Source organism: Chrysemys picta, chromosome 18 (genome assembly GCF_011386835.1).
Source record: "Chrysemys picta bellii isolate R12L10 chromosome 18, ASM1138683v2, whole genome shotgun sequence".
NCBI classification, from domain to species: domain Eukaryota; kingdom Metazoa; phylum Chordata; order Testudines; family Emydidae; genus Chrysemys; species Chrysemys picta.
In genome coordinates, this window is record NC_088808.1 from 8664171 (window position 1) to 8807735 (window position 143565).

Here is a 143565-nt window from a genome sequence, read left to right on the forward strand (position 1 = left end):
GCTGGGGGGGGGGGACAGGAGGCGCGGCCCAGTCTGGCCCCCCCAACCGAGTGTCTCCCTCCAGCGGCCGGCCCTGGCCCCAGCGTCTCCAGCCTGGCTTGGCTCGGGCCCTGGGGTGCCGGCCCCGGGCCAGCCCCCGGCCGAGCACCCCCGGGCCAGCACCGCCAGCCCCCGGGCCAGCACCCCAGGGCCAGCATCCCCGGCCCCGCACTGCCGGGCCCGGCCCGGCCTCCGGCCCCGCACCCCCGGCCTCGGGCCGGCCCCTGGCCCCGCTCCGCCAGCCCCCAGCCCGGCCCCAGCCCCCGGCCCAGCACCCCCACCCCCGGCCCTGGCCCAGCACCCCCGGGCCAGCACCCCCGGTCCCCGGGCCGGCCCCCGGCCGAGCACCCCCGGCACTGGCCTGGCCCCCGGCCCAGCACCCAGTGGCGCCAGCCCCTTCCTATTTTCGGCTTTTTGGGATTTCCCCCCGGACGGGGATTTGAGGCCCAAAAAGCCGGACACGTCCGGGAAAAGCCGGACGTATGGTAACCCTAGGGTAATAGGAGTCTATATAAGAAAAAGCCCCAGATATCGGCACTGTCCCTATAAAATCAGGACATCGGGTCACCCTAGTCCCGGTTTCCCTGAAGACTCAAGTTCTCTCCACAGAGAGCACGAGCAGCAAAGATCACACTTTAAATTTCAACCCACCTCTGGGGGCACAGCCTGTGACGCACTGTCTGCAGCTGGGCCTGGTGATGGGTCCAGCGGCCTGGGCAGTCTGAGAGCCATGCCGTGGGCAGTCAGACAGCCCTGGAACTGTGCGCAGGGCGGCCCACCTCTTCTGTGGACACCCCCAGGGGCCAGATCAGCGACAGGGCTTAGTAATATATCCCAGGAGAAGAGAGAATGTTTGCATCCCCCCCACCCCCACATTCACACGGTCCCCACCTGCTGGCAGCGACTCAGGCCCGAGGGCTGGAGGTTTCTGTCCTGACTGTTGGCTTAGGGGGAGAGGGCAGCCGTGTTCCCACTGGTGGGGAGAGGACTGACCCATCGCCAAGGGGGCCTGCCTGATAAGGTGCTGGGAGCAGCACGGGAATGGGAAGGTCCCTGGCTTGCTCAGGAGTAGGGCTGAGCCTGCAAGGATCTTGCTGGCTTGCACAACAGAACACAGAATAGAGGAGAGGGAATATGTGTGCAGCATGCATGACCCCTGTACATGGCCACTTCTGTGCTCTGCACGCGCACACACACACACCCTTTGCATGCAGCACATTTATGCTCTGCACTCACACACATACACGCCTGTGGTACACATTTCCACTGCACACACACTGCACGTGGCACAAACGTGATCTGCACACACACACAAACACACACACACACACACACACACACACACACACACATGCACTACCCCATGCACACAGTGCCTGCGCTGCTGCAGAATGAATGCATGGCATAGGGTGTGCACCCAGGTTTCTCTGTTCTCCTTCCCACTCTTTGTCTGTCTTGGCTATTTAAATGCGAGCTCTTCGGGGCAGGGACTCTCTTGCGCTGTGTCTGTGTAGCGCTGAGCACAATGGGGCCCTGATCTCCGTTGCAATGCAAACAACAATAACAACGCTTAGACTGGGGACCCCTGGGTACAAACTGTTGAAACACAGAGAGCAACCACCCCTGCTCAGAGCTGATTGCCACACCTTTGCAGCCGGCCAGGATCGGGAGAGGCGCCCACTCGCCAGCCGACTTTTTTTCGAACCCGTTAGATTTATTGAAAAATTAAAAGCACAAGCTCTGTAGATATAAATACACTGACACTGCTGGCAATTTACAAGGCATCCATTCCTGGCTGTACACGCTGGGACACGAGGCCTGGAGCCTTGATGGGGCCCTGTGCCACATGCCTGCCACCCAGCCCACAGCGGACAAGCCCCCGAGAGAAGACATTAAACCAGTGATCACCAAAGAAATCTCTCCCCCGTTCCCCCCACTCCCACTTCACTATGCCATTAGCAGCCGTGGAGTCCCCTGCACAGCACGTGTTGCACTAACATTACTGCACGGCGGGGCACCCTGCACCTATGGCCCGCACCGCTTGACCCCATCCGATCTCCCAGGCATGGAGGGATTCTCTGTGCGGAGGAAGGCAGAATAACAGAGGGGAGAGAGATGCTGGTGGGGCGGTGGGGGAAGGGGCAGGGTGGGGGGTGAGCTCTCAAGGATGTGGCTGGCTTCCCTACCCCCACATCGAGGAGGAGGTGCAGGGAAAGACCATCTGGAATATGGCTTAAACTGGGAAATGAATCTGAACCACTGAAGAGAGACAGAGGCAGGGCAGTGCCCAGAGTAAATGCCCAGGCAGGAGATGCAGGGATCAGCCAGAGTCAGGATTCTCCTCTCTCCCACACTTTCCGTTGCTTCCTCGCCCCTCCCTCCCTTTGCTCCCACACTCTCCCGCAGTCCTTCTCAGCCCTGGGGCCCATCACCGGCACCGCTGCTGTCAGCCCCAGAAGCAGAGCACCGCAAAGCACCTGCCTGGGGCAGCCCAGGGCTGGCCGCCCATGTTCTGTACCTGGAACATGTGTTTGTGTGTGTGTGTGAGCGGGCATACGCTGGGCAGGGGACAGTGCCAGCTCTGCCATGGAGGGTGGCTTCTGTGCTGGGGCGTATGGGTGCACGTGTTAACCCGCATGCCGATCCGCCCGAAGCCCCGTCCGATCCAGCTCCCTCGCTCTTCTATCCGTTTGGCTCGGGGGCTGCCGAGCCCCCTAAAGTGCGACGTTGAACTCGGTGACCAGGAAATCGATGTGATCCTTCTCTTTTGTTTTAAAGGCCTCGGCGATGACACGCGCGGCTTCCCGGTGCTCCTTTCCCCGCAGCGTCGTGCCGTTCACCTCCAGGAGCACGTGCCCCACCTTCAGCTTCCCGCAGTTGTGGGCAGATCCTCCTCGCTGTGGCAGGGCAGGAACAGACGAGAGGGAAGTGCTCACGTATATAGCAGCCTTTATCCCCAAATGCTTCAGGGGTCGCTTAGGCCCAGATCCTGAATGGTATTTAAGTGCCTAACTCCCACTGATTTCAACTCAGGCACCTAAATACCTTTGAGGAGCTAGGCCTTAGCCCACTCTGAAATGCAGCCACCTCTGGGGCACAATGGCTGCTTAACAGCTCCATGCAACATTACACAACAGTTTAGGACAAAGAGTGAAGAATACTGTATCCAGTCGAAAAATAGGGACCTTTAAAGAGGCAGAATGTAATTCCCTGGGTTGTGATCTGGCCAGTGGACCTGGATTAGCCTTAGTTTTACAGAAAGTGCCCAGGATGTTGGGACATCGGAGTAGGACACAGGAAACCCAGGGTCTAATCCCAGCTCTGGCCTGCAACAAATCCCTTCACCTCTCTGTCATCTCCCTCCCTGCGTCTATTCATTCTGTAAGCTCTTTGAGCTGGGACTGTCTCTCGTTGTGTGTTTGTACAACGCCCGGTGCAGTGGGGCTCTGATCTCTGGTGGCCTCTTTTGGCATTACTGTGATATGAATGAATGATAATAACAGAGCTGGTCCAATAGCATTGTGCGGTCTTTGGTTTGCCAGCTCCCCCGATTGCTGCATTTGCGTTAGTATTTGTTACGTGCAATATGCTGTTATTTAGCTGGACTCACGGATTAGTCTGGACAAGTGGTCGTCTGAACTGTTTGCTTTGCTTTTTGCACATTGTGGTGCCTGGCTGCTCGTATAATATCAACGCTGCTCCCTCAGTGAACCAGCTTTACTGGAGGTGCATGAATAGCGGATACCAAACACCCAGCCACGAAGGGCACAGCTTTGCCGGCATTGCTGGAAAGCCATCACTCAAATGAGTATTACGGCCACCCCAGCAGCTGAAGTGAAATCTGCCGCTTCATTTTTTGAGCACAAGGGGGCAGGGCTGCAGAGTTACAATCAGAGAAGGGCAAACTTTTTCCTCTCAAGCCTTTTTTTTCAGTGACACATGCAGATTCGGTACATTCCACAAAGGCACGTTGGTTTCCCATCCATTCTGACCTTCTCAAAACGCAATGTTTCAATTTGTCGGTTTGAAATGACTTGTATGTTTCAAAACGCCTTTCATTTTATTTTTAAAATGTTTAAAAATGCCCCACATGTTTAGTTTGACACTAAACTCGTTTTTTTTAACATTTCAATTTACTGAAACTTTCAACAAGTTTTCATTTTCCGTTCGAACCAAAACAATCTTGTGTTTCAATTTGTAGGACTTGCCAATGAACTGAAAAACCCGTTATTCAACCAGCTCAAGGACTTGTCTTCATCAGTGGCTCTCAACCTTCCCAGACTACGGTCCCCCTTTGAGGTGTCTGATTTGTCTTGCGTACCCCCAAGTTTCACCTCACTTAAAAAGTGCTTGCTTACAAAATGAGACATAAAAATACAAAAGTGTCACAACACGCCATTACTGATAAATTGCCGACTTTCTCATTTTTACCAGATAATTATAAAATAAATCAATTGGAATATAAATACTGTACTTACAGTTCAATGTATAGTATATCGAGCAGTATAAACAAGTCATTGTCTGTATGAAATTTTAGTTTGCCCTGACTTGGCTAGTGCTTTTTCTGTAGCCTGTTGTAAAACTAGGCAAATCTCTAGATGAGTTGATGGACCCCCTGGAAGAGCGCTGACGCGTACCCCTAGTTGAGAACCACTGCTCATGGACACTTAGTCCAAGACAGGCTGGGGTGTGAGTCTACCCTGCATTAGCCTGCTGCACACTAAGTGTCCACGTGGACCTGCTACCGCACACTAACAGTTCCTTAGTGCGCTTTGATCTATCTCACCTGGAGACTGGAGTAGGTCAAAGTGCACCAAGGAACGGTTAGTGCGCAGCAGGGTCCAGATGGACACTTAGTGCTCGGCATGCTAGTGTGGGGTAGCTTCACACCCCAGCGTGCCATGGACTAAGTGTCTGTAGACAAGCCCCAAGTTACAATCTCATCCCCTAGGGGAAATGCAAGGTGAGCCTCCTCTCCTGGACCTAGCTGACTTTTATACTCTCCTCTCCCTGAGAACATGCTCGCCCTCTGCTGGAGACGGGAAGAGCTGAAAAGTGGCCCCACCCTGATATGAGAGGGACGACGTAATCAACAGCCAGCATTCTGTCGCCATCTGCTGGTGAGGGGAACGATAAGCCCAGCAGGTGTAGAAGACAGGAGGGAGGCTGGATTCTGGGCGTGTCCCTGTTAGAAGAACCCAGGTGTGAAAATCTCACAAGACCTTTCAGAGCTCAGAGCCACAGAGGAGCATCTGCATCGGACTACTCCCGTTCCCAGCGCACCGTACCTGTATGGTGACTATCCGGGGCAGAGGCTGCCGGGTGTTGGCGCCGCCCTCGATGGCGATCCCCAGGGTCGGCGCGCTCTTCGCCACTCGAATCAGACATGATGTGGGCTCCAGAAGGCCAGGCTGTGGAGGGAGAGACAGCAACGCGACTGAGGAGGGGTGGGTGGGGAGCCTTCTCTCCAGGCCATCCTGCCCCGCCCCCAGAGAGACCAGACCTTGGTCTGGGGACCCTATGCCAAGCAGGTTAACCCTTTCCAGCCTGCCTAGCTGTGCTTGTATGGGGCCATTTTCCATGGCGGAGGAACATGGCGCCTGCGATCCCTCTGGCCACGGCCCTGCAGCCTGTTCAGTGACTTGGTGGGAAGAGCAGCGGAACGAGCTGATTGGCTGATGCGAATGAGACTCTGGGCTGCAGAGCTCCACAATCCTTGGCTTCGCCACTGAAGTGGGACATCGCAGCATCCTGGGGGCGGCCGGAGCAGGATGGTCTCCAAAAGGCCGTCGGCCCTGAGGCTCCCCATGCACGGCAGCTGGGCGGCCAGCACCTCAGTACTACAAGCTCCGGCCCCTCCCCGCCTGCTGTTGTGTGTATGGGTCCGTCTACACTGCACACTCCCTATGGTGGCGTGGAGAGTACGGACGCTGCACGCCCCCAGCACGGGGATAAATAGCAGACTAGATGGTGGGGCGTGGTTAAAGCAAACAGAGTCCAGACATGCCACAATCCCCAGGCTATATACCCTGCATGGCCCTCTCAACGCCCAACAGCGCCTCCTCACTGCTATTTTTAGCAATCATAGAACCATAGAATCATAGGACTGGAAGGGACCTCGAGAGGTCGTCTAGTCCAGTCCCCGGCACTCAAGGCAGGACTAAGTATTATCTAGACCATCTCTGACAGGTGTTTGTCCAACCTGCTCTTAAAAATCTCCAATGATGGAGATTCCACAACCTCCCTGGGCAATTTATTCCAGTGCTTAACCACCCTGACAGTTAGGAAGTTTTACCTAATGTCCAATCTAAACTGCCTTTGCTGCAATTTAAGCCCATTGCTTCTTGTCCCATCCTCAGATCTTAAGAAGAACAATTTTTCTCCCTCCTCCTTGTCACAACCTTTGACATACTTGAAAACTGTTATCATGTCCCCTCTCTGTCTTCTCTTTTCCAGACTAAACAAACCCAGAGTCTCATTCAATCTTCCCTCATAGCTCATGTTTTCTAGACCTTTAATCATTTTTGTTGCTCTTCTCTGGACTTTCTCCAATTTGTCCACATCTTTCCTGAAAGGTGGTGCCCAGAACTGGACACACTACTTCAGTTGAGGCCTAATCAGTGCGGGGTAGAGTGGAAGAATCATTTCTTGAGTCTTGCTTACAATGGAGCGTCCTTCTGCCTCAGCCTTTCCCTGTCACAGGTAGCCACACACCACAGTGTGGACGCAGCCTGCTTTTCCGTGGCAGGTAGCTACACATACCCTAAAGCCACTGCCAGCTGTGTGCAGGGCGGACGTGGCCTCTGAGTGAAGGACCAGTGGCTGGGTCAGCTAATGCTAGCAGCTCCATCATCTCCAGGGCAAAGGGCTGCATGCTTATGGGTACGACGTCTCCACTGCAATCAGGAGTGTGACGGCCGCACGTGTAGACGTACCTGAGCAGCGAAGTGGCAGCAGCATGGACTTTACAAGCCCGCCTGGGACCCTGGGGACGCTCTGCTTGGGCTCGTGTTGCTGCTGCTTTGTTATCTGACCTCGCTAGATCAAAGCTGGCTCAGGCCTGTCTGCGCGTGCTGCCGTCACACCTCTGACTGCCATGTAGACCCAGAGCATGAAGGGCCCCAGGTTCTAGTCCTGCCTCCCCAAGCAGGGATGAGACGTGCGGTACCTTTATGCGCAGCCTGTCTCTTTGCCCAGCAACAACTACAGATGTGTCCCACTGCCTGAACTGGCTCTGCTGCGTGCCTCACCGGTTTGGAGGCTGCCTCTGCTGGCCCATCACTTCTCGGTGCCTCCTTGGGGCTTCGGCTTTTCCCAGGGATCTGCTGCCGGTTCTTGTCCCTGCCGCTCAGCTCCACTTCGCCGATGTCCACCCCGCTGTCCTCGCTGAGGGTCTGCCCGCTGTCCGACAGCTGGGAGAGCGTGGAGGCTGGGGGAAGAGCGGGACCAGGGCTATTAGCAGGAGGGAAAGAGCAGCACGGAGGGAGACGTCACATGAATATCACAGGCTTGGGCTGGTCCACGCCGGGAACTTACACTGGCATAGCTGTGTCGCTCAGGGGTGTGAAAAATCCCCCCCCCGAGAGACGTAGTTAAGCCGACCTAACCCCCAGTGTACGCAACGCTCGGTCAATGAAAGAATTCTTCCCTTCCCTTAGCTGCCGCCTCTTGGGTAGGCGGATTACCTACGCCGACGGCAGCGCCCTCCTGGCAGCCCAAGCAGCGTCTACACTGAATCAAACTTGAAAGCCAACACACGTTGAGCCAAAGGTTCTCCTCCTCCGTCTCTGGAAGGAAGATGGGTCCAGATTCAAGCAAACTGGGGCTAATTCATGGGGGTTGTAGTAAATCCACAGTCAGTTTGCAATTTCATAGGTTTTCAGCGAAGTTTCCGGTGAGCTTTGACACAGTCAGAATTTCCTTTGGGGCTTGTTTGAAAATGAATCACCAGGCCCAATGTCGGGGGTTCTGCACTCAGTGGGTTGAAAGCAGGACCCCAAACCCCAGAGAAATGGAGCCCCCCAGTTTTGCAGAGCTGAGCTTATCTGCCTGACGCACATCAAGAAACACAGCGAGCTGCCGAACAGCTTGCATCGCGCCTCAGGCAAGCTGATTTAAGACCTTCATTTGCATACATTTGCATGAGATTTATTAACCAGCAATAAATTATAAAAAACGATACCTGCAAATTGGGTGTAAATCACCAGTTTTTATAGACGCGCCATTAACGAGGGAAACCGCATTTCCCATGCGCTGCAAAGGCTGAGCAGCGGGCCCAACCTCTTTGCCGCTGCTCTGGGCAGCCTTTGACGTCCCCCTTGACATTACCCTGGGGCAGCGTTCCTGCCCCCGGCTGAATGCAGATATTTTCACCTGAAGTCCCTGCCGCATTCTGTGCAGCAATCAAATGGTTAATCGCAGAACTCAGCAATGGAAAAGACCTATTAGGACAGTCTAGGGCAGGGGTAGGCAACCTATGGCACGTGTGCCGAAGGCGGCACGCGAGCTGATTTTCAGTGGCACTCAAACTGCCCGGGTCCTGGCCACCGGTCCGGGGGACTCTGCATTTTAATTTAATTTTAAATGAAGTTTCTTAAACATTTTAAAAACCTATTTACTTTACATACAACAATAGTTTAGTTCTATATTATAGATTTATAGAAAGAGCCCTTCTAAAAATGTTAAAGGGTATGACTGGCACGCGAAACCTTAAATGAGAGTGAATAAATGAAGACTCGGCACACCACTTCTGAAAGGTTGCCGACCCCTGGTCTAGGTGAAATTCACCCCTATGCAGATGGCCAGCAAAAGACCTACATGTCACTTAAACCCTCAGACGAGGTCCCATGTGGCATAGAGGCTACATGGTAGCCCGTTGCAGAGGAGAATTTCACCCATAGCCCATTCCTCCAGACAGTGCAGGCTTGTCTCCCCGTGGCCCCTGCACGCAGCAACGCTTCTCTGCCACTGTGAACCTTCAATCCCATCTGCAGAGGTTAAGCACTCAGACCCAATCAAAGTGCCGGCATGGCTGTCCACAGTTCTGGATGGACATCATCCACACACACCTTCAGAGAGTGGGTAGTTCTGCCCCCGAGACATTGCAAAGTAGAGGGGTTCTACCAGGTCTTCAGGACATTTGTTGGAGGGAAATGACCCCAGGATACGGGGGGGCTTCTTGAAATGATTAAGTACTAAGATACTGAGGTAAATGACTATGAGCTTCATTGCTCAGCTCTACTCTGCTTGGGTCCCTCCACGGACTAACTGAGCTCCCAAAGCCCTATCCGGCATTGGGCCCATGTAGAACCTGAGATGAGTTCTCTTCTTTGCCCCTGGTTAGGGTTGTCCCAGGACGTTACAGACGCGAGGGACGGGAAGGTGAGGTGGGAGAGGTTTGTGACGTGCAGAATGCAGTGCTCAGTCAGGCTATCCTTGACCGTGGTTGGGAGGCGATCTAGGGGAGTGCCGGGAACCGGGAGAGAGTCTGTGTGTCCGTGCCTGTTTGCGCAGGAGATTGGGCTGATGTCTATCAGCAGAAGGCTCGTGGAGGTGCCTCCACCCACAGGCTCAGCAACAGGGAACCGAGGTCAGTGTCCAGGCTGAATGTATGTAACAAGAGCTCAAACTGGACTTGAAATGGGTCTCGGCAATGAAAAGTCAGTTTCTTACCAACCAAGCCACCGAGCGTGCGAGGAGAGCTAGCAAGGCAGCATGCGCTGGTGGATAAGGCACTGGACTGGGAGTCAGGAGAACTGGCTTTTAGCCCTGGATCTGCCACCGCCCAGCTGAGTAACTGCGGGCAAGTCATTCCACCCCCTTTCCTTTCCCATCCTGTGTCTGTCTGTATTTAGAGTGTTAGCTCTTCAGGACATGGCCGGTCTCCTATTATATCTGTGTACAGCGCCTAGCGCAATGGAACCCTGACCTCAGCTAATGCCTCTGCTGCTCCTGGAAGGATAATAATCAGTAATAATAAATCTGAACAAACATTCTTAATGGGATTGCAGGTGGGGACTCAAACCGTGACTGGGAGGAAGAGGAGGAGGATGACGGGCTGTATCCAGAGCTGTACCTGGCCCTACGAACCCGTTAGCAACGCTATGGTGGTGGACAGGCAGAGCATCCTATACAGAACAGAACCGAATAGAAAATCATGTTATCCATCGCCCACCAGCAGTGACATCTGCAGTGTGTAGATGGTATCACTAGAGGGCAGCAAAGCCACCTGCATGGAGTGTTTCCAGAGCCTGGGGGCAGGAGAAGATAGAAAATTGCCCTTTGGGGTTCCCAGGGGCTCGGGCCAGAGTCCATTCCAGGTGGGCACAGAAAGCCAGTTCGGGTGTTTCCCCTAACTGTATTTTGAGTGAATCACCAGGAGGCCTCTGCCTGTCACACAGTAGGACAAACTTTGGGGCTGATTCTCATTTACATGCAGGCCCCTTTACAGGGATCCGGGAGGTAAAGCGAGTCACTGACAGCGTAAACAGGCCCTAGTGACAATGAGAATCGGGGCTTCTGACTTCACAAGTGCCAGAGAAATCCAGTCCTGGAGTCTTGGTCACGCCGGAGCTGGATTCTAGCCCGGGGACACCTCAGCCAGCCACAAAGGGCAGAGGGCCGATGAGGTAGAAGATCAGTTGACTCGAGCGTGAGAGCAACTCTAGGGGTGTCACATGGCAACTAACTCCTTTGGGACCTCCTGTGTTTCCTTTTGGGTAACTTTCCCTTGATGTCCCCTTTGCACTTCTCTTACCCCCCTCCACCGCCCCAAACACACGTTTAAAGGACCAATGCCTGGTTAAATCTGGCCTCCAAATTTAACTTTTTACCAAGCAAGCTTTTCTCAGCCCAGACACTAATGGAAAAAGTCCCGGGGTTATTCCTCTTTTCTTTTAGAATTCCATCAGAAACAGATTTTATTACCAAACGCAGCAAGACTTGCCCAGGAGACCAGATGCAATCAGCTGCCTAGCGGAGCTTGGTCTTTAAGAAAAGGTCAGGTAAAATTGCACTGGAAAGCTAGAGGAAACTTACAAAAGTTCACTGAGTACAAGGTGGTAGGGAGGCAGGGTGCTGTAATGAGTGCCAATCCCCTCATCCCGCTCTGACAGCACTGCCAATGCCAAGCACTCTGAAATCAGCTTAAAAATCATGGGATTAAAACAATAACATGGGACTCTTCTGATTTGCCCTCTCAGTTTTTGATCCTAAAATTTAATAATTATAATCATACAACACCTAGTTATAGAAGAGCTAGGTATTGTATCATATTAATTATTATCGTTAAAGGTGATTTCAAACTTTGATTCGCAATTAGGAGAACTAGACACTCTTTTTTTTTTTTTACCTGTAATCTGATATTCTCACATGACTCCAGCAGCTGGGGCTTGCAATAAAATCGGGAGAGTTGGCAACATTGCTTCTACCACCGCAGGCACACGTTGGGCATTGCCCCAATTTACCTCCTTCCTGCGGTTTAAGTAAAGGGCTTGCTTACATGAGGAAGTTATTCCAGAATAAGGTAGGGCATGAATTTAAAGTGCAGTAGCTATTCTGGAGTAGCTCCCCCTTGGACATTCTTATTCCAGTCAATTTTCCCGTGCAGACAAACCCTTCATAACAAAGGCCCAGATGGTAATGAGGAACCTAAATGCCTTTGAGTATCTCAAGCAAGGCTGTATTTACAGATATAAGACTCAGTCCTCAAACTCCCCCATCAACTGGCTGTTCTCAAGGGTCTCTCCCTGCCCTTCCCTCTAGCTCTCTCTTGTCTCAGAAAAACTCTCAGCTTTTTCTAACCCAGATTTGGGACTAGTGGGGTGTCCCTGTTCTAGCTGCCTGGATGAGGCAGTAGAATAGCCCTGCTTTTTCCCTCGGGGCCCTCAAACCTCACTGTAAATCCTTAGAGGAGGATTCACTGTCAATTCCTGCCCCCTGTGGCATTTGCAATGCTAACATCCAGGCCTTGTGAGATCAGGGGAATCTGAGATGCAAATTGACTAGAGGGTGGCTGTAAAGAAGCATGAAACTGACTAGTCTCATTGTCCAAACAGAGCAATGCAACAGGGGAACAGAGAGCGAACAAGCCCCTTCTGTGTTAGTCGCCTGAGTGGCAATTTGTACAGTGGTTCTTTAACCCGGCAATGCCCCCTGGGGTCAGTCCAGCAGGCAGAGCCACCCACCTCGGGCTTGGGGCAAGGATCTCACTTCGTTCACGTCTGGCTCGCTGTTGGGCCGATGCACCTCCACCATGATAAAGTGCTGGTTGATCGCTGACTGTGGGCTGCCTTTGTCTGGCTCCGGGTGCGACGAGGAATGGGGAGGGGACCGAGAGGCGGGTGCTGGGAGGCTACTGGCTGGGGTGCTCTCAGGAGATGGGCTCTTCAGTCTGGTTGGAGACTGAACTCTGGGGAAGGGGCCTATCGGGTGCTGGTTGACCAAGGACAAGTGGGCACCCAGCTGCCTCCTGGAGCTGAGAGTGGCCGGGGAAACGGCGGCGTAGACGGTGCTCGAGGCAGAATCCGCAGTGGACGCAGAGGCCGAGGTGGAAGTCACGCTGGCTGTGTCCTTATCGGGGTGGCTGGGAGGCGGGGTGGGGCTGGGAGGGGCCACGAAGAAGAGGCCCGAGTGGGAGGATTCAGAGGAAGGGCGCTGGGGTGTGTCTTTCGCTGTCTTTCGGAGCTGGGCAGTGGAGGAGTCCAGCGTTTGAGCCGGAGAAGGAGGTGGGGGCTTAAAGCCGGGCGGTTCCTCAGGGAAAGACGAAACATCGTCCTGTGAAAAACCAGAACAAAAAGCCATTAGACGCCACTATGTGGGACGATGGGCCCTTTCCCCTCCTGGAGACCTGAGAACTGGCCCATCACCCCCGGAGCCTGGTGTCCTGTTACCTCCAGTGACCCGCCTCAGAGGTTTCTTCCTGACCTCAGGAGCAATCTGAATATGCCCTGGAATTTGAAGATTGATAGAGGAATAGTCCTGTTTTTAGCTCCAGTAACCGTGGATGCAGTTCTTACTCACAAACCCCGAGTCCCTTTTTCTAATTATGCCATGTTATTTGCTTCTATTGTGCCCTGCTGCAGTGAGTTCCACAGATTAGTGATGGGGCAACGTATTAGAGAAGATAGTGCCTTCAGTCAGCATCCGTTTCCATTTGAGGAAGCACTGGCTAGAGAAGGTGAGATATCTTACCAGGGAGATGTCCGGCAGGGCATTAATACTGCTCTGGAGTCCCTCTCCACTTCCCTCCAGGTCTGCGGTGTTCTAGGCATACAAAGGAAGGGGAAAAACAGTCACTGCACTGTACAGCAACACAAAGCAAAGCAGAGGCCGTAGCACGAGAGGCTGCCCACGGGGTTAGGGTGAATCTTGGAAAACCTCACACGGACAGAAAGGTTTGCAGCAAAGGGAGCTTTTCAGTTGCAACGACAAAGGTTTGTATTCGTGGCAAGGTCTCCCCTGCAGCATGGGAGATCCCAGCAGAACAGCTAGAGCAAAGCAACCCAGATGGGAAACGGCTTCTGCTCCCCGTGCAGACTAGGCGGGCAAGGCCTTCGGCTCAAGCAGTAGCTTTGTGGGTTCAAGCCCCGCTGACACGCATTGGACTGTTGTTACGTTTGTTTGTTTTAATAATGCAAGGGACCCCTGAGGCCTGCTGCTGCCATGTGTGTGTCCCCAACCCTCCTGTTGATTTCAGTGGGGAATTTTAGGGGAGCAAGGGATGTAACCAGCCCACGTTTTTTAGCTTGGCAGCATCCCCTTTAAAAGCAGCCCTTTGCTGAAGCCAAAGGGCTGGCTTTTCCGCTCGCCCACCCCGCTGGGAATCAGGAGCGTCACCGCTGTAAGCGAGGATACACTCCAGTCCGGTGCAGCGTCTGCAAGGACTGATCGCCGGTCCATGGGTGCAAGCCCCCTTACGTTCAATGGAGGAGGCACTCCTGTTAGTGGAGAGCAGAATTTGGCCTATGATCTACGTAGCGTCAAGTGCTCAGAGCCACCACGGTGGGAGAAGCGTCCTTTCAAGTGAGTGGATCTCTCAGGGCTCTGTCTTTGCTCAGGCCTGGGCCGTCTTCAGAGGTGCTGCTCCAAGGATTGGTGGGGATGGAGCCTCCCAAGGACTAGGTGATGGTCGTGGTGCGTAGCTGCGCTAGACTGGGGAGGGGGTGCAGGGAGTCCCTTACCTGGGGAGTAGCCTAGCAACGAGGGTGGGGCATGGCCGAGCCCGCACGCATTGGTAAGGTGCACTGGCTGTGATCTCGCTGCTCACGGTGTGAGATCACCACTGAGTGTTTGAGGCTCGCTCTCCAGGTCGGGGGGTCCGGTTACTCTTTGGACTATGGGCTTGTCAGCGCTGGGGTGGGAGCTGCTCCCACAGCAGCCTCGTGTGGGTGCCTTGCCCCTGTGACTTGTCCTGGTGAGTAGGGCAAACCCTGCTCCAGGACAGCTTAGCGCTGGAGAGATGCGTCTGCATTCGGGGTGTGCAGAGCCCAGCCCCCGCCGTGGGCACAGCCGCAGACCGGACTGCCCCTGAGTCTGCAGTGACTGCGAGGTGGTGTGTGCGGATCTCCCTCGCTGTATCTGGGCCTCTCTCCAGGCCCAGGCCTCACTTTCGGTCAGGAATTGCAGCATCGCTGCAAAGAGATCACCCGCTTCCCTTTCCACATTCCCTTCCATTTCACTTCCTTCTCCCCATGCTTTCCCCCTAGCAAAATGCTTCTTCAGGAGCCCACGTGCCCCGGCAGCCCAGCGCCTTTGGCTCGCTCCCCTTGCTCAGCTGAGCCAAGCTGGTGGTTTGAGCCAATCATATTTTCACTTCCTTGGGGGATCTTCCACTCTTTGGGGGCAATGAAAGGGTTAAATCAAGATGCTCCCCCCCATCGCGCGCGCACACCTCCCTGACACGAAATCAGACCAGACAGTCTCCGATGCAAATGCGTGCCAGATGTTGGGTGCATTGGGTGGGTGGGTTCCCCCCCCCCCATTATAATTATAGCCAAAATTAATTATCAACTGTCAAAATACAGCCTGGAATTTGTCAACGCCATCAGCAGAGCCTGAGAAATCAGCAAAAGAATTCATAGTTCGTTAGTCTCTCGGCACGGCGGGACTGTCAATCAGGGATGGGGGAAGATGGGTAACGACAGCCGGAGGAGAGAGGCTCGGAGCTGCGAGCGCCTGGCTAATGAATTCAGGGAAATGTCATGTCCGTGCACGGAGGGATTGTGCAGATCGGCTGGGCTGAGGCAGCACTCCGCATGCCAATGGGGCTGGCACAGGCCCAGCTGGGCCAGCAGAGGGGAGGGCAGGAGTCCTGGGCTCCAATCTGACTCCAACACACAGCGGGAGCCTGGGCGGGTGTGGGTGGAGTTTGCCTCAGATGGGCTGTGACCCCTGTCCCAAGGCCAGAGCCATCACTTTCCTGCCACCATGGCGCTGCTGATTAGAGCAGCTCCCCGTTGGGAGTGTGACTCCAGGCACTAAGCACCTGCTAGGATTTCAAAGCACCTGTCAGGGATGGTCTAGGTAACTTACCCCTGGCACAGCAGGGGTAAGGGGCACAACTTACCCCTGTCAGTCTCTGCAGGCCCTGAGTGTGAATCCAGCCACAAGTGCCCTGGAGTGTGCGAGTTCTACTGCACTCCACGCTTGGGAGTGTGAATTGTAACACATGTGGCCCCTGCTGGGTGGGGCCCCCGGCGCTGATAGGCTGGGAGCATGAATGCGGGCACCAGGGTGCCGGGGTGTCATTCTCACTGCGTGTGGGGGCAGGGAAGGAGAGAGAAGGCAGGCTGCTGTGTCCCCCTGGCCATAGTAGTGCGCTAGGGCCCTGTAGCAGAGCCTGCCTTGATTTTGTCTGTGTGGAGGGGACAGAATTGGGTTAAAAGGCCAACGATCAGATTCACCCTGGTTTTAGGCCAGCGTAAAGCCCGGCCGAGGGCCCAGGTGGATGGTGGCAAGTCCTCCACAGCATCAGAGTGGAGTGGCATAGTGGGACTATACCCCCACATGTACTAGGGGACGGCACAGACTCCAAATGCTGGCAGGTAAACCCAGAATCAACCCACAGCAAGTCCTGCTTGTGTAACACCAACAGAGCCCAGTCGTCGGCGGGTGGGATTGAACCTGGGACCTCTGGAGCTAAATGCATGAGCCTCTACTGCATGAGCTAAAAGCCACATGGCCCTTAGCTAAGCCTGTAGATCAGGCTCATTAATCTCTCTCTAAGTGGTCTCGGTGCCACTAGATGGGACAGAACACCACACCCAGGAGGTGCGTGGGTTGCAATTGCAGAGTAGCTGCTGCTTGCAGGGTTTAAATTGGCTTCCTCCCGCAGGAAACCCGAGGGAGGGCAGTGGTGGAAAGAGCTCCTGTGAGGTGAAACTCCTGGGTTTCAATAGCACCCAGCACTGCAGTATCCAAGCCCTGCAGCCTCGCTCCACCGGAGGTGGAACTGACGCCCAGGAGAGCGCATGGCTCTGCAGTGTGGTTATAACACCTCTTGATCCCACGAGCCAATCATGTTCTCCAACACACTATGGTCTGGAGGGAACCCGGTCAACTGGAGCCTCTTCTTCCCAGCCACTGAGCACAGAGAACTCCTGGGCACTAGCCACAGGCCACGAGTGCAATGGGATCTGTCTACTGGGGGGGCACTGGGGCTAGGATCCACGTGCCCAGCATATAAGCCCAATGGGATCTATATAACAAGGGAGCAGCATTTGCACCAGGATTCACACTCACGCTCAAGGACAATTCCCCAACCAGGTAAAGTGTGTAGCCCAGAGGGGGGCTAGTTAACAAGCAAATCAAATGTCATTTGTAGTCCCAAGGGAACCAGTTTATTCTCCTGGCAGGGGCATGTAGCAAGAATAAGATACTGCTCCTGTTGGATTAGCAAAATGCCACTGAAACCTCTTCTAGTTAGACTGATCTCGCCGTCCGCAATTAAGTCAACAATCAGGCAGTTTCCATCAGCAGAAACCACTGATTTAGAGCGGCTGCTGCGGCTACCCAAAAATATTTCCTTTCCCTCGCGCTAATGAGGCTGTTGGTTCATTTGTGCTGGAATGGGCAGGGTCCTGTCTGGGTTTAATGGTTTAATGTTGTCTATTGTTGGATAAACAATTGGTTAGTTTGAATCTGTGGTGCGTGTGCATTTCCCCATCGGCTGGAGAGCGCTCGCCCCAAGGCCTTCCACCCGTTACATGGCTCACATCCAAAACAGGCCCAGGAGGCAATGAAAAGCATCCGCGGCCAGGAAAACGTGTGAAGAAAGTGCTTTTCCTCTCTGCAGCTTTAGGACAGGGAATCGGGGACGGGGGAGAACAAGGGTGTGAAGGGACATGGTTTGAGAGCAATGGGGAAAGTGGTAGCGTGGGAGCCCATCCCTCGGTCTGGGAGGCCTGCAGGATTAGAAAGCAGAGAGCCTTTGTCTCAGGGCAAGGAGTTCTCATTCCCAGCTAGCCCAGGATTGGGCCAAGGGTTATTTGGCAAGAAGGACGGGTTTCAGTGGGATTAGGCTTTGGGGACAGATAGCCCCAGCAATGGATAGGGGATGATTCGTTCTCAGTCCCAGCCAGGCTAGCCGTGGGGCAGGAATTTCAGGAAGGGCTGATGGCATGCAGGGTTAAGGTGGGCCAGTGGGTGTCAATGGAGGGGGAGGGGCAGTGATTTCAAGATGAGACTATTTTAGGGAGCGTGAACTTCAGTCAGCCCCCCTCCCCCTTCCACCCATGCAATCCAACAGAGGGGGACACAGAATTGGGCTAAGCACCCACAGAGAGCTGCACCGTCTTACCCCAGCGCCGTACCTCCTCGAAGGAGAGAGACACCTAATTATCACCATCTCCTCCTTTATATGATCTCCAGCTGCTGCCCCTAAGCCTATAATCCCACCAAAGGGCTTGTCAATAACCACACAGGAAGCCGCGGCATTTCCAGTCCCCTTCACATGTCGCTGTTGGGGGGTAGGCAGCTGGGTCTGTAACCCTTCCCTGGCCAGATTTTCAATTGCCTGCCTGGTGTGCCAGAGACAAGAGCTCCAAGCTTTCAGGCTGCCACCTGAGCCAGGACGTTAACAGTGCACCAGCCACATGCAGCTCGGACAGCTTCCAAAATGCACATGCTAGACCCCCAGCACCTGACGTCCTGCAGGGTGAAGTCCACTGAGTTCCTGTTCAAAAGATCTTCCCCTGGCAGGATGGGTGAAATATTAAGGCTCCAGGGCCTTATAACTAGGGAAGCTTAGGAGACAGGAATCGAGACCCACCTTTAACACCATTGAGCTAAAAAAGCTTCCAGGGAAGGCGGAATGAAGAGAGAAAGTATTTACCAAGAGAGTAAAGTCTGCTCCTCCCCGCCAGGCATGTGTGGATACGGACGGCCTGCCAGCTCCCGCTCCCAGTAGTCTATTCTGGTTCTTACACCATGGCCATCACCAGGATATCTAAAGCTTTTCCCTGGTCCAACGTGCAGTCTCAGTTTCAGCATGACACGGGTAGGGGAGTTTGCACTCTGGTTTGATGGAAGCACATTGCAAAGCTCTCCTGTATGCCGCATGACTGCTGCTTTCCCTGCCTGATCCGGGTGCAGTTCTACTCCAGCCAGGCTATCTGCCTCAGAGCTAACATGCTTGGTGAGGAGATTGGGAGGGAAGGAGGGAGGGGATGTCTCTGTAGCACAATTTGGCTAGCCTGATTCTCAGGGGAAATAAACAAAAAACGCTGCCCGTACTGATCAGGGAACCCTGGAGAAACTCTGCCAGTAACAACCAGGCCTAGACCCAGGTGCAGCTCGCTCAGCCTGGATTATCAGCAGGACCTGGGCTTTCTGGTGACTGCGTCCTCTTCCCCTGCAGGGTGAACAGCACCGAGTTCCTTCCCTTCCTGCAGGACGGGAGGATTTCTCAAGGGTCACACTGCAGCAGATCTTTATGCTAACCCATAAGCAGGGTCCTACCAAATTAATGGTCCATTTTGGTCAATGTCACGGCCATAGGATTTTAAAAATTGTACATTTCATGATTTAGAATCATAGAATATCTGGGTTGGAAGGGACCTCAGGAGGTATCTAGTCCAACCCCCTGCTCAAAGCAGGACCAATCCCCAACTAAATCATCCCAGCCAGGGCTTTGTCAAGCCTGACCTTAAAAACTTCTAAGGAAGGAGATTCCACCACCTCCCTAGGTAACCCATTCCAGTGCTTCACCACCCTCCTAGTGAAAAAGTTTTTCCTAATATCCAACCTAAACCTCCCGCACGGCAACTTGAGACCACTGCTCCTTGTTCTGTCATCTGCTACCACTGAGAACAGTCTAGATCCATCCTCTATGGAACCCCCTTTCAGGTAGTTGAAAGCAGCTATCAAATCCCCCCTCATTCTTCTCTTCTGCAGTCTAAACAATCCCAGTTCCCTCAGCCTCTCCTCATAAATCACGTGCTCCAGCCCCCTCATCATTTTTGTTGCCCTCCGCTGGACTCTTTCCAATTTTTCCACATCCTTCTTGTAGTGTGGGGCCCAAACTGGACACAGTACTCCAGATGAGGTCTCACCAATGCCAAATAGAGGGGAACGATCACATCCTTCAATCTGCTGGCAATGCCCCTACTTATACAGCCCAAAATGCCATTAGCCTTCTCGGCAACAAGAGCACTCTGTTGACTCATATCCAGCTTCTCATTCACTGTAACCCCTAGGTCCTTTTCTGCAGAACGGCTGCCTAGCCACTCGGTCCCTAGTCTGTAGCAGTGCATGGGATTCTTCCGTCCTAAGTGCAGGACTCTGCACTTGTCCTTGTTGAACCTCATCAGATTTCTTTTGACCCAATTCTCTGATTTGTCTAGGTCCCTCTGTATCCTATCCCTACCCTCCAGCATATCTATCACTCCTCCCAGTTTAGTGTCATCTGCAAACTTGCTGAGGGTGCAGTCCACGCCATCCTCTAGATCATTAATGAAGCTATTGAACAAAACCGGCCCCAGGACCGACCCATGGGGCACTCCGCTTGATACCGGCTGCCAACTAGACATGGAGCCATTGATCACTACCCAGTGAGCCTGACACTCTAACCAGATTTCAGCTATTTAAATCTGAAATTTCACGGAGTTGTAACTGTAGGGGTCCTGACCCAAAAGAGGGCTGGGGAGGAGTTGCATGGTTACTGTAGGGGGGGTTGTGGTATTGTCACAAGCAGCCGCCCTGAAGTAAGGATGGCGGTGCTGCCTTCAGAGCTAGGCTGCTGAAAAGCAGCGGCTGCTGGCCGGGAGCCCAGCTCTGAAGGCAGCGCCACCGCCAGCAGCAGCGCAGAAGAAAGGAGGGCGTGGTGTGGTATTGCCACCCTTACTTCTGCACTGCTGCCTTCAGCCCTGGGCCCTCAGCCAGCAGTCACCACTCTCTGGCTGCCCAGCTCTGAAGGCAGCAGCGCGGAAACAAGGGTGGCATGGTATGGTATTGTCACCCTTACTTCTGTGCTGCCGCTGGTGCGGTGCTGCCTTCAGAGCTGGGCACCGCAGTGCTGATGGCACTAACAGCTGCCGCTCTGATGGCACCGCAGTGCTGATGGCACCGCAGAAGTAAGGGTGGCAATACCGCCACCCCCCTACATTATCACCTTGCGACACTCCCCCCCGCCTCCCCCGCAACTCCCTTTTGAGTCGGTATCCCCAGTTTGAGAAATTCTGGTCTCCCCTGTGGAATCTGTATAGTACAGGGTAAAATGACACAAAAGACCAGATTTCACGGTCGGTGACGTGTTTTTCATGACCGTGAATTTGGTAGGGCCCTACCCATGAGGATGCACCTGCCGGTTTACTCTGACGGAGACTACAGGCCTCCTGTGGTTTTACACCCATTCCACCCCAGCTCCATTTCGATGGGGCTGTTCCTGTTCAGGATCTCAGCTGGAGATGCCTCCGAAATGTTCTGCTGCGGCAACGGGCCTTTCAGGGAAAGGGCTGGCGGGCTGCCTGTCTCCGGCCATGCCAAGGCAGCCTGCCGGCCCTCTCTTTGCTCAGGCCTTGCCAACAATGCTGCTGACCCCGGCTGTTTTTGGTCCGTCTGCGTGGAGATATAAATATTGTTCCATTTTTTGCTGAGCGGCCCTAAAAGAGGACTGGATTTCCCTTACGCCTAATATTTCTGGGCAAAATAGAAATTGCTTCTGGCTGTAAAAGGTAATGGCTTTTAAGCAAAAATGTGCCTTTAGGCGCTCACTCTATTTTAAGATCACGTTTTATTGGCTCTCGCTTTAAAAAGGCCACTGAAGCCTCATGCCACAGCTTCGAAAAACAAGCGTTTAGAAACAGCTCTGCTCCTATCAACAGTCAATTTCTCCTCCCTCTAATGTATGTTATTCATGGATCCTAAGGGCAGAAGGGGCCTTGGTGATCATCCAGACTGACCCCTGCAGAGCACAGGCCAGAGCGTTTCACCCACTGATTTCTATACTGAGCCCAACCTGCAGCGGAGCTAGGGTGTAATCTTTTAGAAATATACCCCGTCTTGCTGTAAAAACTCCAAGTGATGGAGAATCTACCACATTCCTTGGCCATCGGTTGCAATGGTTAATTAAACGCACTGTTAAAAATGAGCACCTCCTTTTTTCCAGTTATTGCTAATGACCGGAGCCGGGCAGAGAAAGGTCCTTCTGTTTCGAGGAGGATTTTGGTATTTGAAATTTGGTTTGAGTCAGATTTAGAATAAAATTCAAAATTCGCCATGAAAGGGCATAAAGTCTCGGCGTTGGGGCAGTGTGCCCGGTGGGCTGCCACTGACTCACCCACTCCGGGGATACCAGGCTCTCAGTTCCCTGGCAGCCCACAGGCGGACTGTCAGGGAGGTGGGTAGGCAAGATGGCAGGAAACCAGTGGAAACCTGGTTTCTGTTGGAACTTCGTCAAATCAGACGGTGTCCACAGAACATTTCAATTTTGACAAAACACAGTTTGTCAAAGTTTTTCCAACCAGCAGTACTAACAACACAGGCACGGACACAGGGTAATAATAAAATAACTATTTATATGGAGATGTATTTTATATTCTCAAGTCCCACTGCACTTTACTGACATATATTGCTATACAACAGGGATCACTTCACCCTCTGCAGAAAGGCGACCATTTCTGGTGTCAGAGTAGCAGCCGTGTTAGTCTGTATCCTCAAAAAGAACAGGAGTACTTGTGGCACCTTAGAGACTAACAAATTTATTAGAGCATAAGCTTTCGTGGGCTGGGTTGTAGCCCACGGAAGCTTATGCTCTAATAAATTTGTTAGTCGCTAAGGTGCCACAAGTACTCCTGTTCATTTCTGGTGTGTAGCTTGACAGTAGTTTAACACCTCTGAGCTACACTACACATCAATGTCATTTTAGCACAGGAGATAACAGAGATCCCATTAAAACAGGGAATGGAGGATTCCAAGTTAGACTTTGGCCAGGACCTGTCCCTGGTTTTACAAGCACCCTGGGGAGAGTTAATGACTGCAAGCAGTCAAGACCACCATTGTCTGCCTCATGGATGTGTGTATTCCCTAGCAAAGGTCACACAGCAAAACAGTGATAGAGACAGGAACAAGGCCTAGATCTCCGGAGTGCCAGGCTCCGGGTGCTGCCGCCTTGAATGAGGCTAAGCGTGGCGTGGTGTCATCCCCTTCCCAGGGGCGAGGAAGGCTGGTGTCACCAGGTCCGCTTTGACACACAGGATCCGTTGGACTGCTTCTCAATTCACCACAATAGCAACCAGACCCTCACTTGGGACTCAAGGTGTGTGGAATATGGGAGGCCGTGGTACTAACACTGTGCCCCCTTCAGCTCAGAATCTCTCAGGGACCCCATGGAGAAGGGGATTAAAAGGGGTAGCCAATCATCTAACTACCCTTGCGGTTCATTTGTAAAAATGTCCAAGAGACCAAATAACCAAACGTAGCCAAATGTATTGTCTAAAGACAAATACGAAAAGGAGATATGCATGTCCTCCTTCCAGGAAGCAAATTCTTATCTTGGAGCAAGTTCACTTCCCACCGAAGGTGTGTGTCAAAGCTAGACATTTCAGCTAGTAGAACTGATAGTGTGATGTTACAAGTTACAAAACTCTTTACACATCACTTCAAATATAAGTTTGCCCCACTAGTTTGTGCCAGCGTGTCCTTGGTACCTCCATATATTTTCCAGATCTCATTTTGACGGCTACATTCCAAGCGTTGATGAGCCATAACAAAAGTACGCTCCGGCTGTACTTGGTACGAAGTGTTCATGCATCTTGGCCTTGACAAGTTTCCTATTTTTTAATTCCAAAGCTGCCTTCAAGCTTTGCAAAGTGTTGTGGGATAGCTGACATGGGTGAAGAGAATCGTGGGAAGCGCATAATACATAACTTCCCAACACCCATATATATATAAAATATATTATATAAATACCATGTGCATACTGCCTATTAACGTGCTGTATACTACACCTAACATATATACATTGGCTAACAGAACCCAAACCACTCCATCTAACCTTCATGGTGCTAACTTCCCAGCCTGAACAGCACCTTTCACCAAACACTGCGCTATCCCCTCGTCATGGGAGCCCTCTGACCATCTAAGGGACTTCCCAGAGAGCAGGGGTCATTAGATGGGGAGGGGAAGTGCACAGCACGAGGCATTTATGAAGTTGCTCCTCTTTCCCTAGAGATGCCCCCCAGCTCACATCCAGGGCAAGGGTCACTACGCCCATCTGCACCAATGGAGACACGGACCCGAGTTCATGGTGAGCGAATTCAGGGGTTAGTAAAGGAGCTTGAAGCAGAGCCGTCCAGTGAGGTGGTTCTTATTAGCCCACTACTCACTCGAAGCTCATTTCATCAGACAGGTCTGAATTTATCTTCGCCTGGACCAACTTCAAGCCATCCAAATGCAGGCGCAGTTCCACTGAAACCAATTACTACACCAGCTACAGTCCAGGTGCTTTAAGATTCCACCTGCCCTGCAGGGTGAATTCCATCCAATAACCTTGAGATCCCTCCCTGCCGGATAGAAGGGGCTTTTAAAGATCCATTACTGGATGCGCTCAGCCTCACCAATGAGAACTTTCAATCATTCACCGTACAGTGGGGTCCGACTCAGCCCCTGTGTGATTCCCGGACAGGTCAGGAGAGCTGCACTGGGGATGAGTTTGGACCAGTGTTTTTACACACCTGCACCCCGTCATTCAGCCTGCTGTCGTGTCTGATTCAGGCCTGGTGGCAGCCTTTTGGGGCTCTGTGTGCCTGGCAGATGTTCTGCGGATGGATTAGAATTGCAGTACATGAGAGTGCCGGGCTTCTCACCCAGTTCGGTCCTAGAGCCCATGGTACGGTTTCAGGAGCCCCGCCCCCAAACATTTTGAGACCCCGTCCATCTAGCCATACCGAAAAAGGAGAGTGGTCGTGCCCCCTAGGTTAAGAACCCATGCTATTATGTATTGCTCTTTATGGCACTTGAATCCAAGACAATGTGGACCTAAGACCTTCAGGAGAAAGTCATCCTCTGCCTATTCTCACCTGCCTTAGATGGCCAATGTGACCCCCCCCAGCCAGGGCACAGGCTGTCTGATTACACAGAGCAGCCGACAGATGTGGTGCCGTGATGGAAGGAGCAGGTACAAAGGTATCATGAGACAAGCTGGAACGAGACAGTAGGTAGAAAGGACAATCGGGGACAGATCAGATCAGACCAGGAGACTGGGGCTGCGCTTGCCCTTCCAATCTCCTACTGTTGCGCCATCAAGTGCACGGGGAGCTTTTGTGTAGACAGGGCGCCCACATTTTGACGTGGTGCGAAGTGGGTCAGGGGGCATGGCGGTAAAGACGTCAGTGCCTTGTCTACACTGGAGCGCCAAACATCGCTGCCCCAACACTAGTGGCAGAGAGGGAGATGCTAAGGAAAAGCTGAGTGTTGGCAGAGGCAAAGGAAGTGAAAGCAAACACCGAACGGGGCTGCAGCTATTCACATGGTTAGAGCACCGAGAGGCATCAGCCTCTGGCAGCAAACAATTGGATTATGCTCCCCCTCCCCCATCCCTTTCACTATGGAAACCACAGCACGCAACTCCCCACCCCATTGAAAGGACCCTACCTCCATCAGGTCTATTAGCCACAAGAGCCGCTCCTGGGGGAACAGATTCAAACAGACATAAAAGGGAAAAACAAAATGTTAGGGAGGAAGCAGAACAAACAAACAAAACACTGCACAACTCCCTCTCCCCCCACCCCCAAGCTCGCCATCCCATGGCACATGCATTGGGTTCTCTCCCATGCATTCAAATAAAGGCAGCAATCGCTCCGTTCAGAGAGAAGCGCAGGGAGATGGGGCCAAATAACTAGCATCGGTGGACTGCGTGGGCTCTTTCTTGGTTTGCACAGAAATAACAGGCCCCCTGGAGTTCACCCTCTGTCATCTCCTCCTTCGGCATTACTGGGCAGAGTTAAAGCAAAGGATCGGGGGGTTAGGGGCGGGGAAGGCTGATCTGGCCACACTGGTTGCTGTGGGTGCACTAGTCTGAGGCTGCAAGGCTCACGGGCGGAAAGGAAGAGCAAGGATTGTCTGAGGAGTGGTCGTTTTGCATGCCCTGGCTTCCCTATGGACCCTGGGGCAAACCCGGGGCTGATTTACACCCCAGGCAATCCCACCGATTCCTCTGGGGTCTGGCTCCATGTGCTCCGAACAGGGTGTAATTTGCGAGGGGGTTGCTCACCCTGGCTCCCGCATTCTGAAGCTCTAGCCCGTGTACCCAGAAGCAGGGATCAGTCGGTTGCCGCAGAGGACAGCCAGAGAGTGGTGGATGAAGGCAGGAATGCATCGATCTGCCCCTTTGGGATCTGAAGGGGTCACCCAATATTTTCCCAGCCTTCCCTATCCCCCTGGTAGTCATTTGACTTCAAAGAGCTAACACCACTCCTCGTCGAGGATTGTTATTTGCCAGCACCCTCTCCTGCCCTCCTATCTCTGAAGATACTTTGATGGCAACCCCCTATGTAGGGTGACCAGATGTCCCGATTTTATAGGGACAGTCTCGATATTTGGGTCTTTGTCTTATATAGGTGCCTATTACCCCCCACTCCCTGTCCCGAATTTTCACACTTGCTCTCTGGTCACCCTACCCCTATGCCCCAGAGTGACTCTGGAGTTTCCCTGTTTGGCTCGATCCAGCGTGTTGCTTTAATCCACTCCAGGTGGTGCAGGAGGTATTAACTATGGGACTCCCATTAAAGGCTGAAAAAACCATGCCCAGTGCCATGAAACTTACGCTCGGAGCTCAGACCGGGCTGCCTCATCCCCAAGAAAGGCCCTTCTGCTTCTCCCCTGTTGGCTGCAGGGTCTCCCATTAGAACAGAGCTTGGCCTGTTTTCCTACTGCCCCCCTCGCTGCGCTTATCTGGCAGCAGCCACCGTCGTCTGGTCCTTTCAGGGAGGTTTTAATTTCCAAGGCAGCTAATGCGTTTATGATGAAAGGCAATTTACGGCCGGGAAATTAATTTTGTGGCCGCGCCGCTGCACGCTTAGAGGTGATTATGATAACTTAATTAGACGGTGCACGCAGCGACGGCCCCGAGACACTGCAAGGGAGTCACTTCTGCGCCGGGAAGAAGGGGACTGGCAGGGAATGCAGATGGCGCGATTTCCACCAACCCTGCCGAGGGGGGAAGGGGGTGATAGGCAGCATGTGTGTTTATGGGGCACGGGGAAGAGGGGGACTTGTTTAAAGTGACAGTTTTAGAAAGGCAGTTGGAGCCCAGGCCTGGTCAACGAGAAAGGGAGGGCGGTGATATAGGGCGGGATTTTCAAGCGGGCTCAGTGTTGGTCAGACTCTGCAGGCACTCCCCACTGACTTCAGCGAGTGAGTGAGAGAGGGGCGTGGGTGTCCTTAGGGACCTGTTGAAGTGGATCAGCTCAGCCCTTCTCTCTCCAAGACAAAGGGCCTTATCTCCAAGCTTTCCCAGGACCTTTAAGGAGCGCTCCACCAGGTTCATCACCTCTGCGGTCCCCGGGACCCTGAAAATGGCCCTTTCCCAAAGACCGGGTATGTCATCTCCAAGGTCCCGCATGACCTACAGCTGACGTCTCCTCACAGATCCTGGACACCACCCCGAGGGCCCTAAGGACTTACAACCAGACCCTCCCTAGAGGAAAGCAGGTGCCTCATCCTCCCGCTTGTTCGGTTCCCTTTGGCCCATAGTGGCAGGAGGGTGGAGTCCAGAGGGTGATTCAATGCACTGGTCTCCAGCACAGCGGAGCTCTGCCCCCTCCTGCCCCCATTCCCACCAGAGCTCACGGGGTGGAATAGCTCAGTGGTTTGAGCATTGGCCTGCTAAACCCAGGGTTGTGAGTTCAATCCTTGAGGGGGCCATTTAGGGATCTGGGGCAAAAATCTGCCTGAGGATTGGTCCTGCTTTGAGCAGGGGGTTGAACTAGATGCCCTCCTGAGGTCCCTTCCAACCCTGATATTCTATGATGATTCTATGTGACTGCTGAATTGCTTATGGGTGTCCATGTGCTTCAAGGGTCTCTCCGTTTGCCCTGGATGGGGTCCACCAATACCACTTATACAGAGGTCGGGGAGATCTCAGGGCACGAGTCTGATGCTTCATCCCCCACCTGTTACTGAAGCCGTGCATATGGCATCGGGGGTAGAAGTGCTGTCATGGAGCCTTTTGAAGCAAACCAGGATATTCTCTAGGATTATAGCTATGCCTCTGTTGTTCAGGGTTACTGGGTTTGCCCAACGAGAGCCGATCACTGGCCAATCAAAGCTGGCACCTTGCCATCGACAGTGGCCCAGTATCTCTTGCTTCAGAGGGAGAGATTTCCTCTTCTCTCAAACAATTCACTCGGCTGATTCTGCCATGCTGCGGAGATGGAGGAGGGGATGGGCCAGGGGGTTGGAAGGCCGATTCTTCCTGGATGCCTGTGGCAATCTGCTTGTGCCCTGAAGCATGTTTGGTTTGATCACGTGGATCTTAGCTTCGGAGCGGTGGGGGCAGTGAATGGGCAGCAATTCTCCTCCCCCGCAGGCACCACCTCAGCGCCACCTCTGCATAGAGACTCGTGTGATGTCTCCATGATGCCTGCAACCCGCTGCCAGAGTAGAGCTCCTGCACCGTGTGAACGCGGAAGGCGGGAGAGAGCGGGTGAGCGTGGAGAGCATTTTGGAGAGCTGAGGGGGAGCAGGTTTGCGGAGGGCTGGGGGGCGGGGGAAATGGGGTTTTTACAGGAGGACTTCACGGGATGGGAGGGAGGGGGTAGGGCTTCAAGGAGAAGCAGGATGGTTTGGGAGGCTGACTGGGAATGGCAGGAAAGCTGAGCGCACTTACCCGAGCCGAGCTGACCGTGGTGGAGGTGAAGTGGCTGCTAGTGGAGGAGCCGGTGTCGCTGTAGGACGTCATGGAGTAGGAGTCCGCACTGGGCACCGAGGGCTGCCGGGCCTTCATGGACTCGATCTCCCGCTTCAGAACCAGGTTATTGAAGCGATCGAGGTCCTGGGGGGCTATCACGCCCCTCACCTCAGATAGCAGCGAGAACTGGAAGTGGGGGGGAGGGAACGGCCAACATGGAGACAGTGCATGGGACAGCTGGCCGTTCGCTGCACCATGAGGCCATGCATTTTTTTAACCCCTTAGTGCCAAGTGTTGGAAACCCTAACAGCAGCCACCACCTTTGCAGCCAGGCCTCCTAAGCGGACCCCGCAGTATTTTCAGGTTCGCACGCTCCCAAAACGACTACGTGTGCTCCAGCCAGCAATGATGCAAGCTGATGACCATCGTGCATGTAGAAATGCACAGAGGTGCATGTGCAAATGCTGCATTTACTAACCGCGTCTGTATCAAACCCAGCTGAGCCCACAGCCCCCTTCAGAACAATGCTCTCCGCTCTCAGCACAGCGGGCGCGTTTCACAGCCGCACAGAGAAACCCCAGTAAATTGGACAACCATTTGCTTTTCACTGTTCCTTCCTCCGGCAGCGAACTCCATTTACTCCCCTTGTGGCCAGGAGCCTGGTCTCATTTTGCAATCGGCAAAAGCAGAGTGAGCTTCTGTCCCGTTTCTTAACCACAGCGCTCCGCGGCTTTAGAACGAGACCGGCCCATTGTTTAACCGCAGCGGGAGTGGGACGGGCATGCGGCGCCTCCTACTCTGCTATCACAATGGGGGACAAAGGCTGGCCGCCCTGTTACCTGAGTCCAGTGGGGTGGAGGCTTTGTGTTGCCCGCAGCAGCCCACATCCATCTGGCACTAGTTCGTTAAGAGCAGTACGGGGGGGTCAAGGCAGTCAGTGACCACCCCATTCCCAGGGAACGGTGTCTTTCAGGATGTGCCCCTCCCACTTTCTTGCCCCTTTGCTCTGCCCCCCCATATAGCCCTGGGTGATTTCATTGTCCACCTGGTGGCTGTGGGAACGGATGCCCCATTGCCCTCCTCCAGAGACACGCTCCAGCCTGTTTGCTGGACTTGCCTGGGCTTAGAGGGGCTGAGTCCAGGCTCCTGCCCTCTGTTGGCTCCAGGGTTCCCTCCCAGCTAAGAGCGAGCACAAAGAACTGTGCCTGGCCAGATCGCACAGGGGCTCTGCCGCTGTGCGTCACGGGGACCCCAGCTATCTCCAGCCGGATGGCTGGAGCGACTCTAAGCTCCTCACACCCTGGCACAGAGTTTGTGCACCAGGGCATTCTGGAGAGGTGGTTCAGGCTGTAACCGGCTGCCATCACGGCCCCTTGTTTCAGCCACTCCCTGCACCCATAATCAGTCATTAGTTGTGTTGTGGCAGCACCTAGAGGCTCCAGATCAGGGTCCCATTGTGTTAGGTGCTGCCCAGACACAGAGAGACAAAAAGCTTACAATTTAAACAGACAATGGGTGGGAGGGGAAATAAAGGCCCAGAGAGGGGCAGTGACTTGCCCAAGGTCACGCAGCACATCAGTGGCAAGGCTAGGAACAGGCCCCCAGTTTCCTGGCTCTCAGTCCAATCCCCTCCCAGCGGATCATACGGTATCTCTGCTGCAACTTTGGCTTGGGGAATTAGTTGGCTTACAAAGCCGCCCCGTTTACTAATGGCTGTGGTGTTGCTGGAGCCGGGCTGACTTCAGCCGCTATGCGCGGTTCCATTCGCTCTGCTGTGGGTGAGCCGCGCTTCCCTGGAGCTGGGGGTAGCTCTGCCTTTACCTTGGCGTGCGTGTTGAGTAGCTCGAAGAGCGCCATCACGAGGGAGTCAACGGAGATGTTGGTCTCCTTGTACTCGTCCAGGTAGTAGGCCATGGTCGCCCGCTCCTGTTCGTTCAGAAGGTGGCGAGCTTGCTCCTCTAGCATGACGCGGGTCTGGTTCACCAGGCTGCTCAGCGTCACCTGGGAGCCAGCCAGGCCCCTGTAAAACACAGGCTGAAAGAGAACACATGGGGAAGGGTTTATCCTGGGGCTGGGGCTGAGAAACTGGCCTCACAAATGCAGCAGCAAGAGTAGACAGAGGTCGACCGTAGCGCCATGTTAAAGGTTACATCCCCCCACCCAGGGCCTCTGCTCAGCCATTCCTGGCCAGCGAACACTTCTGTCAAGGCTGACCTGAACTGAGAGCTGGAGAAAGGTGCCTGACTGGCGGCTGGCCTATAGGCTGAAGGCCTCTTATCTTCAGAACAGGTGCAATATGGACAGCGGCAGAGCCATCTTCTCTCCAGCCCAGAGTTGCCGCCCCTCAGCCCAAGCCGGGAGGGACCAGGTCTGGGTTGAGAGGGGAGTGAGACCTTCTGGTCTGTTTGCTACCCGGCCGCCCGGCTCAGGCTCCCGCTGGTGGTTTTTGTGAGGCGGACGCTGAATGGAGAGCGCAAGCTCATTTCCCGCCGGCCACCAGGTGGTATTGACTAAGGCCTCCTGTAATGGGGGAGTCCGCCACTGAGCGTAGCAGCGCCTGGTGGTCAGCCCACCCCACCGGCTGGCATTAAGGGTGCACAAGGGTCCAGGAGATACATCTAGACCTAAGGGTCCTGGGAGTGAATGGTGCTTGGGGAAGGAATCTGGACACGGTACCTCTAAAGGCCTGAAACCGTGCAGAGAAAGCAGGGCAAGTGGCCCCTCTCCCCCAGCTAACTGGGAGAAGGGGAGCAGCAAAGAGGCTGCCGGCTCCTCACAAAGGGCAGGCGCTGGCGGGAGGAGGAGTGGGAGTTCTGCTGAAGGGAGCTGACCAAAGCCTTGCCGTTCACTTCGTTCACAATCCCAGCTCCTGAAGGCCTGGGGAGGGAACCCTGCCTAAAGCAGGGCACAACCGACGGACCTAAGGCTGAGAGGCCTGGGAAAGAACCCTACCTCCAGAGACAGGGCTGAGGGGGAGCTCCTGCCTCCAGGACAGTAGGACTGACCAGTCCCAGGCAAGAGGCAGAGGAGTGACTCTTCCCAGGCCAGCTGCTGCAAGAAGGGCTGGGAGCAGCTCCTAAGAGGCACCGCCACAGCTGCCAAAGAAGAAATGGAAAGAAGTCCTAGATTCCAGGCAGGGATGGTAGAATCCAGAGAGCTGGGGAAAGATGTTGACAGGCTTGGAAAAGGGAGGCACAGCCCCGGGAGAATGGCAGAGGGACTGAAGGGAACAGTCCTTGGCTGCCTAAACAGGGCTGGAACCCAGAACAGAGGGCGGGCCTGGGTTCCCCTACCCTTCCCCAGGCCAAGAGCGAAGGTGTGGGCATCAGAAAGAGAAGAGGCCAAACATCCTGGGCCCCAGATGGAGGTTGAGGGGCCCAAGCTCAAAAGCCACTAGACTGGGGGTCCTATCCGGCACTTTTCTGTTAACCCCAGAAGGGGAACAGACTGAGCAGTGCCCTGGCCACAGGTCATGTATAATGACAGACCGTCGTGGCATCGGAAGGACTGCAGGGGGTGCTAGACTGAAAAAAGCCCTGCAACACCACACCCAGGCCCAGGGAGGCGCTCTGGAGTTGAGGTCTGACAACACCCCCATTTTCAAAATCAGCCTCTCCTTTTGGGTGTCCAGCTCTGGCTCTCCAGTGGCGCTGAGCGTCTGCAGTTCCCATGGGCTCTGGGCACTCAGCCTGCTTGGCAAACAGCACCCACGTGCTCAGGGCTGGGCACCCACACGGGACAGCAACCAGCATCAGCGGCCGCTTATAAAAAACGGCCTTCGTTATTACTAGGCTGGAGTTGACCTGGCCTCTTAAAGGGGAGGGAGCTTCGTAGCCCACGACCAATCCCCCTGAGCCATCCAATCTTCCTCGCTGAGATGCTCCACACTCATTACATGCTTCCAACAGAGCTGTCCTCTTTATAAAGCATCACGAGAACACAACCCAACCCAGATTAATTCTCAGACCTGAAACAAGAGCTTCATTATCGGCTTTACGGTGAAGTGGCTGCAGAAGCCAGGCTGCTACTCTGAAACCAGGGTTTTAATATTAACCTTTTCCTCTGGTCCCAGTTCACATTCTTCCATGGGACTAAAGCCTGGTATTTAAAGAGAACGTATTGATGTCCTGCACATGGTTCGTCTCAACAGCAAGCTACAGAAATGCCTACTGTTCGCTAAACAATCGACTGTAATTGCAAGGTGTCTCTTGACTGAAATCAGATGGATAGCTTGGAAAGGGCGGGGGTGTGGGTAGCTATCAGGTAAGAGCTGCTCATTAGTGCTCTGTGTAAGCTCGGAAGCTGGTCCCTCACCAACAGAAACTGGTCCAATAAGAAATATTATTACACCCACCTTGTCTCTCATTTTTGTAGGCATTTGGCAATCTGCTTTCCTTCAGAGTTGGTAATGATCCAGTCCCCCTCCATGGTGCCCAGGGCTCTGTGCCGAGATGTGTCACTCTAGGTTGAGGGGTAAGATTGAGATCTTGACCGCTCGCAGTCATGAAAGACCTCCCGGCACTATTCACAGTCCACAGCCAGCCGTCCTGGCCAGATTCCAACCTGGGTCATTCAGCCAACCTGACCTCCTGGCATTGGAATTGGTTAGGATGTACCTCCCTTCTGTTCTGTTGCTGGGCCACTGTTAAGCAGCTGCCGTGTTTCACGGCAGAGGTGGCTGCCCTTCAGTGCTGGGCTAAGTGACTCCTTTATAGGAAAGTGTAGGAAGTGCTTTGGCTCCATTTGGATGGCAGGGGATACAGCAAGGAAAGATCTTTACCATCGGTAGAGCTAACCGTATGTTTCTAAAAGCAACGGACACCTCTGTGGCGTAGGATGCATCCCAGCTGAAGATCTCCCGCCCTGGAGGTGAGCAAACTGTATTCAGATGGACAAACTGAGGCACAGGGAAGCAGGACTGCTCCCTCCTCAGCTGTGACTCCCCGACACCAACTCCATTGCACTCACAACCATCTCTGATCATCCCTGGGATGTCAGCCACACCCCTCCTGCCAGGACCTGGCCTAAACACACCACCTGTTGGCCCTCTGGAGCCATGCCCTTCTACAGGGACTCTGCTAGGAGATGAATGTGGAAGAAAGAAGCAAGGGAAGACATTGAAGAATAGGACTCAGGAGAGGAGAATTGAACAAGTGAGCAGCTAAGATCAAGGGAGAGCTGCTAGCGGCACTGCATGTGAGCTGGGTGACCTGGTGGGTCAGAAGAGGTCACTGCAGCGAAGTGAGGAGAGGTCATTCAGTGCAAAAATCAGTGGGGCTTAGAGGCCACCATGACTGTCACGCTACATGTGAGTACAGAGAAAGGGGGATAGGTACAAACAGAACTCAGGAGTCCTCACTCCTCCTCCCTTAATCTGACCCTGGACCCACCCACAAGCAGGAATAGAACCCAGGAGTCCGGAGTCTCAGGTCATTGCTCTAACCACTGGACCACACTGCCTCTGCCAACAAGTGGGTGGTGTGGACCAAAACGGCAGTAGCCCTAGGTTCCTGCCAAGCAAGTAGTCACCCCCCTCCCCCCAAGATTAAAGTGTGACTATCTAAACCTGTAGCTATAGAGCTAAAAAATTACTGCACAGCAACTGGCGAAACAAAGTGTTTGCCCTGCCTTCTTCAGCTAGCCAGGAAGTTATCCCTTCAATCGCTACTGATTTAACATTTTAACAGCAGCTTGTATTGCTCCCTGGGTGGGCGAGTGCCAGGCTTCCTTCTAGGTAAAGGGACAAAGGAAGATCAACCCCAGTTCCCGCCCGCCCGCCCCCACAGATGCAAGCTCAGAGCAGAACCCAGACTGAAGAGTGAGTACAGAAGGCAGCCAGCAGCTCCCAGCTGAGTGCCAGGGAGATGTAAAGGGCTGTTTCGTTTGGAGTGATTTCTAACCTGATGCGTTCCCTGAACAGACCAGGGGGCTGTTGTTCAGCCTTCCTACATCAAGGATGCAAATCGGTGTCAAGAAACAAAAGCCAAGCGAACGAGACACGGGCAAGCCGGGGAAGCAGTGAAAACCTCGCAGGCTGTTTTGCCAAATAAGGAGGGTACATCTGTTATCAGCGCACGTCACCTGTGAAACTTCCCAACTCCTTTCCGTTTCAAAGGAGGACGCTGCACACAGAGAGAGATGCCGATAATCTCGGCAAGGCGGCAAATCCCCGTCGCCGGATTCCTGGCTGCGTTGTGGCATGCGGTGCTGGGGTGGGGAGCTCCCCGGTCTCAGAGGCCTGGCTCTGCTCAGACTACTGGGCGTTGGAAAGGCCCTGCGTGTGCGAACGTAACAGCTGGTCCGGCACAGGCCTAGCCAGGTAGAAGATTATGCTGGTGCCCAGGATGTTTCAGACTTCGCAGCTGGCAGTGACAGGGCACTGCTGGGAAGACACCAATACCGGTTCTGCTCTGTCCTTTTCTCAGTGTGTAATTATTCTCATTAAGAAGGCAGTGTGATCTATTAGAACTCATTAATCACACTCTGACCCCGCTGTTTTCCCTGCACTCTGAGTTCATAATTACCCCCCCGCCCCAGTTTCTCCTCCCAGGCACAGCGCCACTTCTGGGTTCCCGGATCTCTCTCCTGCGGATGCGGCTTCGATTTTGCTCCACCTCTGGGGTGCAGCTCAGTAAAGCTGCCATGGGGAACAGCCCTGGAAGGGCCGGCAGCACCCCGCCACTCGCTTGCAGGAGGGAACTCACCTACCACCACTGCAGCTCTGCGCCCCGGTTGAATGCAAAGCTGCCTTGGGCAGACTCAGATTGAAGAGCAACTCCGCTCTCTAGGGACTTGCCGGGGTGACTTTGGTGGGTGAGAGTCATTTAAATGTAGCCCCCGCAATGATCATTCGTGGGAGGTGGCGTTCCGTTCTTCACACCCACTGCTGCAAAACAGACCTTCAAACTCATCAGCACATTAAGATAATCCGTTCCCATGCCCCTCCTCTGAGCACCGATTATAGTGTCGCAGCAGTCCCGGCCGTGTCGTCTCAACCCCGAAGGGGAGCTGGCAGGCAGGTGAAAGAATGGGACTGCTCTCACCCCTGGGGCGCTCCAGGGCTTTGGTGACCTGGGACAGCACCGGGTTTGATGAACCAGCCTAGGAGCGAGAGAGAACCCCAGGGTCTCTCCCGGGCCAACAACCTCGATACAAAGAATTTCATTTATAGTCATTACAGCTGAGTCCCATCTCATCTTGCCTGGGGTGGAGGAGGACTCCGGACGAGCTGAACAGGGTAGGGGCGGTGGGTTTTCAAGCCATGGGATGGGTCAAAGGGCTGCTCCCTATGGCTGTTCTCTCCCGTGCCCAGGGCTGAGCAGTGTATCAGTACGGCCGCAGCCGGCAGAGAGACAGAGACAATAAAAGAACCAGAGCGAAATGCAGAAGGGAGCACGCCTGCACCAGGCAGAACTTTGCCGACCACCCTTCTGCCTCCAGTCTCCTTGCACTGCTGCGTGAGCAGCCTCGGAGTGCAGTCGAGCACAGCACATGGGCGCAGGCGGCGTGTCAGGCCTGCAACATCAGACACCCTCACGACAGACGAGACTCTCTTTCCACCCACAGCCTTGAGCAGCGTGGGCCTGCCAGATTTTACAGGGCCCTGGACTGAGTCTGATGGTTGCCAAGTAGCCCCATAAGCTCAGGAGGTCGCTGACCTTCACCTGTGCCCACAGGCTTCCAGCAAGCGAGGATAAGCCAAGGACAGGGCTATTGTTAGAACTGTTGAAGGGGAAAGACAGAGCTGGTGGCACATAGCTCCCTGCCACCACTCCCACCTCCTTCCCCATGCCCAGAGACAGGGCCCCTGGATGGCTGGGGGTGGGCACGCAGGTGACGGGGTGTGGCTGCTAACTCTGGCCTGGCCTGGCTGTGCTAGTGTGTACCAGCCCTCTGGAGCTCCAAGGCTTGCAGACTTGGTCACCCATCTGCTCCCACTGGGACCCAGACCAGTGGTACACACTGTCCCAGTCCCGAATGGCTGGAGACAGAGGAAGGGTTGTGATAATGCTTCAGGATCAGCCTGGGATGGAGATGGCTGAGATTAGTCTCTAGGATGTCCCCTCTGCCTACTCCCTTGTAGCGAGGATGCACCTGTTGATTTCCAGTTGGTCACAGGTGCTGTAAGTATGGCAAGAGAAATCCAAACCCATCCGTCATCCTCTTCCCCCACCCCCAAGAAAGGGCACTATCAGTGTAATGAACTGGAGTTATGGGATGGGGGGGGGAGCAGAACCCCTCTGTCTCTGCTACTCCACCCTGAGAGTCTAATTTCCACAGCGCAATGAACAGAAGCACCGCCAGCGAGTTATCCCATTGCCCAGCAGCTCGGGTCGTCTCACTCACAAAACCATGCGATGCAGAGCCTGGCAAAATCACTCTTGGGTTCAGCTGTGGTCCTTTATGACTCTCCCCTGAACTGACATGTCCCCAGGGAGACCCAAAGAGTGTGGAACGTGAAGCTCCCCCTCGCCTTTGCAAGAGTTTGGCTCCGTCCTTCTCGCTTTTGTCTCTTTGAATGTCTCTTCTTTGATGCATATGAATGATATGGGAGATCCAGAGATCGGCAACCCCCAAAGTAGCAGAGCCCTCCCCTGGAGCAGGGCTTTGGCCAGGCTTCCCCACCTCCTCACCTTTTCACCCATCTGGCAATCAACTGGATTGCCTTGCCTGATGGAAACTCAGAGCATCCCTATCCTCACTGGAGTCCCGATACCAGTCACTCCCCATGTGTCTGCAGCACTTGCACCAGTGTATGGGCAAGAGGGTCTAATGGGGGAGGTCTAGGTTGGATATTAGAAAAAACTATTTCACGAGGAGGGTGGTGAAACACTGGAATGGGTTACATAGGGAGGTGGTGGAATGTCCATCCTTAGAGGTTTTTAAGGCCCAGCTTGACAAAGCCCTGGCTGGGATGATTTAGTTGGGATTGACCTGCTTTGAGCAGGGGGTTGGACTAGATAACCTCCTGAGGTCTCTTCCAACCCTAATCTTCTATGATTCTATGACCCTGACCACAGAAGGTGGCTGGTGGAAGGGAGGGCAGCAGCCAGTTCTCATGATGGAAGGGGATCAACCTCTTCCCTCTCTCCTAGAGAAGGGTCAGACACCAAGGCCAGCTGGAAAGCACTGACGAATCAGGAAACATCTGCGTGCTCTTGAAGAGTAACATCTGGGTTGTCTATCAGAGCGGGTGAAAACATGTTTGGCTCTTCAGGTTCCTTCTTCTTTCCTGCAACTTTCTTATTTCCAAGCCATCTCTTCCCGTTTTAGAGCAGAGCCACTGGACAGGACACAGAGCTAAGCACTGCATGGGACGGTAGGATCTCGCTCTGCCTGAGTTATTAAAGTACTCTGAGATCTATATCAATTTCCATCAAAGTGCCACAAAAGTGCTCCGTATCATGATTTTGTCATCCTTGGGACTATAGAATTTACCATCTGGGATCAGTCAGTTGGTCCATCCATTCCCATAGCCTACCTCCAAGGTGACCAATACTTGATGCTGCTGGAGGAAGATGAAATTCCTGCCCCAGCACACAATGCCCCGGGTAATTGTGCCAGGCTGCACATGAGGGAAGGGAAGAATTACACCCCAAGACCCTTAAGCAATCAGTTTATGGCCTGGAGCATGTGATCTGATGATCATTACACCTTAGCTTGCATAACTGCTGCTATTTCTGTTGGCCGTCAAAGCTATTTAAAAAGCCAGCCACCATATGCATGCTAGGCAAGATGCATCTTCTTTCAGCACCAGAGCCTGATGAGAAGTTCTCTTCAGAGCCGACCCTACTGCCAACTCAAAGATCATTGGGAGGTGGCACACACAGATCTGTGTACCTACTACCCTGTTTTTTATCATGGCCTGCAAAACCTCTCGGAAGGTTGGGATCCAGAATCGATCCTTGGCCACTGCAGCGTTTCCCCAGAATCCTTTGCACTGTCACACGATTGCATCCCAGAATTCTTTGCACTGTCACACTATTGCATCCTGCTACTGCCCTGTTGCAAGACCACCATCTCATGCCACTGAATGTCACTGTTTATCTATCACTATAAAAATCACTGTGCCCCATGAAAACCCACAGCTGATCCCACCGTTTCCCCCCTCCCCAGTGATAGGAAATGGAGCAGAAACTGCAGTGCCCAGGCAAAGGATTGAAGAAATCACATCATAAATCACAGCAGCCTGCAAAACTCATCCTCGGGGGGGAGGGGGGAAGGGAGGTCAAAGAAATAGAGGGAGGAGGGAGAGAGCTGGGACTGTCTGAGGGGATGGGGGAGGGAGCTGAGAACTGCTAGGGTAATTAAGAGCAACTTACAAGCTTTTTAATGTTTTTCCACAAGATAAACCGCTGACAACTGGACATCAATTACCTGCCAGCTGCACCCCACAGAGCTGCGGCTTCCCTCCCAGATCCCTGCTGCTCCAGTAGGCTGGCCCTAGCTTCACAAGAGATGAGCCGCTGGCGAGCATTAGGACGAGGAGGCTATTGAAAGGAGGGGAATGGCAAGAGGTGCAATGGAACGAGGGGGCCGAGCGATGGGCTGTCCCAGAGCAAGAGTCTTCAAGCTGGGAACACGCTCAACCCACAACACACAGAGCTGCATTTCCAGCACCCTGGATTGTTTGGGTCTTTGGTTCAGCGGGCTTAAACGAGAGGGCGCTGGATTTGGATCTCCCGCACCGGTGCTCCGTTCGTTCGGCTGCAGGGACTCCGCACGGCCGCCGGTGTAACAGCGATCAGAATCTGGCCAAAATTTGGATCAGGACCCAGGTTCGGATTCCAAGGGCTCCTGGAGCATGGGGGTGGGGGGGAAAGTGGGGTTTGGGTTCATATTGCGGGAGAAGGGGGCTGATCTCCCAGAGCGCGAGATATGTACTGACCAAAGAGAGCAAGGCAGCTATGCAAAGACGGCGCTCCTCTCCCCGTGGAAGCTGTGCTGCCTTTCATGCATTCCTGGGGTATAACCGGCTCTCCAGCCTGCCCAGGACAAAGCCGAATTCCAGCCCGCAGGGACCCCTCAGGTGTCCCCTTTCATCTCCCCAGGTCTGGAGTCCTACCTTTGCCGTTGCCTCTGCTGTGTGATCACCAGCTGCCCTGGGAGGAGAGAGAACAACCTTCAGCACCGAGCCAGCTCAGAACAGCCCGAATTGGCAGGGTGGGACTTATTGGCATGGACCTTATTAAAAAGGGTGTTTGCCCCTCCCCCGTTGTTCTAGCTTAACGCTAGACTATTAAGTTGCAGGCCATACGTCTCTGACTAATGGCTTCTAGACCAGGGGGAGATATGTTCTAGACTCTGTGGCACTGTCCCATACTGCTGGGTTCTAGGCTATGGGCACAGTCTGCTGGGTTCCAAATTATGGTCCTAGAGTACAGGTTACCAGGTTCTAGGACGGGGGTGCTAGGTTTCAGGCCACGGGTTGCTGGGTTCCAGATTACAGGTACATAGAACAGGTTCATGGACCATAGCAGGCCAAGTCATGGAGTACAGGCCACTAATCTCACAAAACGACATCCAGACAACTCTGTACAGAGTACATGGGATGCTGGCTTGCAGGCCATACAAAGCAAGGTTCCACAGATCCCGCGCTGAACGCATACAAACCCTGCTGTGTTCACCGGGGTCTCTCCGATCTGGGAGCTCGCTATCCATTGGGTCTCATCCACTGTGGTGCGGGCGTGCGGCAGCCTTCCGATGTCCTTCACAGTCATGATGAGGTGTCGCGACGACTTCAGCAACTTCACCGCCTCGTCGTGGGGGATGCTGAGGAAGCTTCTGCCGTTCACCTCCAGGATCTGATCTCCCACCTGCAGACACAGGGACAAATGAGTGACCTGGGTGAGCCCGGCAGACCTCCCAAGCATCTCTTCATGTTAGAGCCAAGCATTCCTCTCGCTGGTGCTAATCCGGTGTTACCAGGTATCCACCGCATATCCTGGTGTCATGCCTTATCTACAGAGCAGTGCCCCTCTCCTGGCATTACTGGGGAGGGATAGCTCAGTGGTTTGAGCATTGGCCTGCTAAACCCAGGGTTGTGAGTTCAATCCTTAAGGGGGCCACTTAGGGATCTGGGGCAAAAATCAGTACTTGGTCCTGGTAATGAAGGCAGGGGGCTGGACTAAATGACCTTTCAGGGTCCCTTCCAGCTCTATGAGATATAGGTATATCTCCCTATATTTCCTTTCCTCTTGATATAGTTGCAAAAACCTTCCTGTGATGGTCACCACCTTGGCCAACTCACTGAGGGGTTGAACTGGGGACCCGCAGAACTAAAAGCGGGAGCTACTACAGCTTAAGCTAAATCACCCAACTCATCTCCTCTGTGGACCAGGCATAGAGAGGCACCCATAACACATGCTCACCACTGGGTTACATTTCCAGGGTAAGATATTCTAAAGGGATCAGCTGCCTTGAGCAAGTGAAGGGGTGAGCGTAGTGTGGTATGCCTGCCGGTGCTAGCTTTAATCTAGGTAGCAGGGGTAACAACAGTCGTGTAGAGATGGTGGAACAGGCTAACAACCAATGTACAAGCCGGCTGGGGAGCCTGGCTATGTACTTGGGTTGCTGGCCCAGGCTGCTCCAGCTACACTATTACTGTATGCCTACATCTACTGGAATCACACCCTCCCTTGCAGTGTAGACAGACTCTTATAGGGACCAACTAAGTGGCCGGGTTTTCCAAAAAGTTCAGCACACGGGGTACACACCGGGGGGGGGGGGGGTGAGTGCTTTGAAAACCTGGTGTCTAAATAAGTCTACACGGCAATGAGACACCCGCGGCTGGCCCATGCCAGCTGACTCGGGCTCAGGGGCTGTTTTATTGCCGATATTTAGCCTTGGGCTGCAGCACAAGCTCAGGGCCCCTCCCACCTCACAGGGTCCTAGAGCCCAGCCTGAATATTTACACTGCAATGAAACAGCCCCGCAGCCGGAGTCCCATGACTCTGGCACAAGCCAGCCCTGGGTTTTTAACTCCAGTGTAGACATACTCTCAACAGGAGTGGAGCTCTTCTGAAAAGCTGGTCCCAACCGTGCGTGATGAGCAATCACTATCCGGTTGCCCACTGGGCACAGAAGTGAGGGATGAACGTCGCTTTGGGGCAAATACGGATTTTTTTTTTTAAATGGAACATAGTTTAGTATTTTTCACCGACTTAGTATTTTCCCCTGGCCACCCCTCTGCTGGCTGCTGTGGGCTTCCCCCATTATCCTGTTGTGACCTCCCACTAATCCCCCCCTCACTGAGTTCAACCTCTGCATTTATACTAGCGCCAAGCTTGCCCTCAAATTCTCTCACAGTTCCTCCCCTCTTTCTCCTCTGGCTGGCGTCTCGGTATCACAAAGCTGTCCTCAGCCTCAGTTGGATGGTCCCTGGTTAGCTGTATTTGCCACCCAGTAGACATGTAGGTAATTAAAGGCTTTGGAGCTCCAGTGGGGCTGCATTGATTCCTCCAGTAACCAATCTGTGTCGCTGCTGATGGCTTCTCTCGCTGGGACCTGACGTGAGCTAACAAACCCTGCAACCTCTTCTCTTTGTGCTCCCTGGGGGAAATCACCTGTTTTATTACCATCCTGTCCCTGGGAGTATAAGGCTAGGTCTACACTGCCCGCCTGAATCGGCGGGTAGAAATCGATCTCTTGGGGATTGAATTATCGTGTCTTGTCGGGACGTGACAATCGATCCCCGAATCGATGCTCTTACTCCACCAGCGGAGGTGGGAGTAAGCGCCGTCGACGGGGAGCCGCGGAGGTCGATTTTGCCGCCGTCCTCACAGCGGGGTAAGTCGGCTCCGATAGGTCGAATTCAGCTACGCTATTCGCGTAGCTGAATTTGCGTATCTTAAATCGACACCACACCCCCCCCCCCCCGTAGTGAAGACCTGCCCTGAGCCTCATCTCATTCAAGCCAGCAGGATCTGGCCCTAGGTTCACAGGCTGGATTAACGCTGTCCCCTTATTCTGTAATCACTCCTAAGCCCCCAGCTGATTTCCCAGCCCCCACACGGCGCTTACAAACCAAGCCAGTTAAACAAATCAGCCAGGAGCTGGGAAAACACTCCCCTCCCCTGATCAGTTTGCACGTCAGCTGTTCACCCTTCCAAGTCCGGATGACATCTGGGCTTGGTTCCGTTTTGAGCGGCAAACCCTGCTCCGAGGCTCTGGGTAATTCGCTCCGGGGAGGGGCGCGCATTCTGCATGATACATTGCACTGTTTTTAACAACTCTGCTCTGTTAATCCATTTGCACCCGGCACCCACTCAGAGCAAGAAGTGTTGCTGCCTCCCGTGGGCTGGCCTCCGGGAGCTTCATCACAGGGTCGTAGGGGAAACCAATTTATAATCTCTCTGGCTCGGGCGTCCATGCGGCTGGAGACTGTCACTTTGCAGCCAGATGGTGGTTGCCTGGAGTGTCACATGGATACATCGTTTTACAGCACTGCTGAGAGTTTTATCTGCAACAAGAAGTCCATCTCTTGACATGACAGGGCACAGCCCTCAGCAAACAAGGGTGTGGCAGGCACCTCACTCTCACTCCGTCTTGAAAATGTAATGGGGAGTCACCTGCAGAGCGAACAATTGGCCACTTCAAACTTCTCACTAGCCTGTCAGTCAGGGCCACTTGGAATATCCTGGCAACAGCAGGGACAGAACTCAGATCCTGAACCTACTGCAACAGCACAGCCACTCCCAGCTGAGCTCAGGGAGAATACCCATCAGCTGTTAGCAGTATAACATATATGACACACAGTGGAGCAGTAAAAAGCAACAGAGGGCCCTGTGGCACCTTTAAGACTAACAGAAGTATTGGGAGCATAAGCTTTCGTGGGTAAGAACCTCACTTCTTCAGATGCAAGTGTGGAGCAGTGCGGATTCTGTGCAGTAAAGGGCAATGGGGACACATTGGTCAGTTCAGCACAGTCCCTGTGAACTTAGTTCTTCCTTGTGGAGTTTTGCTCTATGTTTGCGGCTTTACGTTAGCAATAGGCAGTCACGCAGTTAGCCAAAATGGGCCAACCTGTTAACCTTGAAGGAGCTTGTACCCAAGGTCCAGTCCAGACCAGGGCCGGCTCCAGGCACCAGCCCAGCAAGCAGGTGCTTGGGGCGGCCAAGGGGAAGGGGTGGCACGTCGGGCTGTTCGGCGGCAATTCAGAGGCGGATCCCTCTCGGAGGGAAGCACCTGCCACCGAATTACCGCCGAAGAAGAAAGCGGTGCGGTGGAGCTACCGCCGGAGTGCCGTCGATCACAATTGTGATCGCGGCTTTTTTTTCATTTTCTTTTTTTTCTGCCGCTTGGGGCAGCAAAAACCCTGGAGCCGGTCCTGGTCCAGACCAATCTCCCCACTCCATTTATTAATGTGCCGTGCTCCAAAATCCCCCTTGGCTAAAAATAACTCCAAACTATGCAAAGATAGACAGAGGTCTTCTCCACCCGCTGGTAGTCCTTCTGAGCAGAACACCGACAGCTGACATCTTTTCAATCTCTGTCCCTGCCCTCTTGCATGCAGTCGACTGGCCATAAAGCACCCGCCAATGTTGTGAGACTCCAATCCCTCATTGCAGCATCTGGGGTTAATTCCACAGTGTCTCACTCCTGCTTCCAAATCAGGCCAGCTTCGGGGATGAGGACAGGGACTAGACTTCATCTTTCTTCTGCCTCTTAATCCTCCCTGTCCTTTAATGAAGATCATCTGTCATTTCATTTCATAGCCGATATTTCCACTGTAATCAGAGACTTCCTCGGGCTGCTCCACACTGCTTGATATGGAACATTGTTTTGGGCCTTTTTTTTTTTTTTTTTTTGGCTTCCAGTGTATCCAAATCAGCTCTTCCCTCCACTCTGTATCACGATCCCCTAAGTTTCTGATAAGCGGCTTCTTTGAAACAGCTCTTTCATATCTGCTTAACCACAGCCTTCTGTTTAGACCTTTGTTCTGACAAAGCTGTTGTCTTTATGCTTCGATTTCGGTGGAACAAGCCATTACCTTCAGTAACTCCCTGTTTGGAGGGGAGCTGAAGCTAAATATAATAAATATAATAAAATGAAAAATAAATTCCAGTGTGGCTCGTTCTGCCCACCATGGCGGGGCTCAGAGCTGGCTGGCCGGGTCTTGGGGGTCCTCCGGGTGCCGTGGGGACAGCTGGGGTTCAGGGCTGCTCCAGGCCGCTGGCTGTCTGGCAGGGGTTCGGGACTGCTCCAGGTGCCAGCCGGGTTTGGGGCTGTGCCAGCAGTCCAGCCTGCGAGAGTGGGGCAGTGGAAGGGGCAGAGCCTTGGGTGGAAGAGGCGGGATGGGGGGCTAGCCTCCCCAAACAGGGGGTGCACACGCCGCCCATGAGTTTTACTGCTATACTTCCATTGATTTCAATGCGACAGGGAGCAGAATTTGGCTGTGTGTGTCAAGGATAAAGCATCAGGAGACCTAGGTTCTTTTCCTGACACTGACTAGCTTGCAAAAGTCATTTAACATCTGTGCCACGGGGTGTGGGGGTAATGATCAGTTGGCTTACGCTGCCACTGTTATCTGAGCCTCACCCAACCCTTGAGGTATGACAGCGCCAGCACCCTCATTTAACAGATGGGGAGCTGAGACCCAGAGGGACTAAGTGACTTGCCCAAGAATTAAACTCGGGTTTGCCAAGCCTGCGACTAACATCCTAACCACCGGCCCGGCCTCTCTTCAGAACAATGTTCATGCAACTTGGTGAAGTCCACCGAGAAAAATGCTACCCATTATTATTGCATTTATTACTGTGTGTGTCAAGGCAGGGGGGAGCTGCCAATTACCATACGCCACATGGCACCAGAAAATATTGCAGCCTCGGCCTTTGAAAGGTCTCTCGTTGGGCAACACTGGAGCAAGGCCAGTCTCTACTCTCCAACCATGAAGCTTTCAGCCTGAGTTCCCCAGCCTACCATGAAGGGTTTGAGGGGGCTGTTAGTGCTCTGAAGGAGTTAGATAATCTGGTCCCAGTGCCTGCAGGCAACAGACACACTTGCTCTTGTCTGCTTTTGTCATCCTGGTGCCATAATCTCCTGCTAAGCCCCTAAAGATGCAAACGGCTCCTTTAATTGCACTGCCTAATGCCAGCCAGCCTGCGATGCGATTGTTTTCCCCTCCTGGTGCCGGCTATTGAGAAATTCCACAAAATGGATCCGAACGGCAGCAGGCACAGAAGAGACTCCTCGGTTAGCTGGGTTCTAGGGTCTGGCTCACGAGCTCAGTCCCTTTTCCTTCCCAATGCTGCTCCCAGGCGAGGTGCACGTGTTCCACACAGAGAAACGTGTTAGAGGGCCAGAGGACTAGCTCGCACCTCTCCCTATCCCAAATTTGCTATGTGTAATGGACTATACCAGGGGTTCTCAAATTGGGGGTCGGGACCCCTCAGGGGGTCGAGAGGCTATTACATGGGGGTTGCGAGCTGTCAGCCTCCACCCCAAACCCTGCTTTGCCTCCAGGCTTTAGAATGGTGTTAAATATGTAAAAAAGTGGTTTTAATTTATATGGGGGGGGGGTCGCACTCAGAGCCTTGCTGTGTGAAAGGGGTCACCAGTACAAAAGTTTGAGAACCACCGGACTATACCTTTAAGAGATTTGGGAATGGATCGTACTAGGAAGTGCAAAGGGCTGGATCTGGGTGTGGTAGATGCAGAAGGAGTAAAACTGAAATAAAGGGCTGGTGGACCCTTCTGGCTTGTCTCTCTGTTGCATTGAAGCTCCACCCTGGTTGTGTTGCACAGCATTGCTCTGATCCATAGGGAGGTGCTGTTCCATCCCAGAAACAGCTGGATGTCAGTGGCAGGTGAACTGATCCCTGTGTATAATTTACGAAGTGCTCTGGGTTCCTCTGGCATGAAATCCCCAACCCACAAAGGAGACTTCTAACTAATGACTTGCTCTCTGCCTGATAAACCAGGACTCATTTGATCCCTTGAGATCTCCAAGAGTGACATGGAAATCATACCGATATTAGTAAATGCACATAACTATGTGGCTGCGACAGAGGATTGAACACAAAAGCGTCAGGAAATGAAACCTGTGAGGGGGGAACCCAGGAGAGGCAAGATTTGTGGATGACACAATTATTCAGACTCAGACAACAAGAAGGACCTAACAAAGTTGGGGGCTGACTGGGCAACACAATGCAGGTAATGTTATTTGTAGAGTAGTGTAAGGTCACACACATCGCAAGGAATGACACACGCACTTTGATGGTCAGGAGAAAAACCTAGGCAGCATGGTGCACAGTTCAAGGAACATCTGCTCAATATGCAGTGGTGGTTTAAAAAAAAAAAGGGGGGGGGAACAAGATTTTGTGTAAAGCCAAACATAGAGAATAGCCCCCAAACTGTTCTACAGATCAATTGTATGCCCTCACCCTGAGCACACCCTTCAACTGTGGTCACTCTCGTCTCTGAAAGGATACCAGCAGAAATAGAAAATGTCCCAGAGGAGGGCAACAAAGATGATCAGCGTCACAGAAAGGCTTCCAGGCAAGGACAGATTAGAAAGGTTAGAACTGTCACATTTAGAGAGCAGACACAGGAGAGGGGAGGTGGCAGAGGTATCCAAAGTACTGAATGAGATCGAGAAGATGAGTCGGGTGCTTCTCACTTACCCTCTGTCATAAGAAGAGAACAAGGGGCATTCAATTAAATGGAAAGGCAGCACATTCTAAACCGATCAGAGGAAATAAATTGGGATTCCGTGCACGATCTGTGGAACTCTGTGTCGCAAGTTAGCACTGAGGCTAAAAAAGGCATTTATAAGAGCTAAAGGCACAGTACTGTAACTCAGCCAACCTGGGTTCTATTCTCAGCTCTGCACTTGGCCTACTGGGTGACCCTGAACAAGTCACCCCACCTCTGTGCCTCAGTTTCCTCCTCTGTAAAATGGGGATGAAGATACTGACCTCCTTGGTAAAGTGCATTGAGATCTGTAGATATAAATTACTTTATATCCATATAAAATAAGTCCCTGAGTTTTTCATGAGTAGATTTCCAAGTGCTTTACAAAGGTCAGAATCATTAGCCCCACTTTACAGATGGAAAACTGAAGCACAGGGAAGTGAAGTAATTTCCCAAGGTCACCCAGCAGGCCAGTGTCAGAGCCAGGAATAGAACTCATGTCTCCCAATTCCCAGGCCAGGGCTCTAACCAGTAGACAACAGTGCCTCCCCTTCTATAGTTAAAACTAGAATAAAACAAAATCTGTAAGGGATACAAGCCCTCATGCTTCAGGTCATTAACAAACCAGTGGCTAATGGGGGTAAGGCAGAAACTTTCCTTGTGAGCAGGTTATTCCATAAGTGTCCAGTGTCTGCTACAGATATAGAGTCCCAGTCCTACGTGCAACTCTCCTGGGATCAGAGTTAAACTGGGGTAACGCCGGCATGAGCCGAGAATCAGGCCCAACGTTTCCTGAATTCTATATAATTGCAGGTGTGTTGGAAACCGATTCTGCCTCTCCCATCTCTGCAAAACCACCCCATCATGTGCCATTGCAGCAGAGGGCATCTGACTATTGTCTCTCTCTAGCAAACAGGTCCGGTGCAGTAACCCAAACCTCAGTCACGCAGCCCACGTGAAAATGGCACTTTCCAGACAGCTAAGAGTCACACTGTAATAGCACCCACAACAAGAGTTCAGTCAGCAAAGACAGATGCAGCTGCTCCTCCTGGCTGGACCATTCCCCCCTTCTGAATACCACCTCCTCCCGCATCCTGCCTGGAAGGAGCTCAAAGTGCTTGGACAAGAAGCATCATCATTATCCCCAGGCAGCAAGAATCTCCCAGCATTGAGCTCATGGTTGCGGAGAGGATCGTTAGGGTTCGATTATTGACGAATGAAATGTCAGATAAGCTAAGATCCATCGGCTTTATTGACCAGAGAAAGGGTTAATATTTTACCCAGTCCTGGGAAGCAGTTTTCAATCTGTGTCTGCTCCAAAAGATGAGCTTCATTTGAGTTATTTGTATAGGGTGCTTGTTTACGACAAGCAAGAGATTAATATACCTCACTCCCTTTTTCGCCTCTGCGTTCCATACACTGCCATTCCGGATGCCAGTAGACCGTAAAGTACAAATAGTATTAGACCCATAATGTGAACTACTGTTTTGTACTCCAGTGCCTAGCAACATTCATATATAATACTCCGGAGAGGATCCCACAGGCACGTACAAAAAAACCCCAGCCTTGAACAATTTAACTCCTCAGTAAATTTCCACAATAAAGCTTAACATAAATGCAAAAGCATGCAGGGAGCATAAGCATCCTGGTTCATTTTATAATACTGGCTAACAAGATGGTGGTAAAACACCAGTAGCGGCTGATGCCCTGCGTGGTAGCAGCCCCACCAGCTGTGGAGCTGTTCGGAAGAAAGGACTGGTGCAGATGAGGCCAGAGACTCACTCCAGACCACACCAGGAGTCTGAAATAGAACTCAGGTCTCCTACCTCCCAGTCCCCTTTGTCACTGAGCAGAGCCCACTCGGACATCAGTGCTGGCAGTACCAGGGGAAGAAGAAAGCCAGTAGTTGTAACATAGCCTTTGAAAGGCAGTGATACAAAACAGAGCTGGTATCAGAGGGGTAGCCGTGTTAGTCTGAATCTGTAAAAAGCAACAGAGGGTCCTGTGGCACCTTTGAGACCAACAGAAGTATTGGGAGCATAAGCTTTCGTGGGTAAGAACCTCACTTCTTCAGATGCATCTGAAGAAGTGAGGTTCTTACCCACGAAAGCTTATGCTCCCAATACTTCTGTTGGTCTCAAAGGTGCCACAGGACCCTCTGTTACTTAAAACGGAGCTGGTGACTGGTGGCCTGGAATCCCAGTTCCCCACATTTCTGTATGGCTTCTTGCTGCCTCTCCTGGGAACAGCAGCACAAGATTCGGAGCAAGAGGCTCATAACAGCCATTCGCCCTGCTCAAACTTGCTCTGCTCCCTCCTTGGCTTTCCCCAGTGGAAGGTGCTCCAGGATCAGGCACTGAGTTTCTACGCTGGCTCTGGAAGCAGATCAAGCTGAATGTGCCTAAGCTGGTGAGATACAGAAACCAGGCAAACTGGAGAAAGAGCTGCAGATGGGGTCAGGCAGACAGCAAACTTGGCAGCCCCGCTGCTTTGTTAGAGTGAGTTTAACTCACAAATGTCACGAGTTCTGATGTCCTCAGAGAGCAGAATTCACAAATTCCCTTCACACGCCTTTAAACCAGCGTTCAGAAAATTCCTAACCGCCATAGAAACAACTAGGGTAAATTACGCAACAGTCTAACCGGCTAAGACAGACGCACGTCGGGGTGAAGAAGCCTTGAATTAAATGTGCAGTGAGCATCACCTCCTGGGCCCCTTTAATGCATTGAGCAATCCATACTGGAATGGAGTTTTGCTGCTAAAAGAAGGAGTGTCTATGGCATTGCAGTACTAAAACGATGACAATTCAAGTTCTATCAAGGAGTTTTATTGCAATTATGAATCTTTAATAGTTTTTCATATCGAGTATTAAATTTTCATTTTTTTTTGTACAAGACAGAGATGCAGTTTTAATGAGCCATCTTATAACTATTTCATAGAGGTCCAAAACGCCAGCAAGCCCTTTCCATAATAAGGAGTCTAGGGAGGGGAGCAGACAAAGGAAATGAAGGAGACCTAGCACCATGATTAGATCTGGCATTACAGGTGCCGGAGCAGACGCCTGTGGTGGGGTGCAGCACAATCAGTTTGTGCTATTATAACAGTGCCTTGGGGTGACCGGAGAACACCGTCTTAGCCAGCAGTTTCTGGTGCTGCTTTGTGTGTGGTCCAGCAGAAAGAACACTAACTTGGACTCAGAAGACCTAGGCTCTTGTGGCCTCTGCCACTGACCTGCTGTGTAATCTTTGGCAGCTCACTTCATCTATCAGTAACCTGTTTCACCTCCTGCTTGCCCTTTGGCTATTTAGCTTATAAAATATTCATGGCAGAAACTGTTGCTTACTATGTGTTTTGCATCGTGCCTACCATCATGAGGCCCCAATCTCCATTAGGACCCGTAAGTGCTACTGGAATAATAATAAGAGAGGAGAAACGGCAGGCAAAATATACCTGTACATTACAGATCTTGTAAAATAGTTATTGATGAAAAGCAAATGATGGAATACTTGGAAAAACTGAGCAGACACAAATCCGTCAGCCCACATTCTACACATTTTTGCCAGGGATTTTATTAATTAACACCAATAACCATTTTTCATAAACCAAGGACAACTAATGACTAGTGAAGAGAAAATGTAGTACCAGGTTTGGTTTGGTTTTTTAAAGTTGATCCTGGCAATAACTGTACTGTAACTCTAGCTCCAATAAGGGGAATAAAGGCAGAAATAAGAGAAGTATTCAGAGAGAAAAATCACTGCGCCGGACATTGTTGGACAGATTTTCAAAGGGCTCATCACATTGGGTGTCAACAATGGGAACTACTGGGAGTTGAGCACTTTTGAAAATCTGCCCCAAAATATTGGCGCTGAGCACTACCAATAGAGGGCAATGGAACCAGCAAGATGAGTTTATAAAGAGCAAATCTTGCTGGACAATCTTGGTGGCTTGTTTGGAGAGAACTGCAAGATGACTAGATGAAGGGAGGTGCAGTGGATGGACTATAGATGGATTTCAGTAAAGAGTTGGACACTGCACCTTGAAAAATTAATTCAAACTGGCTTGGGGAGGACTGAACGTGAGCGAAAAGCCTTGAAACGGAAAGGTAATGCTAACTAGCATTTAATTGATCTGGGAGCGAGGTGGCTAATGGGATGCTACAGGGGTTAGTGTTAGGACTGGCCTCATTTAACATCATTAATATACCAGAAGATGAAGGTGAAATGACATTAATATCTATTAAACTAGAAGGAGTTGCAAACCCTAGCCAAGATAGAGAACTAATACAAAGACCCAGAGAGATTCGAAACATGGTCAGAAAAGAAAAAAAAAAAAGAATCAACTTGGAAGAATGTGACCTAATATATAAGGGGATATAATCCGAGACGCCCAGACTCAATCGGTGGGAGGCAGTAATATTGAACAGACCTAGAGTGATGGTGGATTGCAAATGAGACCAATGCACGTGTCGTCTGGCACATGCAAAGGCATCAGATGGCAGAGCAGGGAGGTCATAGCCCCTCTCTATGGGCATGGTCCAGTTAGAGGCTTTCCATTCACTTCACTGAGCTGTGATTAGCCTTTATAAGCAGCTGGTGACCAATCACACCTGGAATATTACGGTCTCTGCTGGGCGCCACGTTACCAGGAAGGTGACCGGAGTTCAGAAAGCAGGAAAAGTGATCGGGGGCTGGAGGGACTGATTTATGAAGTAAGATTAGGAGAGCTAACTTGGTCTAGCTAGGCAAAGGAATAACTAAGGAGGGGCAGTCTACCTGGATGGGGAAGGAATTATTTACAGGGATTCTCAGAGTTAGGGTGTGACATTGCAGTCTATAGGATTTTATAAAAATATGCTAATGAGTGAATATAATGTAACTGGGATATGCTTCATGCAAAGGGTCTCTTGTAAGGTTTCATTACGAAGCTTATAATCTACTGAGTGTGGTCATCCTATTTGTATAAATGTATCACTCTTGTATCTGAAACTAGAAATATGAAATATAACTCTATTGTAATTATTCAAAGTGTGGGCCATTAATGGTGGTTTGGAATCTTGATGGCTCCCATCAACCAGGACAATTGACTGTGGATGGCTCTGTTTGCAGGCAAGCCTTCCTGTGAATCAGGCTGGGAGGAATGAAGGCTTGAAGTCTTGCAGTGACATGTGATCATGTCACGTGAACTGGAATCCATCTTTAACCTGGTGTCTTTCCATTGAGAAGGAGGGGGTGGGAACCCAGAGAGGGACAAAGGATTCCTGCCTTATGCAAAAGATATATAAATGGGTGGAACAGAACAAAGGAGGAAGCCATCATGAAGAATCCCCTAGCTACCACCTGAGCTGGAACAAGAGCTGTACCAGGGGAAAGAATTGTGACCAGGCCTGGAAGGTGTCCAGTCTGAGGAAAAAACTTACTGAAGCATCTCTAAGGGTGAGATTATCTGTCTTCAGTTTGATTAGACATAGATTTGTGTGTTTTATTTTATTTTGCTTGGTGACTTACTTTGTTCTGTCTGTTACTACCTGGAACCACTTAAATCCTACTTTCTGTATTTAATAAAATCACGTTTTACTTATTAATTAACTCAGAGTATGTGTTAATACTGGGGGGGGGGGGACAAACAGCTGTGCACATCCCTCTATCAGGGTTATAGAGGGCGAACAATTTATGAGTTTATCCTGCATAAGCTTTATACAGGGTAACATGGATTTATTTGGGTTTAGACCCCATTGGGAGTTGGGCATCTGAGTGTTAAAGACAAGAACACTTCTGTGAGCTGCTTTCAGGTTAAGCCTGCAGTTTTGGGGCAAGTAATTCAGACCCTGGGTCTGTGTTGGAGCAGACGGGAGTGTCTGGCTCAGCAAGACAGGGTGCTGGGGTCCTGAGCTGGCAGGGAAAGCAGGGGCAGAGGTAGTCTTGGCACATCAGGTGGCAGCTCCCAAGGGGGGTTCTGTGATCCAACCCGTCACATAGGGTTAAACATTATCCTGGATTTTTCATTAAAGAAACTTACTGAGGCAGGTTCAGAAAAATCTGTCAAAAGTTTCATGACAAAATAAACAAAATATGACCTTGGGTATAAATATTTCAATGTTGACCATTTATAACAATCAAGGCTGTTTTCTTGACACCTCAAGAACTCTCTGTTTCACGGCTGGGATGTTCTAATGTTCTGAGGCTAGTACTTCTGAATTGCAGTAGGATTTTAATTAGCTGGGAGTCGGCTTTCACCGAATGCTTTGCATTGTCCATGTAAGGATCAGGAAGCCCTTAACAAACCCTTTGCCCCTGTGAGTAAGTAGTATTGGGCTTTGAGGGTACCCGAAGCACAGAGCGGCTAAGGATGATGCTTTCAAGACTAAGAAAGTACAATGCCCACTGGGTCTCTTGGTGGCTCAGACAGTGTTCAGCTCCTTTGAAAAATCCGGCCAAGGGAGCTGAAATTTACACATTTAAAACCCTATTTGTGCTCTCCTCATTTGTTTATTGTCTCCATTGGCTGCTTTTCACCAAATACCGTTGGTCTGTAAGTGACTTGTCCCAGGTCACACAGGGAACCTGTGGCAAAGCTAAGAATGAAACCCACATTCCCTGAATCCCAGTCTAGTACCTTAACCATAAGGCCATCCTTTAGATGGCTGATATTTGTTGGCTCCTTGGGTGAACACTTAATAGGACTGGAGTTAATGATCCACTTATAAAATTATCATTCACCATATTAAATATAGCTGAGGGCAGATAACATAGTTTAATATGCATAGAGCTATCCGGTAATTTAGGACCTTATCCAATGCCAACTGACGTCAATTAGGAGTCTTTCCATCAACTCCAGCAGATGTTGGATCATGTCCCTAAGGAACAAAGTCTTTCTATTTGCCTGGTATAACCCGTTACTTGGAAGGACTTGTTTAACTTCAGTTTCTTTCCGCATCTTAGAATCATGTCTCTCTGTGCCTTTGCCCATATTAGCTTAGGGAGTGTGCATGTGCATTCTTTAGTCTAAGTATCATCCTGTGTGGATAATAACAAGACAGAGGCCCCTTTCTGTTCCTCCCTCCACCAAATATTTCCAAATTTACAGCTTGCAGTGTATGCAAATCAGGGAGAAGGAACTATACACAAGCATGCAGAACCCAGTGTTCAGCAAAGCGTCAGGCTTCTGGCACGCACAAACCAGTTACAGGAAAACAGCACAGCGAGGAGCAAGGCATAAAGGATCAATAGGCAGAGATGTAATGTGAAAACAATGCTCGCGGCATGAAGCCTTGCATAGAAAACGCCGCTACCTCTTAATCCTCACCTGGCCAAGAAAATAACACAGGATTAGACGGTGCATTTTTATAGAAGCGTCTCCAATTATTTCCTTCCCTCCACTGCCTGGGAGATGAAATGATAGGAGGAGAGAGAATGCTGTGTATTATAAATGGAAATAATCAGAGAGGGTGATAATAGAAGGCTGTATTCTTGATATGGCCGCTATTATTTTTTCCTATACGTATTTCCCTTGGCCCAGATGTTCCATTAGCTGCTCTGGCCTCCTGGCTGAGCTAGGAAAGCAGCAATTTTCTCTGGGTGGTGACGGGCGCTGGTTGGGGGAGCTTGGTGGAACGTGGAGGCATCGATTATGAAAATCATCTCAGGGAATGGAGACCAGTTCCCCTCCCTCTCCTGCCATTAATCTTGCAGTGTTTACAAGGGGGAGTCTGACAGGTCGGTGTTGGGAACACACAGGTTTGATCTCACCTCAGCCCAGTGACTTGTGTTATGTCCGAAGGCAGCCCCGGGTGGCACGTCTGTTTTCTTTTTACATTAGGAGGAAAAAATGCAGCTCGTGTGCCATGGTAAACATGAATGGGATAACGTTGCTGCCCTGAGATTTCAGCTGCCATGGAGCACTGTTCCTGCTGCCCCTCATGTACATGAACTAGGGGAAGTGTCAATGTCTCCCCAGGGCCAGGGGTGTGCCTTTATCTCAAAGAACAGCTGTTTTTAAAGATCTGGCATGTAGGCAGAGTGGTTCCAAAGGGAGAAGCCCACAAGCCCAGAGGCCATGTGACAAGGGTGGTATAAGAACTGAATAGAATGGGGATGGTCCAACGCTGAAGGTTTGTAGGGCCAGCTGGGAGTAGAAAGACTGAAGGAAGATTAGCTCTCAGTCTATGTAAGGTACCTACCTGGCCCCCAACACGGCATTAATGGAGCACCTCACAATCTTTAATGGGTTTATCTGCACAATACCCTGTGAGGCAGGGCAGTGTGATCATCCCCATTGTACAGATGGGAAACTAAGGCACCAACTAGTTGAATGACTTGCCCAAGGTCACACAGGAAGTCTATAGCAGAGCAGGAATTGAACCTGGATCACCCAAATCCCAGAGGAGCCCCCTAACCTTTGGCCCATCCTTCCTCTCCAGCCTCCAATCTCAGGCAATTTAGCACATGCCGCAGTAGTGTCAAAAGGGCAGTGCCGGGACGTGGCATGAGCGCTCCGCTGCAGAAAGTTTAGCAGCAGTGGGGTACTGGGAGTAATTTGCCAGCCCATCACAGGGGAAGTGGGATCAAGGTGGATTACACCTCGATCCCTGATAATCCAGGCCTTTGTCAATGTCTTGAGGGAACATAAACAGCTGATCACAAGGAGTTTGTTATCCACCAGTCCTACACTGAAGCAATAGGCACCGTCTATTAATTCCCCCCACAACACCTTACCCTCAGTCACTGCTGAATCGCACAGAAATGGAGATGAAGACCACAAAGTTGCGACCCTGAGATGGGCCATTTCGAGAAAGGCCAAACAGAACTGGGTTATTTTGAGCAGCACAGCCAGAAATTACAGCCTGTAAAACCTGCTTCTGAAACACGCTCCCAATCAGAGGAGCCAAGGACTATTCCAGAGTCCAATGAATCTCTTTACAACTCCTTTACAATTTTCCTGTCTGATATTAAATCATTGTCTATTGCATCTGCCACCAAAGCCTGAGCCATCCGCTGAACTCCTGCATTTCCCTTGCCGAGACCTCTCTCCTGGCTAAGGACTGGGCTCAGGGAGTCCCTTGAACCAAGCAGAAAAAGGGCCTTGCCTTATGCCACCTCAGCAGTGACCGTGCACCGAACCCTGGGCACGAGGGCAACCCAGCTGCAGAGAGAATGCCATGGGAGGTGCTGTAGCAGATCCTCGGAGTTCTTGTATCTCGGAGACAACCTGGAAGCAGGCATTGGTCCTAGGGTGACCAGACGTTCCGCTTTTATAGGGACAGTCCCGATTTTTGGGTCTTTTTCTCACATAGGCACCTATTACCCCCCACCTCCTGTCCCGATTTTTGACACTTGCTGTCTGGTCAGCCTAGTTGGTCCTAACAGCAGGAATTGAATACGGCGATGCGGAAGTGGCCAGAAGCAGAGGCAAGTCGCATCAATTTAGGCTGCCTGCAGCCGCGCACAGGCTCAGCCCTGCATTTGCCACCTACGGTGCCGACCGCTAATGGAGATTATTCTTGCGAAGGTCACTGAAGCGGAAGGAAACCAACACAGACATAGTGTCGTGCCGGCTGCTGCTACTGTGAGTGCAGGCTCCCCAGCCCCGCATCACTGCAGCTAATGCAGTCTCACAAGGACGTACTGAGAGGAAGGAGTTAGGGTGACCAGATAACAACTGTGAAAAAACGGGACAGGGGGTGGGGGGTCATAGGCACCTATATAAGAAAAAGTCCCAAAAAACAGGACTGTCCCTTTAAAAACGGGACATCTGGTCACTCTAGAAGGAGTTCAAAACTGCAGCTCCAAGTGGCTAGCAACGACAGGTTTCTCTGATCAGGTCGGAATGAGAAAGATGCACCGGGGGGGACACCAAGCCCAGTCACTTTAATAGAAAAAAGTCTCTTCTCTTGCAGCACGGGGAGACGGGAGAGTGACACTTGCTTTCCCCTCCAGACACCAGCCTAGCTCCTGGTGGAGAGACTTCCATTCGGATGGGAAACAAGGTTGCATGGGTCGCCACGGGCAGTGCACTAGTGCAGAACGGCAGGTGCCGCCTGCTTCAGAGGGGCTGCATCCATTGTGTACAGTGGCCCTGCGCACACGCACACACACACACACACACACACACCCCGTGGCAGCTCTTCCAGACTGTTTTTAACAGCCCAGTGTAAAAAAAATCAGTCTGTAACCATTCATCCGTTCAGTAGGAGCAATGCCCAGCGCTAGGGGGATTGCTGAGGTGGACTCCTAGAGGCCCAGTGCAGTGGCTGGGTTACTGTGTCGGCAGCATGAGTACGGACACTCACATCAGCTGGAGATCCTGCTCTCTAAATGCATTCCCAGCTCCCAGCTGAGCCCCAAACCTCCCCCCACTTCCGCGCTCGCCTCTCACCTTCAGGCCGGTGCTTTCCGCTTCCGAGCCCTTATCCACCCCGGTGATGTAAATGCCCAGCGCATATTCTGCTCCTCCTCGGATCATGAGGCCCAAGGACTTCCCTTCGTTCAGCACCAGGTTCACCTGTGGAGAGGGAGAGCTGGTATTTACGGAGTCCTGCAGACATGCCCAGTACTTTACAGGTGCAGGGAAGAGGCACTGGCCCTACCCCACGTCTTGGACAACATGGTGTTCAACCGCTGGCCATCTAGGCCCTACGTCATGGCTCGAGGGAGATGGTGTTTAGAAGACAGCGTGTACGAATCGGAGAATCTAGCTGATTATGAACTGAAAATGTGCTCCTTGTACAGGGTATGAATCAGCCCCTTTGCTATGAGGAGGAGAGAGGGGGGAACGCCTCCCTAGCCGCCTCCAGCCATCTCCGCGGCAGCCCCCGAATGTTTCTGGTGTGTTGCAGCCACAATCTTAGCAGTGGCTGTCCCTTCCCTGCTACAGCAGCTCTGTAGCGCCCCACCTGGCTGCCTGCTGCATTGCAAGGCAGGGAAGTGAGTCATTCTAGTTTTTTGCCGACTTTCCTGCCACGCTAGCGGAGTCCTCGGGGAGAGCAGGATGGCAAGGGAAACAGCTGAAGTATTGGTTGTGGGCCCTTGCCATGTTTGTATGTGTGATCATGACAAATAAAAATAGCAAAAAGAAGAAAGGTCTCTCCAACCTGGAGCAGAGAATCGATATCAGACTTCACAACAGCCTAGGTAAGACCCAAACTACTTCATTATTAAGGGCAAAGAGTAATTATAACAAAAACAATCTTTGACTGGCTAAAGAAATTTGCCTGCACAATTATGTAGCAATGGTCATTTTGTTATTCAGCCCTGGGTTGGGGTTCTCTGTAAAGTAAGATCATAAACTGATCACCAGAATGATTCCCTTTCAGAGAAAGGGAAGCAGAAGAGAAAGAAAAGGATCAAAAGAAAAGCCTGAAAGGTAAGTGAAAGAGGCTAGGAGAGGAACGATATGGCAGAGAGGAGGGAGGAAAGAGGGAAGGGATAAATTGAGAGATGGAAGGGAATTAGGGTCTTGGGCAGCACAACAATAAAAGAATTACTCAAGAAGCAAGTTGATCATGCCAATACTTCCAAAAACCGGGGCTATTTATCCGTAAACGTATCTTGCTTGTTTCTATTGCAAAATGCTATTTGTTCCTTTGCCACCAGGCTCGCCAAGTCACAGCACCATTCTTCAACAGTTGGGTGCACTTTGGACTTCCACCATGGCAGAATTAGATGTTTGGCTTCTCTGATCAGAGGTCTACCCACCCCAAGTTTTTTCGAAGGATTTCAGTTTCCAAGGTGGATTGGGTAGGCCTAGGAGGGAATGGCCAGCCTGCTGTTCAGTGAAAAGAAAGCAATAGGCCCAAATAGTTGCCTCTGTCCAGAAAAAACAGATTGCAGGGCAATTCCATAGCATGTGGTATCAGTTAGTGCCGGCCACATTGCAGCACTAGCATGTGTCAGACCCGGCTGCTCTAGATCTGAAAAGTCGCTACGGAGTCCAGACCATATTCCTCTGCTGGATCAATCTGAACCCCAAATCTAGGGAGCAAAGCTGCATGTCGGAACAAACCTGATTCCACTGAATGTGGGTAAGGGAACCGGAGAACTCTTGTTCCTGTTTCCTGCCAACATTTCTCCCTAAGGAGAGGAAAAGGCACAAAGGAATCATGTTCAGTTATGTGCTCAAGATCCCATTCGTAATCCAGCCCAGAACAGGTCGATGGGCCATTAAAATGTTCCCGTTACTCCAAACTGAAGGCTGAATGTAATAAAGGAGGACATCTAAACTTAGAAGCAACCAGATACCTGGCTTTCCTTGCGGCCACAACTGTGATGGATTTCTCCTCGGGGAAACAGGAGAAGAATGAGTTTAGGACGGATGCTAGTGGGAGCGGGGCTACAATTTCCAAAACCAGCTGTGTGATCAAAGGATTGAGATGCATTTTGCCTATTTCTTTTATGTTCCCAGGAAAGAGGACTCCCAAGTACCTGACTTGCACCTGCTGCCAGCAAAAAGTGTTACCCAAGAGGGTGGCATCATGCACCCTTCTAGAGATACCGAGCGCCTCCGACTTGTGCCAAGCCATCGATACCCTGCGATTTCCCCAACCAATTCAATAGTTTGTTGAATATGTGGGGGATAGTCTGAAGGGGTTTGCTGATGAATAAAGGTAAATCCGCATAGAGGCATACTTTTCTCTCTTGGAGTTCTATTTTATCCCCTGTACCTCCTAACACTCTAATTTTTATTGCCAGAGCCTCTTAGGTCCAATCACACAGGAGTGCTGACTGCTACCCAAGAAGGGGAGATATAGTGATTGGTTAAGACACAAGAGGTAAGACTGGAGTACAAAAGTCTAATCCAGAGCAAATGACAGCAGCAAGGGAAATAGAAGATAGTGCTGATTAGAAGCTATTTTCAGGTAAGTCTGTCTTTTTATTCACTGTTTGTACAGCACCTTGCACAATGGGTTTAAAATCAAAGGCCGCCAGGGCTAGACCGAGCAGCTGTTATACTTTCCCAGACTTCCCCTGGAGACACTGTCCACCCTGTTGACGGCTCAGATCCAGGTCTCGCCGGACACACGTCACTATGCACACAAAGGGGCACATGGCTGTGACCATCTGTCCTAACGCAGCCCACAGAAGCAGAGTAGGAAGATGTGCAAATGGAGTGAGAAACTGTTGGAAGAGTACCTGAAACAGGACTGCCTCTCTGCTACTCAGACACCTCTGGCATGTCCTTTTGCTGTGCCACAGGCAGGATACGATTCGCCCTGGTGAGGGTATAGGGGAGATCAGAGCAAAAGCTAGCTCTGAAGAATCTAAAAGCCCTGGACTGGCCAAGAACTCTGCATGGGATGAGGGGCAGCCCAGTCTGCATGGCCCGGGACCCAAGTTATGCAGAAAGGCAGAGGCAGGCTCTTTGGAGACCTCAGAGTAGATTTTCAAAATGAGCGAAAGCAGGATTTACATGGATACCTGCTCCCATACACTGGGAAAGAGTTCAGAACTTAGGGACCATGATGTAAACATTAGGGGGTGAGGAGTAAATAGGGAAAGAAATGCAGAAGTGCTGCATCCAAAGGGTAACACCACCTCTTAGGAGCTACCTCCATGAAGCGACTCAAGGAAAGAGCAGGGAAGAGATCACAAGATGGCTACATGTGTTTTTGGGGGAGGAGACTAAGGGAATCAAGTAAACAAAAAAGCAAAAACCTAGAGACGTAGGTAGCCTCGTGATTGAGGCCCATGACTAGACGCAGAAGATGTGGGTTCAATTCCCAGCTTTGCTACGAAAACCCAGGGCAAGTCATTCAATCTCTTGGTGCTTCAGTTCCCCACTTGTAAAGCAAGGAGAGCGAGTCTGACTTTTCAGTTGCATTTGAGCTCTTTGGAGCAGGGCCTGTCTCTAACTATGTGTTTGTGCAACGCCTTAGGGCAAGGGAGAACCTCCTCGATTGGTGCTACCGAAACACAAATCCTTGAGACACACACAAGACTGGCAGGGTGGGTCAAACAGCCTTTGTCTCCCCACTCCAACTCCCCCCCGCAACACCCTCCTAACTAATAAATGATATCACCTCACCTTCATAGCTCTCCCAGCACTTGACACTTACTAATTAACCCCCCTGTGAGGTAGGCAATGATTATTGTTACCCCCAATGTATCAAGGGGGAAGCTGAGACACAAAGAAAAGGTGTAACTTGTCCAAGGTCACACTAGGGTGACCAGACAGCAAGTGTGAAAAATCGAGACAGGGGGTGGGGGGTAATAGGATCCAATATAAGAAAAAGACCCAAAAATCGGGACTGTCCCTATAAAATCAGGACATCTGGTCACCCTAGGTCACACACAGAGTCAGGGATAAAACTGGGAAGAGAACCCAAGAGTCCTTGCTCTCACATTCGCTTGTTCTAGAGACGCTTTCTGAGCCGGAGCCTCAGCTGGCAGAAATCTGTGTAGCTCCACTGACTTTGATGGAGCTGGGCCAGTTCACAACAGCAGAGGATCTGTCCCACTGCCCATGTTCTTATGTAAACATGAGATTACAAATGAGTTACACACTTTTATATGGGTTATGAACTTGACTGAGCGTTCTCTCTCCCCTTTATGCTAGCACATAGCCCAGGAGTCAGACAGGAGCAGTAGCTACAAAGGGGCTCCAGGTGACCTCTTCTTCCAGAATGACACAATAAAGGCACAGCAGGATGAAAAGAGATCCTCAGAAAGGTGGGGAAGGCCTTTGGATCAGAGCTCCCTGCAACATCCCGCACCGCTGTTAGTGAAACAGGTACTGATCTGCACAGCAGAGGCTGTGGCTTCAAAGCAGAGGGAGGCAGAGATGAATTATGCAGGAAGTAATCTCTTCCTTTCTCCCATACAAACGTCTGTCCTGCATATTAGGGAGGGGAATTACAGAGCATGCTGAGAAATCCGAGGGGGGAACCACCGGTCCTAACAGCAGCAATCTGCCGCTGCTCCTCCTGGAACCGGGAGGGCAATTGCAATGATTTTACTAAGGAAAAAGGGATTGGGGTAGGAGAAGAAAATCAACTCCCCAATTCTCACTTAGGCAAAGCTTCCACTGATTTCAAAGGGAAGAACAGGAGGACTTGTGGCACCTTAGAGACTAACTAAGGTGCCACAAGTCCTCCTGTTCTTCTTTTTGCGGATACAGACTAACACGGCTGCTACTCTGATTTCAAAGGGTGCAAGCAATGCTCTTATTTCTAAATCACAGGACGGCGAGATGGGGGTTGGGGCTCTATTCCCAGTTCTCCCACAGTCCTCCCTCCCCAGGCAATTTTGGGTGCCCACCTTGAGCCCCCTCAATGTATTTCAAGTCTGCCAGGAATTTGTATAGGGCCAGATTTTCCAAAGGCTCACAGTTAGAGCCAGACTGTCAAAAGTGCCAACAGGTACCTGGTGTGTGGAGCTTTTCAAATCTGGCTTACAGGTGCTGTATGCCTTCTGGGCCCTGGCCTGGTAATGGTGCTCTAGTGTGTACACCTGTGTGAGACAGCACACGGGAGTTAACTCTGTGTTTGCTCAAGGGCTTCAGGAACCCCCTGGACCTGTGTGTTGTTCTCACTAATGAATAATACAAACACAGACGCCACCCTGCCCAGCGACAGCTGGCACACATGCTGCAACAGACAGGTGTTAATTACTTTCCACAGACATCTGGCAGCACCATTATCAGGCAAACGTAGGGCTGACAATTTTCCCCTGACGGAGGCAGACACTCTAGACCGTGGAGCTGCTTTTACAGAGTTTACCGTTATACCCTGTTTTCCCATAGCCTCCCCGATAGTCACCCTTAATATTTCCCTGAACATTCTGCTCTAAAAGTTTGTCTACATGGGGACAATCAGGAAAGCTAATCCAAATTAACTAAACCTGTGATTTTAAAATGGGTTAGTAAAGCCACATCAAACCCTTGTATGGATACCCTCATTCAGAATGAAAGTGGCCTTAAATCAGTTTAGTTTCCTGAGTGTTTTGTTCCCATGTAGACAAGCCCTAAGTGCGGTTGGAAGACTGGGTTTAGTAGAAGACAGGAGGCCAGGTCTCCGCTACAAAGGTTTGTTGACATAGATGTGTCAGACGGGGTGTGAGAAAACCACACTCCCTACCCGACAAGGCTATGCAGGCAAACCCCCCAGTGTAAATGCAGCTATAGTGACAAAAGAGTGCGTCAGTCAGCATAGCGTATGCCATTCTGGGAAGTAGTGTCACTCTGTGGGCAGAAAAACGCCTTCCAATGGTATATGTGGTGTCTGCACTGGGGGCTCTGCTGGCAAAGCATCTGAAAGGTAGACAAGGCCAGAGGAAGGGAGAGCAAAGTGGAATTCTTGTCATTGTTTAGGTAGCAACAGTGCCTGCAGTGCGCTGGATACTTTCCAGACACTGTCCCTTCCCTTGAGAGCAAACAATCCAAGACAGGGGTTCTGAACTCAGCTTAGCTCACTCCTAAGAGAAATCAATGAAGGCTGGGATTTTCTAAAAAGCCTAAGGGAGTTAGGCACTCAATTGATTCCATTCTATATATGTTCTTATACACGTGTTTGAGCACCCAACTCCCACAGGCTCTTTGAAAATCCCAGCCCAAGGATATAAGAGGAGGACTTAGCTAGTTTCTTGTAGGTGACACGGAAGAAGTGGGAAGCCCATACACTGGCCCTCACTCTGTCTTCTGCATCACCCCTGGTGGCTCATTACAGATCACATCATCACCCAGTGAAGCCAGTTCAGCTCCAGAGGGGACTTAGGAGAAAAAAAAAAAACCCCACATGCCAACCATCAAGCTGTCTGGAGTGGCTCACAAACGTGGGTTCCAACCTCAAGGCAGAGTGTGACAAACCAGGGCACAAACCCCAAACTGGTTGTGCGTTCTATCATTAGATTTCAACCATCAAGTATCAGGTGTGAGCTCCTCAAGCATTATAACAGCCTTCACATGGAGTCACTGACAGTCACCTTGGGTATGCCAGTCTATCTGGTCTCTCCGGCAAGCTGGCTTTGTGATAGATGGTCCCTCACACCAAAAATCACAATAATATTAAGGTTACTAGCAGTCCCAAAGGAGCAGTCACATAGCCCAGGTCAGTTGTACCTCAGATCTCTCACCAAAGACAATGCTTGTAGCCAATCCTATATTAAACTCTCTAAGGATTTATTAAGAAAAAGAAATAGATTTATTTACATGGTTAAAGCAGGTAAACGTATGCACACAAATTAGTCTTAGGTTCCAAAAAGTAATAGAAGCTGCTGTAATGGGTAAGCTCTATATGTCCTGTAGGGCTAACTCAAACTAAGAAGCTTGTGATCCCTTGCTTATGCTTAGAAATATTGCCCTCTCCAAATTCCACGCAGCACAGCAGTCCAGTGCCTTCTGGGATTTTTATTCCCTTCCCCCAGAGTTGAAGCTGTGATGGGACAAGCATTTGTGCATGTGCCTTCTTCATGGGTGTGAGGAAAACAATCAAGAAAGTATGTTGTCCACTGAAGTTCCACAATGGTTTGCCTGGTGTCTATAGGCCTTCTTTTGTTGGGCAGGAGATGACACCTCTTCTGGTAAACTAGTATTTCACATTTGGTAATGCTTCTCCCCGGACTGTGTGAGTTTCCAGTTTTATAGCAAACACGTTTATAGTTACAAAGCAAATACTTAAATCTTGCTTTATAACATGGGATGCAGATATATAAGTGAGATTAATGCAGGCAGCAACTCACAAGCATTTCATAAAGTCCAAACACGAAACACACTCATAAACTTAACAGCTGTTTTAACAACACTAACACACAGGTGAGCCAGATGTTTCCAGCTATGCATTAGTCAGTGTTCAGTGAGGCACAAGAGCCTTGGCATGAGCTGGCACCTGGTCTGCCAGCGTCACAGTGAACCGTCAATTGGTGTCTTGGCAGCAGGGCAAAATTCCAACTGAGGACTATTCATTGCATTTTATAAGCTGGATCCAAGGGCAGTTCTCATTTTTATAACCTGATTTTACAGCTGCGTTGCAGGCCTGCGAATGTCCCATTCAAGTTTTTACGGGACTGCCAGCAGCCAATCAGATAATACCACGGTGCATATTAATGGGACTCTGCAGAAACTGCTCCATATCCACCCCAGCCTTGTATTTCCTCACCTGTTGTTCCCTTTTATCACTGCTGGCTTGTAGAAAGAGAGGGGAGAGGGCTGCTAAGCTGACTTCACACTGTAGCATGGACATCATTAGCCTTATCAGGGTAGATGAGAAAGAATGAGAGGAAGGCTTCCTAGCCAATTCATTCATGCTCTCTGAGTTCCATGGAGTGGCTACAGCTGTGAAGGCTAGATAGTCATATAGAAGAAACTAGCTAGGGCCTCTTCTTACCCATGCCTCCAAAATGTTTAAATTCATTGGGTTTTAACCCCTTCATTGCTTTTAGGGACACAAGGTCCTGAAATCAATTCTAGGGTTACATAGTCATGGAAGACTTGTAGCAGGCCCGCTGCCCTACATGTTAGACAGGAGAGCGGGACAACATTTTTCAACCAAAATTTTTTTCTAGTCAAAAATGGGATTTTGGCTTGGTGGAAAAAATGCTGTTTGGGACCAATAAAACTGATTTTTGATGGGAGATTTTTTCCCCCTGTTTCATTTGTTTTGAATTGAATTTTGTTGGGTGCTGTTTTCTAAAACTGAAAAATATCTGATTTTTTTTCATCCTTTTTCTTCTTTCCCATTTATTTATTGGCCAGTGACTGCAATAAACTGAATTATATTTAGGTTTCCCTTCCCACACACATTTTTCCTCTCTTTTCTTTCTTCTTTTTCCCTCACTAACTTTTCAAATCTCCTCCAACTTTGAAAGTCACAGAATGGGAAAATGAAAAACAAAACTAACTCAGCATAGTTAGATGAATCAATTCTATACTGTTCTTATATCGCGCTCATCACACAGTATCCGAGTGCTTTCCAACAGTCCATTAAGCAACAAGACTAACATCTGTTATGTGCTTATTTGCCCACCCTCTCCCCTGGGGGAGAAGTGCATCCAGTGGTGTCTCTTGTTTCGGTGCAGTTAATTTTTTTAATTTGTTTTAAACATGCACTAAGACCACACCCCCCACCCCTTTCCCAGAAGATCCAGAGTGAGAACAAAGAGCTAAAACAATGCAGCCCAGAATGAAACAATGGTGCAGGGAAAAGAATAGGCTCGTAACAATACCGGCAAACAACTATAGGGGGTGACAAATCCCCATGGTCTGAGACTGTTGCGTACCTCCCAGCTAGTCACACATTCATAGGAAACCTTGGGTGCCTGTAATACCTGCTGCCATTTTGATAGGGTCCTGGATTTTTTTTGGGGGGGGAGTGGGAGGGGTTGTTTTTAATATACATGCTGCTAAGTATTTAGAGAAGACAAGGTCAAAGAAAGGTTAATGTAATCAACCACACGTTTCATGTGCTTAAAGTTTGGCACCTGCTGAAGTACCTTGCTGAGTTGGTGCCTTAAGGATCAAGGAGTGAAAATAACTAAACTCAGGACACTGGCAATTAAAGAATACAAAGCCCTCTCCCCTACATCACGAGCCTGAACTACGGCGTAAAAACCCCCAAGCACGGCTTAAAAATATACACAGCCGCTGGCAGTCACAGAAGGCTAGGATGGCGAGGACTTAATTGCATTTCTTAATCAACTAATACCGAAGGCTCTCAGCTAAACGCTGAAGACGACCCAATTTATATTAAACTGCAGGCTGCCAAGGAGAGCATCAACTGGCAGTGAGGGACAAAAGAAAATAATCACATTTCGAGTGCCTGACTTCTTGACAAAAGGCAGATCCATGCTATAGCCAAGAAATGAAAAGGAATCAAGTATATACAGGAGGAGATCTATTTCTTCTCTGATTTGGGATCAGTAGCCAGGCAGAAAGGAGGAGGGCTTAGAAAATGCTCCAGGACCTGAACATTGGAGACAGGGTTATTACACTTTAGTACTTACTGTACTAAATGAAGAATGAAATACAGGGATAAAAGCGACTGGCTTTGAGATAAGGAGTCAGACGCTTTGCCAGAAAAGATGTAGATTTTATGCAGGAACCTCACAGTTCTTAGGGCTTGATCCTTCACCATTGAAATAAATGGGACTTTTGCCACTGAATTATATGGGAGCTGGATCAGACCCCTTAAGGAGCGAAAAAGGTTGAGGCTCTTCACAGAAGGCCGAGTCCGGGATGGGGCAGGTGGCTGTCAATCACCGGCCTTCCATAGGTCCTTGAACTGGGGGTGCTGCCGCAAGCACTGGCTTTAAGTGGTTTTCATCATATACGGGGTTTACAGTTTGGTTCAATGGCGCTCAGTACCCCCACTGCACAAATTGTTCCACTCCTGCTTTCTTCAGATTCTGCACTGCTTCAGGGGCCAAAACAGCCCTGCATAGATTAGAGCAGCCCCCGGTGCTCTTTTACAGCAGCCTTCCTGGGCCTGCCCTGCAGTCTGAAGTAGTACAAAAGTCTCCATAGTCATGTGTGCTACAGACACTCCCCTGTCCCACTCCCACCCCCAGCACATCCTCTGAACTGCAGCTAGCCAGGGCCCCTTTGCAACACGCTGTCGGCCCCTGTGCACAGCTGGGAAGGCAGACAGCAGGCAGGGAACAAAATCTGTCCCTGAATTATTTGCATCAGCTTTAATTTTAGTTCCACTCACATGGTTTGGGGCAGTTGGGTAGAATTGGTTTGATCTATCTTCAGGTTTTATAACAGCCACCCGGGTATCTCCGTGTCTTCCATGTAAAATTAACAGAAATAACAGAGGCCCTAGTGAGTGGAATTCATGGAGTCTCTGGCACTTTTCCCTTTTGGAGGTCCAAACGCTTGTCGGGGTAGGTTTTAAGATTTTTATTAATTTCCTCTTCTTGGTTGGGACAGAAGGAGGCGTCAGTGTTGTGTTATTGTTAGGGTGGAAAGGTGTGTGCAGATGTGTTTTTATCGGTAACCATCAGAGAAGTTTAAGCTCTGTACACTCTCAAAACAAAACACTCCCACTAAGCTAAATAGACCGGGTCAAAGATTTATTAAAATTGTCACCAAATTTTGACACAAAAGGAAATATTTTGATGAAATTTATGCTACATCCTCCCCCCGCCCCCACCCTTTTTTAGCCAGCTCTGTTGCGAACTATAAATTCAGGGCCTACACAGCTGCCATTTAGCGTGGGGGGGATAGATTTACCTCTGCCTGACCCTCCTCTTCCCGGTGCCCCCCCCATTAGCAGCCTGAACCCCCCAAGCTGATAAGCCCCAACACCCACCCCCTCCAAATCTGAGTGAGTGGTGTTGTGACCAGGCACATAAGGTTGCAGCGTTTGGCCCAGCAAAAGGGTCTGGCCATGACCTAGATGGTCCCCCAGCGCTGGGGGCTATGGCGCTGAGTGACAAACTACACTATGGCTCGATATTACAGGGACACAGAATCGTTGTGAATTGTACTATCCTCGTTGCAACAATATATACAGATGTAGGCTCCTTACATGCCTGAGAAGCCCCAGTTGAGTTCAGTGGGGCTACTCCCATGTGTAAAATTAAGTATGTCTAAGGCTAGGTCTACACGACAGCTTATGGTGGCACCCAGGGGTGTGAATAAGCCACCCCCAAGTGACATATGCTACACCGGCATAAGCACCAGTGGGAACCGTGCCATGAGGCCTGGGGAGCTTCTCCTGCTGATATGGCGACCGCCTCTCACGGAGGGGGTTTTATGTCGCCAGGAGAGCTCTCTCCCATCAGCATAGGACAGGGGTGGGCAAACTTTGTGGCCTGAGGGCCACATGGGGGAATAGAAATTGCATGGCAGGCCATGAATGCTCACAAAATTGGGGTTGGGGTTGGGGTGTGGGAAGGAGTACAGGCTCTGGTGGGGGGGATGCGGGCTCTGGGGTGGGGCTGGGGATGAGAGGTTTGGGGTGTAAGAGGGGGTTCTGGGCTGGGACCGAGGGGTTCAGAGGGCAGGAGGAGGATCAGGGGCTGGAGGAGGAAGGGGTGTAGGTTCCAGCTGGGTGTGTGGGCTCTGGGGTGGGGCTGGGGATGAGAGGTTTGGGGTGCAGGAGGGTGCTCTGGGATGGGATTGAGGGGTTTGGAGAGCGGGAGGGGAAATCACAGCTGAAGCATAGGGAGAGGCTCAGGGGTGCAGGCGCCGAGCGGCGCTTACCTCAAGCGGCTCCCGGAAGCAGTAGCACGTCCTTTCTCCGGCTCCTACATGTGGAGCGGCCCCCGACTTTCAGAGCGGGGCCATGCGGCTGCTTCTAGGAGCTGCATGGTGCGGCCCCCGACCCGGCACCCTGCCTGGAGTGCCGCCGAGCCCCAGACTCCACGCCCCAGCGGGAGCTCACTGGCTGGCTTGATTTGGCCCACGGGTCGTAGTTTGCCTACGCCCGGTAAAGAGCATCTTCACCAGACATGCTGCAGCACTGTATGCTTAGACAAGCCCTAGGTGTTTGCAGGATCAAATCCATAGTTAACACTGCAACTTTCTTCTTCTCCCAAGCAAGGATGGAGACAATGAAAACGCCATCACAGCATCTTCAATAAGGAATTAGTCTTAAGTCAATACTGGTGAGATTTTTGGTTGTTTGGTTTATGCAATTACCGGGAGATGGATTCAATATCTTTTAGAAAAGCATTTGCAGGCAGGACTTATTCTATACTAGATCAATTCTATATGTGACTGTGTTCCAATTTTTAAAAGTTTCATATTGCTGATGTTATCTTGATGACATTACTGCTAGAATACAATAAAAATAAAGTTTAAAAAGACACAAAGTTCCATTCTCCTCTCATTTATACTAGGATAACTCTACTGACTTTAACAAGGTTATTACTGATTTACACCAGCATACGGGAGCAGAGGATCAGGCCCATCCACTTTGTATCTAATCGAATGCACAGTACGTTTGGATTGGCAAAATTCAGATCTGAGAAAAACAGGTGAAAGGAAGAACTGAAAAAAAAATTAAAAATGAATCTAACTAAAATTCTGCACACTTGATTGCCTCTAGTAATGACACTATTGTAAGCATTAGTGTTTTGGACATTATTAGGGCTTGTAAAAAAAAAAAAAAAAAAAAAAAGCGCAGTGGAATGATTTTTTGTGAAAATGCCTGCTTTCCTCTCAAACTTTTGATTTCTCATTGAAAACCCAATCCTCCTCCGCCACCCAACAGCTGAATTTGTAGCTCAAAGCAGAAGCAAGAAGTAATAAAAAGCCCGAACAAGAAGGAACTGTATCTTTCATGCTGTTAGGACTTTGAGGGGACAAGGATGACTAAGCATAACAAAAGATCCCCTGTGCAGAGCTTGCTCATTATAGAAACTTCTATTACCTTTTGAAACTTATGACTAACTCATTTGTGTGTGTGTGTGTGTGTGTGTGTGTGTGTGTGTGTGTGTGTGTGTGTGTGTGTGTGTGTGTGTTTACCTGCTTTAACCTTGTAAATAACTTTGATTTCCTTTTCCTAGTTCATAACTCTTTAGCTAGAGGTCCACTCCTATAATAAACTACAAAAACCGTGGTTGGTGTGAGATCTAAGGGGCAATTGACCTGGGGTAAGTGACTGGTCCTTTTGGACTGGGAGTAACTTGAATAATATTCTGATTTGTGTTAGGGGTCTGTCTATCACAAAGGCAAGCTTCCCAAGGTGACAAGAGAGATTGGAGACTGTCTGACTCCATCTTATAGCGCCTAAGAAGTTGACACTGGATACTTGGTTGGTGAAATCTAAGCACAGAACTCTCAACCAATTTGGGGTTTGTGCCCTGTTTCACAGTCTGCCCTGAGGTTGGTACTCATGCTTTTGAGCCACTGCAGGACAGCTTGACCATTGGGGTAGAGCTTTGTTTAAACTGCTAGGCCCACGATTTCTTGCCATGGGAGATGCTGAAAGCATGCGGTCAGGGTGACTTCTGCTAAGGCAAGACCTTGCTGGGAACGTTTAGCCATCCGCTCAAGATGATGCGTATGATCTAGAGTTAGAAATCATGAATCCAGATCCCTGTAGCATGCAGCAAAAGGGACAAAACAATGATCTAGTGCAGCCAAAGCAGCCCTTGTCAGAAGGACCTGGGGCCAGATCTTCAGACGAGTTCCACACCCAACGTGTACCTGATGGGTTGAGCTCTTTAGAAGATCTGGCCTATGGGGCATATCAAGGCTTACAGCTTCTTCTTCCCCCTTTTCCCCAGCTAACTGAGGTCAGGTCTCCAGATCATTCTTTTCCAGGCTTCCCATCCAGCACCCGTTGCATATCCACTCCATCCTCCCATCTATCCACCGCTTTCTTGTTCTTTGTCCACAAACTCTAGTCTCAATTGCTTCCTTAACAGGATGTCCTTCTTCCATTCTTCATATGTGCCCATGCCACTTCAACTTCCTCTCTTGCAGCTTCTCTCTCCTGCAGACCTTGATCTCACTCCTGGTGACATTATACCATGTATAGTCCAGCAAAGTCACCCCTCTCACTGCCCTCCAACATCTCATTTCAATGACTTCAGGTCTTCTCAAGTGCCTCTCTTTGGTCACTCAAGTCTCTGATCTGTATAGAGGCGCTGGTCTTGCCATGGTTTTGTCCAGTGCCCCTTAAGTCTGGGCATCTGCTTATAATAAATCACTCCACTTATCTTGACCCAGACTTCCCCTACACTCAGCAGCCTTGCTTGCAGTTCTCTGATAAAGGTCTCCATTTGCTGCTAACCAGCCCAAAGGTACCGAAATGCAGAGATCTGATTTAGGCAACAGCCCTTAGCGCTGATATTCATCTGTCTTGGTTTTGCACAAGTCACTCATATGACTTCAGTCTTTTCTTTACTCCCTTTGAGGCCTTCGTTTTTAGTTCCCTGTTCCAGAGATCAATTGCCTGGACCAATTCTCCCTCGCTATCAGCGGTCAGCTCAATATTGTCTGCACAGATCAACTTCATACCATTTTCTATTTGTATTTGCTCACTTATGAAGTCCATCACAATTCTGAATAGTAATGGACTAAGTGCTGATCCCTGGTGGAGATCAACCTTCACCACAAAACCCTCTATTACACCGAAGGGCATCTGCACCTTTGCCATGGAACCGCCCTACAAATCAAACACCATCTGGAGCAGGTCCTCCAGTGCCCTATAGAATCATAGCAGAGGCGCTAGCAGTCACTTATGTACTTTGTCTAAGGCTTTCTCCGCGTTCAGGAAAAAGCAACTGTGCTCAGTGTTCCCCTCCAGTTTGCCACCAACTATCTAGCAATGAACGTACCATCTATTGTCCCTTTTCCTTTCCTAAAACCAAACTACTCCTTCCTAAAATGGGCTCTGCTGTTTGGCAAACGCAACTATGATTCTGTTTCATGCAGTAGGACAGAACTTTAATTTCTCGGTACTTTGAACGGTTGTATATACCACCTTTTTGTTTGTCTGTTGGTACCAGTATGGACTTTCTCCATTCGCTTGGGATTTTCTTCTCTTTTCAGACTATGCACAGGACTCACATGAGCCAGCATATACCAAACTCTTTCAAGGCTTTGATAGTTTCTGCTGGGACTTTGTCTGGACTTGCTGCTTTTCTGAGTGCCATCTTCAGCAATGCAGCCTTGACCTCTGCCGCCTACCGCTCATGAAAAGCCAGGATTGCTGGTTCACACAATGGGGGTGTAGCCTATGAAGGGTTCTCATCATTAAGCAGACCCTCATAATATTCTTGCTGTCAGGTATGTACTAGCAGCCTGCCCCCTGCATCCTCCATAAATGATGTGTCCACTTGGTCTTTCTTCCTTTTGTTTTTTGTCCGGAACCATCACTTATCTTTTCTTTTTGGGAAGTTGAGGGCAGATGTTCAATGTATCATACAGCTTCTCTAAAGTTCAGTTTCTTGCCTGTCTGACTGCAACATAATTCGCACAAATGTGGGCACACGCACCCACAAAACCATCCTTCTCCATACTTTTGACCCTCTCTCTCTCTCTCACACACACACACTCCTACCTCTCCCCAGATTGGTTACACTGCTCCCACATCCCCTCCTCCCAATAGCAGCCGTTTCCATGTCAAGCCTTCCTTATAATGAACGCTTTCATCTACAGATAAGCGAGCTTGTTAAACAATGCTACAGACACCTTGCTGCCCGGCACACAGAACAGCAGTGCCAGGGAAGAACGCTGGCTGGGAACATTTCTACCCTGACAGGTGTGCGATGCCTGCTTGGACCTTGAGTTTAACCTTGCAAGAACAGAAAACGACAGGAGCATCACTGCTATATTTAGCTACATCCCCTCCCTCTCCAGTTAACCTTCTGTTTTGCGTCGCATCTGTCGCCAGCTCTAGGGCTGAATTCCGATCTCTGAACGGTTCTTCTCTTTCAAATGCCACTCATTCAAGACGTCTGAGTATTTATTCCCAGACATCCAGGCTAATTAGAAATGGAAGCTGGGGAGGCGGGGGAAGATTGCCCACCCTTTCCAAGGATTTTAAAGCTGGCTAGACATCAGACACCACCCTGGGCGTCTGTCACTCCTGCCTGGCAGCACTGAGCTATCCAGGGACATGGTGCATTTCCCTGACATTTGTAAGCAGGATAACCGCAGTCATAACGGCAGTATGAAAAACAGAGGCACGGCCTGGGTTAGGCCCTGATCCCGAGGATCCAGTGGCTCCTGTTGAAATAGCTGGGAGTTACGGGTGCCTAGTACCTTTTGGGATCCGGTCCTGTGAACCGGGGCATGTTTTGAGGGCTCTGTGGTGCATGCTAAACCAGGGCAAAATGACTGATAATTCACCCCTTAAGTGCACCCTTGGACAAATATCTCCAGAACAGCCTCCCCTAATTCTCTTGTACGGTCGCACTCCTCTTCGCTCCCAGCCGTGGCTATTGATCCTGATCGCGCCGTCGTCAGTCATTACCCGGCAGAGCCAGGCACCGCTCGGTAATCAGCCTGCCGGGCAGCACTGAATAAAATAAAGTGTGCAGCGGCCCATGGCTTTCTTCCGCTCCACATACTGATGAGGCTTCAGGAGCGGATTTTTCTGCTTCGCTCACAGGACAGAGTAAGAGACGTACCATGCTCTGCATATTGCTGCTAAAGAGCATTAAGGGTTGTCTTGCGAGGCAGGCGCTGAAAATCGGGAGAGCTTTGAGGGAAAGGGAGCCCAGCTAACAGGAGCGCACCCCCTTCCTTTGGCACTTTTAGCCTGTAGCCTCGCACAGCAGCGGGCCAGGCTCAGAGACAGCAGGCGCGGAGGGCTCTGGCCTTCTGAGCATTTTGTGTTCATACAAAAGGAAGAAGAAGAAGAAGAAATGAAAGGCAAGAGGAGAGTGACATGCATGAGAAACACTTCCAGGCTCCAGCTTCAAAGAGCCCCTGCCAGCCCCCTGGATCCACAGGAAGGTGACACAAAGCGGGGAGGAGGGACCCGACCGAACCAATCTCCCTCCACGATGGCTGGTTTTCTCTTCTTCTTATGTGAAAATAATGGCCCCCTTCTCCCTTGGGGCCGGACGGAATATTTCGTCAGTAAAGCAAAACATCTTGTCCCTTCACAGATTTTTCTACCTGACCGCCAGGAGAGGTGTGAGCTCACAGGAGCCTCTTCTCACATCAGGCCACGCTAACAGCCTCTTGGGTGAGCAGTCAAGGAGCCAGGAACTGTTAAAGCCATTGAGGAGAAGCCTCAGCCTGAGTGGTTAGAGGCACGTTAAGGCCTAACCAGCACTGAGTCTCAGAGCCTGGGTCAATTGCCTCAGGCTTGTGGGACTGAAAATAGCCCTGTAGATGTTCCCCTTTGGGCTGGGGCCTGGTCGCAGAGACACCCTCCCCCAGCCATTGGGTTCTCACTCCAGCTGCAGCCCAGGGTCTGGAACATCTGCACTGCTCTTTTTAGCCCTACAGCCCCCGTCAGTTGACCCAGGCTATGAGACAAAGCTCCATGGGTTTTATTTGCGATGTAAACATAGCCTTAGAATTGCTCCACAAGTGATGCTTCCACTGGTGAATGGGTCCCTCAGGCACTGACATCGATAGATACAGTAGATGGATAGGCAGTTCTGTCTAATAGAAAGATACTCATCTGTATGTCTGTCCAGCCACATACATGTCCCTCAACATCATTGTCGTGTCTGAGCACCACAGTCCCAGCAAACTGAAGATAGCAGTGCTTCACCAGCTTTCTTCCATGGGTAACGCCAATGCCCCTGGGTGGGTCGGTGTTAATGGGGATCAAAGCTGGGACCTCTGGATCTTAATGCGCTTAAGATCTTCTTAGCCCAGGCTCTAGCAGGTTCATCCATCCGCAGTTGGCCTAACACTCTAGAGCAGTGGGCTCCCAACTTTTTTGATCGCGCACCCCTATCAATGAAATTTTTTTGAGCACACCCCCCGCCGCGCCGCAGGGCCGGCTTTACCATTTTTGCCGCCCCAAGCAAAAAAAGCCGCCCGGACTCCCGCCCGAACTGCTGAAGCGGCGCTGCTCCGGTGGCGCTCCTCCTGCCACGCACCCTGAAGGATCCTCTTGCGCACACCCCACTTTGGAGACCACTACTCTAGAGAGGGACACGGCTTACACGTCTCCAGAGAATCAGAAGGATGGAGAGGAAACATCTGACTCCCCTGGGACCAGGCAGTTCTGCACAAATGCATCCAACATTGGCTTCCTTTAAAACATTTCTCGTTTCAAGAGGGAGCGCTGTCCAGTGACTAGGGCAGAAGACTGGGACCCAGGATGCCTGTCTCTGTTCCCAGCTTTGCTAGGGGCCTGATCCAACTGCCATTAAAGTCAACAGTAGTTGGACCAGTTGCTGCGAGTCCTTGAGCAAGCCACTCCATCTCGCTGTGCCTCTGTTTCCCCATCGGCAAAGTGGATAGAATACCTACTTCAGAGGGGGAGCCGTGAGGTTTCTGGCTCGTAAAGTGCTTTGAGACCTTTATCTGTAAGGAGCTATGGAAGCACAGAGCATTATTTCAAATCTCAGCCACTAAATACATTATTTTTTCTGGTGTCAAAAAAATAAAATAAAGAAAATTAAGGCAAAGCCAAGCTGGGTCGATACACTTTTCCCCCACCAAGTCCTGACTCCTAAGCTTTCCATTTTGAGTAATGTCTGGGAGATGGACAAGAGAGGAAGAGAAGTGGAGGAGCAAAAAGGGTAAGAGAAGAAGAAGTAGGATTAAGTGAGAGAAAGAGGAAAAATATGAAGGTATGAGAGAGGAAAGGAAAGGACGTTTGGAATAAGTCAATTTCCCCTCCTCCCCTGCTCTCTCAACTCACATGCATGCATACAAGGTGGTGTCCAAAATTCACCCCTTCTTGGGAATTATGGTTAAGTATAAGTTACAAGTCTTTGCTTGGCTTATTCCTAGACCTTCTATGTTTGTCCCCAATTCCCTGTAAGAGCCATGACCCTGGGTAGGAGCTAATGAGCCTCCCCATATCTGGCTGTCATGTGAGTCAGCCAAATAACCCTGCCTCTCTCCACAGGGTCCTAAACCCAGATCCCTTGACAGAGAAGAAAAGCAGATGAAAGGCACTATATTTGGAGAGAAATATCCTGATGTTCTAACTCAGGCTTTTTCCAGCCTTTATGCAGGCAAGACTCCCACTGAAGCCCCCCTACCCCCCAAGGTTTCAGCATTTGGCCCAAAATTAAATGGTGAAAGAAAACAAAAATGATCTGAGATGGAGGGAAAGCAGCAATAAGTCCTTTTGCTATACAACCATCAGAAGAACCATGCCCCAAACCACCAGAAGAGGGGCCAGCGTGGATTTTTTCATATCAAATCAGATTTGTTATTGACATCAAAGTTAATGGTCAGCCTGGGAAACATCACAGAAACAGTGTCTGGTCTGATCAGCAGCTTCCCAGCTGCAAGTGCCACTGACAGTCCTATTTGCATCTGAAAGAGCCTTGTTTCCATCTCAGTTCAGGAAAGGTGTTGGCTCTTTGATGTTCAAAACAGCCTTTGATTCTAAAAGCCTATAAGAAGGGCCTCATTTTCTATTCAGTTCTATTGAACCCAGTTATATTTTGTCAGGGCCTTGCTGGCTTCATTTCCATTCAGTTCTACGTGATTCTGCCATTACAGGGACCGAGAAGCTGAAGCTAAAATCTAGACACAAAATCACAGAGGGGTGTTTTCTGGGCATCACACGGAGAGTCAAGAGAACAAAGTTGTGAATTTGGGGAACGGATCAGAGAGCTGGGGGTCCTCTTCTCCACTGCCCTGCCCACTTCTGTAGTTATTTGCACCACTGCAAAGTGAATGCAAAACACTTTGGAAGCATTCTGCACTATGCACGGTGCAGGGCAATGGCACAGGACCAGAAGCAAAGGGCCAGCCCTTGCTCTGGTAAGAACCGATGATGGAAGATGGAATGGCAGAGTGGAGGGGGCTTGAACTTCTATGGCAAGAGGAGATGAGGCCCCAGGGCTTGAATTTCTCCCTCTTGCTCACCTTTTTCTCATCCCCCTCTTGCAGAAGCTGAAGGTGACTCCTCTTCTCACCATCCTTCCGCAGGGAGCTGCTCTGGTGCTGGGGCAGGCCCATGGGTGGGGATGCGCTCCGCCCCTGGGGATCCACCCAGGTGTAAATGTGATTGGTGACATAGCCCCCAGGGATCCGCCCAACCGAATGCACCGACAGGTTCAACTTCTTGGAGCCTTTCAGAGCCTGTGAGACAGTCCGGGAGAAAAAAGGAATTAATTCCAGAGCCCAAGGGAAACAACAATTAATGCAAATGGAATTTCAATAATGCTAAGCTTTGCTTTGCTATGGAACCGTTCATTTGGTGATCTCCAAGCACTTTACAAACATGGATGGAGCAAGCCTCACAAATCCAGGACTTGGACTCGGGATCTCTGAACCCTCTGCTGAAATGCAGCCACTTCTGGGGTAGATCACAACAGCTGTTTAACAGCCCACATTGTCCCTATAGGACAAGCAGCAAAGATGAGCACATAACTTGAAACTGAAGCAGGGTCAGAGGGAAGCATGTTGGAATGAGGATAGGACATTGGAGTTAACAACCCTAACTCTTATGCAAAGCACCAGGGGATTGAGAATGTTCTCACATGGGCAGGATGCTGTATTCTGTCTAACGTAACTGTGGGTACCAGATGGGTCTCCTGAGTTGCAGGCAAGTGCCCTAACCACCGGACCATCCTTCCTCTGCAATATTTGGATCCAGATCTACTGTATGCTCTTGCCATATTTGCGGCGCAGCCACACGCTGTTACCCAGAGTTACAATAGGCAGGGTGCAAATGCTTTAGAAGAGATATACATCTCCGTGTCTCCGGGCATAATCCAACCCCTACAGCCCGGGGTTAGGAAGCAGTTTCTCTGATAGGCAGGTTATTCCATATTCAGGCACTAGGGGTTCTCTTTTCTTGCACCTTCCTCTGAAGCAGTTGGTTCAGGTCTCTGATAGAGCCAGGCTCCCAGGGACCATGGGTCTGGCAATTTCCCAGGCCTGCTCAGCCCAAATTCCCCATTCCATCCTCACCACATCCCAACAGCAGGACTTCTGCAGTCGTCCAGGACACGGGATCTCCACTGCTCAGGAGCGGCCTAGGACTGACCCAGGTCTGGAGACGGAGCCATTTCTCCTCCTTGGGAAAGCAGGCCAGACCAGGCCAGAGCTACATCAGCGACAGGGACTGCTGTTTGTGGAAACCTGCCCTGCCTCTACCCAGCCCAGGGCAGACAATTGGAAAGATTCCCCTTGACTTCACTGGGCTTTGGAGCCGGCCCACGAAAGAGAATCTCAGTCTTGGGTGCCGTTCCTTACCGCACGCCTCCCAAGCACAAACAGTCAATTAACACATGAAATAATTAGTTCAAAAACCTCCACCCCACCCTGAGGGGACCAGGAGATCCAGCGGGGCCTGTTTGCCGGTTGCCCCTCTGGCTAGTACTGCAAAGGGCTGATAGCTATTCTGTAGTTAAATTTCATGTAATTAATGTTAGGGGAGCTCGACCAGCTGCTCACAGGGTTCAGTAGCATTAGGGTGACCAGACAGCAAGTGTGAAAAATCAGGACCGGGGGAGGGGGGGTAAGTAGGCGCCTATATAAGACAAAAGCCCCAATATCAGGCCTGTCCCTATAAAATTGGGACATCTGGTCATCCTAAGTAATATCAAGGCAGCTTAGTGTTTGGTAGCGGCCAGAGGCTGCTTTGCCGGTTTAATATACATATGCCTGTGGGGCAGAGACAGCAGCTGCTCACCTTGAATGGGGAGCAGGGAGTGTGCACCAAGGAGCCCAGGGTGTAGAAGGGGCTGGGGCAGTGGCAGGGCTGGGGGCAACCGGTGGGGCAGGCATTCGCCTTGGCCCCAGAGATGCACAGCAGACCGAGGAAGTGGACCTGTCAGGGAAACTGTGGCTGCAAGATATCACCGCTCCCCAGCCCCAGGCATTCAAAGCAGCTGCCTGCCCAGTTCCCGCTGCTGTTGTAGGTATATCTGGCAGCAGACCCACCCTCTCCCCCAGGGGAGACAGCCCTCCCACCAGCCCAAAATGACACAGATCTGCCGGGCTGCCCCTTCCCTGCCCAGCCCAGCTCCAGGCCCCCACTTCCAGGTGTTGAGGGAGTCAGGCCAGAAGAGAAGGGGGCCCAGGCTGCCCCACCTCACACACTCTCCAGGTACAAAGGGCATATTGTGGAGGCAGAAAAAAAATAGATCACTCCCCCCTCCAGAATGTTTCTGCGCCTGGGATGCTAACCCCCACCCTCCTCCTGGCTCTTCCAGCCAGGTTTGGGGGCCAGGTCTCCTGTTGAGCCAAACTAGAGCACCATGCCTGGGGTGGGGGGGACTTGCCAAGAGGTGCTGGTATTGGCCGCTCTCAGATCCGGGAAATGGGATTAGCTAGACCCCTGCACTGTTCTGGTGGGGCAGCTCTGAAGCTCTCCCTGCAAGCAGATCCCCAGGTCAGCTGCAGAGAGGAAGCCCTGGATCCAGCACGTGACCCATTCCACGCTTCACCACAGGAAGCCATTTGGCTGCAAGTTCCTTCCAGCCCACTCTGGGAGCTGAAGGGAGGTGTCACTGAGATTGGCCACCACTGCAACCCAGCTCCAAACATGTGCTGCCACACCCAGTCACCGAGGTTTAGTCCTTTACAGCAAAGGTTAAACAACCAACCAGAGAGCAGCCCTAAGCCAGGACCGGGTCCCCAGGCTTCAGGGCCACCCCTCCCAGGGGTCTCTGACACTCCAGCTGTGGCAGTTCCTCACCTCAGCCAGCTCTGCTCCCTCCTGGGGGCAACAGTCCCAGGGTGGTTTCTCTAAGCCCTCCCCACGGGACTTAGCCTTTGCTACCCAGACTTAGTTTAGCTCAGCCCTCCTCTCAGCTGCCTCCTATCAGCCCTTTATAGACCCAGGTGTAGCACAGCCATCTTTAATTAGCTGGATTAGACTCCAGTCTGGGGCACTGGGCTCAGTCTAGCCACAGAGACCAGCTATCCTGTGACGGGGAGGGGCTTTTAGCTGTGGGCCGGCTTGCGCCCGCCCACTTCCCAGCACCCAATAGGGAACTCCCCTGTGACAGGAGGTCTTTAAAAACAATCCACGGCCTTGGATTAATTGCAGCGACTTCTAAACATGGCAGTCTGTTCAGGGGCTGCACCACGACCTCTACCCCAACAGGTACCTATGGAGAGAGCTATGGCTCCAAACGTGAGTCCACAGTGGCTTTGCCTTAGCAGTGAGTGCTTCCTCAGAGCTGAAATGAAGCAAATCCCAAGGCAGCCCCGTTCTGAGCAAGGAATATAATCAAAAATAATACCCGGCACCTATATAGCAGTGTTCAAGCATCGGCTCATTAATATGGCTCGTGAACTAGTTGATCTGTTCAGTAGGAGCTAACATCCAAGTCAGAAGACCAAGAGAATATCTACACTGCAAAAAAACCCCAAACAAAACAACCCCTTCAGCCGCAGCAAGTCTCAGAGCCCAGGTCAACTGACTCATGTTTGTGTTATGGGCTAAAAATAGCTGCCTGGCCGCCCCTGCTCGGAGCCCAGGCTCCAGATGCCACTTTCCCCCTCTACTAGCCAGTAACAAAGCTCTGAAACCAGTAAGCCCCAGATGGGTGATGGAGGCCCTGAAAACATGCCACAAAGACTCACAATGTGAAGGAGCGCATGTGAAAACCCCACAGCACTCAGCCTACAGTGATGGGCAGCAGTATAAAAACACTAAGATAGCAGCCCTAAAACAGAGACTGTAACAGAAAATGAAACTTTGGGAGGAGGGATAGTTTAGTTAGGGTTACCATACGTCCGGATTTTCCTGGACATGTCTGGCTTTTTGGGCCTCAAATCCCCATCCGGGAGGAAATCCCAAAAGCTGGACATGTCCGGGAAAATAGGGAGGGAGGGAGAGCCCGGTGGTGTTCGGCCGGGGGCCGGCGGTTCTGGGCCGGGGGCCCAGGGGGTGGTGGTGGTCAGCCGGGGGTGCTCGACCAGGGGCCAGGGCCCCAGCCGAGCCGGGCGGGAGACGCCAGAGCCTCTTGGCCTGGGACGGCCGCTGGAGGGAGCCGCTTGGCCGGACTGGGCCGCGCCCCAGCCCCAGCTTACCTGCTGCCTCCCTGTTTCAGGCTTCCCGCGAACATTTGATTCGTGGGAAGCAGGGGAGGGGGAGGAGCAGGGGGCAGAGGGGGCCAGAGTTGGGGTGGGGATTTTGGGGAATGGGCAGGGGCGGGGCTGGGGCCCCGTGGAGTGTCCTCCTTTTTTAAAATTAAAATATGGTAACCCTAGTTTAGTGGTTTGAGCATTGGCCTGCTAAACCCAGGGTTATGAGCTCAATCCTTGAGGGGGCCATTTAGGGATCTGGGGCAAAATCAGTACTTGGTGCTACTACTGAAGGCAGGGGGCTGGCCTCAATAACCTTTCAGGGTCCCTTCCAGTTCTATGAGATAGGTATATCTCCATCTTATTATTTATTTTTTTAAACCAACCTATAAACCATAGGTTTCAGAGTAGCAGCCGTGTTAGTCTGTATCCGCAAAAAGAACAGGAGTACTTGTGGCACCTTAGAGACTAACACATTTATTTGAGCATAAGCTTTCGTGGGCTACAGCCCACTTCTTCTATAAACCATAAGAATTCTTGCCCTGCTATTCAGTCCTACAGCGTATGTCAAAACAACCTACAGAAAGGGTCGTGTTCTCGATCAAATGCTGTAGGGTTTTAGAGCAATTTCTTTAGAATCCTGTCACATTTCTATATTCTATAGAACACTGTTCGTTTCAGCAGAGACAACAAGCCACGGTCAGCAAGGTCTTTTCCTTGCAGAGGACTATACCAAGTAATCACAAATAAATGCAAAAGAGCAGGAAAACAAGCAGAAGTGGTTTTGTCTAGTGGATAAGCCACCAGGTTGGGAGTCAGGAGACCTGCATTCTGTTCCCGGCTCTGCTGCATGGCTAATGGCTTCACCCCCTCCTGTTTTCCCCTCCCACCTTTGTCTGTCTTATCTATTAGAGTGTAAACTCCTAGGGTGTGGTCTACACTGCATTGTAAACCCAGGTCTGTGGGATTCAGGCTTGTGGGTATGTCTACATGGCAACCTCCCCTTCCCCCCAATGCAGCAGGGTCCTAGGCCCCAGGTCCTGAGTCAGCATGGGTTTAGTGTGCAGTGTAGACATACCTGTAGGGGCAGCCAGGGGTTGTCTCATTCGGTGTTCGTACAGCCCCTAGCACACATTCGTTTCCACGGAGTTGAGTGCAATGGGGCCTTGATCTTGGTTTCTAGGTGCTACTGTTACTTAACATTAATAAAGAGAAAACTCCCCACCAAAAGGTCAGCTCAGACTGATGACCCTGGCTGTGTAGCCCACCCTTCCCCAGTGCATTCTTCTCCATCTGTCTCCTAAGCATCCATCCCATGGGGTCCGATTCCCCAGCACCGAGGGCCAAGCTGAACACCCAAAATTAGTGAAAAGAACAGGAGTACTTGTGGCACCTTAGAGACTAACAAATTTAAATAAGTATTGAGGAGATTTTTTTTTCTTACTTAATTGGCCTCTCAGAGTTGGTAAGACAACTCCCACCTGTTCATGCTCTCTGTATGTGTGTATATATATCTCCTCAATATTTATTCCACTCTATATGCATCCGAAGAAGTGGGCTGTAGTCCACGAAAGCTTATGCTCTAATAAATTTGTTAGTCTCTAAGGTGCCACAAGTACTCCTGTTCTTTTTGCGGGTACAGACTAACACGGCTGCTACTCTGAAACCAGAATTAGTGCAAGCTGGTGCACGGCTGAATCCTTCCCCACTGCTTCCTCTGATCACCTGTGCAAAGGAAGGGGGGAAGCTAAGCTGGAGTTAACCCCTGATTTGCCATGCAGAGGATCATACCTGGCAATGGTGAGGCTAGAGAGAACCTGAGCCTGCCTGAGAAAGCTTGCCCAGCCATTGGCGTGACCTCGCTTAGGTTCCCAACTGCACCACGCCTGGCCTTGGTCTGACACGAGCCCATACGGCCATGACTTTGCAACACATTTAGGAGATAAAAATGCCAGAAACGGCAGGGGGGGAACCGGGGAGGGACAAGCATGACCATTGCCGGTGGGAGGAGATGAGCGGAGGGGGGGCTTTTCCCTTCCTTCTGAGCTCCCTGTCAGCCCCTGACAGAGCGGGAACACCAGGGAAGCTGCTCTCGGAAAGCTGGGTAAACAGTCTGAGAGGCTGAGTGGCCGGAGATTTACAAGGTACTTTTAAGGTCCCCCGGTGTTCCCCTGACAGTACTGCTGGGGAAATGGAATCTCAATTAACGGCCAGATGTTTTATGTATGAAGCTGACAGCAGAGACTCCGGGAGGCTTGGAAAGCAAATGCAGAGCCCTGCCTGGCAGCGCGCGGCTGGACCAGGGCTCCCAGGCAGCAGCAGGGAGTGGAAACGGAGGTGCTGTCTGTCACCAGGCCGCTGCAGGTGGTTTTCCAGAGCGGCTCTCCCAAAGGAATAGGTCAGGCCAGCCTGGCGGCTGTGGGACCCAATTCATCAATGTGACCAAGCTGAAACAAGGACCCGAGGGTGCCTCAAGCCACCGTTGCTCCTTCCTTATTCTGGGGCCTAGGGCTGCTCTGTTGTACCCGGCTGCTCACGGCCACAAATGGCTGTTATACAGCAGGTCAGCGACCAGGCCTGTGGTTCCCCCGGAACGGCGCCGACACCCCCGCACTGCCAGGGACTGCCCCAAGAAGTGCCGGGAACCCTTGTGCTGTCTGCGTAAGGACTTGCCCGACGCTGGAGGAATTTCCCAGGATATGGCTCTGCCAGGCTCACAGCCCTTTGCACCAACACAGCTGGCACGAAGGGGCTGTGAGCAGGCCGCCTGCCCAGACTGCCATCAATAGAGGGACCCCTGTGACAGCAGCAGCCTTCTCTGAATAGCCCAGCACTATGGGACCCTGACACAAGTGCCCTGTATTGACCAGCACAGGGACAGTTATACCGCCCCACCTAGGATGGCCTAAAGCCACCGCCACAGCTTGCATGGGAGGCAGAGGAGAGATCCAGGAGCAGGAAGAGGACAAGGACCTGCCAGGCAGGAAGGGTCTGGAAGGGAGAAGATGGCATATTTTAAAGGGATTAGAGCTGACTTTTTAGTGGCTCCTGTCCTCATTTATCTCCAGTTTATTCTCTCTCACACCCATCTCCATGAGGCAGGGCAGTGCTGTTATCCCCATTTTACACATGTAGAACTGAGGCACGGGATAGATTAAGTGACTTGCCCGTGGTCACACAGACAGTCGGTGGCAGAGCAGGAACTGAACCCAAGACTTGAGTCTACTAGACAATCCTTCCTACCCCTCAGCCAGGGGTTTGAGTGAGCTGGAAGCAATCACCATGACGCACAAATCCCAGCTCCGGAGGCAGGTGACCTATCCAGTTATTTTGGTAGTTGGGTTTGGTTTTTGCTCCAACAAAGAAAGAATTAGAAACAAATATAAGGGACAGAAATTGGCTCTGTAATCCTGACATTGCATTTGCTACATCTAAGCAGCCACATCTAATGGAATGCCGGCGCAGTTTCCACTTGAATACTGATGAAATTGCTCCATTTGTCCTTAACTTCACAGTACAGGGGCTGCTGGAACTTTGCCCTTCACTCACAAAATCCTCCTGTCTCAGCTTTTAAAAACAATTGGTTACTTACTTCAAACTGCAGCATCAGGCAGGGAAGTTAATCACCAGCGACAGCAGATAATGAGCCCCCTCTACCACCACCAACGGTGGCTTGAAAACAGTTGTGCCTGCTACCCAAACGAGATCTTTTCTGCCACAAAAATAACATTTACCTCCAAGCTACATTTCTTCCTGTGAGCTCAATCGTGGTCCCAGCTCCCACCCCAGTCTATGCTCTGGTGAGCTCAGAGGCAGGCAGGCGGCCTCCTAAGGCTGCTAAGTGGGATGGAGTCACAGCTCCAGCAGCCCCCGTCACTCCTTCTGTAGCAGTAGCTTCATAGCAAATCACCGCCCCCTCCTGCACCCTGTTGTGCTAGGTGCTGTGCAAACATGTGTGAAGAGACCGTCCTTCCCTCAGCGAGAGTATAACCTACACAGGCAAGATGGACAAAGGGTGGGAGGGGAAAATGAGACAGGAAATTGCCCAAGGTCACGCAACAGACCCCTGGGAAGCTGGGAATAGAAGCCTTGCCTCCTGGCTTGATGCCCCTTCTATGAGGCCATGCCGTCTACAGACTGGGTCAAAATAATCCTAGCAAGAGCCTTGACCAGCTCTGTGGAGCTTTGTTCTGCAGGTAAAACCGCACCTCCCTCCTCACGTGCACCTGCCTGACACCATTCAATTCATGGGGTCCATGGGTGCAACTGAGGCTAGAATATGGCTCTGGATGTCGAGATTGTTCATCTGTCAATCAGACCCGGTGTGCAGCTTATATGCATCCTGTCATCGCACACGGAGACTCTTCTAATGCCATAGGACAAAGGGGTGAGTTAAGGATTGTCCGAGATCCCTCCTGACATGTGTGGGTTCATGCCGGAAACTTTATTTTAATTCAGCCTTTATTGGGTTAATATCCTTTCCAAAAAATAAAGGTCATTGTAACAATAAATGGATAAACCTTTCATGGAAACACATGACATTGGAAAAATTGGAAACTACATTTATATATCACCTGAAGGATCCCAAAGCAGAGTATTAAATGTGGGGATATTTATGTGAGTAACTGTGTGAGTGTAATAAATCACTTCATGCACCATTGAAAATGCAGCCACCTCTGGAGTAGAACATGGCAGCTGTTTAACAATGCACAGCAACACTATGCACCAGTTAAGGAAAGGAAGAGAAGAATACCATATCCTATTAAAAGGTGTGTTTTTTTCCTCCTGGAAAACAAACCTATAGGGGTTCTCATTCAAGAAGGCACTTAGGCATGTGCTTAACTTTAAGCATGTGCTTAAGTCCCACTGTCGTCAAGAGGAAGTCAACAGGAGCTTAAGCACATGCTGGGAAAGTGCATTCATAGATAGGCATATTTATCAAAGTGGATTTTTTGATTCATTAGATTGTGCCAACTTGGAAAGCATTTTAATCCAGCTATTTCACAAAATATTCTGTCTGGAAATGCCTCATAACCATCTGCAGTATGGAGCTATAAAATATATGTATTAATAAACAATAGTAACTTTGCCAGTGGGTAAAAATACCAGGGACTAAATTCAATCCTGGACACAGCTCTGTTGCAGTCAATAGTTACACCTGAGATGAGTTTGACCCTAGGGTTTCATCTCTGGGGACAAATCCATCTTTTTATATAGGTCACAAGTCAAAATAGGTTGGAGAGTCTCATCCTTAAATCCCCAAAGGAACGTGTCCACATTGGCAAGCCACAGCCCAATTCCCTGCTCAAGACAGGGCCCAAAAGTGGAAGAGTAGGGTAAGGTGCTACAGGAGTCAGATGCATTTAGCAGGGTGTGTATGTTAGGACACAAAGGCACTGGTCAAAGCAGCTTGGATTATTATTCTCTATGCTTCAGTCATGCCTAGAGGCCCCAAGCAAGACCAGGGCTCCACTGGAGAAGATGCTGCAAAAGTACTTAGGGTATGTCTACACTGCAATCAGGAGATGTGATTGCTAGCAGCACAGGTTAGCCCGCTCGAGTATGTACCCAGGATCCTAGGCAGGAGGGGCTAGCCCCTGCCTCAAAGAGTTTACAATCTCAATAGACAAGAGGAACAAAGTAAGTATTATCATCCTTGTGCTACCGAGGAGGAACTGAAGCACAGAGAGATTAAATGACTTGCCCAAGGTCACACAGCGAGTCTACAGCGGAGTAGAAAGTTGAACCCAAAGTTCCTAAGAGCCACTCCAATGTTGTAACCACAAGAACATCCTTCCAGGTATAAGTGCATTAGCAGAATAGACCAGGGCAATGGAGAAAATCTCTCCCGAAGCCCTGGGTGTATCAACTGTGGGTCAGACAAGTGAGTACAAGGTCCGAGTTACTCCAGGATCAGAAATCCTCAGGGCATCTGGAAGCTTTCAGCGCCTCTGGAAGCAGCAGTGGGCGTGGATGAACATTGGTGCAGCCTGGAGGAGGTGAAATGGTGCTTTCCTTTGAACAATGGCACCGGGCATGTATGGGAATGAAACACAGTAGGCACAGGACCTCTGGCACAGATTTTGAACACATTCACGCGTCTGTGCACTAAAACAGGCCTTTATGAAACACTGGCAGGCCGAGCTGCAGAATTAAGAGGCATTGGAGAAGCTTTAGAAGATTCCCAGTGCAGCTATCGATCACTCAGACGCTTTGGCAAGCCCCAAGTTAACCCAAATATTTTACTGTTTTCCCTTGCTGGGGAGGCTGTGTCGGCCTCAGCCAGAGTCCCCCTATTTCCTCCCACCTTAATTTTCTCTTCCACTGTCAAAGATGGCCGGCTAAGAGGGGCCTCTTCAAAGTGCTGCTTGTGTTCTATCTTACGGACTTATATAGCCCCTGTTATTCTAGTACTAGATGGGTGACCAGATGTCCCGATTTTATAGGGACAGTCCCAATTTTTGGATCTTTTTCTTATAGAGGCTCCTATTACCCCCCCCCCCCCCCGATTTTTCACACTTGCTGTCTGGTCAGCCTAGTGCTAGAGCACCTCAGAACAGCCCCACAATACCTGTGTGAGGTAAGGAAGTATTCTGTGTATGGTGAACAGAGAGGCTAAGGCCTAGCTCCTCAGGGGGTACTTAGGCTCTTCATTCCTATTGAAACTTTGTGTTTCATTGGATAGAAATGAGGAGCGAAGCATGAGTGACTTGCATAAGGCCATATGGGAAGTCTGTGGCAGAGCAGGGACTTGAAGCTGGATCTCAAATCCTAAGCCAGGGCCTGAACTACTAGACCATCCTTCCTCTTGCTCATGCTGTTGGCTAGGTGGGGTACGGTAGAGACTTCAAGTGAACCCGCCCATAGAATGGGCGGAGCACTCCCACTCTCAGGGCCTGATTGGCTGCTCCCCTCCACCTTGCCTCCTCATTTACCCCAGTGCAAAATGACTGGAACACGTTACCATCCTGATTGGAGCATTTCACACTTGTCAATGCCTGCACAAGAGCAGCCATGATTCAGGTCCTCTGTCTGCTCAGGGGCAAAGGACTGACCTGAGGCTCAAAGGCAGATCCATGGATCAAGTGAGTTATCATAGCTCGTGCTTTCAGAATCGGGATAATAAAGAACCCTTGGGTCCATCCCCCCGCTGCATTGAACGATCTATGTGCATTATAGGATTTTTTCTTTTGCTTTCTCCAGAAGTACCTTGTATTGGCCCCGGCTAGGAGCAGGGATGTGGGACTTAGTAGCCCAGGATCTGATGTCGCTGGGGAAATCTTAGACTTGCCAAACCCCATGTATCCAACGCTCCATATTGTTTGAAATTTGTTTCCAAATTACTTTCACCCTCGTTTGTTTTTCTAGCTCCCACCTCAATGTCCCAAAAGCTGCAGTTTCAAGGACTTCTGCAGAATCAGGGTTTACCTGGATGTCCCTTTGTTGCACTACATTGCCCCAGCATGGCAGACCCAGTTGCTTTTGTAGTTAATAAACTTGTCTTGTTTTGTCTTAAATCAGTGTGCCTGGAAATCCGAACTGGGGGCAGAACGCTGGGTATATTCCTCTCCGCATTGAGGGAGGGGGTGAATTTCATGTACAGTTCCCTGTGCAGCGCAAGATGGTCTAATTTGGGTTTGCACTCTAGAGGGGGGTGGGCGCTTGAGTAACTGGGCAGTTCCTTAGCTGAAGCCTTCCCAGGCAGGGGCTAGTCAGAAAGCCTGTTTGCATGTTACAACAGCTGGGTGTGTCCCTACGTGTGTGCTGGTGAAAGTGTGAGACCGGGAGCGTGTCTGCAGCTTCTCACGGCAGTACAGTTGAAGGGAGCCCTGGCTGGTGGGTCAGGTGGGCTCAATGGTACCTCAGTTCCCAAGTGGCACCCCTGGGGGGAGGGGAACCCATCACATCCTTGTCCATCCTCATTTATTCTCTTCATTCCAGTTGGATGTGCATGGCCATCAGTGCTCTCAATAGCTTTCAGTATCAAGATGGGGGTGGCTGACTTTACTTTTTACCAGGGAAAAAGTTTGCAGGTAATTTTCTTATTCACTGAAAAAATGTTACCTGAGGCCTTTTGAAAGTTGTCAAAGGAAGAGGAGGTAAAACAGCCCTCACTTACTCCTGATAGCTGTTTTTGACAGCTGTGTCGCACTAGTGGAGGAGACTTCCTCCAAAGGATACCTCAGGCCATCAGGCCACCTTCAAAGCCACCATCACGGGCAAGGCTGCGCCCATAAATTATTTAATTCCACCCTGGGCTTGTCATCTTTTACTGCTTCAGCAGGGGGACGCTGAGTGGATTTAATGGTGCAATTTAATGCAAACGACCAAGGTAATGAAGTGCAGCCTGTCGATGTACTACTGCTGGCTGAGTTCTTTTGTAGCTCTGACACGCTAAACAGAGCTGCCCCTGATTGACATGCGGATGGGAGCCTCGCAAGGAGCTACAGGGAGTGGTGCTGGTGCTTCAGGAAGTGGTGCTCTTCCCCCTCGTTCGGCACTGAGCTGCGTTCTGGAGGCACCGAGGGGACAGCTTTAGAATGAGATGTGAAGCGAAAGTCCTGTCACAAGATTCCCCTCGACGCTGTCTGGGCTGAAAGGCGCCGTGTAAATGGAAGCTGTTCTTAGCCACTGAACCAGAAGGAGGCAAGCGCAAATGGGCTGAGACAGAAAAAGGGCAATGGTGGTAGAAGTCGTTCTGCGAGCCCTCGAGGGGCCCAAGGGAGTACGAAATACCCCCATTCCAACACACATACAGCCGGATTCTGTTCTGAGGTACCCAGGAAGGTTACGGCATCAGATTACAACCCTGGACTCCAGGGCCAATGGTGACTTTACACCACCCCATGCTGGGCCAGTCGTTGACTGATTCGGCCCCTGGGGGTAGGTTAGAGGGGCTGTCCTAACAGGTGCTCAGCTGTCCACTGCTCCTACAGGTCACTGAGATAGCCCAGGAATAATCAGGAGGAAAGGAAAGTTCTAACGAGGCCCTTGTTCCTTGGGAACAACCCAGCAAACATCCCGCACTGGGGACAGCAGAGGTTCACCGGCAAGACACACCCTTGACTTCAGGGGAATTCCCTGGGGACCGCCCCTTTATGCCAGCAGGGAGCCATTGGACACCAATGAATGGAGCCCTAGGTACCCAGCGTTAAACCCATAGAGCAGGCTAGAGTCTCCTCTCGGTTACACCAGGGTAGGGTCGTACAAATCTGAATGCCCATTTGCTCCATATGGTCCTGCAGGGCAAACTCCTGTGCCAGCCTACCGCCTTGGGATCCCACTCCTTTCAGTGGGCTGTGTACACGGGGGTGACAGGAACACCTAGAGGCCTTAGTCAAGATCAGGGCCCCATCATGCTGGGCGTTGTACACACACAATGAGAGACAGTCCCTGTCGCAATGAGCTGACAGTCAAAGCAAAGGGTGGGAGAACGGAAGCAATGTTACCTCCTTGTCACAGATGGAGAAACTGAGGAACGGAGAGACTAAGTGACTCACCCAAGGTGACGCAGGAAGTGTGTGGATGAGCTGGGAATTGACCCTAAGTCTGTACCAACCTCAGTATGTCAAAGGGACGAAGTCAGCCCTGTGGATGGGAGACCCCCAGCTCCTGCAGTAATCGCTTTCCTTTCCCTGCGCTTCTTACCATCCACTGGCTGTGAGCAGTGCCTGATCTCAGCCCAGTTGTTCAGACATGTTGCAAGCAGGAATTGTATCCCTCTCTCTTCTTTATTTTATCTTTCAGTGGATTCAGCCCTGGTGGGAAGGGGCTGGGTTGACAGCCCTGGCACCAAAGGCCTTTCAGTGAGCCACAGAACAGGCACCCCATGGGGAGCAGCCAGGCCACCTCCCCGCCAAAGTGTCTTGGCCCTGGCTGGGGGGACCATCTCCAGAGAAAAGAGAAGGGTTCATTCCCCAGGCTCGGCCAGCTCTTGGCCTCTCTGCTACATGTCAGCAAGTGGGAAGCTCATCTTCCATCCCCTGCTGTGCCTGGTTGGTTTCATCCACCGGTTGTACCCAAGACTGTAAGATCTCTGGGGCAGGGATTGCCTTGGCATGAGTGTTTGCATAGGCCTAGGGGGCCTGACTGGGCGTGGGTTATGGGGGCAGCACTGGCTCCCTGGTAGACTGGAGGTTGTGGCCAAGTTCCACCAATGCAGCTTCTTTAGTTGGCAGATGATCAGCAGGGGCCTTGCAGCAGGACTCACACCTCCTGAAGCTGGAACAGATCAGGCCTGGATTGGCAAAGAGGGTGAGAGGTTGGGATGAGACAAAGGAAAGGTCAACAGACTGCTCTCGGTGTGAAACAGGAAAGGGAAAGGAACAGCTGTCCAGAAGTCCAGCTTCCCATCAGCAGGTTCCGGGACCTCATTGATTCTTAGACAACAAGGGCTTCCAAACCCTGAACAGATTGATTCCTTGCTGGTGCCATCAGGCTGTTCGTAGCGAGCTGCTGCCCATCCAGATTCTCCTTAAACCCCTGAGGCCAAATGGGGCCTGGGGGGTCTCCTCTTTCCCACTCAAGATTTTTTCAGCCTTTGAAAAATGCCGGTTTCATGGGGTGGAATTCAGTCCCGACATAAACTGGTGCAACTCCATGGACTGCAAGAGAGCTTTCCTCACACCAGAGCTGAATTCTGCCCTTATCCCAAATCTTAAAGCTGTGTCACAAGCCTTCCTTCCCTTAACCGAGCATTCGTGGCTGGGAAAGACTGAAATCGATAGCAGAAATCAGACAGAGCAAGCAGGAGCCAACCAACAACTGTATTCCCTGGGGCATTGAGGCTGATATGAGGTAAGCTGGCGGTTCTCAGTTTTCCACACCATGACTCCATGTTACAACAGGGAAAGATTTGGGGATCTACTTCTTCATCTAAGAAAGGGCAGGTGGTTGTGAGGCCCAGGTTGAGAGACCATGGTGGAGAACCTTTACATAGGCTCAGTATGTGAAGAAAAACCATGGTGCAGTCCTCTTAAAGTCATTAAGTTCTCTCTCAGCCTTTGAAAGTAGTGATACTATTGGGCAAAGAATAGCTTAGGTAATTACAACATTTAGACTGTAAGCTCTTCAGGACAGGGTGTGCTTTCTATGTCTGGAAAGCATCTAGTACATTTTGGCTGGATCAGTAAATTAAAATACTTCTGCCTCCTTAATTTCCCCCTGCAGTGTCTACTGGATACAGACTCCTTCACTTCCTCTCTCAAACTGTTGTGTCAACTTGCTGTGCGCTGTTGGCTGCTGTGATCCACCCCAGAGGCAGCTACCTTTCATTAGTGTGCAAACTGCCTGTAACGTGCTTTTGAGACCGTTAGATGAAAGGCTCTGGGCAAGTCTGTCAGACAGTGTGTGTGTGTGTAGGGAGAGGAGCTAAAGGAAACAAGTCAAGTGGCATTGGAGAATGGTAGTATCAGGGGACCACCCTTACAAAAATCACAGCCGGGAAGCAGACACTAATCATCCGTAAGTATTATTATGGGAAGCAAGTGCCAAACACAGGGACAGGACAGATTTTATAAGGCTATTGATTCCCTCTATTCTTTAATTGTCTATTCCGTCTTTCATGATTTAAGTAGATTTCTTTTATTTTAAAGCACTTTTAAAATAGCCTATTTACCCCAAAATCTCTAGCTTTAACGAGTCATTAATGTAAATACCCTGCCTGCTGCATGGTGCTATTAAATGGATTTGCAATACAGCGTTTTATTTGCTAGGATCAATCTTCTGACTTATTCCATCCCTTGGGGAAATTCATTTATGTCAATAGTGCCTAATGAGATCGACAGAATTTGTTTCCCTTCTCCTCCCTGCTTTTTCTTTTCTTGACCAGTCCTCGCTCTGAGGAAGCTGAAAGAGAGAAGCCTTCTTAAAACTTCTCCCTGGCCCTCATAAGCCCCTCAGCAGGAATGCAGATGTCATAAATCAATGGCCATTAATCACAACGAGTTTCCTGGCAGCCTGAATAAAAGGCCCATCTCACACGGCTGCGGCTCACTCGCTTACCTTCGCTGCTAATGAAATGAGCAATCTATTTCCAATTCATTTGGTTAGTGGCACTGCTGTAGAACACAGTCGGATACAAGGAGCATTAACTCACGGCCATCCTTCTATCTCCCCCTTTTCCCCTCCCACCTTTTCTTCTATCAATAACAGACCTGTTTGGTTTCTTGAGCTATTCAGAGGGTAGGAGTGCATTCCTCTGCCTGGGTAATTATCCCCCGTTTGCAAACTGCAAAGACTAGTGCTGAGGTTCTAGATAATTGAAAAACTCCCACATAGTTTTGCATTGATTCCATTCAAAATAGAAACATCGGGCATGAAAGAGTGAAGGAGCGAGAGAAAGAAAGGGATCGAGTCTTAACACATGGCAGAAACAACACGCAGAAGTTTGCACAACCACTGTTTCCTGCATTCTCCTGGCATGTCCCTATTAGAAGAGACGGGTGAATCAAATAGCTGAATGTCCTCGACGCTTGGCCCTTTGGACCCAATTAGGCTGGACAAGAACAACCAATTGTCAATAGCACAGAGGGAGCTTCCAGCATTGTTATGGAGGACGGGGGGGGGGGGGGGGGGGGGGGGGGGGGGGGAAGAAATGTACTTTTAAAATGAGACCATTTGCTGCCTGTGGCTTAGAGCGCCCCCCTGTGCCGATGGGAGGAGCAGACAATCCAGGCATACAAAAGGGGGAAGGGGCCTGAGACCTTCTCCCTGGAGAGGGAACACAATTATTATTAATAGTATCCCAGCAGCAACTAGATGTCCCAGCTGAGCCTGGAGCCCCTTTGTGCTGGGCACTGCACGAACGTACGACAGACACTCCCTGTCCCAAAGAACTTGGAGTCTAATAGGTGAGTCAGACAAAGGGCGGGAGGAGAAACAGGCCCAGAGAGGGAAAATGAAGTAACTTCCCCAAGGCCACAGCGCAGGTGGGTGGCCAAGGCAGGGGTAGAACCCACAGTTCCTAAGTCCTATTCCGGAGCCTTACCCAGACTGGGTCTCAGTTATCACTAACTGCCTCCCTTACTGGCAGCCTATGAATGACCTATGGAGGCTGCTCTCCCTCTAGAGAGGCTCCCTCTTGGCAGGGCTGTGTGGAGGCAGTTGAAACGGCCCATCCTGTACCTGTGCAGAAAGAGAGGCCTCCGTTCCCCAGGGCTGCCAGCCCAGCACCTTTCACCAATGCCAAAAAATGACTAAGAGACAAGAAGCAAACCAAACCTAGTGGGGGTCTGGCTCCATCCTGATCAGTCCTGCAGCCCCAGCAAGCCCCAGCTGTGTGACTGGGCTGTAGTCGTCCGTCAGGCTCACGTGTGACCTGAGTGGGAATATCTGATGGCAGAACTGGGCCCAGAGTCTTCAAGCTACTTGGACCTGTCTGGCAGTGCGATGAACTGAACTGAGCTTATACCCTTCCAGCGGGGGCTGAAGGACAAGGCCGGGGGAAATCCTTTACTACAGCAGTTCTGAGCGTGGTTTGTATCATGAACACAGGGCCTGACATATTTCTGGCCCGGACCAGTGCCTTTGCGGCCTTGACTCTTCCCATGAAGGACCTGTCTCTGACCACCTCTCCACAGGGTTTCAGCTGCACCCACAATCCCTCTTGTCAGTACCCTCATTGTGTCTCCTCCATTCACCCTAATTTCTGTGGCTCCCCACTAGAGCAGCCTAGCCCCCGGCTTTTGTCCGAAGGATCGGGCTTTCCACTCTTTGCCCCAGCCCCATCGCTGCCTTCTGCTGCTTCAGGATTTACTTGGCCAGAGCTTAGTCTTTTTCACAGCTTTCCCTCCCAGTTGCCACTGGAGCCTGGCCTCTCCCTTTTGCCCTGTGCCTGAAGTGTGTGTGCTATGGGCCAGCTGGGAAGGGACAGAGACAAAGGAGATGGGGCAAGAAAGCTGGGGACAGAAATAGGAGTGCGGGATGGGGGAGCAGACACAGAGAGGAGGCAGACTTGAGATTTCTCAGGGGAGGACGAGCAGTGAGAAATGACAGAGGGAAAAATCACAATGGGGGACAGAGACAGGGGACGTCAGGTGAAGTCTCCATTTTTTTAAGGAGCCTCTGGAGTCAATACAGGAGGGAACAGCCAATCTGGCCCTGAAAAATGTGGAAATTAAAATATATTTTGGTTGTCAAATAGTTGGTGAACATGCAAATGTATGCAAATGAGCATACATACTTATGTAAATATATGCACATCTGTTCACATTAGAGGGCCCAGTGTGGGGTGTAGGCAGGTTTGATCCCCACTTCTTTGCTAGGTGCAGGCACCTGAGGATGACCGAGGAAAACTCCAGGTCCCTAGGGCGTTCTCCCTGGCTACCTCAGAACCTGGCTGCATGCTGCAGTAGAAGACGCTAGCCCAGCCCTGCTGCTGTACAGAGACTCTGGCACTACCCCAAATCTCTTTGATGCCCAGGCCTGGAACAACTGCCCGGTGGATGCTTATCACCAGTACAGCTAGTCAAAGACTAGTGAGGATTTTTCACTGAACGTTTGAAAAGAATTTTTGTTTTGTTTGAAATTTTAATGATAATAATAAATAATAAATACAATAATAAAACAAACACACACACCCCACACCGGATTTTGGACCATAATACAAAACATTGGCATTCTCTATTTTTTCCCCAGTTCTTCCCTTTTTCTTTTCCCTTTCCTCTGCTGCTGAGAAAAGGGGGGAAGGAAAAATTCTAGTGTGTGTGTGTGTGTGGGGGGGACCCAAACGCAACATTTTTTGGTATTTGGTTTTTCATTGAACAAAACAGAAAATAATGAAAGCAAATTCATGGAAAATGAAGTCCTTTTCCATTTAAAAAAGAAAATCAATCAGGTCTAATTACCAGCAGCCCACACAGCCCTTTCTATTGCTGGCTCCCTTCCCAGTGTTGTGCAGAATGCAACATTTTAAGCCCAAATAGTGAGGGTTGTGGGCTTGAGAGGAAAATGGGGTCATTGATGTCTCTGTATTCTAGGTGGATCCCTGATTCACGAGCTGTTGATTTTCTTTACGGTGGGATAATATGTGCACTCTGCATTTGTCAATGAGGAACATTCGGGTAATGCACCATCTAAGAAGCAAAGCAAAACAACTCTAGTAAATGTGTTGTCAGTTTAAATGAGACTGCCAGTGATTTAGACTTCTGTAATTCTCTGTGTAGGCATGACATTGAGAAAAGTACCCCAAATCCGTCAGTCTAACTAGAAGGGGGGGGGGGGCAGAGAAAATAAAGAATTTAATCCATGAATTATTCTGCACCCTACATTTTAATTTTCTTCTAATACATAGTTGGGCTGAAAAGAGAAGTTTCTCTGTTGGGTCAGTTTGTGTATTTCTTCACTGATGCAGAAATGTTTCTTTACAACATTCCAGTGAATGTCACAGGATTTTCTTATCATTTATATTCCAGCATTGCCTACTAGCCCCTAATGTACCAGGTACTGTGTACACAAATGGTAAGAGACAGTCCCTGCTTTGAAGAGCTTACTATCTAGCCAGACTAGAGAGACAACAGGTGGGAGAAATGAAGCATTATTAGCCTTGTATTACAGCTGGGAACCTGGGGTACAGAGAGACGAAAGGCCTTACCTCTTTTACACTTGTGTAACTCCGTCGATTGCAAGAGTTACTCCTGATTTGCTGGTGTAATTAAAAGGAGTAGCAGACCCTAAATGACTTGCCCAAGGTTTTGCAGGAAGCCTGTGGCAGAACAGAGAATTGAACCTATATCTCCTGAGTCCCATGCCAGTATATTAGCAACAAGCCCAGCCTTCCTCTCCGTAGCTGGAGCATTTCTGTGGACCTGTGTTCAAATCCTCCCCCAGGTCCTGGATAAGATGAATGTTGTCATCTCAGCTTAGTCCACAACACCAAAAAAAACCACTTCCCTGTTTGTCACAGTCTCTGCTCAGGAGTAGCTTGGCCCTTGACTCTCAGGGCAGTGTTGTGGCACATTGGTGGCTCAGGACTATAGCAGAGGGGGACAGGTGGGAGCTGCATCAGCAGAGCTGTGCGGGAAAATATGCCGGCGCTATGCTCCATCATTGCCAGTGGCCTCTGCCTTTGAAGAGCATTAAAACAAAGTTAAAATACAAACGTTTCTGACTCAAATAGCCAACCCATCCCCTCTCCTCGACTGGAAAATCCTGGGGACTCTGATTACTTCCCCTGTCCGCCTGTGAGCTCAGCATGCTGCTAGAATTCAAATGTACATTGCTTGCAGGAGAGCGAAACAGAGCAGAAGCCCAAGGCTATTTTTTTAGATGTCTGTGTTTGGGATCATTTTTTCCTGGTATTGATTTTGTTGTTGTTGTTGTAGTGCAATTAAAAAACAAACAAACCTGCACCCACCCGAGATCCATTTACCAAGGATTCAGATGTCGCCTCCAGCTAATTATCGGGGCAGATGAATGGTAATCCTACTATTCACATCCATCTTGTCCTTGCTGTAACCACTCTAGAGATTCAGTTTGGGCCACTGGTTTGTACACCAGCTTCTAAAATGTACAGATGAGCGAACCCAGCACAATCTGTATGAGTAAAAGCTTTTATAAGAACAAGTCTGATACCTTTTGGGGAAACGGGGATCTCTGTCTATCTATCTTGCCTCACCAGTCATTTGTCTGGCAGTCCGGAAAATGCAAGCATCCGGAGGGTTAAAGAGTACACTCATCCGTACAAACTGCTTCAGCTGAATGTCTGGTGAAATGCAATGGCGATTATCAATCGTAGCAAGGAAGGAGTGTCAAATATGCTAATCGATTAATTGGGCAGCAACCAGAAACGACAAAATGAGGCTCGTGTTCTTTTAAATTGTCTGGCAGGCAGGATTGTTTGAAATATATTTTCCAGCTTCAGATCAGCATGTCTCTTTTGTCGCTTCTCAGCAGTGCCTTAGCAATGCTGCACGGTACCCCACTAGAGAACCAGCAGCCGGAGCGCTTTATAACTTGGACTGAATATTATAGCCTTTGAAAAGATTGCCCGGCTTGCTGCCTTGTGTATCCAAGTGAATAGACTGTTAAAAATAATTCAAAGGAGATTTGATTTGATTTTTTTTTAAAACGCCTGCTTGGCAGAGGCAGAGTGTGAGAAGAAAAGAACATCTCAGAGTGAATTAAAACCCTGTGTACCAAACTGAGGCAAACAAGAACAAATGGATAAAATCCACCCTTTGTCCACCGGAGCCTCTTCCATCACAAACAAGTCTTCTCAGACAGAACTGCACAAGGGGAACACACCTGCTAAAAGGATAGGCTACTTGTGAGCGGTCACATCGCTCTACTGTATTCTGTATTTATTTTGCTTTCCAGCACAGATCTGTCTCATCACAGCCTCTGCCCTGGCTCCTTATCCCTGAAAGGAGATCACAGAATCCTTTCAAAGATGCTGATCTGAGTTACACTGGTGCAAATCTAGGGTGGGTCCACTGACTTTGGTGGAGTTACTCTGGATCCACGCCAGCAGGAATGAGATCAGAATCAAACTCATCAGGCCAGATCCTTTGTGGTAAATCCATGCAGTTCCATTGATTCTGGTGGAGTTACTCTAGATTTACATTGGTGTAGCTTCGATTGGAATCGGACTCATTGGAATTCTGATTTACGCCCGCAGAGGATCTGGCCCAAGTATCTGTTTCCTTCAAACTGAAACAATTGAGCTGCAAAATAAGAACCTGACAATAAGCTAGGGTGACCAGATAGCAAGTGTGAAAAATCGGGACGGGGGTGGAGGGTAATAGGGACCTATTTAACAAAAAGCGCCAAATATTGGGACATCGGTTCACCCTACAATAAGTGAAGAGGAGAAATGTCTCCTTGTGTGATACATAGCGCACATTGTTTTTGAATTGAAAGTGCCTTGGACAAAATATTATGGCTTAGTGAAACATACACTCATTTGTCTGTTGCTAAAATACCAAGGATATACTGTAGCAAGAGTAAACACAACCAGGTGAGCGCTAGAAAGCATAGAGACAATGCAAACGTCTTCACTTAGAGTATGATTTAAATTACAATGTGCTTTTGATAAGCCCCTGAGTGCTAGAGCGATGGAGCGACAATTGTAATGAAGTCATTTAATTTTGATTTGGATGAAACACATACAGACTACGGAGCAGGCTAGGCATAAACCCTCAGCGCTCGCACTGGGTTAAGAAGCCAGTCATTACGTGAATTTGATTGGGAGTGCTCAGGTAATCTAGCTACTTATGTCAGATTTACACTAAAAGAGCTTCAGTCCAATATCCAAGTCACGGCACAACAGTAAATTTTCAGGTGGAATGGTATGTAACTCATCAATTTATGTCTCCTTTGTCTGGCTTCGTGGCAGTCTTATCTTGGAGCCAAGTTTCCACTCTCAGGATATCCTGTCATTGTAAGACTCGTTCGAAATAATTACTATTCTATGGATTGTCTATGGGGACAGCAGCCAATAGAAAGAGGAACTGCCCCATGTCAGACTCGGTCTCTCTCGCTTCCTTCGTGGAAGAATGCAGGAAAGACTAGATTATTTTTGCAAGGTCAGATACAGGAGCAAATGCTAACAAAAGGTAAAAGTGACTGAACTCCCTTGGCCTACTGAGATGTATGTGTTAGTCACTCTGTGAATTCATTTAATAGACTCCATGAACCTATGTTTTTATTGATCTTATCTGAATGACGGACGGTTTGCCTATGCTTTTGTACAAGCATCTGTGTAATCTGGGCATCTGGGAGATGCAATATTGGATCAGACCACTGGCAGGCTATGATTCTGTCCGTGGTCAACATGTGATGCTTCAGAAGATGGAAAGAAACCCATAAATGCAGCAGGCGAGGGGAATGGCAGAATGACTAGAGAGGAAATTCCTTCCTGACTCCTGTGGTGGTCACCTTGTACCCTGAAGAATGAGCTTTGATTACTCCTATCATACGGTAGCATGCTTTGCATATACTGATGTCTCCAGACACAGACGTGGATTTTCGCTGCAGGACAATTAAGATCAGAATGCAGTAGGGAAGGCATACTCCTTTTCAACTGAATGGGGAACCAGACGAATACCCCTCAGAAGGCTGGAAAGCACACTTTAATCGGACCGCTTTAGAAGGAAAGCTACTCTCCCCTAATAATTTAAAGCAAACTTCTGGACAAGACAATGTTCAGGGAATCTTATTAGAGTGATTTATGTTTTTGTGCTAGGAAAGGACCCCAGCTGGTACTAAACTCTGCTCACATTTTATATCAGCAATAACCCTACGTCACAGGAAGAAAAATCGCACACATTTCTCTGGGCCTGAATTCTTGTGCACCTTAAACTCCCGAGGGCCAATTAGCCCTGGCATTGGCCCATTGGACTAAATTCTGTTATCATTTATGCTGGTGTAACGCACTGACGTAGGTGGAGGTTTCCAGATTTAGCCTGGTGTAATTGAGAGCTGAATTTGGTCTATTGACTGTAGTGGTGTTGCACATGCTTACGCCAAGGCTGAATTTGATCTCTATTGATTTCAGGAGGAGGTTGGGCAAGGAGTGAAGGACTGGACTGTATCCTTAACTCACTTTGTCATTGCAGCTCAAATGGTGTAGAAGATCCTCTTAAGTGCTCAGAAACCTACTATAACTGCATATAACACAGTGAGTTATGGACAGGGGGGCTGGAACCATTTTTATAGTGGGGGTGCTGAGAGCCATTGAACCAAACTGTAAACCCTGGATATAATGGAAGCTACTGCAAAGCAGGGGGTGCTGCAGCACCCCTAATTCCAGCACCTATGGTTATGGATGGCGTTTATACCTTAACCCTGAGTTGTGTCTTTTGAAGTCAGATCCCTAACGTTATTTGACATAGGTTTTCAGCTTTGCATTTCCTTGGGGTTTATTTCAAAAGCGGCACAGCAGTACGATGCATTAATTTCACTCAGTTTTAAAATCTCCAGAGGCGTCACCCTGGCTCGCTATGTGAATCGTTATGTGATTGCCTTTTAAAAGAAGGAGGGGGGTTTCTTCAGTGCCATCAAAGTGTATTATACGCATCATTCTTCATCAACGGACCACAAGAGCTCTGAAAGATGCCCGTTCCCCTGAATATGTGATGAAATGGTTGTTTGAAAAAGTTTCAGCCCATGTGTAGATAATTTCTGAGCTTCCATTTTGTATCCTGGTCATTTCAAAATACCCACAAGGAGACCTTATTATGGAATAGCCCCTTGGCAAAAAATTTTTCCGAACACTACTGTTCAGACAAGAAGCTCCGAGTGTTTTACACAAACACTAATTAATGAAGCCTAAAATATCCATGTGAAGAAGGTAGATATGGTTATCTACATTTTACCAGTGGGTAAATAGAGAGACAGAGCTTCTTAAGTAAATTGTCCAAGGATACAAGGTTGAGTCAGTGGCAGAGCTATGAATGGAATTCAGGAGTCCTGGCACCCAGTCCCCATCTCTAATCACTGCACCAGGCAACAGAAATTTTCTTTCAGTTTTGCGAGCACAGAATAGCATATTAAATTGATAAGATTCCATTTTTATTCTAATTTTTCTTTAAATGTTAAAAACTTCAGTCTGGTCCTGAGATTATTTATACCTAAATTTCAGCTTGGAACAAATTTCTTTTGCTTTAGGGTAGAGATTTTAAAATGTTGGGAAGGGGAAAGTTGACAGTTTAAAAATGAAGGGCTTGATCCTGTAAATTTTTATGCAAGCAATCTTTACTCACCAGGTCATCCCCATTGAAATCACTGTGACTACTCACAGGAGTAAGGGATTGTAGAAGCAAGTGCTGGTGAAAGGTACCAAACTGACTGGGCTGGAAACCAAAGTGCTTCAGTTATCCACAGAAGAACTAAAGCACAGACAACTGCAAGACAGCCTTCCAGCCCCTGACCTCCCCTCCCCAGCTCTGCCAACGTACCTCAGCCCTATAGGCCAGCCTGTCTGGCTCATTGACCCCTTGGCTGTTCTGCTAAGATTGCCAACTATTGTGCCATGGGAAGTCTCCGAATTGAGCCCACCAATCTATTTCACCAAAACATCTTGCTGTCAGATGGCAACAACTTCTGGTCACTCGAACCTGAGTTAGGTTCGCATCAGCGAGCTGCCGCTGTAAAATTCCTTCTGTGGATACCCGCCACCTAGTCCCCTGGCTGGCGAACTCTGACTTATGGCGCCACGGTCATTCTTATTTATTTGTATTACAGTCGCGCTCAGGGGCAGGTTGGGGAGCCGTTGTACGGAGTGCATGCAGGGAACGTTCCTGAGCAGCCGGCAACCCTGGTGTGTGACTATTCTCTTTTTCATTCTGGTCTAGCGGTAAGAAAGGGAACCTGGGTTCTGTTCCTAGCACTGCCACTGAATCACTGTATGGGCTTGGTTGGGGGGTGAGGGGAAGTCATTTTGCCACTCTGTGCCTCAGTTTCCTTACCTGTGGGAGGTGGTAGGATGGTCTAGTGGATAAGATACGAGGCAGATCCAGGTTTAATCACTGATTTCCTGTATGACCTTGAGCAAGGTACTTAGTCTCTTTGTGCCTCAGTTTCCCCGACTGCAAAATGAGATGACAGCCCCACAGAACTGCAATCTGTGTGTGTGTGGGGGGATCCATGAATATTACTGAGGTGCTCAGACTCTATGGTAATGGGGTCTCTAACTAGATAGACAAACATTTGGAAATAGGATAATGATACTTGTCCACCTCTGAGAAGCACTTTCAGATAGTGGTTGTGTGCAGTATATTCCCGCCCTTTACTATTTAGTACGATCTCTACATTAAACCGACTGGCATGTCCCTGTGCATTGTTAATGCCTGTTTTTTCGCCCTTCCAGCATGCCCGGGGAGTGACTCTGATCTCTCCTTCAAAGGGGCAAACCAGGGGCCACGCCACTGAATGTTTGGAGTTGCTCAGGATTTACACCGCTGTGCCAGAGACAGAATCCTGCCCACGGTCTTCAGGGGTCTAAGGTTCACAATCTGGGGGTCAAAACCCTGCTGCCCTGCCCACCTTGCTCAATGGGGGGGAGAGGGGGGGAGGATCTAGGGTAGTGAGGAGGGTGGTGGTGGTCTGGGAAGGGGTGAGAACCACTGCCCCCCCCCCCGCATTTCACCTACCTTGACAGCTTCGGCGTGGGTCACCCTGTCCAGCGACTTGTCATTGACGCTCAGGATCTGGTCCCCGACCCGGAGCCCTTCTTTCTCTGCCAGGGAGCCCGGCTCCACCAGGGAGACGTAGATGCCCACCCCATGCTCCGCGCCCCCGCGGATGCTGAAGCCCAATCCTTCGTGGGTCTTGTTCCTCTTCAGGCTCACCTGCCGCACCGCCCCGCGCGGCTCCTCCGAGGCGGGGCCCGCCAGGGGAGCTGTCCCGTCGGCGGCGGTGCTGAAGTCCGGCCCGGCTCTCCGGGGAGGGGGCAGAGGGGCGGGCTGGGGCCAGCCAGGAGCCGCGGGCGGCGGCGGCGCAGCCAGGGGGGCGCCCCCGGCGCTGCAGCCGGGCAGGAAGCCGGACTTCAGGTAGAGCCCCTCCGAGGTGTACTGGTCGAAGAGCAGCTGGTCGGAGCGGGGGATGACCAGGCGCAGCAGGGGCAGCAGCTGCCGCTTGTCCGGGCTGTCCAGCAGCACCCGGAGGGTCTGCACCAGGTCGAAGACGTTGCGGCGGGCGTGGTAGACGTTCAGGCAGTGGATGAACTGCTCCCGCTCGGGCTCGCTCAGCAGCAGGGTCAGGGCACGGTGCAGCTTCCGCACGTTGGCCGAGAGCAGCCGGCTGCCCGCCCCCGCCGCCGCCGGGCCCGGCGAGCTGGAGCCGGAGGAGGTCACGGACAGGCGGTCCAGCCCGGCGCTCATCGCCCCGCAGCCCGGGGGGACCCCGCTGCCTGGGGCCGGGGTGTGCCGCCCGGTCAGAGCATCCTCCGGCAGCCCCCTGCTCTGGGGGGGGGTTCCCTTCAGTCAGCCCAGAGCCCCCGCCGCGGGGAAGGGGCGGCTCGCCGGCTCGGCCAGGGGCTCACCCCACGGGGCAGCGGAGCCATGAGAGAAGGGGGAAGCCCCCTCCGCCGAACACACACGCCCCGGAGCAGAGACTGGGGCCGTGCACAGCCCAGAAGCTGGAAAGTCGCTGGAAACCCCCCCGGTCCCCAGTCTCCTGCAGCCCGTGTCCGGGGAGAAGCGATCTCTCCCCGCGCCCCGGGCGCTGCAGCGGGGTCCCCCCGCCCGGCTTGTTCTTCGCGGGGAGCCCCCCGCCGGGCCGTCTGCAGCCCCCTCGCTCCCAATCCGCCCCCGCGGGCCAAGAGCGGTGCCCGGCCCCTCGGCTCCCTCCCTCCAGCTCTCCCGCTCTCCAGCGCCTTTCTCCCGCCGCCGAGCGGCCGGGGTCCCCGCCCGGCCCCGGAGCCAGCGCCCGGCTCCCGCCGGGCCCCGCCGCCGCTGGATCGGGCTCCGCAGAGCGACTTTGCCAAACTGTTGAGCCGGCGCCTGCCCCGGGTCCCGTCCGCTCCCCTGGTGCCGGCTCGCCAGGCCCCGCCCCCTGCCAGCAGCGCCTCCGGAAATGACGTGTCACTGACTGCTCTCCGGTTGCCAGGAGACGGGGTGATACAGTCCAGGGTGATACAGTCCAGTTCGGTGCATGGGGGCCTCTCACTGTGGCAGGCGCATTGTGGGCTTGGATACAGGAGAACTGCGGCGCCTTTTCCTTCCTTCTTTCTTGTAAAAGCAGAGACAACCTCTGCAATCCCCCATTGCCATTATAACCGCAGGGGACAAGCAATTTAAATTAATGGAGATATCCCATCTCCTAGAACTGGAAGGGACCTTGAAAGGTCATTGAGTCCAGCCCCCTGCCTTCACTAGCAGGACCAAGTACTGATTTTGCCCCAGATCCCTAAGTGGCCCCCTCAAGGATTGAACTCACAACCCTGGGTTTAGCAGGCCAATGCTCAAACCACAGTAATTTGGTATGCATGGAGAGACTCATAGATCAAGGCAGTGAATTGTTTATTAAGCAAAGAGGACGTGAGAGAAGAGCAGTTGAGAGGAACTACAATGAATGGACTTGCAAATTTCACAGCCGGGGATGTGCTGTTCTGGAAGGGGATGTGAAGTGTCTCTGAGTTTGAACGTTGTGAGTCTGATTCTGCTCTTATCCTGTACACGAGGGTAAATCAGGAGTGACTCCGTTGAAGTCAAAGGAGATACGCCAGTGCAAAACTGGTGCAGCTGAGAGAAAGGTCAGACCTTCTCTTTGTTGCCAGTTGTTTAGACATACTGAAATTCTCTTTGCTACCTTTTTTTAAAAATGTACAAACAAGTTGTCTGAGGTGCCACTGTCAAATGTGGGAATGAATTGTCTACCCAGGAGCTAATTTCTGTGGCGTGCGGTTAATGTTCAAACGTCCTTAGCTTGGTTTTCCCATTATACTCAAAATAAAACTTCATATTTACCCAGCACTTTCCATCTTCAATGTGCTTTAGGAACATCAGGCAATTAATTCTCAGCACACATCTTTGCTAGGTAGCTCCAATTCCCTGCTATGCTGGTGAGATTTCAGAAGTGGCTGGTGACTCTGAGGGATGCAGTGTTGGGGTTCACACTGAGGCACCTGAGCGAGGCCTGATTTGTAGAGTATGAGTGCTGACCACTTTCTAACATCAGGCCCATTTATAGTCAGGCACCAGAAAATTAGGCAACCAAAATCACGAGTCCCTTTTGTAAATCTTGGCTATAATAAGTGCCTACAGAGACAGATGGATAATGATCACTCTTGTTTAATAACATTGAAAGCAGAGAGGTGAAGTGGTTTGCCCAAGCCCACAGAGGGTGTTTGTGGAAGAGATGGACTTAGATGTTTAGGCCATTAAACCATGCCGCTCTCCTCTCCAATTATAGTTGTCATGACTGGGTTTAATAGTTCGTCTCCATATGTGATTAACCTCTAATCTTTTTACTAATAAGGATAGTAATTGTGTTATGGGGTTCAGGGACCTCAACTGAGATTAGATCCCCTTTGTGTTAGGTGCTGTACAGACACAGAGCAAGAGACCATATCTGCTCCAAAGATCTTACAAACACAGGTCCCAACCCTGCATTGTCAGCTATATGGGTCTGACCCCATGCAGAGCCCCATAGAGGTTAATTGGGCTCCATGCAAGTGCAGGGCTCTGTCTGCATGCAGCCCATTGCAGAGAATGGAGCCTAAATAAGGGGTTTAGTATGTTTGTTTTGTTTTGGGTAATAACAGTGCTGTACAATCTGAGACCTGATCCTGCCTTCCTTGTCCAGCCATTGATTTCAGTGAGAAAAAGAGAGTGCCAGGAATGGTGGATCAGACCCATTGTAACTAATGAGTCATTGCCTAGGGAAGGATCAGGGTGTGAAAATGGTGAAACGGGATTGTTTCCATCCCTTTAACATGCAAAATGCGTATGTGTGTGTGTGTGTGAGATCACAAGTCCTCACCGTACAGTGGCAACAGGCTGGAAGGGGAATAGGCTGATATTTCACTGGTAGTTTCCCCCCATCCATCTTGCATAAGTACCTTCAGATCTGCTCGCAAACTGTGCAGTTTACTCTGGTGTTTTGTGCAGCTGGGACCCAGAATTCTGTTTCCTCCCTGATAGTGAATTAATTGTTTAGAAATGACATGATGGGAAAGGAAGATCTCAGTGTATCTAAAAGCTGCTCTGGGCCAGCCTATAGGTCAGAGAATAAGAGTCAGTTTACACACTGTTCTGAGGAGAATACCTTGGTTTGGATGTCCACTGCCCCTTCAGAGTGAACTGGTTATTTGACCCTTGAGAGTATTTTTTCCATTGCTGATGTGCCAATCCAAGTTGTTAATAATAATAGTAATTAATAATAGCTAATATGTTTAATAATTATTAATTCTGGTTAATAATAATAATAGTAATAAGTCATCTACACTAAAGCTGTGACTCATCAAAGCATTTAAGAACCTGCTTAAATTTAATCATATTTACATCCCATTGATGTCAACAGGACTTAAGTACATGCTTACTTTTCTGAATAGGGACTGGCTGATGTCCGTGCTTACATAAGCCAGTCCCTATTCCCTGAATGACTGTGGACCTAAGGGCCTCATCCAAACCCATCAAAGTCAAATGGAGTCTTTCCATCAACTTCCTTGGTCTTTGGATCATATAATACAGCTCCGTTCATTTAGGAGACTCAAAGCACTCCATAAACACTGGCTAAATCGCCTCACAAAATCCCCATCTGGTCCATTCTGGCTATGTAGGGTCCATTTACACTTACCATTAAATGCAGTCACTCCTTAGTGGAATCCTAAAGGCAGCTCCTAAACATCGCCTGACACAGCAATCTAGGACAGGAAGTGAAGAAGGATACTACATCCAATTATGACAGAAAAAAGAAATGTAAGGGAGAGCATTAACCCAGGGAGACAGCTATGGCAGAAGGGGTAACACCCCCATTTCTAAAGAGAAATGTTATGGTAGCTTAAATGACCACAAACGATCAGGGCTTTAACGAAGCAACGTGGTCTAGTGGGTAAGGCAGTAGTTTGGGGCTCAGAGGAGCTGGTTTCTGGTCTACACTTTGCCACCAACCTGCTGTGTGACCTTGGACAAGTTGCTGAACCTCTCTTTCTGCTCCTACACAGTGTCTATCTTCTCTGTTTGGATTGTCAGCTCTTCTGGGCAGGGGCTCTCACTCACCATGTGTGTACAGTGTCTGGCACAATGGGGCCTTGGTCTTAGGTGAGGCCTCTGTATGTTACCGTAACGTAAACAAAACAATAATAAACTGAGAGATGGACCTTCTGGCAGCACAGGGTCCCCTGGCATGACATCGGGGGATTGGATCCCTTCCCCTATCTATACTCTGGAGGTCTCCCATCCAAAATGGAGCCAGCCCATTGCTTGAAGTGGAATGACTGCAGGCCACAAGCGTTCTTCTTTCCAAGGTAAGATCACACCTTCAAATTAATTTCACTTGTGACCTTTGCTAAGCTTAGAACATGACGCTTCGGGAGAAAAATCAGTTGAAAAATGCATTGCGACTACGGGGTCTCATTGGTTGATTAATTTTTTTATTATGTACATTTTCATTTAATCTTTCCTTTTCCTCTGTCTTTGGCACATGAGCGAAAACCATTTTCTATTCCAGAGTCATTAAAGTCTCTCTTTCTCTCTATCCTTTGCTGAAGTGCCTTCTATCCAAAGCAATAGAGGAGGATTAAACTTAATCTATCAGATGCATCTCGATGGCAATAGAATTCATTTTATTCACGGATATAATGAAAGGGCTTTAACAGCTGCATTACAAGTAGTCTTATGTATCAAAGCTTTGTTGGCTCATTCAGGGCTTTGTTTAAAACAAAACAAAAACTGGCAGATTCCTAATTTGGGTTCTAACTCTGATAAATAAGCAGACGGAACAGCCAATGTAATTGGGAAAAAAGGACAATACAGTATATGGCAGAAAAGTGAGCAAAACTAAACAACACAACAGCAGCAACAGAAATTAAAAAAAACAAGGGAAGGGCAAAAAAGGTAAAGAGTTAACAGTAGAATAGAATCCCTTCAAAGTAGTTGTTACCGACCACACATTAATGCCTAAAAACCGCCATGGAGAATCTGTCTATCTAGCGTATTTGTATGCCCTGTGAAAGACTCAGACCAGTGGGGTACAGGAGTCTGGTAGAGGGCAAATATACTGGTCACTGGATGTGTAGTTTTCTGTTCCCTGAGTGACCAGGGCAGGGGCTGCACTAGAGTAATCAGGAACCTGCTAGAACCAGTTAAGGCAGGCAGGCTAATTAGGACACCTGGAGCCAATGAAGAAGCTGCTAGAATCAATTAAGGCAGGCTAATCAGGGCACCTGGGTGTTAAAAGGAGCTCACTTCAGTTTGTGGTGTGAGTGTGAGGAGTTGGGAGCAAGAGGTGCAAGGAACTGAGAGTGAGAGCTGCTGGAGGACTGAGGAGCACAAGCGTTATCAGACACCAGGAGGAAGGTCCTGTGGTGAGAATAAGGAAGGTGTTTGGAGGAGGCCATAGGGAAGTAGCCCAGGGAGTTGTAGCTGTCATGCAGCTGTTACAGGAGGCACTATAGACAGCTGCAGTCCACAGGGCCCTGGGCTGGAACCTGGAGTAGAGGGTGGGCCTGGGTTCCCCCCAAACCTCCCAATTGACCTGGACTGTGGGTTTTTCCAGAGGGGAAGGTCTCTGGGCTGTTCCCCAACCCACATGGTGAATCTCTGGGGCAAGAAAATCCACCAGTAAGTGACCCACCAAGATAGAGGAGGGACTTTGTCACAGCCCCCATCATTGTTGTACCTGGGCACCAGGGGAGGCAGGTGAACCTGCCCTTTGGGGAGGCTAGCCTGTGGCCCCTTCTGCCCAAGGCCCTGCCCCTACCTGGCCCCTTTTGCCCCTACTCTTCCGCTGGAGCCCTGGGACCTCCCCACTATGGCTGGAGGAGCCCCAGCTGAACTGCCCCAATCTCTGGGCCACCAGCTGGTCTGAGTTGGCCTGACCCTGGGGCTGGCCCACCTGAGCTGCCCTGAGCTGCCCCACCCAAGCTGGCCTGAGCACCAGCCTGTCCCCTGGGTCACTGGCCAGCTCGAGCACTGGCCTGATCTCTGAGCCAGCCGGACCCCTGGGCTGGTCTGCCCTAGCCAGCCAGGGCTGCTGGCAGGCTGAGCCCCTGCTGGCTTGGGGGGAGGGGAGCAGCGAGGGGGGGGCCTTGGGGTGGAGCATGGGCGGGGCCATGGCCTGGATTAGGGGAGGCTTAACTTCCCCTGGCCTATTATACCCATTGCCCATGCTGGGCACCTCACACTCTTTAATATAGTTGTCCTCACAACACCTGGGAGATAGGAAAGCGTGAGCATCCCTTTTTTTCGATCGCTGGGGAAGTGAGGCATGAACACGAAATGATTTTCATACAGGAAGTCTGTAACAGAGCAGGGAAGGGAACCTGCCATTGGCAAGTTCTCCATTAGTACACTAACCAGGGGACCAGCCTTCTTGGTTACCAGGCCCAAGCCGGTGGAGCTTAGAGTAGATGCTGAGCTGGCCCTGCACATTTTGATTGTTGCTGGCTCTAAAAGCGGCTACATGCCCAGCAAGCATCAGATAATGGGACAAATTCAGCCGAATGCAGCTCAAAGTAAACAGTGGCAACTCTCGCGGAAGTGGCCAAATTTTGGAATGATTCGGCTTTCAAAGCGGTGTGAACTCGAGAGACATCAACTCTCCATTCGGCTGCCTACCTAGGAATATCTACTGCACTGGGTAATCTCTCAGTGCCCAGTTATTCTGGGCTTAGAACAGTGTAACTAAATAACATCCAGGCCCAATAATAACTATTTCTCTTCCTTATAGCACTTTTCCTCAACAGATCATAAAGCACTTTACAAAGGCAGGCAGTGTCATTATCCCTATTTTACAGACAGGGAAAGTGAGGCACAGAGCGGTGAAATGGCTTGCCCAAGGGCACCAAGAAGGCCAGTTACAGAGTCAACAATGGAGCCCAAGTCTCTTGAGTCCCAGTCTAGTGCACTTGCGCCTAGGCCACACTGCCCACCTACACTAACATTGCATTTGACCCCTGGAGCGAGGGCAACACAAGCCACGGGGTCTGATTCCGATCTCTTTTACAGTGGTGCTATTCAGGTGGAATGCTCTGGGAGTTGCTACTATTTAATATGTAGTAGGAGCGTTTAAGTTCCCACACAGAACTGGTCCCTAACAGTGCGGCTTTGGGTACAAGTCGTGTGTGTGGGTTTTTTTAAAAGGAAATAGAGCTAGAAACATGCAGGGAAGCAAGACCATTTGCATCACTTTGGGGCAGATCTTCCGCTGTGTAAACTGGCATTGCTCCTTGGAGTCAATGGGGCCAAATCCTCAGCAGAGGTAAATTGGCATCAGCTCCATGAAGCTAGTCCTCAGTTGGTGTAAATTGTCATAGCTCAATTGATTTCCACGGAGCAAAGTCCTGAGGATCTGGCCCTTTTAATTGACAAGTGGGAAGATGCAGGTAAAGAATTGAATACCCTACAGGGCATTTTGGACGTAAAACCGAATATCAACATAAGCCAAAGAAGACTGGATCTCTGCTTCACTTAAGCTACACGTTTACTACAGAGAGGTGGTGTAGTGGGTAGGGCAGCAGTCAGAATCCTAGAGTACGATTTCTAGCTCTGGCAATGGTGCACTTCATGACCTTGGGTGTGTCTCCTAAACTGGGGCTTATGACACTTATCCCATCGTCTTCTGACACTCTGCAAACTAGGGATGGGCGCTAAGGATTATCATTCCTTTGCTTCTCCCGACACACCCCTATACAGCTTTGTCAGTGCCTCACAGTCCTTAGCTGCACATCTTGCTACGACAGTCAGGCATCTCTGGAGCACAGACTGCCAATCATGACACATGGCCTGTTGCTTTGGTAATGTGGACTGTGTTACACTAGGGACTAGGATGAGATCAGTGCACTAATTTCAGGGGGCAGAAGTCAACCCTGGTCATTGAGATAAAAGACGAATTGTCAGTCCGATGTGCCCCCAATAAGGTTGTAATCCTTCCACGAGGGGAGCGTTTGGAGCTACAGTCACTGAGACAACTCAGGCTGCCACAAGGGTCTGTCAAGACTTTGATTCTGAGTTATTTGAACTGCTGTGTCCCTAGCGCGTGGCTGTGTTATGGGGCAGTGCAGCCTGTTGGAGAGTGGAGGAGATTGAAGGGGGAATTCGAAATAGCAATTTGCTATAAAAAAATCCCAAAGTAGGGACTTTATAAGAAGCTTATTGTTGACCCTTGCAATCTGCACTGACCCTTTTTAATAAGATTACAGTCCATTCATCTTCAGAGCAGGCACCCGTAAATCCAAGAGCTAAAACTCATAAGATTTCAGATGGGGGAAAAAAAAAAATGCAGGGCTAGAGTTTCAAACCAGCTCAGGGCCAGGTTTCCAAATCCTCAGCACTGACAACTGGGGCCAGATTCCCCAAAGAGCTCAGCTCCCATGTAGGTATCTAGCCAAAGGCCGTATTTTCCAAGGAGCTCAGCTCTCCCAATGGGCTGAGCTCTTTGGAAAAGCTGACCCCTTATTTTGGTGCCCAAATGAGGGCAACTTAGCTCTTCGAACACTCTAGCCCCCTGTGAACACATGGAAGGAGCCACCTCATAATGAATCAACTGGTGATTTGTTTCCCCCTCACTACAGTACATCCAGGCCATTCAGCCACATTGTAGGTTCAAGCCGCCTACGATAGTGATCTGTGGAGTTTTAGTTTTAAAATGAAGCTGCCTCTGATTCTTCTCTTAGGCTGCTTTAAGGGCCGGATCCAAAGCCCGGTAAAGCCAATGTGTCTCATTCCGCTGGCTTTCATAGGTGCTGGAATGGACCTAAATACACTCAGTGGAGTGACACCAGTGTAATACTGAGGAGAACTGGACTCTAGGGGCACTAAAGGGACAGTTGTGCTGATTTACACCAGCTAAGGATCTAGCTCATTGTGTTTGAAACCAACTGTACAGTTCAGGTAGGTACAATTCATACTTCAAGTTCCCAAATAGAGGACACAGCCTGGGGGAGGGGAAGAGGGGGTACAGTTGAGGGGTGTTGGAGGGATGGGTGTGTACTCTGAGGGGTTACTGGAGGTGCTAGAGGAGTGTATGTCCTGGGAGGGGGTATTTTGGGAGTGCTGGAGGGGGTATAGTTGAGGGGTTGGAGGGGGATATAGTTGAGGGAGTTGGAGGGGGTGCTGGAGGGATGGGTGTGTACTGTGAGGGGTATTTGGGGTGTTGGAAGGGATATTTGGGAGTGCTGAAGAGGTATTTGGGGGTGTCTATATTGGGAGGGAGTATTTGGGGGTGTTGGAGGGGGTACCTGGGGCCTCACACTTGAGATAGGGGGCAATGTCACGCTCCCTGCCACGGTGGTAAGGTGGCTGGTGCAGGCCTGGGACCCAGCACCAGCCTGTCAGTCAGGGCTTTCCTGTGGGCCTCTGTCTCTCCCCAGGGTGGGGAGCCAGAGTCTGGCTCTGTCACCCCTCCCGGCTGGGTTCAGAGGCCCCATGGTGGGGCAGGCGGCCTGGCTGAAAGATGCTTGGCGGTTCCGCTTACCTGGCGGGCCAGGCTGGGCCAGGTGGGATCTGGCAGCTGCGAATGCAGGGGAGGGGCCAATCAGGGCAAGATGGCGCTTTCTGAGCTGCAGCATCTGCTTGCAAAAATCCCAGCCATTTCCTCTGATTTGAAAAACCCTCCTGGTTGGAGGGCTGAGGATCCAAAAGAGGGAATGTCCAGGAAAACCCAGACATATGGTAACCCTAAATTCAGGGCTAAATCCCTTCCCAGTGTGTCTCAGAGTCGTGTGAGTTACCCAGGCCCTGAGAATTTACCGGCCTGATCCTGTGTTTCAGTGGGGTTACTTTCCACTGGCCCCAGTGTAAGTGGGGGGAACACCAGGCCACTTACAAGCACAGCAGTGCCAGTTCCCTTACTGAGTCTGAGCAGAACCTTACTCTGCAAGTGGCTCCATTGATCTGAGTGGGTCACACTGTGACCTGCGCTATGTGCTTATGTTAAGCAGTAAAGGAGCTACGTACAATGTGGGTCAAAGCAGGGGGTGGGGGGAGGGAGACGGCATCCACTGGGACCGGTGAAACAGCAGGGAAAGAGTTAAAGGCTTCCTGCCTGTCACATGACTCCGTAGGGGATTGAAAGAAAGGGCTTGCCCTTTTCTTTGGGGGCTGGGAGAAGCCAGGGGAAAGACTCTGCGGACAGCCGTCTGGTTCGGTGAGGGCACCTCTCACTTGGGCCCAGGCCTTCAGATTGCAGCACAGTGCCAGGGCGTTGGCTGGAGTGGCGGTGGCTACCCCATGTGTGGCAGTTCCTGGGCGTGGATCTAATGGTGCCTCCCCTGTTGCCCCCCAATTGCACATTCCTTGCCAGCCTATAGGGCTTAATCCTGCCCCATGGAAGCCCATGGGAGATTCTTCATCAATCTGACTGGGCGCAAGTTCAAGGCAATATAGCTTTGTATGGGGCCCACCTCTCAGAGGTACAGTGAGTGCAGAAACCAGCCCTACTCTGCCCCTAACCACGCCCCATGCAGAGGTCCCATAGTGAGGAGGCTCCTCCCCAGCTGGTGATTTCTAGCCCAGAGGAGCATGCTCGTTTCCCATAGGCGACGCAGGGCAGGGAGAGGCGATGCTTGTGTCAGACACAAGGGCTTCAGAGCCCACTGGAATGAAGAGTTCTGGCTGGCTGGTTGGTTGGTGAATGCATGATACGTAACAGCAGTCCAGCAGCGGGACTCTGGACATCTCTCAGTTCTGAGGGTGCATTTAAAGGCTATAATGCCCAACTTGTGTAGTGTGGGCATTGATTTAGTCCTATCAGTAACCTCCAGCAGAATGAGTGCTCTCATTCCTTCAGGATAAAATAATCCAGTGCCCTTGGAGAGTGCCGGATGAAGACATCGCCTCGCCCTTCGCTTTAATCCAATTGCTGTCGCTTCCCAGAACTCCCTCCTGAAAGCTGGTTGTGCAGTCTCCAATGCCTTTATGTTCCCAGGTAAAAGAGCCGTTGCGCGAAGAGGGTGAAAAGCACATTTCAGAATGGCAATTCCTTCCTGCTGAGCTGGAGGATTTCACTGAACTGTGAGAAAGTAGGGAAGGAAGAAGGAACCCTCCTTTGCTGTCAGGCTCCTTCAGAGAGCATTAGGAGAGAGGCTGTGTTCAGGGCTGCATCTTGAGTAAATCCTGCTTTAGCAGATTGGCCGACAATCCTCTCATTATAGTGCCTAGGATGTGCTGTATGAACACGTGCTGCTCCCTGGGGTGGATGAGAATCAACTGTGAGTGTCTGAGTTTGGGTGATATTTACTTAAAAAAACCCTGCTCCAAGGGGGGGGAGGGGAGGAGGAATGAGTTGGTTGCAAATATTTTCTGATAAATAGGGAAATGCTGGGCCTGGAACAGGGGATTATTTGTATTATGGTAGAAGCCCCAGTCCTGGACCAGGCTCCATTGTGCCAGATGCTGCATGAACACAGAACAAAGAGACGGTCCCTGCCCCAAAGAGCTGAATACAAGACAAGAGACATCAGGTGGAGACGGACGGAAGAGCACAAGGACACAATGAGACAATACGCAATAAATGGTATTTAGTTATGCTGGGATTTATAAAAGAGCTAAGAGTATCTCTACACTACCCGCCGGATCGGCAGGCAGCGATCGATCCAGCGGGGGTTGATTTTATCGCGCCTAGTCTAGACACAATAAATCGACCCCCGAGCGCTCTCCCATCGACTCCTGTATTCCACCTCCACCAGAGGCGCAGGTGGAGTTGACGGGGGAGTGGCAGCAGTCAACTCACCGCAGTGAAGACACCAGGGTAAGTCAATCTAAGTACATTGACTTCAGCTACGTTATTCACGTAGCTGAAGTTGCGTAACTTAGATTTCCCCCCAAGTGTAGACCAGGCCTAAGTGACTTAGGAGGATCACCAGTTAGAACGGGTCAGCAACCAGAATTTCCATTGGGTGGGAAATTGACATTTTGGGGGAAAAAAAGTTATGAATGGGAATGAAAAGTCAAAAAAAAAAATTCCAACAAAAGTTGATCATAGACCATCAAAATGTATCATGCTGATAAGGTAAAACCAGGTTGTTTTGACTTTTTCATTTCAGTTAAATTTTGTTACATTAAAAAACCCAAAGTGAATCAAAACAATAACATTGAAACAATGTTTTTACTGTGCTTCAAAACGTTTCAGCATTATCAAAACAAACCGATGAAGTCCAAACAAGGGGCTTAGATTTTTTTCCTGTCAAATGTTTCATAAAAATTGAAGTATTCCAACGAAACATCATGATTTTGACAAAACTGCATTTTATGATGAAAAATTGTTCCATCAAATATTTGTTGGCCAGCTCTGCCCTCAATAAAGCCCCAAATATAACCCAGCCCTAGGCCGCCAGGTGACTTAAAAACTCAACCCCACCCCTCCTGGCAATTCCCCACTTTTACAACCCCTCGGCCTCATTTCTAAATGCCTGGGGGACAAAAAGCTTTATGATTAGGGCTTCCCTTTTTGTGCAGCACAAGACATCTTTGATTCTCAGTATAAGGCTGAGTGCCGGGGGTAAGGAAGAGGCAGACAAGGTATGCTGCAAAGCATGGGATTTCATTACAGCCTAGTCTCCAACGGGGGCTGCTTGTTAGCCTGTTTGCATGATTTTATTACAGATTCATGTCAGCTCCCACGCAGTGAAGTGCAGGAGGTTTGATCCTGTGCGCTGCTGGATGTCTGTAGATTCAATCAACAGGAAGGCGAGGTCTCTCAGCAGCCTGCAGAGAGCCCAGGTGCTGTACACATGTAGGGCCAGATCCTCTGATGTAAATTGGTAATGCTCCATTGAAATCAAGGGAGCGGTGCCCCTTTACACCAGCTGAGGCACTGGTAACCTCTCAGGAACACAACCACACAGATAAAGTTAGCGGGTCGGGGGGTGACATGGGCACACATAGAGCGAGCATCAGGCTGAGAGGGACAGACATAGGATGGGAACAACTTGTGGGATGGAAATATGCTCCTCATCCCCAAAGGGGTGCACTTCCTCAGAGCCTGGGATCTATAGCCTGCCTGCAGAGATGCAGCATGGTCTGGAAATTAGGAGACCTGGGTTCTATTTGTGACTGGCCGGGGACCCTGGACAAGTCACTTCCTAGCTGTTTGGGCCTCTCTCTCCCCTCCTATCCTCTGTCTAGCTGGTCTATTTAGACTGTAAAGTCTTCAGGGCAAGGATTCTCTCACTATGTGTTTGCACAGCGCCTAGCATGATGGGGCTCTGATCTTGGCTGCTTTAGGTGCTACTGTAATACAAAGAATAATGTAGGTCAAACAGGTTGCAGAGATCCCTACCAGGTATAGTCCCACCCAACCTGTGTGCTTTCTCTTAATCGTACACCACCTGAGGTCTAGTGCATAGCATAATTGCCAGGCTGGAGAACACCAAAGGGATTCAGGGGGAAAATGCAGTCTATCGATGAAATAGGATATGCTGAATTGGTCTGAGTTTCACAGGCAATTTGCTCATTTTCACCAGCTGAGCCTCCTAGCAGGTGGGAGAATCCGCAGCCTTCGCCCACACAGAAACCTGCACCGCGCTAATTCTTTATTAACAGATCTAATGTGTTCATTATTCGGGCAAATTTGTTCCGGTCTGTTCATTTCAAAAGCCCGTCCATTTAACGGGGCCACACTCTGACCCTGGTGCTAAATGCTGCTCTCAGCCACGTGGGTGTAAAGCCACTGACATCAGCAGAGTTTCTCTAGATTGAACCAAGCCTGCTGAATCCAATCATTGAGCATCCACGCTTGCTCGAGGGGTTGGTTTGATGGTAGAGGCAGTTGTTGGCAGCAAGTTGGTTTGCTCTTCACAAGGGCTCAATGGCCCCTCTTTGGGCAGTGCCTAGCGCGGCAGGGTCCTGGTCCGTGCTGGGAGCTTGTTGGTGCTATGGCAATAATAGTAAGAGTGGGTGCAGCACCCCTCTTCATAGAGCCTGCAAGTCCCAGGTACCTCTCAAATCCCACAGAAGCTCGCCGGTGCCGGGCCTTGTGCTGGCTTCTGCAAGGGCTGAATTTCATCCCCTGTGAACCGGTGGGTTGGGAGGAGCAGGGGAGAAGACACCTCCCGCCGCAGACATTGCTGAAGCCCCACATCAGCAAATGAGTCCTAAGGCCCCCCTATCCCCGGCCTCTCTTGCGCTATTGCCCTGTACTGACACCAGGCTGGTGGGCAGATGTCTCTCTTGCCCTTGAGCAGGTTTATGACACTAATAGGGATTTCTTTCATGGGCCTCCTCTTGCACAGGTGCAGGTATGTTCTCTCTGCTGAGCCACAGGGCTCGGATGCATGACAGGAATTAAAGGACCAGAGGCTCCAGTTCTGAACAGCTGTTGGCCAAGTTGATCCATCACATCGCCTGGCTCTGGTGAGGCACAGAATGTGTAGAAACACTATAGCCCAGCATCCTTTGCCCTGTAATTCATTCCAAGGCTTTGGAAGGGAATGGAAGATACATACTCTTACTCACATGAGTAATAAAGGATCAACTGCCTTGTCACTACAGTATAAACACATCTCTCTGCCGCTCCTCCTCCCAGAGCAAATCTGCCCAGGAGGCCAGCGTGAAGGTGGGGGCTTGTGTTCCCTGCTGAGTTATTAAAACACTGCAAGAATAGAATCAAAAGAACATGGGAGAGGTTAATGAAGTACTAATCTCCGCTGCTTCGTGGTATATGAAGCAATAAACAGCTGCTGCGATTGATTAAATGTAGACGCAAAGCAGAGGCACTTAATCAATCACCTAAGCCTTTTTATTTTTTAAGTTTGAAATTAATTTAGTGCCAACAGAACACCAGTAACTGGAGCCAGAGGGCTGCTACGTAACCCCAGGAATGAAGTTGTCTGGAAGGCCACAGAGTGAGCTCCCCAGGCACTCGATCCCTTGCCAGCTGTTATACCCACCACCCAACCCAATACCCACATCATCATTACACTGAAACTCAGCTGGCTTCATGTTCCATTCCATCGGGGAGGGTTTCCACTGGGCAGGCTGCTCCGGAGGAGGGAGATCAGCAGGATTGGGAGCATCGAAGGAGCCTGCAGACCAGGAAGCAGGGCCAAGGGGGTGAGACACAGGAGGAAATGCCTGAGTCGTGCCATAGGGTCCCACCCATTCAGACCCTCCTTTCGAGTTTATCGGCACCTCTGTGCAGCCATTGCAACTGATCAGCCAGCGCCAATACTGATCCCCAACAGCTAACAGCAGATGTCAGTATCTCAGGGGAACACAACCTTCCTGCCACTCTCGAGCTTTGTAGCACCTGGATACCACCACGATAGAGCAATTTCACAGCCCTTCCATGGTCCCCCAGCTCCATCGTAGCAGGGAAAGGGTCCAAAGCAGCATCCAGAGAAGTAAATGAAGCAAGCAGCCTAGGCTCTATGTTGGCATCCAAAACCGACTAGCATCCCTGTTGCTCAGGGTTAAGATCCCTATGGCATGACTCAGGAGACGATCCATTGATGGGGCTGTTTGAGGGAACCTGGCACTGGCCTTGCCCATGCTGTCCTTGTCTTGGGGATAAGCAGAGAGATACCATCTCTGGGGAATCTCCACCTGGTGCCTTCCATCGACACTACATTCATGATGATTATTTTGGTAGATGGGCCAGCATCCCAGTCTGGGGTAGGCCCCTCTGGAAAAGAAGAGGAGTTATTCCACCTGGCAACAAGGCCAATTAGGAGGAGATACTTTCCTTGTTGTAACAGAAACTGGACACAGATTGAACTTTCAGGACAGCATGGTCCTATCTATTTACCACTTACTCAGCCATCTACCCTGTCTATTCCCATACATAACCATCGAGCTATGGTACTTCTATGGCCTCCATTGCCATAGTACGTGAGCACCTCTCAGTCTTTACCGTATTTATCCTCTGTGAGGTAGGGCAGTGCTATTATCCCCATTGTATAGATGGAAAACTGAGGTACAGAAAGAATAAGGCCCAGATCTCAAAGGTATAGTGAGGCAGAATGGCCTCCAAGCTTCACAGGGAGGAACCACCACACTCCCCCTGATGGGGGGAGCCAAGCCAGCCCCATCCCTTGCGCCAGAAGCAGACGCACTACCGTGTAGGGCACTCATCCCAGAGGAGAATGAGGAGCTGCAGGGACTGCTGTCTGCTGCTTACCCGGAGAACAAACAGATGACAGAACCCTACCAATGGACTGTGAGAGGAAGTAGCCCAGGGAAACCAGACATTAGTCCAGGTGTGCTGTCGCAATATGAATCAGTGTGTTGCAGTGGGATCCCCGCTGACCCAGTGGCAGGACCACCCACCACTGTTAGGGCCCTGGGCTGGGACCCAGTGGAGTAGGGTGAGCCCGGGTCCCCCAACCCCCTGACATTGACCCCACCCCTGGCCTCAGTGGTTTGAGCATTGGCCTGCTAAACGCAGGATTGTGAGTTCAATCCTTGAGGGGGCCATTTAGGGATCTGGGGCAAAAATCTGTCTGGAGATTGGTCCTGCTTTGAGCAGGGGATTGGACTAGATGACCTCCTGAGGTCCCTTCCAACCCTGATATTCTGTGATAGCAGCCTACTGGCCCTGGGCCTGAAGGTCTGTGCCTTGTGTGTTGGCTGTCTGCCCTAGCCCAAAGGCTGAGCTAAAGACGTATTGCTCTGTCCCGCCCAGAGGGTCAGAGCCCTGACTGTGTAAATTACTGTCTGCCCCCACGCTGTAGACTGAGTGGTGCTTGGCCCCACCGAGGAGGGCAGAGCCCTAACCTAATAATTGACTTGTGTGACTGCCAACACAGCGCTGTCCATGCCGGCACTTTTGTCGGTCGGGTGGGGGGGTATTTTTTTTTTTTACACCCTGACCGACAAAAGTCTTACTGACAAAAGTGCTGGTTTAGACAAACCCGTAGTGGTCATCCCTCCCCTTCAAGCTTGGAGGGAGGCCACAGGCCACTACGAAGGGTATTCTAACTCCCATTGATTGCAAGATTTGATTTGAGGATCTGGGCCTAAGTGACTGGCCCAAGGTCACACAAGAAAGTCAGTGACAGAGCAAGGACTTGATCGTGGGTCTTCACAATTCCACTGCTGCTTTCCTTCCTCTCTATATACCTTCTTAGAGCTGGTCAACATCATTTGGCCAAAACATTTTCTTGCAGACACAGGGGAGTTCATTGAAGATTGTTTTTTTCCTTGGGGAAAAACATGGTTTTTGATGACATTTTTCGATAGGAAATTAAAAAAAAAAAAAAAGAAACAAAATAAAAATTTCAATTTGTTACTAAATTTCCTGTGAAAAATTGTCAAACAAAAACGTTTCACTTGAAATTGTTCTCTTGGAAGGAGGGAAGGGTGGGGGTGAAGAACACCAAATCTTTTTTGACCAGCTCTACTTAACTATCTCCTCTAACTGGCTGTCCATCCATTACTGTGATATCCAGGTGCTGTCTGGATGGGATTACAGCACTGAGTAAAAAGAAAACTGTAACAAAACAAACCCAACCCCCAACAACCCATGGAGCATTCCTGAGGATGGTAGGGAGCGGGCAGGGCTGGCTGAGATAAATGAAGGAGGTGATCCTCTGACTTGCACATGCTAATGCCCGCAAATACATCGCTAATGCTCTCAGTTCATACTCATTAGCCTGGCCAGCGGAGACAAGACAAGCATGTTATGTCATTGGTTAAATCCTGCCACATTTCCCAACGACTCCAATTATATTTTTAAATATTTATTCGTTTTCCCACGTGGCAGGATTGTCTGTGTCTTCTGGAGCCTGGCAGGCTCACTCAGAATAGGGGGACCCAGCACTTGGGGGTGCATCATCTCCTCCCTTCCCCTCCCCCATCCCAAGCTCCCAAAGATCACATACATGCCCTCTGGCCCAGGTCCTAACACAGCGATGAAATAAAGTATTTCCAGCTCATGTGTGCGGGAGAAGGAAGGGGTGTGATATCGCATGCACACAGCAGCAGGGACACACAAGACATATGCACATGCCCACACAGACACACATTTGCACACAAACACAAGCACACTGATGCACATACACATGTGCGCACCCACACACGCTCACATTCACACACTCCATCTGAAGGCATGTCCAGCCCATGCTGATTTAGCGACTGGAAGAAACCAACTCTCCTTGGAAGTCCCAGCTAGCAGCGGAGACAGAAGAGACTAAATATTTATGGACATGTGCTTCATTCATCATCTCCAGCTGGGTCTGCCCTCCCTCCTCCTTATCCTCCCCCCCCCCCAATTAGATGGCTTCAGGCCTCTAATTTTAGCTGGCAACTCTCCGCCATAATTTTCCCCTGGGGAGTGACAAGAGGATAGGGAACGCAGGATAATCTGTTGCACTGCTACAGACTAGGGACCGAATGGCTAGGTAGCAGTTCTGCAGAAAAGGACCTAGGGGTCACAGTGGATGAGAAGCTGGATATGAGTCAAGAGTGTGCTCTTGTTGCCAAGAAGGCTAACGGCATTTTGGGTTGTATAAGTAGGGGCATTGCCAGCAGATCGAAGAACGTGATCGTTCCCCTTTATTCGACATTGGTGTGGCCTCGTCTGGATTACTGTGTCCAGTTTTGGGCCCCATACTACAAGAAGGATGTGGAAAAATTGGAAAGAGTCCAGCGGAGGGCAACAAAAATGATTAGGGTCTGGAGCACATGACTTATGAGGAGAGGCTGAGGGAACTGGGATTGTTTAGTCTCCAGAAGAGAAGAATGAGAGGGGATTTGATAGCTGCTTTCAACTACCTGAAGGGGGGTTCCGAAGGGGATGGAGCTCGGCTGTTCTCAGTGGTGGCAAATGACAGAACAAGGAGCAGTGGTCTCAAGTTGCAGTGGGGGAGGTCTAGGTTGGATATTAGGAAACACTATTTCACTAGGAGGGTGGTGAAGCACTGGAATGCGTTACCTAGGGAGGTGGTGAAATCTCCTTCCTTGGAGGTTTTTAAGGTCAGGCTTGACAAAGCCCTGGCTGGGATGATTTAGTTGGGAATTGGTCCTGCTTTGAGCAGGGGGTTGGACTAGATAACCTTGTGAGGTCCCTTCCAACCCTGATATTCTATGAAACTTAACTAATGACAAGAGCTTGGAAGGAGAAGAGGGGTAGGAAGGGTAATTTTAAATAAACCTCTACATCGTTCAGCTGAGGATCTCAAAGCGCATGAGGAATATTACATTATTAGGGGCCCCACTCAAACTCCCATTGAAGTCAATGTCAAGTCCTCCCTCTGACTGCAAAGAGAGCTGGATCGGGCCTTAAATTGCACATCTCCCCCCAGGAGCCTGCTGTTATTGTAACCCTTTTGCAGGTGGCTACATGAGGAGAGGCTAAGGCCCAGATCCTCAAAAGTATTTAAGCACCTAACTCCCATTGAGATCATTGATGGGAGTTGGGCACCTAGAAACCTTTGAGCATCTTGGCTGAGAAAACGAAATAATTTGAGGATCAGGGCCTCCATGGTTTGCTAATTGCCATAGAGTGAGTGAGGGACAGAACCCAGGTGGCTTAGTATCCAGGTTTCATCTCTAGCCATTAGGCCACCCACACTGATTTTAACTTAAGGCACTGTTAGCATCGTTTCCCTGTGTGTCTCCTGCACACTCTGCAGGGACATTTGCACCCTCTTCTCCCAACTCAGCTGCAGCAGGGCTGACTGCTGTGTATCGTAGGTGCAGGATGTGGGAGCTGCATCTTCTTCTTCGTGTCCTCCTATGGGTGTTCCTCTTTGCGCGTGTATGCATCCCACGCACCTTCAATTGGAGATTTTTATTAGCAGCATCAGTTCAGCCCAGGCATACACCAGTGATATCCTCGTGCCCCACCTCAAGGTTATATCAGGCTGCATGGGCGGTCTGCCCTCAGTTCCTTCTCATCCGCCTCGGCCTGACACGGAGCTCGGTGTGTCCCTCCGTGGTTGCTGAGCTTGGTTATTTCCTTAGTTTAGTTAGTAGTTACTTCTGGTTTAAAAAAAAAGTTTATTTCCTCAGGGGACTTCCTGCCTGAGAGGGGTTTGCCCAATTCACTGCGGTTTAAATGTTGCCTCATGTACAGAGGCTGTTCCCATCAGCGATGGACACGAAATGTGGTCACTGCCTGGGAGAGTTACATGTCTCGCAGAAGTGTAACTTCTGCTTAGCCCTCAAATCCCGGACTTGGAACCGCCAGGAAGTCAGCTGTGATTTCTGATGATGGAGGGCTCCCTTTGCCCCGCTTTGGCACCAGGTCAGGAGACCCCCCCACCCCATACATCAGTCCCTGGGGGTCTCTAAAGCTCCTTCAACTTCGGTGCAGCATGCTCCCAGAAAGAGGAAATCCTCAGACCACCTCTAAACATTCTAAGAATTCCCTCTCCCAGGGATTCCATCTTAAAAAGACCTCCTCCTCTGACCAGGTCAACAGCCTCAGAGACATCATCCTCGAGGCTCGGTACCATAGAGGCAAAGAGCTCCTCCAGAACCAGTGGAGCGGGAATGTCCCACAGTTTTAAGTCCAAATGTGGCTCTGAGAAGGCACTGGGTATTCTCTAGTGGAGATGGTAAGAAGATCGGTACTGTTGGATTGCAGTAATCCCTTGGTATCCTTATCGCGTTATTCGGTACCGTGTAAGCCTCCAGCCACATCAGCACTGTCTGCAAAGTGCTCCAAACCATCAGTACCATCCAGCAAGGACAAGTAGACTCTCGTGCCGCAAGACTGTAGATACCCAAAGGACTTATTTGTGGCTTCTAAAGCAGAGTCTCCATTGCTGGCAGGTACTGAGCGCCTCTCGGTACTGAGAGCTGCTCGGTCTCTGGAACTTTATACATCCCCGGTATCGTCACCTCCCTTTTCCGTTGGAGCTCCCCCATTAGATGAAGAAGAGGATAATGATGATGAAGAGCTCCCTTCAGTATCATTGATCTCTGTTCAGGGTTCCCCTCATGTACCTGTATATGAACCCCCTTTCTCAAAGGAGCAGGGAAGTTGTTTGGGGGCCTTATTGCTCTGGGTGGAAGCAACCGTGGAGGCCAACCCCTCCCTCATATGTCCTCAATGGCCATATTGGGAGACTCTCTTACCCCACAACAAAAGGAAACATTTGAAGACCAAGAGTTTAGAGTGGACAAAAATCCACCCCTCAAACTACCATCTTGTCCTGTTTGCTGAGTGAAGCAGTAATGCCTCCTCCTCCTCCATCTATGATAATTTTTGGCAGTTACAAGATCTTGTTAAGGGGTGACAGATGCCCTATGGATACCTCTTGAGGAGGTCACAGAATCCCAACACAAATATTGGTTATTCTTCCCTTTGCAATGCCATCCAGGCTCTGCTGGAACCTGTGAAAACCATTTGGCAAACCCTGGCTACAGTAATGCCCACATGTAAGAGGGATGATAGAAAGATTATGTTCCCACCAAGGACTCTGAGGTCCTATTTTCTCACTCTCCACTTAACTCTCTGGGTATTGACGCAGTGAATGAACAGGGCAAACACCATCATTCTAAGTCCACCCTGTACGACAGAGAACAGACACACCTGGATCTTCTGGGGAGAAAAATCAGCAACCCCACAGTTCCACATTTCAAATGACTGGGCACTGATGGCCAAATACAACTTCACAAATTTATATAAAGTTTGGATTGTTTATTAAACACCTTCCTCCTGACTAAAGGGAATGATTTCAGGCCACTATTGCTGAGGGACAGTTATTGGTCAGGACGCTCTTGATGCTTCAGATACCACAGACGGTTCCATCTCTTCAGCAGTGGTGCTACACAGGGGTTCCTGATTACAGGTGTCTGGTTTCCTCAGAGAAGTCCAGAATATGGCAGAGGATCTCCTGTGTGATGGACTGAAGCTGTTTGCAGAGAATACCGATGAGTCGTTGCACACCCTTAAGGACTCTAGAGCCCTTGTTACGCAGCTGCACTCCTGCAAACACAAGAAAGTTTACTAGACCACAAACGTCTCAAAGACCCCCCCCCACACACAATTCTCTGGGTTTCAGAGACCAAAGGAACCGCCTAGAGATAGAGAGAGAGACAGGTTTCAGAGAAAGAGACCCTTTAACCCACCTGATGCAACTTTGCAGCAGGCTTCATCATCGAACATCAGTTTTGACAGAACGGGTGAGGTTTTGAACCCTGTTCGCTCATTAGCCTTCCAGCTTCAATGTTTTGCCCACCTCCCCCCATCTGGAGATCAACTCTGCCACTCCCAGCAAGCATGGGAACATATTCCCTTGGAAAAATGGGTGCTGGACGTAATATCATCGGGCTACACTGTCCATTTTCCCTCCCTCCCCCTTATTCCCCTTCCCTGTCTCTCTTCAGGGACTCCTCTCACGAGTTGCTGCTTAACCAGAAAATAAACTCCCTTCTTCATTTAGGAGCCATAGAATTGGTCCCCCTGCAGCCAGAATACCTGTTGCAACTAAAGAAAAACCGGACAGTCACTTAGTTCCCCTAAACAGTGGTATGAAAAGCTGTCAGGGCAGCCAGATGAACCTTGAGGGTTCTCCCGCTTTGTGCGCCCTGCAACTACAAGGTTTATGAAAGGCCCTGGGAAATCTCTTCCCATGGTCCCTACCCCAGTTTGGGACCTTAATCTGGTTCTTCAAAGTCTCATGAAATCTCCTTTTGAACTGATGGTGACCTGCTTCCTCTAGTGGTTGCAGATGGCAAATGCAGGCATTTAATTAACTGCTATTGCAGCATCTCCAGTGAGATGGGTTTAATTGCTTCTGTTGTAGTGGTTGTTGATTTTAGATCTTGGATATTGAAGCAGAGGAAGGGATTAATAAAAAGCCACCAGAAACCTGAATGGAGTCACGTCTATGTGAAATGCAGCAGTTTATGCTGGATACCACTTTTGGAAGTGAGGATAAAAACAACAACAAAAAACGACCACCCATAAGCAATGCTATGATTCCCCTTTTACTAAGAGCTGGCTTCATTGCTTACCATAAACTCCTGCTTACAACAAGTATGCACAAAGCACATTAAGCCCAAAACACAGTGAATTTACTGTGAATGTTAAATCTCTCTCAGAATAAAAATCTTCTCTCAAGTTGCCAAAAAGCCTAGAAATACATTTGCCCTAGCCACTTAAAATCAGCCACATCAAAGGTGAAATACAGCCACCCCTTGTTTTTCAATAAGCTACCTATCAGGATTATTTTAAGGGGGAGGACAGCATTACTCAGTCAGTAAGAGTGGCCTGGGAGTCAGGAGACCTGAGATCTATTCCCAGCTTGTTCGCTTACCTGCTGGGTGGCCTTGGGCAGTCGCTTCTCTGCTCTTTGCCTCAGTTTCCACATCTGTGAAATGGGATACATTCCTTCGTAAAGCCATAGATAAAAATTGTGATGCAAGAGATTCATTATTAATTGAATCTCTGCTATACCTATAGGGCCTGGTCCTGTATTCTTTGTTCACCCTCAAAATCCCGAGTCCCGGGTAGGCTGGTATTCAGGCTGCTAGCCCTTAGCGCTTAACACTGTCAAACTCCTGCAGAAACATTAAACCAGTCTCACCACTCTCAGGAGTTAGTGAATACAGCCTCTCTTTTAGAGGTGGGGAAACTGAGGCACGGAGCGGTATGAAGTACTTTACCCAAGGCCACCCAGAAAGTCAGTGGCAGAACCAGGAGCTGGGATTAGAAATCATTAATTCCTGGGATTTAGTTCTATGCAGCATATCCACTGCCTCTTAGTGCATAAAGGGCCTATTCCAACAGCCAAACACATTACAGCATCCCCAAGGTTAGACACTTAACAAATTACCCTTTTCACCAGGCAAACAACTGTGGCTGATCCCCTAGGCCAGGGTCAGCAACCTTTCAAGAAGTGCTGTGCCAAGTTTTCATTTATTCACTCTAATTTAAGGTTTTGTGTGCCAGTCATACATTTTAACTTTTTTAGAAGGTCTTTCTATAGGTCTATAATATATAACTAAACTATTGTGGTATGTAAAGTAAATACGGTTTTTAAAATGTTTAAGAAGCTTCATTTAAAATTAAATTAAAATGCGGAGCCCCCCGGACCAGTGGCCAGGACCCGGGCAGTGTGATTGCCACTGAAAATCAGCTCGTGTGCCGCCTTTGGCACGCGTGCCATAGGTTGCCTACCCCTGCCCTAGGCTGATTGCTGGAGAGAAGATACAACCGTTAAGGAGCAAAAGGGTTACAGTCTACAGGAGCTTTCCCAGGGTGCATCCCTGGCACATACTAAATGCTGAACACTAACTGCCTAATTGCCCCAGTCTCGTGCTTCCCCATACATAAAAAGACCATCCAGTTCTTCTCACAGAACTCCCATCAGCCTTCGGTACACGGCACAGGTGCATAGCGCCTGATTGCAAATTGAATTCCATTATCCCAGCATCACCACCGTTTCCAGAGCGGGGTGGAGGGTGATGGGATGGCAACTGAAGCAATGTAAGTGAGCCGGTGACATGAGCCGCTGCGAGTGCCCTTGGGGTCGCTCATGCGTGACACTGATAGGAGTGCAGATTGCGCCGTGCGCTTGCTGCTCCATTAGCGGCCGGCTTGTGGGGCTGAGGACTCGGCCAGATGGGCAAGGCAGCTCCACTTGGCTTCCCACAAGGGATCATTAAGTGAGCTAGAAACAATTTCTGTCTAAGAAGAAAGGGAATAAATAAAACCTGCCTCCACCGCCGCTGTGGGAAGGATGGAATAAATAAATAACGGGGCAAGGTGAAATGCTAGCCTGGCCCTGGGGCTCATTTACAAACACGGTAACGTCCCTGCCTGCTGAAAAGACTCAGGATGGGAGCTGATCCCAACCAACTCCAGGTATAGACAGCGCTGCAAGGCACCGGGCCCTTGCCAACACTTGTTTGACACGGAGGAGCTGATCTCGGGCCAGCTCTGCCTTCCCTTGACAAGTCACTTCACTCCTGATTGTTGCCACTTGCATTGGCTATTCTCTGCCCTCCCGGAGACCCCACCACCCTGCTCCGGGACAGGGACTGGAAGTATGTTCTGCAGGGCAGTGTCACTACGGGTGTAATTGAGGCAGGGCGAAGGAGTTCATGAGGATCCTTCTTATTGGTTCACATGTATTGCATAGCCCCAGGGGAAACATGAGTGACAGGTCATGCCACACACCTTCAGCAAAATATAGGTGCTTCCCGACATAGACATGTAATCACTGCCTCCGTGGGAAGCAAACGCAGGCGTGCAGGAGACCTTTCAGTAGCTGACATTACAGTGTCTCATTTAACTTGGAATAAACATATCTGGAGCCTCAGCGTTGACTCTATTAAGGCTACAGAATTCATAGCACATACTTGAGAGCCCTTGCCTGTTACACTAAATGAAGACAGCAGCCACAGTCTATGCTCCTCCTGCTTCCAAGTCTAACCTGGAAAATGAGAGCTGACAGCAGGGATGAGTGGAGTAAATAGTCTGTTCCGGGCAAAAGCTTCCTCTCCTTTAGGATTTCTTGGCATTGGAGATTCGACTCTGCAACCGTCTAACAAGAATTAGCTGCTACCATCTGTAAATGTTCCTGCAACAGGCCAATGGCATCCAGAGAAGAGACAGCAGAGATCAGTTTTGCTGCTTCATTTTGACCTAATGCAGGAGCCTAATCGGAGTCAGAACTGAAGTGTGTGAGCTGATAGTGTCCTGTGTGGGACGGTCACGGGGCTGAGACACCCCGTCATGGAGGGGGAGAGGTGCGTCACAGCCCCGCGATTGAGTTTGAAGGGGTGCCCCGGGTCTCAGGGCTGTGCAGCTCAGGGGCCTCAGTCCTTAATGCGGCCCTTGATAGCAGGGTGGTGCAGCCTATCGGTCAAAATCAATACCACAGCCCCTGCTGTCAGGACAGCGCAGCCCAACGGCCAGAGTCAGTACTACTGGCAAACCAGGCCACCCCCCCAGGGTGGGTGGTGGCCAGGATAGGGGGATCTGGGCCCACCCTCTCCACTAGGTCCCGACCCAGGGCCGTGGGTTTGCCCACCACCAGCTCAGTGGGGGTCCAACCAAAACAACCCAGGCCTTGGTCCAGTTCTGTCACCGTTTCCCCACAAAACCTACCTGGGTCACTTCCTGCCCAAGTCTCTAGAGTCCTCCATCTCTGGGATTCTCCAGTCTCGCCCCCATGTCCCGTCCTGGTGTGTCAGGGTCTGTCTCTAACTGGCTGGCCTCTCGTCTTAGAGTGCAGGTGGTCCTCCCTCAGGAGATGGCGACAGACCTTCTTTCCGACCAGCCATCATCCCAGACTGAGCTGGTCTGCTGGCTTTTATATCCTGCTTCCAGCTGGCGCATGCCCAGCAGTGCTGAGGGGGTGTGGCCTCCTCCGCTAAGAGAGAAGGGTTAACCCCTGCTGTACCAGTGCGGGGCTGATACACCACATCACAGGGACAGACATGGAGCTGGGGAGAGGAGGGGTTGAGGTGGAGATAAAGGATTGTACATGGAAAAACCACAAGGTTTTTACTGTTGCTATGCTCTATTGAAGAATTGCAGCGTTCCACCCCAGGGGTGGCTGCATTTGACTGGTGGGTGAAATGGTCACTGTGTGAGTATACAATACACCACAGAGAATTTGAATCCCTGATTTAAGTGCAAAACTCAACTCAACTATGGAATGCTCCATAATAATGTGTTGAGCTTTAGGTGATCCTGAGGGATAAGGAGCAATGCCCATACAAGAAGGCATTATCATTAACTCTTTGCTGGCTGTGCTTTTTTTGCCTAGTCTGGCAGCCTGCTTTGAGGTGCTGGTGTTTCACTGGGATATCAGTCTCTCACAGGGGAGCTACCTGGTACCTGGAGCAGCATTAGTGGGGCTATTGCTAATTATCCTTTATAAACAACCCTCTACTCAGCATCCTAGATTTACTATGTGCTTTACTTACCATTACAGCTAGGGATAGTAGGACACATTATCCCAGTCTCCAAACCTTTATGCTGGCTCCCAGTTTGGAGCTTCAGGCTCAGTTACTCTGTTCCAGCACCTGGGACAAGGCGAGGGAGCAGGGGTGGCACAAATGTAGCTTTAAGCCACTTTTCTATTTCCTGTATCCAGAAGTTGTGCGGAGACCTGCTCAGCCCCGAGTATAAATGAGGGCAGCGTCAGGGGTGCTCTAATTTGTACTCTGCTTCCTGTGACCCCCCCGGGGGCAGTAGGAAGGAGAGACTAACCAGAGTGCGGTGTACTGTGGTCACACCCCTGATCCACCCCCTAGGCTGGGCTGGTGTACAGTCCATACACTAGCTGTATACCAGGTGGGGAGGCACATGTATACAAGGGTGTATTTTTGGAAGCCAGTTCTGCCCCCATTAAGTTCCCTTTGTGCTATCAAAGCAACATATCTTAGCATCTTTATAAATCAGGCCAAAGTTTCCACACTGGGATTTAGAATTTTTCATTTGATTCCTAAGGCCGTTAATGGAGCAGCTCCAGCATATCGGACTGAGTTGCTTTCCCCTCTCCCTCCCGTTCCCAGCAGATCACTACCAGCTGAGTTGGCCGGACAGTTAATTTTCCGTGAGAACAATATTGGAGCAGGTCAGCCATGGATTATACTTCCTGCTCCTGTTCATAAGCCTCACTGTGTGTTAACACTCCAGAGCAGGTTCAGGAATCACCAGTGCACCTAATTTTTCCTGATCACCATCACGTTATTGTTCTGCATCATTTGGTGCTTGCTCTAACATTGTGGTTTCTGCATTTAGCTCTGGGAGGTGGTGGAGCGAGGTGCCTGCCTGTATTATATGGGGGGGGGTGTGGTAAATAGAGCCGCAGGTGCTATAAATCAATATACCTCCCTTGACTTCTGTAGAGTGATGCTGATTTCTATCAGCTGAGGAACTAGCCCACCGATTGAAGTGTGCTGTTGTGAGGCTCTATACCTGACGAGCCCCTGGGACCCGGATGAAAATGAAATCTGTACCCTCTGGACTTTTTCTATGCAAAGATTTTAAATAAATATAGAAATACACTAATTAACTAGTGTAAACCAGTGGGGATTTGTGATGGGGTGTTCAAACCCCACACTGGGCCACAAGGGATTACGGGATTATTTTGGGCTCAGCCAGCCCCGCCCTGCCACACCTGTGGCAAATGTGCCATCTGCTGGAGGAATTAAAAGGCAGGGAATTAGCTCAGTTGGGTGGCAGAGCCGGAGGTGAGCAGATTAGCAATTTACAGCCCCAGTAGCGGGGAGTCTAAAGACTCTGACACAGCTGCCTAAAGGGGCCCTGCCTGAGGGAGGGGAGGACCTATCCCAGAGAGGGAAATATCCTGTGAACATTAGTAACCTTGTCTTATTTATTGTGGTTTGGATTTCCCCCACAAGGAGAAAGTCTTAAACTAAGATGGGGGCGGGAGGAGTTAAATGGAAGATGCTCAGGGAGAACAGGCTCCTTGGTTGCTAGGCTACTGGTAACCCACAGGCCCCTGGGTCAGAGTCTGGTAGAGGGAGGAGGGCCTGGGCTCCCCTTACCAACCCTCTTGGCAGTCAGGGGTTGTGGCTGTGACCACAAGGCCATGTTCCCCAATTGGACCCTGAGTGAGGACCATCGTAGGAGTTTAAAAATTATTATTACTGATTAGGTTGTTTCTGGCTATGTAAGGAAAAAAACTCCTTTTAGATAGGTCTATCAGTATATGGCTATGTGCTGTGTAGTTAGGGCAGGGTATGTCAAATCAAGACTTCTGTGTTTGAGTCCTGATTCCTGCCACTGACTTTTCTTGTGACCCTGGTCAATTTACTTAATCTCTTATGGTGTATTGAGGACTGTGTTGGTAATTGCAAGCTCTCACTTTTTAAGAGTGGTAGCATTTCCTGGTCCTTCTTGTGGGTTAGGGGGCTCTGCAGGGAAGTGTGTGAACTGAGCCAGCCTAGAGCAGATTGGGGTGAGTTGTGCCTCACTGCCTTAGGGAGCAACCTGGTTTGACAACCTGGTAAGACAACTCCCATCTGTTTATGCTCTCTGTATGTGTGTGTATATATATCTCAATATATGTTCCATTCTATATGCATCCGAAGAAGTGGGCTGTAGTCCACGAAAGCTTATGCTCTAATAAATTTGTTAGTCTCTAAGGTGCCACAAGTCCTCCTGTTCTTCTTTTTGCGGATACAGACTAACACGGCTGCTACTCTGAAACCTGGTTTGTGTCTCTCGTGTTTTGGGTTCTTGTGTGTTACTGGTAGGTATTCTAAGAAATAAAGTGGTGTGAGGGCCATCCTTCCAGAAAGCATCCTCTGTGTGGACGGCTCCTCTCTCGGCTGTCTCCAGGGATCTATGGGACAGGGACAGTCCCATCCCCCTCTGCCAGAGGAAAGTCTGATAGAACCCAGTACCCGTCACTTCAGGTGGGTTATTCCTCTACAAGGTAGCCACCAATATCTATATTCACAGTACTGGTAACTGCGGCAGGAGCTGGGCTCCTAGAGTGCCGGGGAAAGAGTCTGTTACAGAAACAAACACGCTGATTGCCAGCTCTGTGCAGAACCATGCTCGGTAACCTATGATCCTCATGCATCCGAACAGCAAAACTTTGATCATCCTCCTCTTGCTGGGTTGGCTAAGGCAGGCAGCCAGTGTCTGTGATCTGCCTGGGGAGCAGGGAAGATATTGTGAAAAGAATTTCTCTTTCATGCTTTGTCCTTTTTAGTGCAAATTTCCTTGAGTGAATTTGATGCCGGGCAGAACAAACAATGAAGTGAGAGCGCAGCAGGGCTGGTGCTCTGGGAGACAAAGAGAGGCTTTCAGAGCAGCTCCTCAAAAGACAGTTCTTGCTACCTTTCGGATGTAGTTACCGAGAGCTGCTGGAAGTGAATTTCATCCCCAGGCAACAGGCAGAGCCCAACACCATCCGGAGCTGTAGTGCAGCCTCATTAGTCAGCCTGCTTGGCTATACAGAGGATGATGAGCTACAGCATTGCATGTTGTTGGCTCTGCCTTTGCCTAGGTTAGACTTCAGGAAAAATGTCCTAATCGTCAAGGTGTCACGCTCTCTAGAGTAGCTCACAACTGAGAGTGCCAATCTCGGGTCAGACTGTCAGAAAACAGGGCAGATGCCCCAAACTGGTTGTATATTGTATAATTAGATTTCACCAAGCCATAATGTGTGCACTCCTGGGTTACTACATTAGCCTTACCATGGAGTCAGACAGCCCCCTTAGGCTTTCCAGCTTATTTTACCCCCCAGACAAACTGGACTTTGAGATGAAAGGTTATTAAAACCAAAATCACCTCACAGGTTACTCCCAACAGGGCTGGATTTAGGGACAGATGAGCTGGCCTGTGGTGCTGGGCTTGTGGGATGCCAGGCTCGGGATGCTGTTTTTGTTTTTAGTGACAAAAAGGGAAAATAGAATGTTTGAAGTGTGGTTAGATGTTTGGCTGCGTGTGTGTGGTTCCCTCTGTGTCCTGTGCCGCCCCAGCCCTGTGCTGACAGCTGGCATGGCAGACCTCAAGCGAGCCACTCAGTGACCACAAGATCTGTTAAGGGACGAAGCACCCAGCCAGGTTTATTGTTGACAAAGCATGGTACTAATATCCTGCAGACTCTAGCGGACAACTAATACATGTATGCCCATAACAATGGACCAGCTCAGTGAACGGTGGGATTTTCCGTTCCTCCCTAAGGCCAGACAAAGATATTCCCTTTGAGATACATATTTATACCTCAATACAAACAAGTTAGTACTGCCCCTTTGACATGGTTAGTTACTGCCCCCTGACATGGATAGTTATAACCCATCATGTTGGTTTGATCAAAACATCTCTATTACACACTGTCATCCTGACCTTATCTTTTAGGAGGGGTCAGTGTGTTCCTGTTATCCTTGGGGAATGTTTTTGTACCATCCTTGACCTCAGGATGTTCTGGTACCACTTGATATTGGGATGTTTTTGCATGAGCACTTTGTGACTACCACTTCTTAGGAATGTGTATTTCTGCAATATCAGCCCTGATCTTGCCAGATTCTGTGAGCAGATCCTGCCTCATACCAGGCCTCTGATACAAGGGCTTATGTCTCAGGCTCTCTTTCTGCTACATGAAGTAACATGTTTCAGGTATTCCATATGTGGCTTCATTGTTCACTAACCTCCTAGAATGTTCTGGACCTTTGTAGAATCTCATGGAACCTTCCAGACTTTCTGAGAACTACATTTTCCTTGAACCTCTTAGAAAGTTGTCAGCCATGCCCTCATGGGTATATAAGGGGCAGGGCGTCACCAGTCAGTGAGATACAAGAATGCAGCGAGCCCAGCTGTGATATTGTGAACCTTGTTTTATTGTGTAATTGTGAAAGTGTACTTGTGTTTTACGACTTGAAGAGTGTAAGTAATGACTAATAAAGGACATATTTAATCAGACACCAGAATTGCAAATCATGCATCAAAGTCGTGAAATGGGCTACAAAAACAATAAATAAGGCATTAAAAAATTTAACAAAGGGTGTGTGTGTGCCAAAGACAGTTATTGCCTTGGGTGTCATTTGGTCTAGGACCAGCCCTAACTCCCAAAGTGTCAGTCACTTACCCCAGGTCAATGGATACCCTGGATCTCACACCAAAGACACTGCTGACAGCCAATTTCTTTAGTAAATTAACTGTTAGAATCCAAAACAGTTCAGAGATACAGGATGGACCCCTGGATCCATTCTTATAGCTGTCTTCCCTGGAAAGCAATCTGGCTAGTGTCTCCATCACACCATGAGTTTTTCTCCATTGACTATGTGACGTTGCACTCCATATGTTTTATGGAAAGATGCTTATGAGTGTGAATATGATGTAACTGGAATATGCTTTGTGCAAAAAGTTTCTTGCAAGGTATCATAACAAAGGTTATAAACTATTGAATATAATCCTCCTATTTGTATGCATGTATCATTCTTGTATCTGAAGCTAGAAATCTGAAGTATAACTCTGATGTCCTATTGTAATTATGCCAAGTGTAGGCCATTAATGGTGGTTTAGAATTTTGATGCCTCCCATTGACTAGGACAATTGGTTGTAAATGGTTTATTTACCTGCAAGCCTTCCTGTGTACCTGTGGGCCAACCCAGGAAGAATGGAGACTAGGGGTCTTACAGTGACATGTGACCATGTCACATGATACTGGAATCCATCTTAATCCTTGTACTTTTCCATTGATGAGGCAGGGGTGGGGACAAGCACAGACAAAAGATTCCCGCCTTGTGCCAAAGCTATAAAAGGGGGTGGAGCAGGACAAAAGGGGCTGGCCAGTCATGAGAAGACCCCTGCTTACCACCTGAGATGTCTGCTGGAACTAACAAGGACTGTACTGGGGAAAGAATTGGGCCCAGACTAGGAAGGAGTCTAGTCTGTGAAAGAAGCTTATCGGAACATCTCTAAGGGTGAGATATTACCTGTAATCAGTTTCTTAATGAATTAGGCTTACACTTGTGTGTTTTTGTTTTATTTTGCTTGGTGACTTACTTTGTTCTGTCTGTTATTACTTGAAAACACTTAAATCCTACTTTTTATACTTAATAAAATAACTTTTGTTTATTAATAAACCCAGAGTAAGTGATTAATACTTAGGGGAGCAAACAGCTGTGCATATCTTTCCATCAATGTTATAGAGGGTGGATAATTTATGAATTTACCCTGTATAAGCTTTACGCAGAGTAAAATGAATTTATTTGGGGTTTGGATCCCATTGGGAACTGGGTGTCTGGGTGCTGAAGACAGGTAACCTGCTGATCTGTTTTCAGTTAAGTCTGCAGATTTGGGGGCATGGACCAGACCTGGGTCTGTGTTGCAGCAGGCTAGCATGTCTGGCTCAACAAGACAGGTTTCTAGAAGTCCCAAGATGGCAGGGAAAACGGGCTCAGTGCTAATTTTAGCACATTAGGTGACAGTCCCGAGGGGGTCTCTGTGACCGAACCCATCACAGGCTAAATGCAGACTGGGTCTGTGGATTTCCCATTCCCAATGACCTATGCTTTGAAGTTAGTATGCTACTTCATTTACAGTCCGAAGGCTCTAATCCCGTTGGCTGAGAGAACCAATTGGGGATATAAACAATGCATTTAGTTATAGCCATCCAAACAATCTTTCATTAGTTTCCATGCAGTTTACACATCAAGTAAATTCTCACTAACTTACACTTTTGATCTAGGTTTAATTAAGTACAGGGATAGATATAATGTAAAGCAATAGCAACCAACAGGTCAACTTCGTGTAAATGTAATTACCGGGGCATATGCCATATAAATGTAATGTGATAACATCCCCCTTTGCTCTATTCTAACAATAGAGAATGGTCTAGATAATACTTAGTCCTGCCTCAGTGCAGGGGACTGGGCTAGATAACCGCTTGAGGTCCCTTCCAGCCTTACATATCTGTGATTATCTGGGGATGAAATTCACTTCCATGCAGAGAACCAGCAAAAGGCCTAAGCACCACTTACATCCCACTGAAGCCATATCTTGAGGAGTGGAATGGATGGCTAGGCATTGTGCTGACCCAGTGCAGGGGGGTGAATTTCACCTTAGTGTATTTGGGGCTGTGTGATTTGAGAAGGCAGCTTTCTGTCCACTCTTTCCTCGAGTCTGTTGTTGGCTTTAGCTGGTTTGGTCAAATGTGAGCAGTGCAAGATCAGCCCCTGTGTGGGTGATCACATAGGTTATCACTGAGTAGGGATCTGCAGAAGCCAAGTCACACATAGTTGGAAGGATCTGATTTTAACCAGGACAGTGCTGGCAAGGGTCAGTTTGTATCACTTTAGCTAGATCAGGACAATGAAAGCTGTACAACGTTTGGGTGTAGACAAGCTCTAAGGGCGTTAGGCCCCTAGGTGCTTTGGAAAATCCCACTAGGCACCTATCTGCATCTTTAGGCACCTAGATACCTTTGAAAATCTGGCCCTAGCTCCATTCGTCCCCTTTGAAAATTCCAGCCCACATCTGCTAATATCAGCTGGGATTTTGAGTCCCAGGGAGTTGAACCCCCATGACAGTTGAGTGCCTAATTCTCTTAAGCATCTTTGACAATTCCAGGCATAAAGACATGCAGGTCGTGCTAGTGCAAAACCTTAAGTTGATAAAAATTGAATAATAGTAAAAATACTTGGAAATAACCAACGGTGTTAGCCATGAAATGCATGACTAATTAAATCCTCCTTAGCCTAGCTGTGATCAATCCTGGAAGAGAATGAGAAGCTTAAACCAATTTTATACAAACAAACGGGGAAAGAAGAAGCCCAGCGCACACCAGCAAAACTAACGAGTTGCCTTCAAAGGCGCCTATAGAGCAAAGACATGTTCCTGTGTGAGGACTATTCTGCCTGTGGCATTAGGAGACGGGCCCAAAGCCCCTTGAAGTCAATGGGCATAGTTCCATCAGCACTGATGAGCTTTGGATCTGGCCCTAGGAGAAGGAGGAGCTATGAGGCTTCTGCTTGCGGCGCTAATGTGACAATGGGGCTGTAACAGATTTCACCCCTCTCAGAGTAATTGACTGTGTTCATGGATCGTGTTATTTCCTGCAAGATGAATTTGTAATGTCTCCCCTGGGATTCCATCGCTCATTCCTGGCCGAGTAAGACAGCGTGTGTATGTGTCTCACCCACGTGCACACAGCTGAGTCCTGGAGCCGGCTGCAGTTCATGCGGCTGTCCGACATCGATGGAGAAGGGCACTCGGGTCTGGAAGGCCTGAGGGGGAGGGCCCCGAGCTCTATGGCCCTCTGAGCCCAGATGAGTAAGATTAATCCAAGCATGTTATCCGATTGGCCTGTCGCTCTGCCCTCCCTTTCCTCACCAAGAGCTCAGTGACTCATTGGACCTTCCTGCCCATTCCACTCCCTTTCAGGTTCTTCTCTGGACAAAACTGTTCTCATAACACGGCAGCTGGGAGGAGACCCAGCTGACACCCTGCCTGAAACTGGATTTCCCAACCAGGGGTTGGGGTGAGGGTTTGGAAGGTGCTTGGAGAAGTTCAGATAAAAGATGCTATACATGTAATCTTCCCTTTGGGCATGTTGGCCCAGATCTAACTCCCATTGAGTTTTTCCCTGTGAGTGAGCTGGGCCCCTCATCCAAGAAATGATACAACATCCAATTGAATTCTGATTTCATCCACACAAGCAAGTGAAACTGGAGGGGAGACCCAATAGCTTCTTAGGGGCAGGACTATTTAACAGAGAGGAGGGGCTGGATGGCTCTAGTCTAGCTCAGTCACGTTCTTATACAGCACCCATCACCATGGTATCTGACTGCCTACAATACACACAGTTTTTCACCAACAGTTCCAAGCTGGTCCAGGTTAGTATCTGTTCAAAGACCTTTCCCTTCCGAGGCCTCTTTGACGGGCAGAACAAAATGAACTGTAGGGGGAAGGGGCTCTTAATCTGGTTTCTCATAGATGCTGTCCACCTCACAGTGGACCCCTGTTGTAAAGTGGTCAGGGTAGGCTTAACTGGGTTACCAAGAGTATAATGGGGTTGATCCATGCTCCACCTGTATTTCCTGTTTAGTCCTTGGAAATTTCCCTCCACTCTGTTATGATTCAGTTGAATAAAGCAGCAAGTTCCCACCTGCAGTCCTGTGGGTAGATGTATTTTTGTTGCACTTAGCAGTCCCTTTACCAAATCCCCTTTGTTAGCAGTCTCTTGTCAGAGAGGTCAAGGACTGAATGCACGGCGAGGACTGAACCCCTCTGTTCATCCCAGAGAGAGCCACTCCAGGTCAGGGATGAGATAAGCGAGGGGGGCACTACAGTGGAAGCTTGCATGGCCTCTGCCCATGTTGTTCCTTGTGCATGGAGAGACTTTCACGCCCCAGCGCTGTAAATCAAACACCTCTCACCAGCCCTCCATTCACTTCAGATAAAAGGGACAAGCAATGACTCAGGGATTTTGGGAGACTCCATTTCAGAGGCTGCTCTGGGCTGTGATTTGTTACAGCAACAGTTGGCCTTTCTGTTTGGAGCCTTTCCCCCCATCTGTCTATATTAAATATATGGGCTCAGCCCTGAGATCTTCTATGGCCTCTTTGTGCTGCTCTCCTAGCACAAAGGGGTTCTACAACTGACTTGAAGACCCAGCTGGACATTCCTCCACTACAGAGGGAAACCCTGGGTAGCCTATAACTGGACCTATGCCTTCCTCCTCCTCCCAGAATCCATCAGGAGGGGTGTTTTGGGGGCATGGCAAGAGTACTATGAGTTCCAGCAATCCTTGAGTAGACATGCAGCTTGCTATGGAACCACGGGGACACCCACTTTATTGTACGCCAATGAAATGTGGGTGCCGAGGAAGGCCGACGAGCGGTGGGTTGATGTTCAAGAGTCTCGTCCTCTTCATCGGCTACTCCCTATCACGTGGCAGGTCAAGGTCAGCCATAAGGATATTTGTAGCCAAACCCAGCAACCGCCTCCATCGGCACTGGTTCGGTTTCAGCGGCTTTCTGGGTCCAGCCGTGTTGTTAGGAGAGAAGGTGGACAAATTATAAAGCGTGTTTACCAAGGAATGTTGCTACACGACCAACGATCACATAGTCACCAAAAGCTTCAGTGGCATGATAACATCGCCAACGGCTGGAAGCTCCAAACATGGAGCTTCCAGCCACCTAGGGACCTAGCTAGAGGTCAATCTGGGTGGGGCTTGATCTGCAAGGAGGCTACGTCCGTTTGGGATTTGCCCTGATGATAATAAATGCTTGAGCAGCCATTGCAGTTGGAGCTTAGTTTAGGGCATCTATGAGATTTCTCTAAACTATGCTGGGAGCTGCTCCAGCCCCTGGCTGCCCCCAGACTTGGTGAATCACAACCCTGCTCCTTTGAGGCAGGCGCCCACATGTCTGCTGAGCACAGCAGAGAAGGAGGCGAAGTGCAGCAGAGAACGGGGTGTATTTATTCCAGGCTGAATGGCAATTTCTCTGCTGCTGTTTCTGTGCATGTATTGTGCAAACGATCTCCAGCAAACATGCACGGCTGTTACAAATATCCTGTGGCAGGGGCTGAGAGACACACGCTTGTTTCCTCTTACTCGCATTCAACCTTTTCTGAAATCCCCAGGCCATGCCAGACACTCTAGTGTGCCCCCCCCCAGAGGGATGGTGCACTCACCGATGCAAGATTCATCTCCCCCACACGTATTCAGCGATTCCGGAGTGTGCACCATACATTGGACTGCATGGGGGGCTGTGAGCAAGTCCCTTCACGGGTGTTACTCAGGGTTTCCTTCCTGGATGATGAAGAGATGAGGCAGTGTGGCTGCGTGTCCTTCCATGAACAACAGCTATTCACAGTGGCTGGGACTTTCAAAGGAGCTTATGGGGAGGGGGGAGGGGGGCTTCTGGTTCCAACTCCCATGGAAAGTCAATGGAGTTTGGGTGCCTAACTCCCTTAGGCTCCTTTAAAAATCCCAGTCTTCCTGCACAGCATGCATTGTCCCCTTGAACTCTCACTAAAGTCACTGGAAAGGCTCCTATTGACTACCAAGATGCTTTGATCAGGCCCTTGACAATGGTTAGGAGTCAAAGGGTATGTCTACACTGCAAAAAAACACCTGTGACAGCGAGTCTCAGAGTCTGGATCAACTGCCTCGGGCTCATGGGGCTCCCGCTATGGGGCTAAAAGCACAGTAGAACCTCAGAGTTACGAACCCCAGAGTTACGAACCGACCAGTCAACCACAAACCTTATTTGGAATCAGAAGTACATAAATCAGGCAGGAGCAGAGACGGAAAAAAAAAAAAAAGCCAATACAGTACAGCACTGTGTTAAATGTAAACTACTAAGAAAAATAAAGGGAAAGCAGCATTTTTCTTCTGCAAAGTTTCAAAGCTGTATTAAGTCAACGTTCAGTTGTAAACTTTTGAAAGAACCATAGTGTTTTGTTCCCTGAAACAAAGCCTGTTGCCAACTCTGTCCACATATCTATTCAAGGGACAGCATCATAGGACCTAACCACATCAGCCATACCATCAGGGGCTCGTTCACCTGCACATCTACCAATGTGATATGTGCCTTCATGTGCCAGCAATGCCCCTCTGCCATGTACGTTGGCCAAACCGGACAGTCTCTGCGCAAAAGAATAAATGGACACAAATCAGACATCAAGAATTATAACATTCAAAAACCAGTAGGAGAGCACTTCAACCTCCCTGGACACTCAATAACAGACTTAAAAGTGGCCATTCTTCAATAAAAAAACCTTCAAAAACAGACTTCAACGAGGAACTGCTGAATTGGAATTAATTTGCAAACTGGACACCATTAAATTAGGCTTGAATAAAGACTGGGAGTGGATGGGTCTTTCCCCCTGCTAATTCCCCCGCCCCTATTGTTACTCACACCTTCTTGTCAACTGTTGGAAATGGGCCATCCTGATTATCACTCCAAAAGTTTTTTTTCTCCTGCTGATAATAGCCCATCTTAATTAACTAGTCTCGTTATAGCTGGTATGGCAACACTCATTTTTTCATGTTCTCTGTGTATATATATCTTCCTACTGTATTTTCCACTGCATGCGTCCGATGAAGTGGGTTTTAGCCCACGAAAGCGTATGCCCAAATAAATGTATTAGTCTCTAAGGTGCCACAAGTACTCCTGTTCTTTTTGCTGATACAGACTAACACGGCTGCTACTCTGAAACCTGTTCCGAGTTCTGAACATTTCAGAGTTACGAACAGCCTCCATTCCCGAGGTGCTCCTAACTCTGAGGTTCTACTGTAGCAGTGTAGGCGTTCCCACTCAGGTGGGAGCTGGGCTCTGAGACCCACCCCCCTCACCAGGTGTCAGAGCCCAGGCTCCAGCCAGAGTGGGAATGACTACAGTGCTATAGCTTCAACCCCGCGAGTCTGAGTCACTTGACCCAGGTCTGAGACTCGCTGCCGCAGGTGGTTTTTTGCAGTGTAGATCAGGGGTCAGCAACCTTTCAGAAGTGGTGTGCCGAGTCTTCATTTATTCACTCTCATTTAAGGTTTCGCGTGCCAGTCATACATTTTAACGTTTTTAGAAGGTCTCTTTCTATAAGTCTATAATATAGAACTAAACTATTGTTGTATGTAAAGTAAATAAGGGTTTTAAAATGTTTAAGAAGCTTCATTTAAAATTAAAATAAAATGCTGAGCCCCCCAGATCGGTAGCCAGGACCTGGGCAGTGTAAGTGCCACTGAAAATCAGCTCGCGTGCCACCTTTGGCACACGTGCCATAGGTTGCCTACCCCTGGTGTAGGTGTACACCCTAAGTCACCAGGAGTGTAAGTCTGGAGCCGGGGCGCCAGAACAGGGAGAGCCAGGGGGCTATGCGCTCCCACTTTTTACTGGCCCTAAGGTGAGCAATGAGGGGGCGGGGGCAGAGAGGAGTGAACAGGGGGTAAGGTTTGGGGGAAGAGGTGGGGCAGGGGCTCAGGGAGAAGAAGTGTGAGGGTGGGGCCTCAGGGGGAATGGGCAGCACGGGGGCTTGGAGAGAAGGGGAGGCACAGGGACGGGGGCTCAGGGAGAAGGTGTGGTGCAGCGTTG

The 143565-nt window shown here is 50.2% G+C and overlaps 1 protein-coding gene across 2 annotated transcripts; it reads right to left on the reverse strand.

Annotated features, from left to right (window-relative positions):
- Positions 1 to 1732: 1732 nt before the first annotated feature.
- On the reverse strand, positions 1733 to 104504 carry WHRN (whirlin). Of its 2 annotated transcripts, XM_065571963.1 has the most exons (13): positions 103630 to 104504; positions 77420 to 77635; positions 57389 to 57514; positions 39998 to 40200; positions 39450 to 39486; positions 30206 to 30418; positions 28364 to 28570; positions 25129 to 25161; positions 13231 to 13302; positions 12225 to 12813; positions 7290 to 7468; positions 5328 to 5450; positions 1733 to 2936 (listed from the first exon to the last, which is right to left on the reverse strand). In XM_065571963.1, the coding sequence occupies exons 1-13, from the start codon at positions 104356 to 104358 to the stop codon at positions 2754 to 2756; spliced, it is 2910 nt and encodes a 969-aa protein (XP_065428035.1). In that variant the 5' UTR covers positions 104359 to 104504; the 3' UTR covers positions 1733 to 2753. The 2 variants fall into 2 exon arrangements, with proteins under 2 accessions (XP_065428035.1, XP_042715622.2); XM_042859688.2 differs by lacking the exon at positions 25129 to 25161.
- Between the last annotated feature and the right edge of the window lie 39061 nt (positions 104505 to 143565).

Excerpts from the sequence above, each read along its gene's own strand:
- WHRN (XM_065571963.1), bottom strand. The coding sequence starts at position 104,358 with ATGAGCGCCGGGCTGGACCGCCTGTCCGTGACCTCCTCCGGCTCCAGC. Across the intron at positions 77,636-103,629 it reads CCCACGCCGAAGCTGTCAAG|GCTCTGAAAGGCTCCAAGAA; the intron begins GTAGGTGAAATG and ends ACTGTCTCACAG. Across the intron at positions 25,162-28,363 it reads CCACGGTCAGCTCGGCTCGG|GAGCGGCTCTTGTGGCTAAT; the intron begins GTAAGTGCGCTC and ends CTGTTCCCCCAG.